The sequence below is a fragment of the Salvia hispanica genome, chromosome 6 (assembly GCF_023119035.1).
Source record: "Salvia hispanica cultivar TCC Black 2014 chromosome 6, UniMelb_Shisp_WGS_1.0, whole genome shotgun sequence".
Classification (NCBI taxonomy): Eukaryota; Viridiplantae; Streptophyta; class Magnoliopsida; order Lamiales; family Lamiaceae; genus Salvia; species Salvia hispanica.
Window position 1 is genome coordinate 35,960,407 of NC_062970.1, and position 117,661 is coordinate 36,078,067.

Genomic DNA, 117,661 nt, shown 5'->3' on the forward strand with positions numbered 1-117,661 from the left:
AGGAAGGTGGTGCTAAGCTTGAAGGAGATAGTTAACTGCTCCGACGCGGAGATCTACGCTGCTCTCAAGGACTGTAATATGGACCCTAACGAGGCAGTTGATCGTCTCATATGTCAGGGTATTTTCTTTACCCAGCCCTAATTTCTTTCTATGCAGTGTGTTTACTGTGAGTCACGCAAGGAAGAGATGCATTGGTGAGGATTTGAGATGTTTTAATTGAAAAGGAACACCTTTCTTACTTTTTAGTTAGTGAAGACATCGTGGCGCAAAAACCAGAAATCTTAATATTGTTTTGTGTCTGATAATTTTTTTTAAAAGTACTGGAGTAGGAGTTCTATATTAGGAAGAGATTCAAAGAAACGATTTTTACATTGTGTGGGTGTTTCGAAAAAAGTTTAGAGCTATATTGTGTTGAAAATCTGATAAGAACATTATTTTCAAAATGACGGCTTCCTCACTTCTTAACTAGATGATAGTTTCTGCAAAATTGACCATCTCAGGATTGGTACTGAACTTTATGTTTTTGTAAATTTATCATATGCATTGAACTGGGATTTTGCTGGTAAATGGTAGTAGTAATTAGCTGGAGGTGGTGTATGAAAGGCAACTTATGAGTTGATAAGAACAAGTTTGAGTGGAATATTTTTTTTCCGAAACCTTGGATACTGGTTTATTCACTTTTTGGCCATGTTATGCACAGATCTTTTTGGAGGTTCTGTTGTACTGGCCCGTTCTGGTACAGTATCATGCATCATGCCATTCTTTCTCGATATACAGTAGACATATTCGTTCTGGTTTTGTGGGGTTATTTTTTTGGAAAATGCATATACTATTAGTTGTAGCTCGTGTCTTTATTGACTGAATTGCTTTTCAATGGAGAATAAGTGTGTATACTTGTTTGCTGGCTCATCGGCTAAATGCAGCAGTATACTAACCTACTAATGGAATTGAAGCTGAAATCATTGTAATTATTTATTTGATTAAAATTTTCTCTGACATGTCTTTTACAATTGTGTAGTTCCTTTCCATGAGGTGAAGAGCAAACGAGAAAAGAAAAAAGAGGTTCGTTATTTATGGCATAGGTTCTGTATTGATAGCAGACTCTCCTTTTTTACAATACTATAAATGAAACAACTTTTATATTGGCATAATATCTTATTCATGAGGTCATGTGTCTGCTGGAATAATTTTATGACACGTTTATGGCTTGTGGTCTGCTACCTGGATTAATTGGTTTCTTTTTCTTGCATTACCCTTTATATGCATAATGGTTCTGCTTTAATGAGATACTGACCTAGTACGAAAACTTATGTTACAGCTTCGATATTATTTGAAACAAGCACAGTGACATCCTAATTTGTTTGTTACAACTGTTATGTTCCAGGGTAAAGATAGCTATGACTCGAGGTCGCATGGTGCTAATAGTTCAACTAGACGCAGCAGGAATGGCGCTGAGCGCCGTGGTGCTTCTGCAGCTTACAGTGCATCTGCAACATACAGTGCTTCTGGTATGGTAGCTTCGATTTAATTGCGTTTGGTCAATTAGAATGATCTTTGCAAATGTCTTTAAACAAGTTTTTTCTTATCAGAGTCAATGCATGGAAAGCCAACATATAAGAAAGACAATGGATCAGCTTCGTATAAAAGTAACTTTTCTTCAGCAGCTGGTGTTTCTGTAAATAATAGAAGCCAAGTACCTTCAGGCCTCAGGTTTGTTTTCACTGAATTCTTAGTTCTTACAGTTTGTCAAAAATCTGTACTTCAATGTTTAAATCAATGAATTGGTGTAAAGTCTGCTGCTTATTTGTGTTATCCTTGGTTTTCATTAGCCTTTCTAAGTTTATAGAGGCATGTCAAGGCCTGCTGTTATTACAATAGTACTCATATATTAACTTGCTCTTGAAGTTCAATGAAGAATGACATATCAGTGTTTTGGTTATTGCTTTTTCTGTGTTTCATAATAAACTTTTCTTAAGAATGGAATCCATGTTTCTATGTGGTCGGGATTCTTTAATACATACTACCCCCGTCCCATAACAATATGGACATTTTCCATTTTGGGCCATCTAAGCCCTTCTATTTTTGGTAACTTCTTTCTTAAGGTGGGCCCATTCTCCACTAACAATACTAAAATTACTTTTTCTTTCTATCTCTCTCTTTACCAATTGGGCATTAAAACCCACGGTGTCCCAAATGTCCATATTTTTATGGGATGGAGGGAGTATGTAATATAATGGGCCTTTTTTTGCCTTATATGTCTATGTTCTTTAGATCCTCATATTCTTTAATGTCATGAATAATAATGCATGTGTGTGATAGTGTTCAATTCAAATTTATGGATCCCTTGAAAGTATAATATTTAATCTTTCTGATGAAACCTTATTAATCTATCAGTGACAGTCATGAAGTAATTTATTTCTACCATACAGAAGCCTTGCTGTTATTAACGCTCTTTTCCTCTACTGATATGTTGTAGTGATAGTAGCGCTGCTGAGAGTAAGGGATCCTTGTTGGGAGCAGCTGATGGTATGCAATCTGTTGCAAAGACACCTTCTGGATACCAATCTGCCTGGGGGGGTGTTCCTGGTCAAGTTTCCATGGCTGATATTGTGAGGATGGGAAAGCCGCATAATAAAGCACCTCATGCTCCGAGTGCATCTCATCACCAATTTCAAGACGCCCCAGCAACTGAACCGTTTCCCCATTTAAGATCTACTTCAAATTATGCTTCTAAAGCTAATCAGGCAGAAGTTTCTTCAGTTCAGCATGCTCCCAATACTGATGAGTGGCCTGTAGAGAAGCCAGTTTCTACAAATGTTATTCCTGTCCCAGAATATACAGTTGATGGTGAGCTGTATCCAGATGCATCTGGTGTATCTGAAGAAATTGATAACCATTATGAGGAAGAAGTGGTTCAAGAAAGAGAAGATGATGATATTGGAAACTCTGGTGGAAATGATCTGAATTCTGTTCCTGTATCCGATAGGAAGATTCCAGAGAATGATTCAAGAAGTTCATCACTATTTGAGAATGAGCTGTATCAAAATATGGCTCCGTACCAGTCCAAGGATCCTGATTACGAGCTTCATGAAGGTATATTCTCTTTTGGATTTCATTTTTATTGAATTAAAGTATAACACCACCTAAAATTTGAAGAACGTTTAGTAGGCTACTTATCTTGTGAAACTAACATTTGATTCTGCTTTTGAAATTTTTTATGGTATTAATATTATTTATGATATATAAAAAGAAAATGACTTTAGAGCGTCAGTTTTTGAGGCTGGAAAATGTATGTTATAGATTGTTGGCTCCCGCACGGCAGTCACCTTGTCATACATGTGTATGGTTCAAAGAATCCTAGTCTTATGTTTATGTTGGTGCCTTGGTGGCTACCTCAGGTTCAAGTTGTCTATTGTTTGCAGGCGAAGAAGTTGGTGCTTCAGTGGCATCAGTCACCCGAAATATCCAACAGCTAAGTGTAGATAAGGATGATACAGAGTTTCCATCTGAAGAAGATACACCTTCGGTGGTAATTCCTGATCATTTGCAAGCTCAAGCAGCAGAATGTTCACACTTAAGCTTTGGTAGTTTTGGACCTAGCATGAACGCTTCATATCCTACTGGAGGTTTGACATCTGCGACCGTAAAAAGTAATTTGGATGAGGGGCATAATGAGACTGATACTTCATCAGCTGGGCATGCGGATACTAGGTACGATTATTAGTGATTTCCAGATATTGCTTATCTTCTTCAAAATTCTGAAATCTCTTGTTCCATTGCTGCAGACAGTCTGAATATTATATTGATGATTCTCTTAGAGATACATCTGATAGGTTCCATATCAATGGTCCTAATGGTGGCATTGCGGAGACATACGATGCACCTTCTGCTTCACAGCCAGAAGAATTAAAACCTGAGAGTACTGAAGTGGCTCATGGAAATCAATATCCTTTTCAGTCTGCGAATCCTAGTTATGCCTTAGATGATGCTCAAAGGCTGAATGCTGCTTTTAATGAGACAAGTCCTCAGATGCACAATCTTGCCCAATTTTCTAATGTCATGGTAATATATTTAGCCCCTTGCTTTAGTAAGAATATTATTTGATTTCTAAGATTGCACTGGAAATGGAAACAGTTGAATATATACCTGTTCTTACCTGAAGTGAGAATTTTCTAACAGCCTTCAAACTATATTCTCATCCGTTTTAGTCCAAAAAATGGGTATATTTCTATGTGATTGGAAATGGAAAGTGTAGAAGATCATCTTTGAGTGGGCATAATCACTTCCCTTCATGCACATGTCTTGGGAATGAGTAGGAAGAGGGGGATTAGGCTCAAATGATAGCCTCCTTACTTCTCACCTTATTTGGATAGCAGTTATTAGTACCAGTAAAAGGATAGTGCTCTTGATTTTTTGCGTTGATGCATGAATGTGATACATTAGTAACTTTTCTGTCCCCGAGTTGAGACAAACTTTGAAGAGTTACTCCTTGATCTTTAGATTCTTCACTCTAGTTTAACAACATATAATTTCTTATGCTGCTTTATTCCTATTTTTATTTGATCTCACATCTCTTTGGTGAGTGAATGTGTTCATTTATATGTGGATGTGAATTATTAAGGTCTTTGACTTTTGCTTATTCTTGTTTTGTAATTATTATTAGCAGCAGTCATACCCAAATTCACTGCAAAGCGCATTGTTGGCTGGAAATGTTCACTCTGCTAGAGATTCTGATCTTCAATACTCGCAGTTTCCTGTCTCGCATTCTATGGCTGCAAAATATGGGAACTCTGTTTCTTCTGTTGGTGCTTCAGCAATGTCTGAGGTACCCATCTTTCTTTGGTGCTGTATAAATTATGTTTCTCTCATGTATAATGTCTTCTTTATCTTTGTCTACTTATAAATGTAAACAATACTACCATATATATCACTTTTCACATATCTCTTTGCCTGGTGGCTGATTATGCTTATCGGGTGGTTCAGGCTTTGAAGAGTGCTAATTCATCATCTCAGCCTACTCCACAATCGCACTCAGGAACAAGTGTTGCCACTGGACCTCCTCTCCCCCAGCAACATATTGCTGTACATCCATATTCTCAGCCGACGCTTCCTCTGGGGCCATATGCCAACATGATTAGCTATCCCTTCATGCCTCAGAGCTATACATACATGCCTTCTGCTTTTCAGCAATCATTTGCTGGTAACAGCACGTATCATCAGTCCCTGGCCGCTCTACTCCCCCAGTATAAAAGTAGTGTTGCAGTTAGTAGTTTACCTCAGTCTGCAGCTGTCCCGTCTGGATATGGTGGCCTTGGGAATACTGCTACAGTCCCCGGAAATTATCAGATGAACCCTCCTGCCGCCTCATCTGGATCAGCTATTAACTATGAGGAAGTCTTGGCTCAGTACAAGGAAAGTAGTCACTTGCTCGCTCTTCAGCAGCAGCAGCAGCAGCAGCAGCAACAACAGCAGCAGGTAACCCTTCATTTATATGCTCTCCAATTGATTCCAGCTAATTTCTTTACGTCTCTGATAGAAGTCTTGTATTATAACGTCTGCCATTTTCCAGAATGAGTGGCTTCACGGGCAAGGTTCAAGAACCGTGCAAGCTGTTCCATCGAATGCTTATTACAATTATCAGGGACAAAGCCAGCAGCCTGGTGGTTTCAGGCAAGCTCAGCAGCAGTCGCAGAACTACGGAGCCCCTGGGTACCCGAATTTCTACCATTCGCAGGCTGGGATATCGCTCGACCAGCAACAGAACCCAAGAGACAGCACACTGGGTGCCCCTCAAGGACAGCCTAAGCAGTCCCAAATGTGGCCCAATGGTTACTAATCAGCTCTTGTGCTTCTTCAAGGAGCCTGCAACGAGTGCACAAGCAAACCCTCTCTAGGCGTCAAGATGACGGGCTGTGCCTGTGCACTTGCCTCGAAGGTCCACATGGCTTGCTCGTCCTCAGTTGATGTAACTTAAGAGAGATATGGCTGTTAACTTTTGTGTTAGTGGAGATGTGTTTTGCCTTTCCACTTGCACTTGATGATTTAGATCAACTTTTCTTTAGAGAGAGCTGCTGCTCAAGTTAAAGGTTTATTGTCTAACCATGTTTTTTTTCCTTTTTCTTGTTCTTTTTTCTCTTGCTTTTCTGTTGCATCACTGTATCATGGCTTTGTGTACAATAGGAACTGAGTTTTGGTTTATTGTCATGTCTTTATTTTAAGTCCAGGTAATTAATTTGAAATGCTTTTTTAGGTTCCTGTTTGATTGGCACTCACATGTGAAGCTATAATTGTTTCAAAGAACACCAATAAATAGAAAATTCAAATGTTTAATTGGCTAAATCTAGGCAATTTCCAAAGAACACTTTAGGCAAATTATGTGTTGCAACAATTTCGTGGTCACATTCAAGATGTTCATATTTTTGTCTCAATTAAAATGTATACTTTCTACATTTGTAAAGATATTTCTCTTTTCTCTCATTAAAATATTTAATTACTCCTAGTTTTTTGTTTCTATTTACTTTATTTAACAATTTTTTTTATAATTATGTGACTCAAGAATGTAGATATATTGAGTAGGAAAAAAAGGAATAGTAACTATGTGTTATGAAAATAGCATTTTGGAATGCTACAAGTTTTAATACGCACGATCGGTTAAAAAGATAGAATAAAAAAGCCCAATTACGTCTGCTTTCAAGCGTTTACAATTGAGGCCCATTTACATGGTTCTGGCCCATTTGTAACCGTTTTCCTGTGAATGACACTTCTCTCTTTTCATTCACCGCTAGCTCCAAATGGCACTTTACCCTCGTCTCTGCGTTCTCTCCTCCAACGCCCGTGTATATCTCTCTCTCTCTTCTTTCTCTCTCTCTCTCACACACACACACACACACACCAACAGCGTCTTTGATATTGAGATTTCCCGGTGATTATGTTCAGGTTGTAGTGACGCCGCTCTTGCAGGGAGTCTGGACTGGTTATGGACGGTAACTTTCTTCTGCTCCGATTTCTCTATTTCGCCGTTTTTTAATCAATTTATTCGTTTTCACATGTTAGTTTCCAGTGATCTGATCCAATTTTCAATAAGTTCGTATATACGAGAACCAGCGGCATGGCGATAAAATTGTGAGAGAAAAATATAGAAATAGAATCAATCATCAATGTGTGCCTAATTAATTAATTATTTTTATTATATAAGTTACCCGTAGGCCGTAGGAATCGCCATTAGTGCCAGCTGCATGCTCGGATTTCTATTGTTGATGTGAACTTTCTTAGCTTCTGCAGCTCGATGCTGTGAAATTTAGGCAGAGTGTGAATTGTTTATGCGCTTAGAATCGAAATGTCGCTTGAGCGTTGGATTTCTGTATTTAGGTTTTTGTGAATATACGATTTCAATGAGTGCGAAATACTTTTTTTTTCCTACCTTGGGCAGCTCGAGTATTCGTGTTGCTGATAGACCTCAAGGCCATGAAGGACGCTTGTTGAATAATAGCAGTCTTAATGGAATTAGGACTTTTTGTACTAACCAAGGTTAGTGGTCGCACTGGAGCTGCTACTATTGATTATAGATGTTCAGTTTTTTGTAGCACGGGTGATATACGTTTGCTAATATGGAATGCTCTATTTGTTTATGGTAGGGGGTGCTTTTATAGTATTTTGATAATTCAAAGTGATGGGAGTGATGTTGAGAGGAAGGGGTTATGTGGAGGATATACAGTTAGAAGAAAAGAAATCCTAAGGGATCAGAGATGAATAAGATATTGTCGTATTGATCACTAACCTTTAGAATATTAGAAGGCACAGTTACCGAAACACCCTCTGACTTGACGACGATTATGGTTGATTTTGAGGTTACAGTTTCAAAACCGAGTTCTCTTTGGATATGATGCTGATGTTCTTGAATCTGGTGTCCTTCTGAAAGCGTTCTTAATTCTACTTGCGATTAATGTAATTGACAATATTCTCCTGGTAATGGTTTCTTCTTTTTGTGCCAGATTTGGCTAGTAAGAAGTGTGTGCCATGCAGCTCCAAAGATTTGAGGCCTATGACTGAGGAGACAGCCAACATTTTGCTCAAAAGGGTATGGATGTTTATATTATAAGCTTTGTTTTATTTGCGTATTTTAATTGGTAATTTATGGCTCAGGTTCCTGGATGGAATCTAGTGAAGGAAAATGATTCATGGAAGCTGCATCAGTCCTGGAAAGTTAAGACTTTCGCCAAAGGAATGGAATTTCTCCGGCTCGTTGCTGATGTTGCAGAAGGTGAAGGTATACTTCTTAAACTTGTCTAGATTATTTTGGGTGGTTTCCTATATTCTAAAGTTCCTTCCCTACAAGTGTAAATGGACTTGGGTTGGGATGCCATTTATCAACCTCTTAATATACTTGAAGTTTTATAGATGAACTTCCTTGTATTGAAGTCCATTTGTGCACTTTAAACCAATTTCGAGCGATCTTGTATTTTCAATATTTCCCCTCCTTTGTAACTTAAATTAAAAATAACCTTAACCGTAAAAAAATTGTTGTTTGGTTTTTGGTTATGAAGAGTAGCCTCACATTGTAAGGAAGAGTTCTTTCTTTTCACCATTGAGATACACGCCGCCTGAATATGCACTTCTGCCTGAAAATTATTGTTATGTAAGTAAGGAATATGCACTCCTATATGTTTCTGTTTGGATAAGGAAAGCGAGACAAATATGCAGCTAATATTAGCATAGAAGTTTGGTTGGCTAGGGATTGATTCAAATTATCATCTGATTAGTGTTCTATATCTTTCTCAACATGTCTTTATTTGATACAGGCCATCACCCAGATCTTCACCTTGTCGGATGGAACAACATAAAGATTGATATTTGGACCCATGCAGTGGGTAAGATCACCTCGAATAAACTTTGCTCTCCATTCTTTTTGGTTACCATTGCAACGAAAGAATGAACTCCTTAACGTTCATTCAACCTGAAAATATATATCTATGAATTATCTGTAATGATACCTATCAAAAACCATTAGCTGATTCCATTAAGCTTTATCTTTGTATTTTTGCTCCATCAATTACCATGTCGCATTTGAGAATTACAGCAGTTTGATGTTTATTCGTAGCAAAACTCATCTTCTTCTGTACCATGTAGCTTTTCTTTGAATATCTGGAATCTAAACACCATTGATCTCCTTAATAAAGCTTACATGGATTTATTCTAATTATGGTACAAACACAAATCTAATCAGCATTGATCTTCTCATTGAATAATGAGATGTTCCTTATTTGATCGGACTAGCATGACTATTTCATTTTTGCCCTTTAGTTTGTGTATTTCAGTGAAGTTGTTTCACGAACAAACGCCTCTTGATGCACTCGATCTTTTTTTACGGTGCAGGTGGACTGACTGAGAATGATTTCATACTTGCTGCAAAGATCAATGGACTTAATCTTCACAACCTTCTAAGGATAACACCAACAGACAAGTAACAGCCCGACATTGATAGACATGCGTTCTTTATGTTTTTATTTTGGTTTTTGTGTTCCTGCACCCGGTCAAAGGTATGTTTTTGAACGGATGGATTATGGACATGGTTTTATCCAATGTCTGAATATGGTTCTATTGCAACTCCTCTTTTATTTTATGCTAAACAAAAAGTTTGTGTGATTTAAAATTAAATGCAGAAATAAATTTAGCAATCAAATCAGAAGAAAAGGTGTAACAAAAATAAAAGGCCAGGAACTTATATAGTGCTGGTACTCATTATCATTCTACAATCATCTAAAGTTATCCCAAACTTATTTATCACAAAATCAAAACTTTTGACATTTATATTTGTATTTTCGGGTAGGTTTTCAGGTATTTATCTTGAAAATTAGGACGGTCAATGCCTAATAAGTGATATGTTTACTGGTATAAAATACACGATGGGGCATCAACCCTAATTAAATGAAATTATAATTAAAGATTTAATGAACTCTAATTATAAACGACACTATACAAAGGCCAAACTAGGACGTCGGACCGCTTGGATGGTGAGGTTTGCGGCATCCTCATGTTGCAAGGGGGAGTTCATGGACGACTGACCATAAAATAGTTTATTTCTATTTTGGATAATATTTTTCTCTCTAATGAGGTAGACATCATTCTCCATTAATAATTCGTCAATTACTTTTCTTTCAGTTCTCTCATACTTTACTAATTATACATTAATCGATCATCTGACCGTTCAGTTTAAGGATCGATGTTCTCATCCCACTCAACCACATCAATTGTGTCTATTTTAATACACTACGAATGTATTTATCTCATTTTGGAATCTTGTTGGTTGACCTAACTAAAAGATCCGACACCGATTTGATTCAGAAGATGGATAAAACCCGGCCCGGTAGCGTAATTCGGACGCAGATGTGGGCCCGCGAGAACAAATGCTCAAATATACTTTCTCAATATATTGATATATATTATCAGCGTTCACTCATTCACTGAATTCAATTTCGCGGAAACAAAATGGTGAGAAATTTTCCTATCTATACTCGATTTCTTCATCTACTTCTCGATCACTTCTATTTCATTGTTCCAAGTTTTTTTTTTAATTTCTATCTTAATTTGGGTCGAATTGATTAAGGTTACGCAGTTACTCTTTCTCTCTGCATTCCGATTCAGTTAGTTTAAGCTTGTGTAGCAGCTGATTCCAGTGTTTTTTCTCTAATTTTCTTCTTCTTACTGTTAATTTGTTTTCTTATCGCATGGATTTTGATATCAAATTTAATTCTGGAGTAGGATATGATTTGTTTATGAAATTAGGGTTTTTGAGTTCTTAGGTGAAGCTAGATTAGTTTATGTTGAGAAATTGGTAGATAAAAGATTCCTTTTTTTTATTGTGTGTGTAGACTTTATTCAACATCTGTAATTGTACAGCTTTGCTTCGAGGTTTGTAAAATTTGAGCTCAGAAAATGTGTAGCTTCTAATGCCTTTAGTCTCAGTGATGATAGGGTTGGGCCTTATAAGTGTGCTTAAAATGAAATTAAAAGATCAGAATTCGTAAACCAGTAAAAGTATTTCGTGTTTGTGATCCGTTCTTGTCGTCCTTTGTGACTGGGGTGTCATCCACTTGAATCTGGTGAATGCGGGATTGTGTGCTGAATTATAATGCCCGAATATAGCTGGTTTTCCTGATTATAGCTTAACTATGACAATTGATTATCTGTTTCGTTGCAAATATGGCATATGATGCCCTACTGTTGTTGCTTAGTGGAGAAAATTGTACTCAGCAGAGTTTATTTATATGTTTTCAAAATTGTTAGTTATGGTGTCTTTGGAATACAAAAGGAAGCAATCACATTGATGTAAGAAATATCTAGTGTTGTAGCTGATAAATCTTAGAAAATGTCTCAATTGGTGGTTTAATATCACATAAAGCAACCTATATGTAGATGGGTATTGGTATGTGGACTCAGCAATGGACCCAAAGAAACCAGAAGGAGAGATGATCGGTTGCAGAATGTGGAATAAGAATGGAGTTGTGGAAATGAAAGACATAGATGAGGTTGGCATTGAGTTAGTTTCTCTAGACGCGAATGACCACCACTTGGTCTAGTGCCGAGACTTAGTGGCACTATTGTTGAGTGAGTACTGAGTATGCAAATGTTACTTATCTTTTTCTTGAACATTATTTGCATTAGTTTATTTGTTGTAGTTTGTTTGTAATCAAGAGGTGATGTCCGAGTTTTTGGTTTTGTTTTAATGATTTAATTGTATCTAGGCTGACCCGGAATTGGAAGCGATCAGACAAAGGAGAATACAGGAGCTAATGGCTCAACGTGGCGGGGTAGTTACTCCATTTTGTTCTATTTTACTTTTCAAAGTTTTTTTGTGCTCTTTGCTTGTTGTAGTTACGTATTTACTTATATACAGGGTAGTCATCAAGGTCCTGAGCAACAGAAAGCCCAGGAGGAAGCTAAAAGGTGGACTATCTCTTTCTTTATCTAATTTAACTGTAGTTTTTACTTTGAGTGTCTTAGAAGTTTTTTTGCAAAGCTTTTACTGATTCACTTAATATATTTTTTTACCTAGTGAGGCGGAGGAACAAAGACAACTGATGCTGACACGGATTTTGACATCTGAAGCACGTGCAAGACGTAAGTGGAACCTTCTGAGCTTAATCCAATTTTGTAACTTCTCATAAACTTCTCCCACACAAACTTCTCCAAACATATAAAGATGGACAGCAATAAAAGTGTAGAAACTAGAAACCATAGGTGCAAAAATGTGATGTTTTATCTATCATAGCTTAGATGTCAGTATTTAGATTCTCGTAGTGCAACCACCCACGTGCCTTACTCATGATGCATCTATTTGTGCAGTTGCTCGAATTGCGCTGGTAAAACCCGAGAAGGCCAGGGGAGTTGAGGATGTTATACTGAGAGCTGCCCAAACAGGTCAGATTGTTGAGAAGGTATCTTTGCTTCACTATGCTATCAATTTCTCAGGTTTCATTGTGTAGCTTTCTAAACGTTCAAAATGATTGCAAACGATTTCTTGCTTTCAACATAGGTATCTGAAGAGAGACTCATATCGCTGCTCGAACAAATCAACAATCAAACATCTAAAGAAACCAAAGTCACAGTAAGTAGTAGTAGTAGTTGATATTCAGTTGGCTTGCACTATCATTAGTTTTCAGTCTGTTGATTTTTCTACTGCTGCTTCCCAGATTCGGAGGCGTACGAGTGTTCTCGAGGACGATTAGACTATATGGGTTTGAGGTTTGTTTGATTTTATACTAAGCATGAATTAAAAGGGCATATTGTAAAATCCATCCTATGTTGTGTGGTTGGTTGGAATTGTTTTGAGTGTGATCGTCCAAATTTTAGCCCCTATTTGCGACTTGAATTTTAATAACTTCTATTTTTTTACTGGATACGGATAGTTATTGTATCGTGCAAGCATTGCTTGCTTGAAACAAAAATCCCAGTCATCTTGATGTGAAGTAAGGTTATTTTCTTAACGATGCTAGATTCTCGCATACACTCACTTCAACCTCAAGGGAATATGTCTATATCTTTGTGTTCTCATCTGCATATGACACTGAATGAGTCCTCAATATGATTATATTGTTTGTTTTGGGTTAAGTCCTTATAATTTTATTTTTGGGTTATTTAACACAAGGCCTCATACTAATGGAGTTGAGAAAATGTTTATATGACCAAAATCCTAACAAACCTCCCAACCAAGACAACACAGGTGAAGACCCTTTAACTAGAGCCACATTGGTGACCCAAACCTCAACAAATTGCTCCTCAAACCAAATACCACATAGGAGACCAAGACCAAGACATAGGTCACCAAGGTCTTGACCACGGTTGCACATATAGATGACTAAGACTATAAGCAAAGGTCCTTGACCAAGTTCAAACATGTCTTGCATATCGGGAACTTTATGTGCAAACCAGTCGAATAAGCTCGGTCAGATACCAATGCAAGGGTTCGACAATGCACACTTGAACTTATTCATTCATATTGTCTGATTTGTGTTAAACTCTCATAATTTTGTTTTTGGGTCATTTCCCAACCTCATACTAAAAAATTAGAAAAACACCACTTGTATTTCTTGCTTGCAATTTAACTCTTTCACTAGTGAAATTAGGGAAAAACTTCTATCTTTTGCGTACAGCTTTACTTTTTCACTAATATAAAAAGAGTTTACACCCTGTAATTTACTTTATCATCTTTTAACTTTGTACTTTTCATGTACGGCGATTGAGATTACAATTTACTTACAATAAAATAAAAATGAAATTTTATTGAATACATGCATGTCGGTTATTAAAACTAGTGTATGTGTGTAGAACATAGAAATTAATTTTATATGCCTGCAGGAGCTTAGCGCAGTTGGTTCCGGAGGAGCAGATATTGCTACAAGAAATTAATTTTATATGCAGATCGGAATCCCAATGAGTAGATCTGAATCCCATTGGTTAATTAAGATCGAATTTTCCAAACCAATGTCTCGGATAATGTTTTCTATTATTCTATCCCATTCCATTTCTCAAATTTTTATTTAGTTTTTGTTTTTATTTTAACTTGATTAAATAAATTTAAAGATGACTCAGATTCTTTATCTTTCAATGACAAAAGGTCAAACAAAATCTTCACTAATCCATTTTATCTTACGGAGTCATAAAAAATGAAACCATTTTTCTCTTTCAATCATTGCTACGTAACTACGGAGTACTACAATTAATTAATTTATACATTGAGAACGAAATTAAGTGAATGCAGAAACAATTTTATAATCAAACAAAATACTTACACATTTTAACATCAATTTATTGAATGAAGAAACAATTTATTAATTTAAAATTTTAATTTATTGCAATGCAGAAAAAATTAAGTAACGTAGAAACAATTTTATAATAAAATATTCACCTAAACTAGTGAAGCCAAGGTTCGATATCACGAAATTCTTTACGTATTCACTTTGCAAACAAAACAACGTCTAAAACTAATCAAATGCGACATGTTGTTAATGTTAACTAGATTAGCGAATACATATTCAGAATCGATTGACCTAAGTCGTCGCCGTCCTACTTATTTTTCATGTGAAAATGATTTTTGTAGTCCTATTTTAGAACATGTGCGTGAACAATGGGTTTTTAATTTTTTGGTATTCTCGATTGGTATTGACCTAATTCATATCATCGTTATTAAACCAGCGTGCAATGCGGAAGTCATATGTGTGCAAATTTGAATCTGACGAATTTACCAATTTCTAACCATTCTAGATCTAGAAATCACAATTACAAAAAGATGATTTAGACACAGAAGATGCCCGAAAATCTAATACCCAAAGTGAAATAAATACTCACTCACTCTATCCCATAAAAATCAAAACTGTTTTCATTTTGGTATATCCTATAAAAATTGTGCATTTTTATTTTTGATTACTTCTTTCTATTTAATAAGGTGATAACTAATTTTTTCTTTCTATCTCTATTCTACTTTGCTAGTTACTCCCCCCGTCCCAGATAATTTGGGACACTTTGACCCGGCACGGGTTTTAAGAAATGTAATGGAAAGTGAGTTGAAAAAGTTGGTGAGATGTGGGTCCTACTTTTAAAGTATTAGTTTTATAATAAAATGTGAGTAGGAATGAGTTAGTGGAATATGAGGTCCATTATCAAAAATGGTAAAAGTGAAATGAGACAAATTATGTGGGACGACCCGAAATGGAATATTGGGTCGAATTATCTGGGACAGAGGGAGTATGCATTAACATTCGTGTCATCCTAAAAGTTTTTATTTCAACAAGCCCTATAACAAAATCGAAGAATAGAAAATTTCAAAACCTAATTTTTCTGATGACATCGTCTAGTGAAGGAATCGAAGAGAGAGACCCAATGCATTTTGAAGAAAAAAATTGCAAACTTAAATTGATGCAGAACACTCCCTGCTGTGGTGGGAGCACAGCAGGGGATCCATCTCCTAAATTGATAGAGGCGAAGTGAAACTGAATCATGTCAAACTCGGTGTATTTCGATTTTTAAGTTTATGGCCAACTAATGAATTGATCGTTGAAATAGAGTCCTAATTAATGTTTCTATTTTGAGATGCAAACGTTCTTAAATGACACATAATTTTAGAAATAGTTGTTAATTAGAATACATAGAGAGAAAAATATAGTTAAATATTTTAATAAAAAAAGAGGGAAGATAAATTTATTTTCAAATATAAAAGATTAATATTTCAAATGAAATAAATTAAAAAGAAAAAAAAATGAACATATCAAATGAGTACATATTTTAGCACCGATCATGCAAGTTGTTACCAATTAAATATACATGGAGTGCAAGATAGTGGAGTACAACGCCTAACCAGCCACAGCTAAAATTTTGACAAGAATCTATGTGGTATAAATTACTTGTTTGATTAAATTAATAATCACAATAATGAGTAGACTACCTATGGGCCTACGTACCTAACCTCGTTTGGGATGAAAATTTCATAGATCTTCGTTACGTAAGTGTTCCCTCCGTCCGAAAATCCATTTGCGAATAGTAGTTCCGATTTATTTTTATTGTAAATAGTAATAATAAGGTTTTATTTTATACTAATTAATTCTACTCATATTTCATTTAAAACTAATATTTTATCCATTCCATAGAAATATACCATATTTCCTTTTTCATCTGTCCCATAAAAATAGTCTATATCTATTTATAATAACCTATTTTCTCCTTTTCTTTTACTTTATCATTTATAGATCCCACCATCTACTACACAATTTCAACTACTTGTTCTCTTTTTCTCTTACTTTACCAATTATACATTAAAACTCGTGTTAATTCTAAATGACCTATTTCTATGGGACTGATAGAATATATACAAGTGAGACCTCTGTTTCACTAACTTTTTTCCATCTATTTTTCTTAATGGAGTATTTCTAAATCCGTACCGCCAAGAAATGAGACGTCTAATGACGGAAGGAGGAACTACCAATTAATTCACACATGACAAAGACCTACACACAATATAGATAAAATCAAACATGAAATTATAAATAACTAAGAAGTTGTTGATTGATAATAAAAAAATGGAATCGACCAAAAGTTTAAAAATCGAATTCATACCCAACCGTTATATGAATCGAGTTTAATCAAAACACACACTTTTGAGCTCTAGCTTCTAATTTCTTCTAAAGTTAATAAATTGTGATTTTGTTTCGAATTAAAATGATCATGGTAATGGGATATTCGACATTATCATGGTAACTACATACCAAATATTCAAAGAACACGTGATTTAATTTTATTATACAGTTATTTTAACGATAATTACATTATTTTATGCAAGATGGTGTTTTTGATTTAAAATCAAACAATACTAAACAACGAATAATTGAATTATACCAACATATATATTTATTTGTGATATACTATGGTTGTTATAAAGACAATACCTGATTATCCATTTGTCTTTAATTTGCGATTAAATTAGTTATTAAAGTATTGGTAGATATACCTAGAAGCAACATCATCTCCAAAGTCCAAACAAATGCCAAAAGTTTATGGTGTAGTATTACTTAAATTTCAAGACCTTAATAAATTAACAATAATCTTTTGGCAAATGATGTATGCAAATTACAAACTATTGTTTACTAATTTTATGATACTTGCGACTGAATTTTCATAAGCAAACTTAGGATTCAAGTGTCCCATTAATCTATAACGTAACTCTCTTAATCCGACAAGATTATATTGTAAGTATCATCATGAAATAAACATTATAGTCGTTACAAGATTTTATTTTTCCAATTATACCCACCTAACAAAGATTGTTGCTTCATTTCCACTCATTGTCAACTAATCATTAAATGATAATTAGCTTCAAAAGGAGAGTTCTTAAGTCCTTCCCTACCTATGACTACATTCATAACTTAAACACGGCAGTTTAGATTCATGTACATATTTATCATCAAACGTGTATATCTGTTATACCATAATCATGCTGCATCGTGACATTATATTTGGCCTAATTGTGCAATCAAGCTTAAACATTAAAGCATTGTTTTAATTAGACAAAATAGATTAATAAATTCCTATTATGAAAAAGTTACTCTTACTCATACTAAATCTTTATCATACAAAAATATCACTTTCAAAGTAGTATTTACTAAAAACAGATATCTTACTAATATACGTTTCAAATTTGTCACAACAAAATAAGAAAATTTCCCGAAAATCAGATTTTATCCATTTTAGAAGAATGTCTTATTCAAATAAGAATATGGTGAAGAAAATAATTGAAGAAGTAAAATAGAAAAAAATGCATAATCATAAACCAAACTGCAACCACCATCTGCTTACGGTTGATTAGTTTGAGAGAGAGAGAGAGAGAGACATTTCGACCGAAGAAGTCGCCATTATCAATTCTTCAAGCAAACGAAGACGTCAATTTCTACCTACTGACTCCTGCTTTTGTTTTCCTGCAATTTTCTAAATTCGTTTGCTTCAGATCTCTGCATTCCCTCTCCCAATTTCTAGGGCATCCTTTCATATATATCGGCGCATTGTCCACTGTGTATCACTGATTCAGCCCTGTGTGTGGATGCACCTCAGCTCCGTGCATTCACTTGATCGATGAGATTTCTGTAGATTGGGGATTTGGTGCTTGATCGTTTCAATTTTCGATTCCTGAAATGGCTGTAGATGCTGGCCCTGTGACGCCTGGACAGGTGCGATTTCGATATCATGACTTCATTTATGCTTCGATTTAGTTGATTTAGAGTTCCTGAGAGAGTTGAAGATTTACTTGATTTTGGATTTGGATGTTCAGAGAAGTTTTATTTAGTGAGGTTCAAGATATTCCCTGCATGCTGTCTTAGCTGTAATGGTGACTCGGTTTTCTAGTTTGAAGCCTTGATTTGCCATTTTTTAAATTTAGCAGTTTAGTACTTGATAGCTTGGGTTTAACAGCGCCATTGACTTGAGTCTAGGTTTTAGGAGTTCTTTTATGCTGAATGATGTAAATCTACTTTGATTTTCTCTGCTTCGATTTATTCGAGTTTTTTGGCCTCTGAAGCTTTAGTTGACTCCTAGGTTGGTTTCATTTATTGAATGCAAAAATGGGGTAAAAGATTGATATGAGTATTAGCGATGGTGCTTGTCTGCTGTTATGCGTTTGTTTTCTGGATGAGCTTGTACATTCGCTGGGGACGATTCAACTTGTTTTGGGATGGTTTGAGGTATTCTATGATCTGGTTGATGTAATGATATAACTAGGATGAAAGAAAGTAGATCTTGTCTGATGCAAGTGTAATGTGAGAAATTTGATGACCTTTTTCACAAAATTTGAAAAGAGTATGAGGCAACGAAATTATTTCATCTAGCTTTATACTAGTTCATTTTTTCAGATAGTAATATGATTTGGTGGATTTCTACAATCTTGATTAGAAAAAAGGTTTCTAATATAAGCTTAATAATGCACTACATCAAAAGGTAGCAATAATTAAATTTAATGGCCCTGTTGCAGAGGAACTCTTATCTTTGAATATAAAATAAAGACTATATAAAGTGATTTTGCATTACAATTGAGGATGCTCTATTTCATAGGTTGTGCAACGATTTTTTGCCTCGTAAAGATGAGTCATTGGAAAATTGGAAATGTTATGCAACCTAAGCTTAATTAACAGTTTTTTTGGGACATGCCTAATGAGATCCTTTTTCATTCATAAACCGAAGTGATATCATTGGTGGGCTAGTTAGTCTGATCCATTGTTAGCTAGTATATTTGAGGATTGCCACTCCCTTTAACTATTCTTTTCGTTTGAAATCTTTACTTGTGATTTTCTAGGTGTCGTTTCTGCTTGGTGTAATCCCAATTTATATCTCATGGATCTATTCTGAGTGGTTGGAGCATAAGAAATCATCTTCTCCTTCTAAAGTGTAAGCTCCCTAATACTTCTCTTGTCAATACACTTAGGACCAACAGGGTGGTAGTAACCATTATTATCATCATATCTTCTTCTGTTAATCATCTTCTATGATGTATGACTTGCTTTTATGTCCAAAAGTCATTCAGATAATAACCTGGCTGAACTGGAAAGTGAAGCTATCAAAGAAGATGAGCGAGCACTATTAATGGAAGGCGGTCTCACTAAATCGGTGTCTACAAAAGTTTCTAGTCCATCCATTAAGACTAACATAATTAGGTATGTTTTCCTTGTGACTAGATGAGTAAACATAATTAGGTGACTTATTGAAATGTACATAATTTAATTGATGGATTCAGTCTTACCAGCTGTGTGTGATCTACAGGTTTCTAACCATGGACGATGCATTTTTACTTGAAAATCGGCTACTTTTAAGAGCAATGTGAGTTTTGTATGATGATTATTTTTTGATCTTGTGTTGTTTCATTTGTTAATGAAAAATAACTCATGCAGGGCTGAATTTGGGGGAATTTTGTTCTACTTTTATATATGCGATCGGACAGATATATTTTCAGATTCTACCAAGGTGCCATTATCATTCTCTGTTATTATTGTTGATATATGTCAGAAATAGCTGATAGCAGTTATGCATACCTGTTCAAAGTTAAAGTTAGAAAATAGTAAACCTTACAAATATCTCATTCATATCTCCTGATACAATATAAAGATTAAAGACTGCAACGAGTATAACTTATTTTCTGTATGTTTTGCTATAATGTGAATAGAATGTTTCATGATTTTCTCATTTTTCTTTTGTTGGACAGAACTACAACCGCGATCTGTTTATTTTTCTGTATATCCTTCTCATCATAACTTCGGCAATGACTTCTCTTAAGAAGCACCATGATAAATCAGCTTTTTCTGGAAAAGCAATTCTATACCTTAATCGCCATCAGACTGAGGAGTGGAAAGGATGGATGCAGGCAAGTATTCTTTTTGTTTAATTTAGTGCTATACTCATGAGTAGGTTGTATAAGAAATAAAAATAGTCTTGTAGGTGCCCCATGACTTTTAGGTCTGACTTTCTCTTAGTTGATACTGGATGAATCTAACACTTATCAGATGCCAATCTCTTTCTGCTGGCTATGTGTCTGACAATGTACTATGTTTATTATAGGTGCTGTTTTTGATGTATCATTACTTTGCCGCAGCAGAGATATACAATGCAATTCGCATTTTTATTGCTGCATATGTTTGGATGACTGGCTTCGGAAACTTCTCTTATTATTATATTCGCAAAGATTTTAGTGTTGCTCGATTTGCTCAGGTGATGTTGCAATCTGTCATTGGTCTTTTGTTGTTTTTCTAACAATTGGTCTAATTTGACTGGGTTCTTAATGCAGATGATGTGGAGGCTCAACTTTTTTGTGGCATTTGCATGTATTGTTCTTAATAATGACTACATGCTGTACTATATCTGCCCAATGCATACCCTTTTCACTCTAATGGTGTACGGGGCTCTTGGTATTGGCCACAAGTATAATGAAATAAGATCAGTTATGGCTTTGAAGCTTTTGGTGTGCTTTCTGGTAGTTATCTTTGTATGGGAAGTTCCTGGAGTTTTTGAAGTTCTATGGAGTCCTTTCACCTTTCTTTTAGGTTTGTGATCCAGTTATTTTATGTTCCTTGAAAACCAATCTCATTCTGTCTTCTTTTAAGTGATATTCACATCTTCCTCTAAAGCTATTCAATGCCAGTTAGCTGTATTTGTTAACTGTGACAGTGCAATGATACCTTATTGTCATGTTGCTGACAGGATACAGTGATCCAGCAAAACCAGAACTTCCACGACTTCATGAGTGGCATTTTAGATCTGGACTTGATCGCTATATTTGGATCATCGGAATGATTTATGCCTATTTTCACCCAAATGTAATGCTCTATAATTGCAATTTTTGCTAATGTTCTATTTGCACGAATTAGGAACTAAGACCTTTTTGTCATTACAGGTTGAAAGGTTGATGGAGAAATTGGAGGAATCCGAGACCAAGAGGAGACGTACCATCAAGGGATCCATTATTACTGTTGCCTTAGTAGTAAGTCAATTTATTGATTCATGGTGTGTGGCATTTGATAATCTTCTTCAAGTTTTCTCATAACTAAAAGGCAAACATTGGGTTGTAGGTTGGCTACCTATGGTACGAATACATTTACAAGCTGGACAAAATTGCATATAACAAGCTGCATCCTTACACATCATGGATCCCCATAACGTATGTACCAAAGCATTGTTTCAATCTAACTAATGGCAGTTCTTGTAAATTTTGTTAGAGAAGAAAGATCTATTCTCATTTGCTTCAATCCATTTTTACAGTGTCTACATTTGTTTGCGGAATATCAGCCAGAACCTTCGGAACTTTTCCTTGACACTTTTTGCGTAAGTCATATTAAGATTTTCTTTAGATCTCGACAGTCAACAGATGTTGGCATATCACGTTACTTTTGCTGGATTAATATTTGATGCTTTCTTTCCAGGTGGCTTGGAAAAATTACTTTGGAGACCTATATTTCCCAGTTCCATATCTGGCTGAGGTGTGTGCTTATTTTTGTATTTAAATGCCATTTACATGGTGATACTCGAACACTTACCTTCAAATATACCCGTATATCTTGACAAATTGATAGTTCTTTATAAAATTCTGCTTGACTATGTTTGAGCAGTTTCGATGATATAGGAACTCAACGTGGCCAAACATAATGCGATTTACTACGGCTCACATGTTTCTCTTGATGTACTATAACAGATCTAATACGCCCAATGGACAGCCTAAATGGTTGCTATCCTTCATTCCAGATTATCCCATGCTTAACTTCATGCTGACAACTGCCATTTATATCTTGGTTAGTGACTTCGCCTAGCTTCGTGTTGAATCGATGTACTGCTACTAATCCAATTGGTGCTGCAGGTATCTTGCCGGATTTTTGAGCTCACCAATACACTCAAGTCAGCTTTTATACCCACAAGAGATGATAAGAAGCTGTTGCACAACTTTTTTGCTGCGGCTGTCATCTCCGTGTGTTTGTATTCCATTTCGTTCGTCCTGGTTCAGATTCCTCATTAATCAAGTAAGTTCTGTATCTGATTACTATAACATTAATGTTAGCTACTGATTGGCAAAAATGGACCTACTCTTTTTTCATTCCTGGCTGAGATTCGAAAAGCTCCAACCTATTAATTGGAATTCATGATCTGCGCTCGATGTTTTTGCACTATCCTGAAAGAAAGGGACTGACTGTTAGATACTAATATTATTTTTTAGACATTTCACATCTTTTGCTATTACTGTGTGATCTTTGATTTGAATATTGACTTGTTTGGTGCAGATTTGTGCATAAACAAGCTAAAGAAGGCGTGTTCAAGGCTCCGCCCAAAGGGAAATCTGGGACCTATAATTTCTTCTCTTGGGATTGGTTTGATGATTGCGATCGTTCATTCCCAGCAATTTTGAGAGATGTCGCTGCATTGCTGTTCTTGTCTCTAATTGAAGAAAGATAAAAATTTCTCTAAGTGTATTTTGTTACACGCACAACACACACATATATTCTTATTCTTTGATTTCTGTTATGCAAAAAAAGTGTTTATAGGGATTCAAACTGATGGCCTTAATGAATCCACATCTTAGAGCAAGAATAGTTCGCATTTTCATTTCATTAAATTGAGTAATTAATACATGTGAAGATTTTGTGCTGCGCTATTTCTCGCGAATTGCTTTATTTTCCGGGGACAAAGTTTGTAGCATAAGACCAAGCATTGTTGTTAACGGGGTCAGCCAGGTGGTCGGCGAGGTTCTCCAACGGCCCTTTTCCGGTGACGATTGCCTGAACAAAGAAACCGAACATTGAAAACATGGCGAGTCTACCGTTCTTGAGCTCCTTCACCTTTAGCTCAGCAAATGCTTCTGGGTCATCTGCTAGGCCCAACGGGTCGAAGCTTCCACCTGGGTACAATGGGTCCACCACTTCGCCGAGGGGCCCACCGGCAATTCTGTAGCCCTCAACTGCTCCCATGAGTAGCACTTGAGTAGCCCAGATGGCCAAGATGCTCTGAGCATGGACCAAATTTGGGTTGCCCAAATAATCAAGTCCGCCTATCCAATATAGTAGTATTAGTTATAATGAGAATGTGTTTGATCGAATAGTTTGATATCTATAATGAAATAAAATTAAATGGAAAGTATACCCTCGCTGAAGATTTGAGCGCCGGCCTTGAACCAGACTGCCTCTCCGAACTTGACGCCGTTGCGGGCCAAGAGCTCGGGGAAGACGCAGCCGAGGGCACCAAGCATGGCCCACCGGCTGTGGATGACCTCAAGCTCGCGGTTCTTGGCGAAAGTCTCGGGGTCAGCCGAAAGTCCGGCGGTATCCCAGCCGTAGTCGCCGGGGAATTCTCCGGTGAGATAGCTGGGGGCTTCGCCGGAGAATGGGCCTAAGTACTTAACACGGTCGGGGCCATACCAAGGGCTGCCGGAGGAGACAGCAGGCTTCTTGGTGGTGGTCTTCCTCATCGAGACTCTTCCGTTACCGGCTGTCTCTGAGGCGGCCGGAGAGAGCTTCACTGCCTGACCGGCGAAAGAAGAGGAAGAAAGAGCCATTGAAGTGGAAGCCATTGTATTGATTTGTAATTTGTATAGAGAGTTGGGATTGAGGATGGGAGAAATGTAGGTTAGTTGGTAGTTATATATAGAGGTAGTGACTAGTGATGTTGGTGATGATAGGGATATTCATATGAGAATATGTCTCTCTCTTTTGATTGGATGTGAAGATTTTATGTTGAGTTGGCATATTCTTAACCATCTACTTTTGAAATTTGACAAACACCCCAATTTCCCATCATGAAATCTATCCTTGATAGTAGTTTGGATGTTGTCATATTAGAGTTGAATCATCCAACGCCACACATCAATTTTTGAGGTAACGTTTCAAATATTTATTTTAATTAGTAATAAAATTTAACAGTGACAATAAAATAAAAATATAGTATTCTTTTGCAAAAATACTCTCGTAGTATTTTAATTTAGTAATAATAGTTATTTAAAGTTTTGAAATTTGAATTTGAAATATTTTTACAATAAGGGGTGAGCATTCAAATTCAACCCAAAATCGAACAAAAAAAATCTGAGAATTTCATAAAATGAAATCTAAACCAAATTATTCAAAAAATACTGAATTTTGAATTATTAAAACCAACCAAATTGAAATTTTTAAATTGCATGAAAATATTCAAAAACAAAAATATTAAAATCATTTTTATAGAAATATTGTAATACCAATTAATAGGAAAATAATCCGTATAACTAATATTAAGTGTATAACTAGAGAACAAATGTCAGTTTTTAGATCAAAACGATCTAGTTTATTACTATGTGAGTGTTTTAGTTCACACTATGAATTTGAAAGCAAATAGTGAACTAAAACACCATTATAGTGAAGTATTTACTCCGTGAAGTATGTAGTTAACTGTAATAGCGTTTTGGTTCATTCCTTCTTATAGTGAGCTAAATCACCCTTATAGTGAACCAAATCGCTCTTATAGTGAACTAAATTCGCGTTCTCTAGTTATGCATTTAAGTAGCAGTTTCCCTAGATCACTACTCCCAATTAACATATCTAAATAATTACTACAACCTTCATAAAATCTAAATTTAAACTCATATTTCCTTCGTCCCTGAAAATTTGTCATTCATTTTTATTTTTATCTATCTCCAAAAATTTGTCTAACTCTATTTTTACATTTTTCTAGTAGTGCCACATTTTATTAGTATAACACTAATACTAATACTAAAATATGTGACCTCTTTTTCATTAACTTTTTCAAGTCATTTTTTATTATATAAATTTTAAAATTCGTTTTAAATTAAATTGTGACAAATTATTAGAGATGAATGTTATTCTTCAACCTCAATAATATAATTAATCTATGTATCTATAAAACAATCATTCAACAGAATTGAACTTCTTTTATTTTTAGATAATAATAATAATAAATAAATAATTAATTAAAAAATCAATATTGAAAATCTAATTACGTCCACCGATGGCAGGAACGTGAAACCAGCTCTTTCCCTCTCAAATTAGGGATTTCAAATTGTTGCTGCGCTCCGTAAATCAATCAAATCAGCTTTGCAATCGTTGAATTTGGTTACCCGCGGATTCATTTCACTCTGCTTCAACACACTGATTCATCTTCATCATTCTTCCTTGCTCCTTCATTATACTTTTTCTCAAAAATCAGTTGTAAAACGGAGAGGAGGATAACAAAAAACTATATGAAACGAGAATCTGGAAGAAAAGAATTGAAAATTGGAAACCGACATTTTTTGATGTTAAAATTTTTGCAGAAACGGATTCAAGTTATCCAAACCAATTAAAATATCCCTTTGAAAACTCTGTAAATAAGGAAATTTTATAGTTAAACTGTGTTTGAGAATTAAATGGATAAAGTATCTAGAACTCAACTTTCCATATATATAAACTCAAGAGATTAATTAACTAACAAGCTACATAAATAAGGAAAGAAAATCAGATATTACTACATTTGCATTATATATTTCGATCAACATCATCTCATTTATATAAGCAAACATTCATCTCAAGAGCAAATTTAGGTTTATTACTAGTAATATGGCGTGCATTAATGGCTTCAACCCCTTCATCGTCTCAAAATTTCATCATCCAATCCCTTCAATTCCATTGATCGCAATTCCGATTCGACCTGCGTATCCGTTGATTAAAGAGTACGATACATGCCCCGAAAGTTTGAACGGCTTTAAATATAAGGTGACGGGGCAGATTGTTCTCAACGACGGGGAGGAGATGATTTCGCTCGCTGATCTCTGCGACGCGCTACACGCCATCTGGCAGCCGTCTCTCACTTGGCGGATTATCCCCGTGGGCGGCCAAGGCTACTGCTACTCCCTGCAATTTTCGAGCTATAAAGACTTAATGAAGGTAGCCATGAGCGGACCCAATAAATTATTTTTTTCTTTTTTTTCTTTTGATTGTATTCAAATTTAGCGTAAATTATAGCGTAAAAGTCTACAAATTATCTAAATTACTCAAATATATACTTTAAAACAAAATTTAGAAATCTCAGACCCTATCGATAAATATTTATGCGTCCGCCACTGTCCGCCACTGAAGGTAGCTTCTGCACCCGCGTACGCTCTGCGATGCGGCCGGATTAGGATCGTGCACGATCAACCCATGGTTGTCAACAGCACGGGCCCCACGGCCACTTTGGTTCGTTGGCGTCGCCCTCCGCCCTCGTGGCTCAAGGTCAACACTGACGGGTCATCATTTGGATCGTCATCGTCGTGTGGGGGTGTTTTTCGAGACCACGGAGGGAAGGCCATAGGCTGCTTCTCCAAGAACCTTGGAGAGGGGACTGCATTCGTGGCGGAACTCGCTGCGTGCATCAATGCGATCGGTATAGCGAGTGATAGAGGGTGGAAGAAATTGTGGCTGGAATCCGACTGCACGCGACTCGTTGATTTACTATATTCTCGATCTATGGACGTGCCTAAGAAGTATGAGGGGGCGTGGATGCGAGCGTTGGATCGTTTGCAACGCATGGAGTTTCGTGTTACACACATCTATCGGGAAGGGAATAGAGTTGCCGACGCGCTTGCAAGTCCGAACGTCCAGACGGAGCTCGTATCGGAGTTACTGTATCAAGACACAATTGGTTGTGTCAATCTTAGATTGCGGTAGTTAGTTTCAAAATCAACTCCAACTCCAACATTTGTCGGGGTTCTTGATAATCAATCATATATAGAAATTTTTTCACAATCGATATCACTACTAAACTTTCTTCTTGAATGTTAATATTGTGGCGTTTCTACAATTCTACTATAATTATTTACGTATGGCAAACATTTCTAGTTGAAATAATAATAATAATAATAATAATAATAATAATAATAATAATAATAATAATAATAATCCAGTAATATAATTGGACAAAATTCTAAGTTGATTATGAAACTAAGTTTAATATACTATGAAATTGAATATGTTTAACAATTAACACCTTCTCTTACGTACATAAGCATGTGCTATGCTAAAAAACATGATCCAACAAAAATCTGCCAGCCTTGTAGCTAAGCCATGACACGAATCTTAGAGAGTGAAGCCAGCACTTGATCCATATTAGGCCGATTTTGGGGGTCCGGGGCAGTGCAGGAGAGGGCGAGACGGAGGAGTGCTTCCAACGCCTCGTGATTCTTGTCCGTGAGCTGAGGATGCGTGATCTGATCTAAGCCGTTGATTCCGAGCTCAAGTGCTTGATGAACTAGCTCTGATAGTGTGATTGCTGATCCTGATCCATCCTCTTGTAACATGAGGCCTGTTGGCCTCTTGTTGGTGATCATCTCCATCATCATAATCCCGTAGCTGAAAACATCTACTTTCGTCGTAACATTCCTCATGTATGCCACCTCTGATGCAAAATTAAACACGCAACTTTTTTTCAATTTTCAATTTTCAATTTTTCATCATCAACAATTACGAGTGAAGGTTGTTGTGATTATGAATTTACCTGGAGCCAAGTAGCCAATGGTGCCTTGAAAGGAAAAGGAAGCTGAGAGGTGGGCCCCCTCCCCGAGCATCCTAGCCGTGCCAAAATCGCTGACACGAGCCCTCATCCCTCCATCGAGAAGCACATTCGAAGGCTTCAAGTCACAATGCACGATTGGGAAATCATACCCTGAATGCAAATACACCAATCCCTCGCATACAGATACCAACGCCTCCACGCGCTCGCCTAAGCTCCAAGCACGTTGATGATTGCCGTGAATCATCTCCTCCAAGCTCCCATTCTCCATGAACTCGAGCACTAACGCCTTCATCTTGCCACTCTCCCACGCGTACCCAAGAACCTTCACAAGGTTCTTGTGCCGTAGTTGGCCTAATATGTTTGCTTCTCTGTAGAAGCATTTGTCGGATTCCTCTGCAAATTGCTCCAAATTCAGCCTTTTCACTGCTATTACCTTCCCATCTTGTAATCTGCCTTTGTAGACGCTGCTCAAATGAGTCGATCCGATCATGTTTTCGCTGCTGAACGAATCTGTAGCTATTTCCAGCTCTTTCGCTTCGAATCTCTTGAGACTCACTGCTGAAGCGATGGAGGGTTTGGGAGGGAGAGACTGTTTCTTCGTCTTCCTTTTCAAGGCGTAGAGCGTTGAGAGGAGAAGGATGAGTGTTGCAAAGGCCGAGGCTGAGGCCAGAGCTATCATTACCACTCTCTGTTTCTTCTTTTTCTTGCTTTTCTTGTTTGTACATTGTGGAAGAGGAGTTGTCCCGCAGAGAGATGGATTCCCTTCCAGATTGGCTATGCTTGTGAGGTTGGGAACGCGGCCTTCGAGTAGATTGAAGGAGAGATCGAGGTGTTTCAAGGTTGAGATATTGGAATATGATTGTGGGATTTCCCCTGTGAGCTTGTTATGTGAGAGATCAAGTGATGAGAGATGCTTTAAACTCCCAAGATTTTGAGGTAGATTGCCTTGTAACTGGTTTCTTGAGAGGTTTAGCCTCTCTAGCTGAGGGAGCATTGCGTCGTCTGCAATTTGGCCGGAGAGGTTGTTGCTTGAGAGGTCAAGTGTGATCAAGTTCTGGCAGCCTTTGATCGAGCGAGGGATGGCGTTTGAGAGTGCGTTGTTGGAGATGTCGATGGATTGGACCATTTGCAGGAGGCCTATCTCATCTGGGATTGCTCCTGTCAGGGAGTTGTGTGAGAGGTTGAGGTTGAGTTGTAGATTCTTGATTCCGGCAATGACCGGGCCCGGGATTGGGCCCGTGAGACGGTTGTCTGACAAGTCAAGATTCGTCAGACGGATCAGCAGGCCGAGGCTCGGGTGGATGGTGCCATTGAGGTTGTTGCCACTGAGGTCTAAGTTGGATAGATAGTTGATTTTGGAGAGAGAAGGTGGGATTGAGCCTATGAGTTGATTTCTCTGCAGTTGGAGATCAGTGAGGTGTTTGAGGAGAGAGATTTCTTGGGGGATTATTCCTTGGAGTTGGTTTTCATTCAATGCGAGGCCTTGAAGAAATGAGAGTCTAGAAAGTTCTGTTGGGATTAGGCCAGAGATTCTGTTTCTTGGAAGGTCTAAGTAAATGAGTGAGCTTAAATTGCCAATCTCTCTTGGGATTGGGCCGAAAATTCCCGAATCGATTGCTCTGAATGTATGGAGCCTTGAGAGCGATCCGATCCGGGGACTGATCGTCGTATTGAAGGCGTTTCGGCTCCAATCAAGCACCTCCAGCTTCGAGCAGTTGAAGAGGTCGCTGGGGATGTCTCCGGTGAGGGCATTGGAGCTCAAGGAGAGGAAGGTCAAGTTAGTTAGGCGCCCAAGCCCAAGTGGAACCCGCCCCGTGATCTGGTTTTTGGCCAATGAGATGGTGAGGAGGCGGGTACAGTTGGTGATGGAGGCGGGGATCGGGCCCTCTAGACCGTTGTTATTGGCCGTGAGGTTCATAAGGTTGTGGAGCAACCCGATCTCACGGGGGATGGGCCCCGTTAGCGAGTTGAAGCCAAGGGAGATGTAGGACAGGTTGCTCAGACGGGTTATGTTGGGAGGGACTACACCGCTCAAGTTGTTGGAGTGGAGCGTCAGCGTCTCTAGGGATGCTAGGGAGGCGATCTCCGGTGAAATCGGGCCAGAGAGCTCATTTTGGGAGAGGCCTAAGTGGATGAGTGACTTTAGTTGGTATAATGTGATCGGAATTGTCGATCTCAGCTTGTTTTCGTATAGGCGGAGGACTTGTAGGAGGGCTAGGCGCCCGAGCTCGGGTGGGATGGGGCCGGTGAGGTTGTTCGTGTAGAGGTTGAGGATGGCGAGCTTCGTGCATTGGCCGAGTTGGGGTGGGATCTCGTCGGAGAAGAGGTTTATATGGAGTTGGAGAATTTGTAAATTGAGCATAGATCCTATTTCTCGAGGGATTTTGCCGGTTAGGATGTTTTCACTGAGGTCAAAAACTTGCATTTGTGTCAATTCTCCTATGGAATTAGGTATTGAGCCCTCTAACTTGTTTTTATAAGCTAGAAACGTTTCTAAGTTAACAAGGTTGCCAATTTGTGGTGGGATTTTTCCTGTGAGGTTGTTGGTGTTTAGGCCTAGTGCTAGTAGCTCACTGCAGTTGCATAGGGCATCGGGGATGCTCCCGTTGAGGGCATTATTCCCGAGGTCCAGCAGCTGCAGGTTTCTTAAGCCTCCAAGCTCCGATGGGATGGGGCCCGAGACAGAGTTATGGTAGAGGATTAGCTGAGTGAGGTTCGCGCACGAGGCTAGTTGGGCGGGGATGGGGCCGGTGAACAAGTTTAGGGTTAAATCAAGTACCTCAAGACTCGAGAGATTCCCGAGAGACGGGGAGATCCGGCCTTGCAACTGCTTGTCCACCATGGAGATGGAGACGACATTGCCCGTGGAGGGGTTGCACGCCACTCCGGTCCAGTTGCAATAGTGGAGGGCGGTCTCATCCCAGTCAACGAGGGCACTCGTCGGGTCATCGGTGATCGAGTTCTTGAAGGCTTTCAAGGCTTGGAGTTCGGAGCTTTGGTGTAGTGAGAGAGCTCCGAGGAGGAAAGATGAGAGTAGAATGATCAGTTGAAAGAACATGTTTTCTTGGTTTCTTTAATCTTTATGGGATTCAAGGTATTTAAAGATATGATTTGGTAATATTGGACTTGGGTGTTGACTGTGGGAGTCAACGGTGGATTAGTTAGGTGTGCATTTTTCTGAGTTTGAGAATGAGTGAAACCAAACATGTAGGAGTATATATATTCTAGGACATGTATATGGTACTCCTACTTAGTACTACTATCGTTTACTGTGATTAAACAAAGTGTCGGTAGTGCTGGCAATAATGTGAACAGAATTTGGTATGGAAATTGTAAACAAAAAAAAATGCAGCAATGTGTACAGTACAGTAGCCGCATTTGTATCAAGTTAGGCAAGTTGATAGATAGTGGTAAATATGATGAGCTGGCCAAGTTGTAAGAGATTCTCATGCATGTATATAGATGTAGATATACATGGATTTTGGAAATCAAAATATGTTTTTGTAATTTGTCTGTCATTTTGCTTTGGCATTACTATATACATGTTACATCCTGTGCTAAACTATGAAAGCTGAATAGAAGTATGAGAATATGATGATTCGAATTAGTGGTGGATTTAAAATTTTTGATTTTACGGTACGATATATTATTACAGCCTTACAGGGTGTGTTATTCTTTTCAAGAAATCTTTTACTTCTACCAAATCACCTTATTTTTCAACTTTATTTTTCTACTTCTAGATACCATGATTAAGGGGTCAATTATTTTGACTTAGATGCATAAATTGAAATTTTCTATTCCAACCCAAGGAGGGTTGTAGAGTGGCATAGAACTCGTCCATCTTTAACATCAATAGATTTATAGAAAAAATAATCACGATTGTAAAATAACATCACGACCAAGATGGGGATAAAATGGTCGAAGAAAAAAATAATACTACAAAACCAGATAAACAAGCTGCAAGTTACCATTCTCTTCGTGGCTAATGTTATTGGTTTGATGGTATAACAGAAAATAGGATATACTATTTCATTCAAGCTGCTGTAAAATTTAGAAATTAATATGCGAAATTTCCGATGGAATTTAGCTTAAATTTACTAACGGAAGACATCTGTCGGAAAGAATTACCGATGAAATAAATGATAGCGGTAAGTACCAACCGATATTAGATTAACTTTAGCGACGGACTTTTTTTCCATCAGAGATTCCTTCGGAATATATGTCGTCGGTAACATTACCGACAAGCTTTTTACCAACGGAAAATTTCATTGGCAACACCGTTTACCGACGGAAAATTTTGTAGGTAAATGTGATGTTTTTGTAGTGTCATCAACATCTTTATACGTGTTCTCGGCATTTTTCAATCTAAAAGGAGAAATATCATATTCACAAGATATAAAAGTTGATAATTCAAATAAAAATATAGTAGTAGTAGTAGTATACAAGAAACTAAATTCATCCAAGTATTATTATCTCAAAATTCATCAAGTACAAGATAAGAGTGAATTAATATTGAGTAATGACAGAATACAAAAATTATTAAATATTTATTGTTGTTGAAGTAGTACGATTTTAAGCAAAATGGCTTAAGATTGTGAGCATTCTCAAAAATATGTTCATCTTCAACGCCACATTTATCCTCTGCCTTTGCTTCATTAGCCATGAGAGTTATACAATCATCACCAAGTTGCCCATAATAATAGCAACAATCTGACTCAGCCACTTGCCGGAAATTTGTCTTGGAACAAAACAAATAATAAATAAACTCCAAGCAAAGATTGCGAGTTACAATATCGTAGCAGGTGTCACTTATTTTGTTATTTGTTGGAACAATTTTGCGATTTGCAGCTTGCAATTCACCTACGAATACTCCACTCATAACCACCAATATAATTAGGATATGATTCATGATGTTCAATTCCGGATTACTTCCTCAAATTTGACTTCTTATATAACAATTCCTCAATTAATGCGTTTCAAAAATAAAATCACGAGGCAATCCGAATTAAGAAGAAATCATAGAATACATGAACGAAAATTAAAGAGGCAATCATGGTTATAGTTATAATTATATGTATCCATATTTTGTATTTACTCTCTCAATCTCAATCGTAGTAACAAAAATGTGGAAAACGTTGTGTAAAGATGATTTCTCCATCGGATCACCTATTTAAGAAATGCTTTCAACCCAAACAATGAAACAATTTCATCTTCTCATTTGCAAATCATTTTTCATATGAAAACAAAGCTGAGTCATGAATTCTGTAGTTTTTGTGTTTCACTTGCTATTTGTCACCACTTTCTCTCAAGCGCAAGCGCAGCTCAAAATAGGTTTCTACTCGAAGACATGCCCTAATGCGGAGTCCATTGTCAAATCCGTCGTGAAAGAAGCCACTCTCTCCTATCCACGAGCGCCGCCTATTCTTTTGCGTCTCCATTTCCACGACTGCTTCGTTGAGGTCTTAATTTTGTACTATTGGCATGCATTTGTAAGTTGATTTTAATTTTGGTCTAATTTTGTAGGGTTGCGACGGTTCCATCCTGATCGAAAACGGACCCGAGTCGGAGAATAAAGCTGCCGGACATCTAGGTATCAAAGGTTTTGATTATATTGCAAAAGCGAAGCAACTAATTGAGAAGGAGTGCCCCGGAGTTGTCTCGTGTTCCGACATCGTAGCCTTGGCCGCTAGAGATGCAGTTGCTCTCGTAAGTCACTTGAAAAAATACTAGAAATTATTTTCATTTTGATCCGTCTCTTAAAAATAATTTTTTTTTAAACAGGACCATTTTTAATTTGGTGAGACCTATTATCCACTTGCAATGTTTCAATCACTTTTTTTCTATCTTTTTTATACTTTACCAATTGTACATTAAGTCTGTATCGTTTCACAAGTTTTTATTTTCAAAAGACGGGGAGAGTCTAATATTGGCCACACATAAGGCTATTTATGTTCTTTTTCTATGAAAACAATTTTCCATATAGAAATTTATGTGTATGCATAGGTTGGAGGACCAGTTTATGAAGTTGAAACTGGAAGAAGAGATGGTAGAGTTTCAGACTCCAAGCTTGCTGTTTTTATGCCAAGAGTTGATGAGTCAGCTGATTCACTTAGAGCCAAATTCAAAAAGAAGGGTCTTTCAAATCAAGAACTTATCATACTCAGTGGTATAGTTATTTATTTTTGTCACAATTCATCTCTACGTAACAAATAATTAATATACGGTTGCACGTGTAGGGGCACATACGATTGGGACGGCCGCATGTTTCTTCATGCAAAAGAGACTATACTGTTATAACGCAACAAATAATTCCGACCCTGAGATCAATCCTAGCTTTCTACCGGAGTTGAAGCGGTTGTGCCCTAAGAACGGGGATGAAAATGTTAGGATCTCTATGGATCCAGTGACGGGAGACAGATTCGACAATCAACCCTTTCAAAATATCAAGAATGGATACGCCGTGTTAGCGTCTGATGCTAGATTCTACGATGATGGTCTGACTAAACCTGTGGTGGATTTCTACGCCAAAGGATCGCAATTTGGACAAGATTTTGCCAAGGCGCTTGTTAAAATGGGTCGGATTGACGTGAAGTCTGGGACAATTGGGGAGATTAGACGAATTTGTAATGCTTTCAATTAAGAATTTACACGAGCATAATCAAAAGAGATGAGAGAAGCATGAGACAATAATTGATAAAACTTTGCAACATTGCATTCAAAGTTTAACACTGAAAATACTTCTATTATTATTGTTATTTGGATTTGGCATGTGTTATTGCTGGATTGGGCTTTTTCCCCCTAATATATCATTGGGCCAGATTCATAATGTCATTGTTTGGACTATTGAGTTGTTCTCATTGTGAGATTTTCGTAATTTCTATGCCGAATTAGTTTTTTTATTTGAGTTCTCTAATTAGGGTGTACTTTAAGATTCCGATCGTTTAATTTTCTGAGTAATTAAACTAATGTGAACAGATTTTAAGAATCAAATTAATTAATATACGTAATTAAGTTCTCAAACTTAATCAAACGTAAATTTATATACATGAAATGCGACAGTAAATTACTACTCCGTACTACAATTTTTTTGAGAAAAATATATCTGTCGATCTAAAAATACCTCATTATAAAAACTGGCATTGAATATGCAATTTTTACAGAATAAAAGGGCTATTTATAAATTTCGAATCAAAACTTTGAATAAAAGAAAAAAAATGGAAAATATGAATTAAACTACACAACTCTAGTTGAAAATGTAAGATTGAATAGGAGGCACAATATAATTATTAATTATAACAAAATAATTGACAGCTGTGGGATTTGAACCCACGCCCTTTCGGACCAGAGCCTAAATCTGGCGCCTTAGACCACTCGGCCAAACTGTCATGTATGTAGTTACTTAAGGTTTCATGGTATGGTCAATTAACGAATTATGCATGCAACTTTTGGTACATATCGGTAATATTTTATTTTATTTTTGTTTGACCACATGTGTATCGAATTTGTTTTTGGCGGAATCAAATTAATCCTGCTCGATCGGGTTTACGTTAAGACTGAAAGTCACTCATCAGGTGGCGGGGTTTAGACCCGTGACCCTTGGCTCCGAAATAGTATTTTATTTGAGATCACATGACACTTCTAAATCTTAGGTACCAATATTTAAACCTTAAAATTTGGAACAACAGGTATGGTGAGAGTATATATAGATTCATTCTTTTGTAAAGATGTGGGCAAGCAAAATGTCCCACATCATACACAGACGATTATTAATAACCGCTGAAAATCACGTAGCTATTAGTTTGGAAATTTCGTTTGTGCATGAAAAGTTCTATATGCCAAGTGAGACATAATATGTAGGAAAAATGAATCACAATATAGGTAAAAAAAAAATTAATACTAATAATAATAGCAAATTGCATGTAAAGTTATGAACCTTCAAAAATAGTTTGGTTTTTCCCGTGAACTTTAGATATTGCATGAAAAGTCATGAACTTTCCCGGACGGTGTAAATTTCTAATTCGAATTGTGGAATTAATGCTACTTTTATGTTGAATTCGATATGCGGAATTCGATTTGTATGCTGAAATCATTTGTGGAATTCGATTTGTATAATTTCGATTGTGTTAGTTGTATGTTTATAATAAGTTCGGAGTCGGATATTGCAGATATAGAAGAGAGACAATCAGAATTAGTGGAGTTGTCAAGTCATGCCCCCAACACGCCTAGGATAAGTTTGTATCAGAAATCTATCGAATCGAGTCGGATAGGAAATTTACATAGTCCGGTAAAAATACAATAAAGTTCATGACTTTTCATGCAATATTTAAATTTTACAAAAAAATCAAACTATTTTAAAAGTTCATGACTTTACAAGCAATTTTCCATAATAATACTAATAATAATAATAGAACATAAATGAAAAAGAATTAGTTCACGTTATTTTTGGAAGCTTAGTTCACATGATTTTTTGGAAGAGTATCCCATCAGTGACCTTCATGTATATATTAATAACAGCCGAAAATCATATAGACATTAGACTATCCTCAGACCTCATTAGTGTACTCAATCATGTAGATATAGTATAAAATTTAGACAATTCATATAAGTTGTGTGTATGTAGACTGATTCAAAGACTAAAATACAAGCAATTTGTATAAAAAACTCATAGTAATATTTGGATTTTAGAAGTTATGGAAATAACATCACAAGCAAGATGGGAAATAAAATGCAAATGCAAATTCAAATTCAAGATTACAGAGGAGTACTTCATTTTGAGTTACATTGCTACAGAAATAACATACTAATAAGAAATTTAAACATGGCATCATCAAAGACAAACTAGGCAATCATCAAACTTACTACACAATAAATATATTAAAACTACAAATATGGCAACAAATTTATAGGCAATCTTGCTAGCTGACCTGGCACAGTGGGCGTCGTCAATTAAGCTCTACTCGTTCAAGCTTCTTCACCTCCACACGGAGGGACTTCAGATAACGAACAGCTTCATCCAGCACTGCCACAGAGCTCATCCGGTTAGCACCAGGCACAATCCCTCTCAACGCCTTCACCATCTTCCTCACACTCTGCCGTTTCTTGCCGTTGCAGCGGGTCTCAGTTGACTTCTTGAACAGTGACCTGCTCCTCTTGGACACAGACTCAAAGTTCGAACATGAATCCGGGGAGCTGCACTCATAGGGAGCATTCGTTCGCGCTGTGCTCACTTCATCGCCAGATTCTTCCTCTTCTTCGTATTCCGTAGCGAGAAGAGCATCAATGTCATCCGAATCTTCTTTCAGTTGAGATGCTGTAGCTTCTCCTTCATCGTTAGCTTCCTTTAGACTGGCGGCCTCTTGGAAGAGAGCCGTCTCGGAACCAAAACCGGGATAGAACATTTTGGAGCTTATCTCTGGGTGGAGCATGATCTGGCTTCGGTTCTTGTTTTGGTCAAAGATAATGAAGTTTCTCGGGCAGGCATTGGTAGGTTGAATATCAATGTTGCCAAAAGGCATACATGGGTTGATAATGTTGGGGGCAACGAGCCCATCAAAGAGAGAGGGCATACGAGCATTTTGTGTGTGATAGCCCACATGATCAGCAAGCGGGGGCATCCAGTTTGGAGGCAAGTTTGGCTGGTGGCTATGCATGAAAGCTAGTTTAGAAAGTAGGTCTGGAACAAATAACAGTACACAGTTTGGGTTGGGTTTCGAATTTGGGCAGAGTATAGGGAAAGGAACAAATTCTTGACTAAAGGCTAATGGTAGAACTAAGTTGTATCCATCGAAGATAAATGGTGCAGACTATTTTTAACAAGTTCTCAGTTGATTTCAAACCAAATGATAACAAAGGTTGATCCCAATGGCCAGACTACGTAACAGGCTTAAGCAACTGACGGAAATACTCGGCCTGCAAGTAATAGATAAGCAAGAAAATAGTTTATAAGCCAATTAAGCAGAACATTGGCAGACTTAACCATGCAGGTTGTATGATTCATCTTGTGACATCGAGCAAAAGCAAAAAAACAAGCTCACAACGAAATTCACGTGCATAGATAAATACAATACTAAAACTCAATCATGAGACATTAAAGATAAATGATACACCGAAGATGCAAAATCAATCTAAAATATTGATCATAACGTTATCATATCATGTGAAACTGCAAAGGGAATTCTACACAAAATGATGTACAATACGAAAGAAGCACTAACCTGTCGAACTTGCATCAATTGGTAAAAAGCAATGCTTCCAATACTCATATTAATTTGTCCCAGTTGTTTTGCTTTCTGATTTTTCTTTCGATAAATAGCAATGCGCATTCTCACTTCCCCCACCACAACAAAATACAGCTAGTAGACAAGTCAACCAAAACAAGGCAGCTCAAGGAAACTTAACTGCAAGAAACAAACTCAAAAGAGGTTATCGGCATGAAGTAAATCAGATTACTCAAAAGAGGAAAACAACTAAATCAGCAGTGCATCCACAACAACTAAAAACATCCAAGGAAAGGAAATTTAAGGTTTATTGATCTCAATTAAGACTTAACCTTTTATGTTTACTACAAAAGCACATGAGACATCATGAACTAGAGCTTCAAACGAAGACACAGCATGCAAACAACTCTTCTGAAATCCAAAATCATGTTTCAGGCAAACCAAAATTTCAACGGGTTTAAAGATGCCACATATGACCACAACGAAGACACGTTTACGCATCATATGCACATTTATCAATTTATATAAAGCATTTAAGTATGCACAAATACAAAATATCAGTATGAAAACGGAGAAACTTACCAAATGCAAAGCAATTTATAGGATAACGAGAAAAAACATGACCAATCGCATACACTTCCCAAAATAATTCGGAGCCCACGGCATGTTGATCTACTTCTTCAGCTCAATAGGTTTAAATTGTATGGCACCTAACCCTCCTCTGGCACATGAGAAAACATAATCGAACACAAATCAATATCAGTTGTGGAATAGATATGTAAATACAAACATCATAACAATTGAATCGCAAAATCAACTAGAATTTGTTTAAAAGAATTCGGGAGATATAAAACAGTCAACAGTACTTCAGGCTTGAAACCATTGAATCTAAAATGTGAGAAAGAACTCATCACAATACTTAGATCTCAGGCTCAGAAACAAGAAACCAGAAACTTAACCACCGCAAAATCACATCGATAAAAAAGCCTAATTCTACATTAAAAGTTTATACAGTTCATAAAGGGGGAAAATCTGAAACATTTTAATATACAGGAACAAAATCAGATGAAAAGGTTACAGCTTGCAAGAATTAGAGGTTGATTAGCTAACATAAGCACCAATTAGAGACACCCATAACCCCAGATCGATTCAACCAATCACAATCCTAGAAAGTAGAAACCCCCAAATCCAAGTAAATCAAAAGGCTCACATATAGATTACAAACAACATACCCCAAAATCCAAAAAAAAAATCACCCAAAATTCAACAAATCAATTCATTCACAGTAACAATCAACAACCCTTAAAAACAAAATCACCAAAATCAAGGAGAAATCACATGAGCCGAGCTGAGCTGCGAAGATTACCCAAGAAAAAAAACAGAAATTAGAAAAACCCAGAGCAGAATCAGTTGTTCAGAAAGGATAATTAGCAAGCAGACTCAAGTGAGATGAGTATTTTTCTTGGGAGAGATGGGAGAAAAGTAGGGGTGGAGTGGCGTGTGAGGATTATTAAATGCAGTAAGTATGGGGATGAGTGAGAGTTGGGGGGTCAAAGTAGGAGAAGGAGGGCCGTGGGATGGGGGGTTTCCGTGCGATGCGGATGCGGCGGTGGCCGTCGGATGAGCAAGCACGCGTGATAAGAAAAAGGTAGGCGTCCAAGACTATGTGGTGTTTGACAAAATGCGTATCTATTGGAATTCGTAAAATTATTTAATTCCAACCTTTTGACATTTTTACTTTTTATTTTCCTTCGCTTGGTTTTACTTACTTACCCTTGCCCCATTCACCTCATGGTCTTCATAATTCTATGTGATTTAGTGATGGACGCATAAAAATACCCAATCTGTCTCGTTAGGCTATTTGCAATAGGACCGATAAATCCGCTCTGCGCATCGGCAGTTTTATCACCCCTATTGCAAGCCAACCGCCGATGAACCCGTCCTATGCATCAGGTGCGCCGATTATCTGCGGATTTCATGGGCAGAGTGATGGGCACTATTGCAATATCTTCAGGAGATAAAACTGATGATTTCTTCTTAGTTTTAAAAAAAAAATTCTACTATTTGTACTCTTTAAATACCATATTTTTCATTTTATTTATCATCCCTTCATTTCAATCTCTTCTCTATAAATATCATATTTTCTCTACTAATTTTTTTTCTTTGCAATTATTTAAAAATTAAGTATGTTTTGGTATTGCTTTTAATTTATTTTATTTTGCTATTTCATTTTATTTGATAACAAAAAAAAATTAAAAAAAAAAGTGGTGAAAATAGGGATAGACGGATTCTAAGGGCAGAATTTAAGGCGCTATTACATATGCTTGAGTTGAAAGATAAAATGCTAACGTGACAAGAGAAAAATAGAGAGAGGCGGATTTATAGGGCAATACTGTGAGTGCCCTTAGTTTTGTGCAGTACTCTGTATTTCTTTTAGTGTTGTCTCATATATAATTGAATCAATTTTTTATTTCAAAAAATCAACACATTTAATTTGTCTTATTTTATTATAGGGCAAATTGCCTAAGAAATCACAAACTTTGAGGAAAGTTTGGTTTTTCTCACAAACTATAAATGTTGCGCTTAAAGTCACGAACTTTATCAGATCGTGCAAATTTCCCTAACTACCCGACCTGACGACATATTTCCGTTAAAAACTTATCCCACGTGGTGTGACTTGGCAAAATTTCTGAACTCAGGTAATATAACATCTTTTTGGCTTATTTCAAAAGCGCAACCCCGATTCGATCGACGGAAAAAGTAATCGACAAGAGTGAAATCGTCGACTAACGGTTTAGGGATGAAATCGGCAACGTGTAAAGAAGATTCAATAAAAAAAAAGCATAAAACGACACTGTATTGTGCCCAATCATAAATTTTGCCAAGTCACGCCTCCGGCATGCCACGTGGGATAAGTTTTTAACGGAAATATGTCATCAGGGCGGATAGTTTAGGAAGTTTGCACAATCCGATAAAGTTCGTGACTTTAGACGCAACTTTAATAGTTTGTGGAAAAAACTAAACTTTCCCAAAAATTTGTGACTTTTTAAGAAATTTGCTCTTTATTATACTATTATCTTTTATTTTGTTCTCTTTTACTTTATTTTTCTTATTCCAACTCTATCCCCTCAGCTTATCTCACTAAATATTTACTCCCTCCGTCCTAAAGAATATGCATTTTGTGTTCAATACGAGTGTTAATGCAAAATTGGGAAAATAAGAGAGAGGTAGAGAGAAAAAGTAATTAAAGTATTGTTAGTGGAGAATGGTTCTCACCTCATTAAAGTGAAAATAGTTTCTAAAATTGGAAAGTGCATATTCTTATGTGACAGATTCATAAAGAAAGATTGCATATTTTTGTAGGACAAGGAGGGTATTTTTTAATTTCTGTATCTAAAATAAATTCTTCAACACTAATGGGTTAGAAAGAATAGAATTTACTCTCTCAGTGCCAAGATAGTTAAGACATTTTTTTTTGCACGAGAATTAAGAAATTGAGGTGTTAAGGGCTATAGAGGAGAGAGTAAAATATGAGAGAAAATAAAGTAAAAGATAGGAAAAAGAGAGTAAAATATGAGAGAAGATAAAGCTTTTGCCAATTGGGACAAAAAAAATCCAATACGACTCAACTATTTTGGGATAAATAATAAAGAAGTACGACTCAATTATCTTGGTACGAAAAGAGTACGTGCTATTAAATGGAGTAATATTCAGTATTCACAAATCACATGCTGATAATTTGAAATCATTTCAAAAACGAAGATTGTTTTCCAACATAAATAAGTATATTATGTACTATAAAATAAATAAGTTAAAATGTCTTTAACACTAAGCTAACATTATTGTTACACCCATATCAAGAAAGCATTCTGTAACGAAAAATTTAACGATTTTATATCTTTTAACTTTTCGTACGAAAAGGCAACTTGAATATTGTGTAAAAATAAATGCCAATAACTTAGGACTACTATAAAAATATGAAAAAGAAAGGTTCATATTGTAACTAGCCAAATTTTGCATAGTTCTATAGCATGAGGAGTGACCGAGTGAGGATTGATTAGTATTGATACGATTGATTATGGAATAAGTAAATTGAAATATAAATTAAATGGATATTATGGAATAAGTAAATTGAAATATAAATTAAATGGGTAGTGATAAAATGCAAACTTATATATTATACAAACTCAAAATTTCTCAACATAGCTTCAACACAGTTTCAATACAATATCAACACAGTGTAAAATTTCAAGATTTTAATGTCAACACAGTATCAACACAATATCAACACAACATCAATCATTGAATACCGTTGAAATTCTGTTGACATTTTTCTGTTGATGTTTTTTTGTGATCTGTTGACATTTTTCAATGGTCCAGATCATAGTTTTGAGTTTATACAATATTTAGAGTTTTCATTTGATCACGTCCCTAAATTAATATTATGAAATGTATAATCTTATTATCTATCCCCGCCATGAATTTTTTTAAATAAAACTGTATCATAATTTCGAATTATGGCTATTAACAATTGTAATTATATACTTATATTAATATGTCTACAGAACATACTTCGAGGAAAATAGCCAAATTTAAGTTACTTGTTAATTAAATAAAAAGTGCATTATGGTATATATTAGGATTTGACTAACTCCAAAATTGGTTTCTCGAGGTACACGCACTCACCCTGATTTTACGTAATTGTTGATTATATTTTACTAATATTCAAACCAAATAAAATTTCTTTTAGATAAAAGGTGGTCATTCAAACCTAGTAGTATTAAAATTTCACCAAACAACTAACCCCAGCTCAAACATTAAATAAATAAATCTTGAAATTTCTCGGTGTATTGTAACCTATATACATCACCTCATTTATAATTTATAGAAGTAATTTAATAAGGGCATTCACAATGGGACGGAGGATGCGACGCCCTAAGCCCTGCCCTATCCGCTGTCACATCAGCATTTTATCCTTCGTCCCTTCCACCTGCAATGGGGCGGACTATAACCCGCCCTAAGCCACGCCCTAAAGATTTTATCTATTATTTGAATATTTAAATACTTCAAAATTTGGAAGAAAAAAAACTTCATTTCATTAAAATTAAAACATTACACTACGAATGTGAAAAAACTACAAATTCTCAACGGCGGTTGCGGTTCAAAACTTCTTCAATCATGTCGGTCATGAGCTGAGTATGGTCTTGATGGCTGCGCATTGAGGTCTGTCGCTGTAGAACCTCACCGAAGCCCATTGGTAATCCTCGAGCGACAGGCGGGGTCGCCGTGCTGGAGCTAGATCCGGCTTCATCATCCACCCAATTGGTGACATGTCCAACTTCTTGTTCGACTATCATGTTATGCATGATGATGCACGCATACATGACGTCGGCGATGACTTCCTTGAACCAGAAACGCGCCGGACCTTTCACGATTGCCCACCGCGATTGGAGCACCCCAAAAGCCCGCTCCACATCCTTCCGCGCAGACTCCTGCTTTGCCGCAAACAATACTCTCCTGTCACCAATTGGGCAGCTGATCATCTTAAAAAAAAATAGGCCACCTTGGGTATATGTCATCGGCCAAGTGGTACCCCATATGATGTCTGCGGCCGTTGGCAGTGAACTCGATGGCCGGGCCGCGACCTCTGCACTGATCCGCGAAGAGGGTGGACGAGTTGAGGACGTTGATGTCGTTGTTCGACCCGGCTACACCGAAATAGGCATGCCAGATCTAGAGGTGGTGGTCAGCGACGGCTTCCAGGATCATCGTTGGGTGGCTGCCCTTGTAGCCACTAGTAAATTGGCCTCTCCACGCCGTCGGGCGGTTCTTCCACTGCCCGGTGCATACAGTGGATGCTCCCTAGCATCCCAGAGAAGCCGTGCACCGTCTCGTGCATCCTCATCGGGCTCTGGCAATCATCAGCAGTCGGGCGTCGCAAATATGTGTCGCCAAAAGCCTCCACAACTACCTTACAAAAATTCTTTAGACATTCGCGGCCAGTTTTCTCTCCGACGTGAAGGTACTGGTCGAACATATCCGCTGTGGTGCCGTAGTCCAACTGCCGGATCGCAACTGTGCACTTCTGCAACGGCGTAAATCTGGGTCTGCCGATGTCGTCTTCCCGATACTGGAAGTACTCATCACGTCCCTCCAACGTGTGCACAATGTAGGGGTGAGCAAAATAACCGAAAACCGAATATCCGAACTGAACCAAACCGAAATTTTGAAATCCGGTTCGGTTATTTCGGTTTTTCGGTTTGGTTCGGTTTGGGAAAAAAAAAACCGAAAAACCAAAAAACCGAATTATATTTTAAATATATTATTATATATTTTTATCCTATTAATTTAGTATATTATATCATATATATAATATATATTCTTATAATATATTTTTATATAATAAATATTATATATATTATATTAATTTTATATTATATATATTTATATTCTATTAGTATATATAAAATAAAATAAATTAGATATATTAAAATATACTATTTTTTTCGGTTTTTCGGTTTTGTTTTGAAATTTCGGTTTTTTCGGTTTGATTCGGTTTTTTAAGTTCGGTTTTTGGTTTTTTGGTTTTTGGTTTTTCGGTTCGGTTCGGTTTCAATTTTAGCCTAAATTCGGTTTTTCGGGTTCGGTTCGGTTTGGGCGAAAAATCGAACCGAAACCCGAATGCACACCCCTAGCACAATGCGGAGAAAAAGATCTCGGCTCATTCTAAAACGACGATGAAAAACATTCGGGCCCCACCGTGGATGCTCGGCAAAATAATCTGCGAACAGACGTTCGTGAGCTACGTTGTGCTCATGGGGGACATACGTCCAACGTCGTATTGGCCGAGGGACCCGCGCCACCGCCGCCTCTGCCGCCTCTGCCTGCTCCCGCTGCATTTGTGCCAAGCATTCCGCCGCGGCTTCATTAACAGCATCGAACAAGGCTCGAGTCAAGGGCCGTCTGCAGCCATCCGATGTACTCAAATCGTAGTCGTCGGGATTCATTTTTGAGGAGATGAGAGAGAATAATTGAAGAGATGTGAAATTGGAGTGTGTGAAATGGTAGAGAATTGTGGTGTTTAAATAAGAACAAATTTTTGGAAAAAATTCAAAAAAAAAAAGGAAAACGCGTGAGCATCATCCGTCGCATCGTCCGCGATGCCACAGTGGCGAACGATGCGACGGACGATGAGCATCGTCCGTGCTTCGTCCGCGGACGATTGATCGGCGGACGATGGTTAAGCCATCGACCGCGAAGCCACAGTGGCGGACGATGCATCATTCGTCGCATCGTCCGCCCCATTATGGATGCTCTAAAAGTCGAGCTATCGAGAGCATACAAATGGTTTCAATGGAAACTTGCACATATAATGAGCTCCATTAACGTTAATTTAGTGGTATAATTATACCATACATATAAATTTTATTAATATTTCAAATCGGTACAAAAAAATTCACACAACATTATAAGAAAAGTTTCATTAATAATTCAAGTAAATGCATTGTTATAAAAAGTTTTATACAATAAACAAGAAGGAATGTATGAACTTAATCAGAACACTTGCGGAGCTTATGGGAGAACTTGCGTCGTACTCCCTCCGTTCCATAGTAATGGAGGCGAAACTTTTCGGCACGGAGATTAAGAAAAATTGTGTTAGGTGAGTTAAGTAAAGAGAGAATAAAGTGGAAAATGAAAAAGGTAGAGAGATGAAGAGAGAAAAAAGTAAGAGAAAGTAAAGTAGGTGTGGAAAAATGTGTTGACTTTTACTAAAAAGGGAAATGACTCTATTACTATGGAACGGACGAAAATGAAAAAACGCCCCTATTACTATGGAACGGAGGGAGTATGCAACAACGCCTTCGCCTTCAGGCCAACAAGCATGCTATCATACTCGTTGTTGCCATCGCCAAGCGACGTTGACATCATCAAGGGAGTTGATACGAACATACTGATGATGGCTCGAGACATGAGGACCTCGTCAAACCAAACTAATATTCTGTAAGAGATTGGTGCGAAGACTTGATACATGGATTAAAGTTTGGTGTTCAAACTTTTTATTATCATTGATGCATGGACTGATAGTCTAGAAGAGATGAGAAGTGGCTTGGAGTTTTCATATCCTCAAATTAGTAGGAATTGTTGAATGTGGTATTTTTTGCTGGTACGTTTTTACTTGCTTGTTTTTGTTTGTTGGGAGAAAGTAGCTGGGTGGTTGTGTGCGTGGCTTGGCGTGATAATGTAGCTAGTCTTATGTGATTTTTGCATTTTGGATCTGCATAGATTATATATAGATGTCGCTTCTCTTTTGTTTTTGTTTTTTTTGATGCTGTTGTGCTTGGTCGGTTGACAAACTCCTAACTCACTACTGATCTGGTTTGAGTACTTTTTTTTTCATAAAAAAATCCCACCACAAGACCAAGAAGGAATGGTACGTTGCTAAAAAAATGTATTTAGATTAGGTCAAATTAGTTATCTCTATTTTTTTTTTCCTTGTCTTAATTTAGTCCTTTAATCAATCATGTAATGAGTCAAGCATTATTATAAAACTCTATAATATACTCATGTAATTGTGTTGACATTTATACTTATGTGTGTTAATTGGTTAACAAGTAGCACATTAAATTAGTTAGTATTTGATTACACCCACAAATATGTAAGTCTCTCTAGTTACTTAACAAAATAGAATATGATAAACCTTAGTTAAATCTCTCATACTATTATAGAAGATAATAACATATATAAAACACTTTTAGTTGAATCTCTTTTTCATTTTTTCTTCAAAAACATTTCGAACCCCAACCCTAGGGACTCGAAATCTCGCACCCTTCCTCTCGGTCTACGTTTGGCCGGCCACCTCCATTAGTCTCTCTCGCCGATCACCGATCACAAGCCTATCATGGTCATTCAATATTTGAGGGGAAATGTGCATTTGAGAACTGAACATATTTATAAATAATCTGGAATGTCAACATACATTATCCCTAAAATATGTCACCTCCTTTGCCATGTAGTCATCTGGAAAATTGGCATTTTATCTAATAACATTATTACCATGCGTGAATATTTTAAAATCCGAGCTCCTAGATAACTTAAATTTTAATTTTTCTGAAACTATTTTAATAAAAGATTACGTAGCATAGCAACATCTGCTGAAGGGGCAACTATAGTTATAACGAACCGACCATGAATATTGTTTGATTGTTTTGTGAGTATTCATCAACTGGAGATCAATAGATAAATTGCTAATTTAAAACACAATAAAAATTAGCGGACCAAATTGATCTGGATCATTATAGACGACTCATCCAAATGAACTTTAAAAGGAAATACTACAGTTCAATTTTTCTTCAAAAGTTATGGTAAAAATATTTGGCATTCCTTCTAAAAGAAACCAACTAAATAGTTAAAATAGTACTACTATTAATATTTAAAAACCGAAAAGTAGAGAAAAGCATGCTTTGATAGCATTGTAAATGATTTCGGTGAGTGGTGAATTGTTGAAAATTGTAAAACCAAATATCACGCGGCTTCAACATTCAACCAATTCATTATTTATGGCTACCTATAAAAGTCAATCAACAATCAAACTCGTTACTGTCAAATCCAGTTAAAATAACCCCAATTTTACATATATGTATTGAAAAAATAAATATTTAAGCTAGTTTTTCGAACATAGTAATACTATATAACTACGCATCTCTCTTTATTTTGTTACTTCTATATGACAAGTAGATATTCACAATCACTAGCTAGAGACGTGCTTAAGATCATCACAACTTAAAAAGAAGTGGTGAAATTCATTGTCACGAGGCTTCTATAATATTATGCCCATTACACCATTTATATATGTCGAGATAAAGTTGGACTAAATTAATCTTGGGCCATAGTTTTTCTAAATAAATTCTTTGAATGATACTAGAACTTAACAATTTTAAAACAATATTTGTAGAAAAATGGTAAAATAAATTAAATTATCAATTTAAGTATTTACACAAAAAAGGGGGGCAAATTGATGTTATTATCCATATATAGTTATTGTTTTCCGATGCATTAACTAATTATATATTAGTGTAATTATATTAGATCAAGATAGACTAATTTGTGGAGATAATAAAACGATAAGTCGATAACCCATGCACAAAATAAAAGAAAATTATTTCACATTTTTCTAGATTTTTGAGACATCAGTGTCTAACGACCATTTATGTAGTTACTTATCTGATTGAAAAAAGAGGATATATATTGTGTTAATCTAATTAGTGAACCTAAATAGTTATAATTAGAAAATTAGGGAAATTTGGAGTGATATGAGTTGACGCGCATGCTAAGTGCACGCTTCTGTGGTGACAGCGCCAACCCAGTGTGATATCAACTTCTCCTCTTTCAAGGATCATTTTTTTTTTATCAAATCTATGGAGTATTACTTTTCTTTTTCTTGTTTTTATTCTTTCACGTGTGACAAGAATCAAGATTAATATATTAATTTCACTTTTTGCACAAATAATTACTCATCCTAACTTTAATCTGATGGTTGCTAACATGTTGTCAATTCTCATATTGACATATATATGGGCGATGGCTTGATAGTCTTATGCTTTGCATCATATTCTGAATTTTAGGAAAATTTTCTTTTCAGTGTAGAAAAAGTTATAATAGTGGACAACAAAGCATAACTCTGTGTCTGTGTATGTAAATCTAAAAAATTTATAACAGCGTCAAATTTATATATTTATTCGATCACAATGTCCAAAATTCAATTACAAGATTAAAAAAATACACCCAAAATGTATGTGCAACCACTTCTTTATTCCAAAACTATCATATAATACTAGGAAGATCTTTCCCGTGCGAGAGCGGATTCACATATCGAGATCTATATTATAAGATGATGATGATGATGAATTCCTTCCACCAACACTTAGAATCTTAGATTAATAGATTTTGATGCTCTGAGTCAACTCTCAGCCACTGACAACATTTTCATAACATAAATTTAAAAAAGTAGTAGTAGTAACAAAGAAATAGGTTATCTATACCATTTTCAATCAAAGTCTAACGTTTACACGTAGATAAGATAATTGCCACATCTCATTCGATATGGCTTTAAAATAGTTGAGCTAGGTCATAATCCTTATAACTATTTTCTACACCATTTAAAAAGTTTTGATACAAAATATTTAACTTTAAATATGTAGTTTTCCTTCCAATACCCCTTTTTCGTAATTTAAACCTACTAGATAGTTGTTACGATTATAAATTGAAGAGGAAGAGGAACGCAACGTAAGAGTGAGCTGGGATCGAGTGACACGTCACTTGATAAATGACAACAACTGGATCATCTTATCTAACAACCAAGAGAAAGAAAGAGGAGAGGAGAGGGGCTTGTGAGCTGGATATAAAGGATAGAATGAAACAACACGACCTCATTCATGCATATTGCGTGTATGCGTGAGATCTTGGGCTAGGATCCAGGATCCGTAGCATTTCTATCTTAGCTTAGTTTCGCATTTCATTATCGTACAATTCCTTACATAGGTTCTTATTTGATCATCTGAATCTGTCAAATTCTCTGTATTACATTCTGTAATTGGTGTCATTAGTTTATTACTTGTGCAATTGGTGTCATTATTTTATTACTGAACAAAATATAATTGTGTGAGAATTGCGGTATTGATATTGCTGATTTGGTGTTGCGGAGTGTAATTGTGAAGTTGAGCTTGCAAATACTCCCTCCGTCCGCCATTAGGAGTCTCATTCATGGGTGACGCGGGATTTAACAAATGTTAAGAAAAGTGGATGAAAAAACGTTAGTTGAATAAGGATTTCACTTGTATATATTGGTTTTAAATGAAATGTGAATGAAATGAGTTAGTGGAAGATGGGACCCTATTCGCGGACGGAGGGAGTATAATGTAATCACTAAAATATTATCGACCAACATAATTTCTCTTTCAAGCCTGGAGCCCTGATATTATTGATAAAATAAAATATATTACAAATAAACTAACATGTATATAGTTCATAGAGAAAAAGAAAATAAAAAGAAGCACATAGATTGTATTAAAAAACCTGTAAGTATTTGTTTATGGAACATCTATTGCATCAGAAACCCTGATCCATCACAGGCAGAAATTATAAACTGAACAAAATATAGTACAGAATATTTAAAGAAGAAAATAGTAACAGCTAAAATGGTCTTCAATATGTAAGGAACTTTCTTTCATCAACCACTTCCATGTGTAGTTGCTATATACAACACCCAAAGCTGTTTAAAACTTAGGGCACAAAACACAGGTGAGTGTCGTAACCCCGGTTGCCTTCTAGAGCTTGTGATGGAGCTGCTATCATGCCCTGTCCCATTCAATTTCTTCCTCCCCTTAATTTACAACACTGTCTTCCCACAGTTCAGCGGCTGAGGGCTGTTCAGGCATGACATGGAGGGTGATGGTGCACAATGCAGTCTTTCATACCAGGCTCGCTCGAGAAATCTGCAATCGCGAAACCTCAAACCAACTGATGGCAAAGGTGGGGCTAGAAATTTAGTAAATTTGGGAGAGTGAAAAGAATTAAACAAGCGAACACAGCAAACAAATATAGTATCGAAACTAAATCTACGTGGCTAAATACACTCATTTAGCCCGAAAAATTGACATAGGGTCAATTTCAGCTCGAACTTCAACTATATCTACATTATTCAATCATGATAAATTCTTTCAGTGATAATCTTAGCTCCTTATGATTCTTGGCATCGGAAAGTTCAGTTGAAAGGCCAGATTTTACACGTGATATTTTGACCTGAATAAATTTAATGATATACTACTAGAAATTTAAGATTTTTCACGTCATTTATGTATCTTTTAAATAAAATAAAAACAAATCCATAAAACATCAATTTGGTGATTTGGAACATTTCAACTTTTCAATTTTAAAATTTTATACAGGAGGAAATGTCAATTGGAGTTTCTGACGTTGGAAATACTTCGAGCTAAAACTGTCACCAGTTCATTTATGAAAGCTTGAATAATGTAATAACTGAAGTTCAAGTTAAAACTGTCAGTAAATCAAATATAGCACGGCACAAATTATCATATAAAGTATATAAAACTATCATTTAAAGTCCGAATTTCTAAGGAAAATAAAAATTTGAGGGAGGAGAGCCGAACCTGACTCCGTGCATTGCTTTCATTCGTCCGGCGCTGTGGATGGACAGCCACAGATCGGTCACTAATGAAGGCTATTGTGGTCGATTCTCGTCGTGAATTGATCAGGGCCAGAGGCGGTAACTCTCTCATGACAAATAGGACAAAGGCCGAAGGGACTGACGAACCTGGACATCAGACAAATAGGTATCAAGAAAATCCAACAGGACTTTCAAATCGAGCAGTTTCCATATTAGATATACAGGACTGTAATGGAATGGGGAAGTTGGAAACAGTACCTATGAAATAATATAAAACCAGTAGAAGAGATGTATAAATGTCGCCTATCTGTTGCTCGTGCCAGTGATAAACTAGCTGCAGTAAGAATAAATTCGCTTGATTTGATTTCTCTGCTGAAATCTGAATCGGAGAAAATGTGTACGAAGAATAGTGAAAACTTACAGGTATGTTTGTTGCCATAGCGACAGCAGCACTTGATGTGAAACATATAACAGACACAATGGCCAAGCCAGCAACCTGTACATAGATGCAGGGCACGATAGAGATATTTTAGACAACAAAAATATTAATTGGCCAAACTTGATATTTCAGGCTAGATTGGAAAAAGGGTGATAATCTGGGACATAATACTTGAGCATTTTGGCTAAGATTAAATGACACAAAATAGTATGAAGTAGTTAACCTTCCACATTTCTGTTGAAGCTCGATCCGATCTAACTTTTCTCATTTTTAGGAACAATATAAGTCCTGAAACCAAAGATGATTGGTAAAGGAAAGCATGGATAAAGAAACATCAAGATAAGCTAAACTGAGGTATTCAAAGTACTAACACTGAGTTGAACTCCGTGGACTAAATACAATGAATGCTCATGGTATTTTATTGGGCTAATAGTAATTTATGACCTCGATGTTAGCATTTGTTTTGTTTATTACCTCAATTTTATTTTATTTTTAAACATACCTAACTTTGCAAATTTCACCGCACTCACCCGTAATTTTGTCCTGCTCCATATCCGATGCTGGAATATGATGCGAGATAAATTAAAAACTTTGCAAGGTTCAAGAGATTTCCAATGCAAATCATAGTTGAGGTCATTGATAAAAACGCCAAAACAGAGGTCATAAACTCCTATCATTGGAATTGTGGAACAAACTAGAGGTCATAAGCTACCATCGGGGATTGCTTATAGAACAAATTGGAGGCTATGAAGGAATGCTTATGGAACAAAAGATCTTTGGGCCCACGAGACTAGACACACATCTTAAGCTCCCTTGTTGAAGTTGTGTGACTCCAAGGCTCAAGGCACTAGACACATGAGTATCATAAGCCTTGCTTTAATAATTAGGACACTAATAAGGTAACCCATACGAGTACACCGCATGAAATTCAACAATTTTGTCATGGCACTTAAAAGTTGCTGAAGGAAAATATGAAAATTCACTAAGAGGGAAACAGGTATTCACCGTAGCAAGCCAAGGCTCCTCCGAGCAAAAGAACTGCTATTGCCATCAGATCTACATATACCTGCAAAAATGGTAACGAGCAGGCATAAAATTTTTGCTAGCTAGGCATAGGCATTACCGTATTAGCATTGTCTAAAGTTGATGTATCTTTTAACTCATAACAATGATGGTTATCCATTTGTGAAATTTCATGTATTCAAGATATTCTTAATTTTAAAATTCTAAAATATTGGTGAAAGTGTGAAACAAAATAACTAGATGAGACTAGAGAAGTAAGTAGTTAGATCTAATTTGAGAATAATTCTTTGGATTCAAACTCGCTAGAACCGAGGATAACGAAGAGGCAAGTATTCGTGCCTGAGCAACGACAGCTGAGTCAATAGGATTCTTCCCCATTCCAATCCATATAAGCACAGAAGCCACAACCATTATTGCAAAGATTAAGATAGAAACCTGCTCAAACAATTGTTATTAGATAAGAGACATGTATGATAATATTTTTTAAGATAAAGACAGTTGCAGAAGGATTAAGAAGTTGATATCATACCAGAATCACAACTTTTTGACGGCTTCCTATACGAATTGACATGAAGGAGAAACATCTAGACCGATTACTGGTGCTCGAGTCAGTTGTGTTTGTTTTCTCCAGCAAGGTATCTTGGGGGTTCCATCCATCATCTTCATCGTCATCATTTGAGTGATGGCAAAGGTCAACCCTGCAAGCCATCATATCAGCCCTTTAGCTTCAAACCATGATATTATTATTTTGAGTCAGCATTAAACACAAATGGGAATCTGAAAATCATTTACCCGTGAATTACAGACATAACTAAGATAGTAGGGTACACAAACTAAAAAAAGTATACTATCCTAATGTCTGAGATAGGAGTTTTATATCTAGGATAGTAGCCTGGCGCACAGCAAAAAGATTCTGTACCTTACTTCCTTTTTAATGGTTCCGATGTTGCAACTGAGATCTGTTTACCCCCAAATTAATGCTGACATGTCTGGAAACCATCTAAATACTTTGCCATGATATAGTAATCACTGAAAAATTTTGTAGTGAGTTGCTTGCATGAACTTTTGGGATTAAACTGATCTCAGTAAGTTCATAATCAAATTATAAATATAGAGTGGGCAGAACTTTTGTAGTGAACAAAACTAGAATTTGGCTAGAAGTTCAGTAACTTACAAGCTACTACTATTTCTAGTGCATATAATCATCTTATCTTAGTTCGAAATGGTATATTTAGAACTTAGAAGTACTGTCATATTCACCCTAGCAACACTCTAGTAGTGTACAGAGGGTGGCATAAAGGATCTTCATCTATGTAGCCTCTCCCCCTAGACATTTCAAATCTACTTTAAATATAAATATAGGTGCCTAACATATCAACAGACAAGATTGCTAGCATGTCTACAAGAAACCGCTTCATTATTCCTAATTTACAGAAAATAGAGATAAACACCTATTTATAGATAAAATCTACATTTATTTTACACACCAGAAACTAAATTTGTGGTGAGAGTACAAGATTGCAAAAGTGGGACGAATACTAAGGTCGTATACAATGGAAAATTTAATTTTTGATAACTAATTTGATAAAAAGAAAACATACCAAAATGACAATAGTAGAAGGAATGCTGCAACAAACAGAATTTTTGGGAAAGCTGTGGAAAAATCATATCGCTGAGGTGAGCAAATGTTGTACTATGATTATCAACATTGAATTTCTAAAATCGTAATATGCTTGTGCTCGGCATACCCATGACAATGAACCCACAGGACTGGGACCAACAAGTCCAACTCTTACAAGCAGCAACGAGAGTCAACACAAAATATAGGAAATTACCTGCCAGAGAACCAGAGAAATTTTATATTTTAAGAATCGACCATCGATCATAGGATAAAGGGGGAGCTTCTCAATTATAGGATTTGAGAATCTAAAAGCCATTGTCAGGAAGCACAAAATCAAGTTACATAAGGGTTAATAGTAGTTTGTGACCTTATATTTGGCAGGGATTTTATGACCTCATGGGAAACATGTCTAATGGGTGAGCCTAACTGGACTTCTTATGCATGACAAAATTAAACAAATTTGCAAAGTTTGGGATATTTTTATGAAAATAAAGTTTATAAGAAAAGGAATTTGATTAAGAAAATAAAACAATACAAGCCTGTGTGCATGCTGTCGTGTGTGTATCACAACTTGCATCAACTCAGGGGTTCTGTGTGATACAGTACTCAAAAGCCATAATTTTTCTCACCCAGATTAGAAGACCCGATCAGAAGATGAAAGACCTGGAACAAGAGCATAACTACATCAAATAAAAATTTAAATAAAAATGAATGCACGCTCAAGATCCAGTTTGGAAAATCAACAACAAAACAACATAGTCTTGAGCACTCATTATTGATCATTAGGGCCGAAGGCTCGAAAATAAATTATTCCAGAACGTGGCTAAGAATAATGCACTCTGGAAGTACCTTGGTATTGGTCTGAACAATTAATCATAAAATTACCTTTTGACGGTTCCAGCCAAGCAGTGGATTCCTTGAGTGAATCCTTATTAACTGAAAAAATGGGGAGAGATCAAATGAGATATAAAAAGCTACACGTAGACTGCTGAAAGGTTTTTATATATTACTAATGTTGATTTCAATTAGAGCTGTAGATCAGACAAAAATCAATGGTCCACATTGGTTTCGGTTCCCAGTTAACTCAGGGGAAAAGTATTTATTTGAACATAATATTCATAATTCATGTAGATCCATTTGTTTCTCACATTACATAATTTCTTTTAGCATTTGGCAATAAATCTACTCAACTGATACAAACATTTTTGAATTAACAATTTTACAAGAATTGACGAAAATATGAAAACTCGAAAATGTTCATTTTCTTTTTCCTTTAGGTCTTTATCTATTAGGGTGTGTTATCTTTGGTGGGAAAATGGTTAAATGCCTATATTTTACTTTTTTTCACATGTTTTGTAAAATGGAAAACTTTCCAGGACAACCCATTTTCTGTCATTTATACTCCAGTTCATGATAACATTATCATGGGGTATTAATATTGATATATTTTCCAATCTTTTCTTATCCCTCATTTTCTCATAATAAATTTACAACCAGAGAATGCACCCATGTAATCACTTGGATGAATCTACATTTACCATATGCAACCGATAAGAAAATAAACGTCATCAATGCTTAGACATTTTGAACTATTAGATTTATATCAACATGAAAGTATGAACAAGTGACGGATAAATATATGAAAATTCGACTACTAGTATGTCAAAAATGAAATAACACCTAGACATTTCCAATGGGATCTGAACTGCAATACGGATTCTAGGCTTCTAGCACAGAAATTACATTCTAACAGGAAAAGGCAGAGACCAACAGTCCTTCTAAGCTATTTCCAACAACTATCACATACTACGCCAGCACAACAGATAAGTTTCTGGGAAATTCTTCACCCAAGAGCCAAGATTAAGATCAAGGTAATATGATGCCATCTAAAACAAACCAGTACCACTGTATCAGCCCATGATTGAAAGGCTGCATTCCTAAGTCAAACTCAATGAAGCATAAAAGGATCTTAACTTAAGACTGGTGTTGATTAATAGAAACTCCATAGATATGTTCAAAGTTGCATTTAACATGATTCACTTTCTGCAGCTGCCAATAACCCTGACACTGTCTACTTATGCCTAAATCACTCTCCAATTGCTTATCTCACCACGCAATTCTCATTTATTACAGCCAAACTAAATTTCACTAAAGAGCAAAGCAATGATCCACAATTAAACACAGCAAAACATCAATCCTCTACCCGAAAAGTCCAAAACAAATAAAGAGAACTTCAAGAGGAAACCTCAAGAATGTCACATGGCATTCACTCTAAGAACCTACTTCCAATTGAACCAAATCTACACCTAAAACAACCAAATCCGAGCTAATCCAAACCAATTTCCTTCAATAATGCAATGCCGCCTCGATACATCCACCAAATACTACACAGAACAACCAAAAGAAAGCCAAGAATCACCTAATACAAAGCAATAAATGCCTGAATCAATAAAGCATTGTTGCAAATCCCCATTCATTAAATCAAACTAACACTCAACATCACTCAACGCAAGCATCTAAAACCTGTTAATCCGAAGCAATCGAACAACATGACAAAGGAAATTAAAAGTTGCTGCATAAACAACCTTTTTTCCAACTGAATCAAATTTTCCAACAAAAAATTTGCCAAAAACCAACTCTCACCAAAAAATACAATGTCACCTAATGCATAAATCATCAACTTCACAAAATTATAGATTTTTGAAAAAAAACAATAAAATTACCTGATAAAAAGCAATGAATGCAATAACGCCATCAACACAGGCAAGTCCCAGATTCACACCCACCACCGCCTCCGGATAGCAATTTCCATCTCTCACTTCCAACATTTTAATTTCCCCCCTCTCTCTCACCTCAATCACTTAATTAGAGATAATTCACACCGCAAAAGACAACGTATGAATAGAAATATATCTATAATGAATATACAAAACAGCGGCGATTATCGAGGAGTGTATCTTTAGATTCACAACTTTTTCGATGGTATCTTTGAATTCCTATGCTCTACAGATCTGATTCGGAATCCCTTACCTCTCTTTATATGTGTACACTATTTAATCAATGGGTTTATAAAATTAATCAGAATTTAAATTAATCGCGTACGAATATTAAATTAATAAATCTATGCTCCGATATATTAGTAGTACTACACTAGAAACAGATTTGACTTTAGCTAATAAAAGAGTCGTTCTAAACTGAAAGTAATCGTTTTAGCACTAAGGTGTCTGACACGTGTCTTGATTAGGGCTGGGTGCAGGCAGGGAGTGTTGTTCATCATATTCTATTATTTTATTACTATTACTGTAATTTTTTTTATGAATAAAATAATGGAGGTGAGGAACAATGCACCCTATTGTGCACCTCTCCATAGAGGATCTCATCCCGATGTTTGTCAATACTTCCTCCTCCTAACTAAATTGGTATACTAGGAGTACAAAACTTTTAGGCAATATTAACAAATTAAATAATAGTAGTACGTATTAAATAGGAGGGGAAGAAAAGTAGAGAAATAAGAGAGAGTAAAATAAGAGTGGTGGGATGTTATATAAATAAAAAAAACATGACTCAATTTTGTTGGAACGTCCCAAAAAAGAATACTCCATTTGTCCATCATTTAAAAAGTCCTTTTGACCTGATACGAGTTTTAAAAAATTAGTATTTTGACTTCGTGAAGAAAAGTAAACGCAAAAAGTGAGTGGAATGTGCGACTCATTTAAAGTATAGGTTTTATATTGGATCGTGAGTGTAAAAAGCTAATGGAATGTGGAGTCCGCATACTAAAAGTGGAATACAGTAAATAGTTCTAATCATGAACAACTTAAAATGGCAAAATGGTTCTTTAAATGGTGAACAGAGAGAGTACGACACAACTTATTGGGATAGGAGTAAAAATTGTGACATGAGATCTAGGGCTATCAATCATATCAACGGACTATTCAGATACCAAATTTTGTGGGCTATATATTTTCAACTCTACCGCTTCAAGTTCGAGTCAAAATGAAATGGAACATATATTAACATTGTTTAAGTTTTCTAAATATATTATTTATATTTTTAATGTGTAAATAAAATTCATAAAAGCAAGTTAATAAATTTCTAGAACTACTATTTATGCAAGTATACAAAATTGTAGTATTGTATTACAAAAGTTACCAATCCCACATAAAGGTATTTATTGCTAAAGCTGCAAAAATCAACTAAAAATCAATAAATTCGTTTGATTTTAGATTTTGAACATAAGATGGGTACAAGAGGAATCGTGAAGACGAAATATATGGGAATCACAATAAAGGGAGGGGGCAGCTCATAGCTTGTTATTGTTTAGGTCGCTTGTTTGGTGCATGGTTTTATACAAATATAATTTGGCCAATTATCATAAGGTGGATGAAGCATTATCCTATGGCGGTACTTAGAGTAATGGAATGTGTAGGGTAGGGGGTCATAAAAAAAAAGAAAAAAGTAATGGAATGTGCAGTTCTATCTCTCTCATTTTACTCACTGACACTGTAACCCATTTATGAAATAATAATAAAATTGATTATGAATTTACTATTGTGTTTTATCACTCAGCCCTCAAACTAAATACATAATGAATAATATAATTTACATATCTTAGAATTTTATACAGTGACTTCATATTTATGTACCTGCTAGATTATATATAATATATGTCGAACTAATTTCTAGTATCGAACTGTCGAACTCGTCATTGTTAGTTTGTTTTAGGTTATTGTAAAATATTATTTGTTTGTTTTAGGTCATTTTTGTTTGTCTTAGGTCATTTTATAAAATTCAGATTTTATAAATATGGATGTCATTTTAGATTAGTTTAGGTCATGCCTACTATCATGATCTATTTAATAGGCTAAGAATGACCTCCGTCCTGTCTAAAAATTTGTCTACAATTCTACCGATTCACTAACTATACTTACATTATTCTCTCTCTTACTTTACCATTTTTTCCACTTTAACTATTTATTATTATTTTTATAAAACGAGGGCAGAAACGGAAGTGTGACTCCTAATGGGGGACATAGGGAGTATTATTTATCTCACTAATTTCTGATAAATTATTTTTAGATTGATATTTATATTCAATTTTAATTATATAATTGCATAACTTTTCTTAGTTATATGCGTAGGTGGACCTACGTGGGGTATGGGGTTTTTTTTTGGAACCCCATGCACATTTTGCTATTGACTATATTATGTAAAATTAGACATAATTTATTATGTAATTAGTTAGTTCAGTTGGCTGGATATTCAGTCATGCCATTGCCATCAGCTAATTGTGTGTTCGAATCCCTTGCTGGCATTTCTTGTTTAATTCTAATTCAATTATAATTCTAGCGTCTTTGTTTAATTCTAATTCTAATTCTAGGGTGTTTGGCGGATTTATCTTTTTTAATTCAGGAAAAAAATTGAAGCTATTAAATAAATTTAAAGAGTATTAATGTTGTGTTAAAATTAACCATATTTCTCTCCTCAAAATCATCTTAAAATTTTAAATTAACGTAACTATCTCAATATAATTATATTTTCATCTCCTATAATTTAAAATTAAAGGTAATTTCATAAGAATTCTAATGAGATCTCAATTGCATATGTTCTGCCGATGATTGGATGATAAAATTTTATAATTTTTATTTCAATTTTCGTATATGTTGATAAACAGATTTTATGTCAATAAATGAATCAAACAATCTCAATATAATTATATTTTCTGGTACTTGTGTTGAGATTCTCATGTCATGTTATCATGTTGATATAAAAAAATGGTGAAAATTATTATCTTTTTACTCTTTTGTTGATATTTTATCTACTAATATTTATTGAAATACGTAAGTTTAATTCTCTTCCACTCATTTTAGGATCTAATGGTGTAGGATATTAGTCTTAATTGTAGATTGGATACTTATGCATTTAAACATGACCCTCCGAGTATGTATGTTGAGGTATTCTAAAAATTAAATTTAATTACGTATAAAATATGTTTGGATGATACCATATAAATTAACTACTATATAGTTATGAATTTGCTGTGAAAAATAATGCATTTAATAAAATGTAATCTTTCCATATCCATGCTATACAAGCTTTGGATCAACAATTTATTTAGCTACATTTATCATAAATCTTTCCGTATCGATATGCTGTAAATTAAACATATCTGAACTTATTTGAACAGCTCACTATATAATATAAGAAAATGATAATTATATAAAGGTCCAAATTTATATTCGTTCTTTAGTTTTACTGACTCATTATAATATCTAACAATGATAAATAAACTAAAATCTTCAAGTTCCACGTCATCTAATATCCACCAATTTCGATATATTCTGCAAATCTCAAGTAATATAAAAAGATCAAATTAAGCTAACTTATGAATAGTCAATTGACTAAGAAAAACGCGGTAGCCTGCGCGCAAATCTTCCCAAACTACCCCTGTCCAGAAATTCAAAGTTTGAAACCCAAACACCATAAAACCCATCACTCAACAGCAAATACAACAAACACAAAATTCCAAGTCAAACCAACACGAATCACGATGTTTGCAATGAGAGAAAGAGAAGAAAAGTTCGCCACGGAGAAGAAGAAGTCGCCGTCCGCTTTTTCGTCACTATTCTTCAAGAGGCTGAAATCGAAGGACAGCAACGGCGGCGCCCGCTCGTGGCGCCGGAAGTCGAAGAGCTCCACCGGATTCCGTTGGAAGAGGAAATTCAATTTCAATTTGCGCGTTTGGTTCGTGGACAATGTTCTCTTCAAAATCGTATCGATTTTCGAAGCCGCGGTGCTCGTCACAAAGCTCTGTTTCTTCTACCTCTGCTGCGGCTGCCACTTCTGATTATTGTGAATCCGATTGATTGGTGAAGAGTGATTCGAAGACGGATTTTGGGGGAAATTTTGGATTCGGTCTATGAAATTGAGTTCTGGATTATTCCCATGGCCATGGCAAGGCTGATTTGGCGCTGGAAAAAAATTGCTTTTTTTTTATGAATGAAATATTTCTTTTAATTTGAATTGTTAATATTACTCCACTATTAACTATTTAGATTGGTTTGCACAAGATATTGATTTGATTCTCAATTGTACCAACACTAACACAAAATATTTTTCTATATGATACAGATACGATGAAATAAAATTAACATATGGTCATGTTTACAAACTTTAAAACGTCTAATTTATAATACGCATTATATAAATAATCACTGTGTATTAATACGATCATATTTATACTTTCACTGTGTTTGTATGTCTATGATGCTGATATAATGAAATTAGAATACAAACGACTCGTAATTAAAAGTATCTGTCATGAAACATTCTGTTGTACTTTAAACAAAGTTAGTGCTCCCTCTGGCCCTTAGATTTTATAACATTTTAATTAGACATGAATTTTAAGAAATATAATGCAAATTGGGTTGAAAAAAGTTAGTAGAATGTGTATCCTATTTTTAAATATTAATTTTGTAATATAATATGAGTGAGAATGAGTTAGTGGAATATGAGGTGCAGTATTAAAAATAGTAAAAAGTGAAATGTGACAAGTTTTTAAGATGGACGAAAATGCAAATATATGATAAATTTTTAGGAAATGAGGGAGTATGAACTATATGACACGTCATTTTGCACAAGTAGAGTACAAATAGTGAAATAGTAGGAGTATGATATGATCGATGTTGAGCACTTTTTTTAATGAAAATATGGTTAATTAGACTTTATGTTAAAATATGATAGAAGAATCTAAACTTTTTTTAAAAAAAGTTACAATTGGAAAACACAATTTTCAGCATCCAACAGATCATAAAATGTTGCAAATAGTTTGGGTAAGGATAATCCAATGCTCCAACTTAATTGCTTGAAATAATTGATCGATCACATTTTTTAATTTATAAGGATTAGTTGTTCTTTTCCCATACTTTACTTAAACATAGAGTAAATAAAACTAGATAAAGTCGTTTTCTCAATAAATATTCAAAGTAGCCCGAAAGTCCACGTCAAAATAAGTGTTGCTCAAATTGACTTAGAAAAATATGAAATTTCGAAGAAAATTTGAATAATACTTGAAGCGTGGGTATCAAATTGTGACGCAGCCATAATGGAAAATGTCTACTCAATTTCCACATCCCATTGAAAGTTAGTGGAATGACTGCAATCTAGAATATCATAGGAATTTCCAAGAAACAACCCACGAACCTATAAAAGTAGTGACAACTATAGGTGGGAATCTAAGCCGAATCGATCTATATTCTACTTATAATCATTTTTTCTAAAGTGATTCTCGATAAGTGAAAAGAGTAACGATAAACAACCAAAACAAGATCATATTAGTAATTTTGATGTGTTAATTAAATATTAAAATATTAAATATAGTTGGTTAACAAATTAAAAACACTTTATTAGTTTTTGGCCTCATTTTCAATTTTTTATTTTTATATTTGAATTATTTCTCTATTATTTTTCAAATTTGAATTAAAATATGCATTAATTATATTTTATGATTAAAATTTTTTTTAAAAATTATACACAAATACCATAATATTATGAACGTTCCCCATACTATATGTATGTCTATACTTTTTTAATTAAATGCATAAATAAATTATATTTTTTCTTAAATAAACTAATTTTTGGTTGTACAAAATTTGGTTGCATAGCTTTATTGAAGCGAAAAATACTGTAATTAAAGTTGGTCACAACAATGACGTAACATGTGTTTAATTAATTTCAAATTAATATAGAGCCTTCATTATACTTGTATTTAAAAGACAAATTTTCTAAATTTAAGTGTGTTCATTTTGAAAGAATTGTCCCATTCTTGGAAGAATTTGACCAATTCTTGCATTCACTTTCTATTAATTAATTATTGGGGCCTTATAATTAAGGTGGGGCCTACACTATTCATGCCAATTGAGGAATAATTGAATCTTGCAAAATAGGTAAGATCTGAGTGTACATTGAAAAGTGTACCAAGAAATGGACTTGGTTTTACACATTTGTCCCACCTTTTCACTTTTTCACATTTCCACTTGGAGGGATAAATTTGTCAATCTACAATTCTATTAAGTCAAAGTCTTTATTTTATGGAGTATAATATTTGGATCAATTCTTAGGCCAATTCTAGTATACTAAACAAGAGGGAACATATAAGATATGTGGCCAACTATGGCTCAAATCTTGACGGGCCCAAATTGGTAGAAATGAAATATGAGAAAGTGAACACGCCTTAACAATTAATGTGAAAAAAAATGAGTTATAAAACCCACATGCGCGCGCCGCACGTCTCACTGAAGCTGCAGCTGCGGCCACGAGACATGGCCTTTGACCTAATAATTGGTCTTTGAATGATCGTAGGACTTGGGACTTGGCTTTGTCATATAACGACTTAATTTTGTGGATTGATAAAATAGGACAAATTAAACAGCTCAAGTATGCCAATGGCCACATGGCCAACAACAAAATGGCCTGCCACGTGGATGTTACACCCCAGTAATGATGACACTTAATGTTTAATGATGACACTTAATGTTTGCTTTGACTCCAACAGCCTCTAATACATTGGACGCCAATAAATAGGATTGTCACTCCATGCATTCCTGACACCAACATACTCTCTACCTCATAGTCATACAAGAGCTCTCTCTACATTGTTCTTCTATTTAAACTTTGCCTTTGCCATAATCCAGTTCGCCGAAGCTTTATTGTTAGTGGTGCTGCTAAACCAGAGAGTAAGCTGTTTCATATTTGAAGACAACACGCCAAATCTGAGAGCACTACCGGGGCATAGGGATGAATGTTCGGTTATCGGTTCAATTTTTTGGTCAAACTGAACCAAACCGAAAAAGTGAAATTTTGTGAAAATGAAAACTGAATTAAATCATATTATCCAGAAAACCAAAATCTGAACTTAAAAAAATCAACCCAAAAAAAAAAAAAAAAAAAAAAAAACTAAAATTGCATAAATATGTCAAGAAGTTTTGGAAATCCGAAATTGCACAATAATCTAAAAACAAAAAACAAAAAATTATTTTCTATAATTAACACAAATATTGTATCAACCAATTCACATTTTCAAACAGTGCTCCCTTAGTCCAGCCCTAAGTTGAACATTTCATTTTCGCATGAGATTTTATACAGTTTTATTTTGTGAATTAATTATAGATAAAAATGTTTTCCATTTAAAAAGTATGTCAAGAGTGGGACATACGAAAAAGAAAAATATGTCACTTAGAATGGGACGAATGAAATAAAATCTATTAGTATTAGAATTATTATTAATATAAATCAATACAAATAGAGTTTGTTTTTAGGTACTATAATATACTTCCTCGGTGTCTTTTGAGGTGAGGTAATGTGAATCTTATAGATTGAAGACTCATGAATTTGCCCCGGACTTATTCTTGTAAATAAACCCAACAAATAAACTAGATAAACCAAGAAATGGAACAAGGAAAATGGATAAAAGAATAGAGGATGGATTAGTGTTATGATTTAGGTGAAGAAAAAGAAAGAAATCCCAAAGGCACTTTCACATACAAACACCTAATGGCTCCACAAACTAGCAACACAAGAACTAGCAAGCATACCTTTACAATCAACCTTAGCCCGGCAAAAGATCGAATGCAACCCGAAGAAATTTGATAAGTCTTCAAAAGATGAAGAAGGTGAGCTCTCAAATATGGAGAAATTGTCTCTTACAAATATTCAAAAGCTGATGACAAAAACCCTAGACATGGGTATTTATACTAGAGGTTAAAAGTGCAAAACAAAAGAGGAAAAATGAGCAAAATTCGAAAATCGCACAAAACGCCCGGGTCGGGCGTTTTTCTTCTCCAGGCCGGGCAAATTCTCTGTGGTCGGGCGTTTTGCTTGTTGGACTGCGCGGCTTTTGTAAAACGACCATAACTTCCTCGTCCGGGCTCCGATTGAGGCGTGTAAGGTACTCACGCGAAGCTATTTTGACGATGAAGACAATGGTGGTCTTAGAAGCGAATTTGGACACCATCTTAATAGGCAAATTCTGATTTGAGTCAGACCTCCGCATCCGGCTTGGCTCCTTGCCATATCTCCACCTTCTTTTCGACCCCAATCAACCCATGGCCCTCGATGTCGTTGCATCCTATGATTGTGAATATCCGGATTCACATCATGAGGTGTGTCCTCCAAGAATTGTAGTGTTATGTTGATATTGTGTACACCATTCTTTTGTGCATTTGGTGTTTCATACACTCTTGTTGAGTTTAATAAAATTTCATTTGTATGTGTTATTATAAATTTATAATTGATTTTGGGGTTTCACTTATACATTATATATACTTCCTCCGTCCTTCATCAATTATTCACTTTTGTCATTTTCGTCCGTCGCTCATTAGTTTTCCATTTCATTTTTTACAATAAATGGTAAGTAGACTCTCACATTCCACTAATTCATTTCGCTCACATTTTATCATAAACTAATTTATAAAACTGAGACTCATATTCTGTTGGATATTTTAGTGTAATTGGATTAACTTGATTGATCAGTATTATCATAATGAGACATCATGTAAGTCTGGAGGTGCGGAGTGCACGCATTTGAATTCATTATAATGTTAGGGACGAAGCCCCTTAACAAATGGATGGGGGTCCGGGGGCAGCATCCCCGGGTAGCGGGGTCCAAGGGGCAGAGCCCCTGGCTGGGGTCGAGCTAAATGTAATTTCTGAAAGTCAAAGGACTAGTTTGCAATTTTGGAAACCTTTGAAAAACAGTTAATTTCGGTTATGAAATTAACAGATGCGCTGGTTCATATTGTTAAAAACTGATTAATTCTTGTTTGGTTCGAAGATTTTTTTTCTCAGAGATCAACATAAGAAAGTTCTGATTTTCTCTGAATTGTATCCGATCAAATATTTTGGTAGAACCACCGAAATTGATTTGATCTGAAAGTGATTTCATCACGACTTTCAGATTATCCGTTCTGTTTAGTATTTTGAATTTTCCTAACATATTCCACTTCCTAATTCAATCTTCTCTTCTTTTATATTTTTTAAAACTCGTGCCGAAATCAAAGTGAATAATTATTTGGGAACAAATAAAAAGTAATTGACTAATACCCCATCTAACATATAACATCAAGATTAAACACTCAATAGTACTGAGATTATATAATAGCATACACCTACATTATTTGATAAAATTATCATGGAAATACTTGGATTACAGACCTCAATCCTAAGACAGGAGTGATTTTATAATTTTGGAAGCCAGCTGAAGAAAAGAGGTGAGCCCACTCTTTCTCAGTTCTCTCTTTTCCGGTCAGCACAGTCATCATCAGCACATCAAAAAACAACTGAGTTTGAAAGGTATTATGCTCTTGCTTCTCACAATCCACAACCATATCCACAATTATCACCTTCCCACCATTCCCTATTGCTTCTTTGCATTTTTTCAATATTCTAACACAATCTTCTTCGCCCCAGTTATGTAGTATCGACTGCAAAAATGATTAAACCACTTAAAATTTCACATAAAATAAATGAATAAAATCAACAGTACCAATTTTCATAGTACCTACCTTGAGTATAACAGCATCACCAGGAGGAATGAACTCAAACATATCGCCACCCACAAACGTCATATTCTCAGATCCCTCAAGCCCATGAACCACTTGTGGAAGGTCGAGCACAACGCATTTCAAGCCCGGAAACGCGCCAGCCACCACCTTCGCCACCACCCCAGTGCCCCCACCAACATCCACCACACTCTCCAAACCCTCAAATACATGCTTGCATTCTTTCACAAGTATGCTGCTCACAAACCGCGAATCACTAGCCATTCCCTCATTGAACACTTTATTCCAACCCTCGTCTCTCCCTCCAAACTCCCATTGATTTACACCGTTTCTAGTGAAGAATGGAGTTGGGCATTCGTCGCTAAACCATTCGGCCATATGATGGAATGGATCCACCGTGATCGCATCAATCCCGAGGAGTGCGAGAGGGGCGAAGCTCAAGGGCTCGTCTCTCAGCAAGAGACGCGAAGCCCTTGTGAGCGAGTAGGCCTCTTCCTCTTCCTCGATCTTAACCTTGTCGAAGATGTTGAAATGGACTAGAATTCGCATCAGGCGAAAGAGGGCGTGGGATTTGGCTTTGTTGATGGAGAGGGCGTTGGCCAATTCACAAAGTGTGATAGGCTTGTTGTGTTTGTGGATGGCATCGGGTATGCCTAATTGAATAGCGGATTTAAGGGACATTGAGCTTATGTAGTTGTATATGAGATTCCAAACATGGGATTGAGCATCAAGAAGCTCTTGCCTGGAAGCATTGGGAACCACCATTTTTTTTTGGATGTGCAATAGACAATAGTTACATGTAATTGGTGTCCATTTATAGCAATAACTGCCTAAAATTTGCAGGCGGCGTCCTCCCTCTTAGATATTTTAAAATAAGAATTTGAACTAGTCAAAGAAGCTAGATCACCTAATTAATAACGGATCTGTATAAATAGTGGTGACCAAAATTGAAAGAGACATAGTATAAAAAATGGAAAAGAATTTGAAATCTGCCGTCCTGCGCCTTGCTACCGCCAAGTCGCTGCTTCTTACGCTTCACTAGTGAAGCTTTTTTTCTCCGCCAAATCTCATTCTCTATTAGCAACGTATCAATTACTCTATCCGTTCCATTGTAAATGAAAATTTTTTGAAATATAAAATTAAATTTGTTAACCTTTCATAAATTGAGATTAAATTTGCTAAACTTTAATCAATCATGAACACCTTTCAAAAGTGAGTTGCTTTCAAAGGGAAAAGAGCTTCCTCTCCAAAAAAAGTCTTCTGAAATAATTTTACCAAAGAAGAGCCCTTAAAGTTACTAATTTTCTAACAAAATAAAATTATACTACTGTCGTATCTTGGTGGTATTAACTCTAGTTTGTACATGAATGGAAAAACAAAAAAATGAGAATAACTTATATATTTCTCCTAGAGTTTTATTGTATGTTTGCAAAGGATCCATCAGAATTTCCAATTGCCTTAATGGTAGGACAACTAACCTGCCCTAAGTGTAGATGGGAACTTATTAGTGCTAGATTAATCTTGACTCATTTAGTAGTGAATCGAATTTAAGATTTGATTATATTCTAAAAATAGCGTTGAATGACATTTTGATAGTACTACAAAAAGGTCTAAAAGTGCTTTGACTATTATAAATGTAGTTCACTCTTTCCCTAAAGTGAATTAAACTATTTAAATAAAAGCAAATGCTATAAACACAACTCTGTTCCAATTTTATTTGATTTTTGAAATGCCAAACCATCGGAATTGAATAATTCGAAAAAATGTAATTAGTTGAATATTGTTTTAAAAAAGGAAGTAAAAGTAGAATAGGAGTAATAGAAAAAGCAACAAAAAAGTGAGACAATAAACCCCCCAAAAACGCAAACCAACCTTAACCCCTTAAATCCTTATTCATTTTCACACCTCACCTCACTTCACTCACATCGTTCGCATCGAATCGAATCGAAAATTTCCGCCGTTGCTGCCGCCATGCAATCCCTCAACTACACCGCGCTCCGCCCCTCCCCTCTCGAGCCTCTCCGCTACACCGGAGGTGCCAGGCTCCCCGCCAAAAAGAAGCTCCAATTCAAAGTTTCCGCCTCCGCGGCGCCGAAGCGGGAGACGGACCCGAAGAAGCGTGTTGTGATCACGGGAATGGGGCTGGTTTCGGTGTTCGGGAACGAGGTTGACGCCTACTACGAGAAGCTGCTCAGCGGCGACAGCGGAATTTCGCTGATTGACAGATTCGATGCGTCTAAGTTCCCCACGCGCTTCGGCGGTCAGATTCGGGGCTTCAATTCGGAGGGCTACATTGACGGGAAGAATGACCGGAGATTGGATGACTGCTTGAGGTATTGCATTGTCGCCGGTAAGAAGGCGCTCGATGGCGCAGATCTTGGCGGGGAGAAGATCAATAAGGTATATTTGTGCTTTTATTCTTTTCCTGAGCTGATTTCTAGGTTTTAGGATTTCGGTAAAATCGATGTGTTTCTGTTGAATTTGGTTTGGTTAATGTTAAGCTGTCGTTGTTTTTATTGGTGAGTAGTAATGCTGAGTGTTTCGTGTGTGGATCCATTGGCTATTTGCATTTGAGCTTTGTTTCGTGTTGTTCAGAAGCAACTCATTATTTAATTTGTAGTAGTATGCTTTAACTTTGAATTTGGTTTTATATAATGTGATAATGATAATGTTTTTAGTAGTGATGAGTAATGCTGAGTGTTTCAGGGTGTCCGATGTTTAGTGTGTGTGTCGAATTATCTGTATTTGAATTTGAGCTTTGATTCGTGTTGTCAAGACTCAAGAAGCAACTAATTGTTTATAATTTAAAATTGTGCCTTTTTTTAGCTTGCTTTCTTGCTGATTTTTGAGGTTCTAAGATTTCCATAAATCAATATGTTTTTAATTGGACTTGGTTTGATAATGCGACGATGATGATGTTTTTATTACTGAGAAGTAATGCTGAGTGTTTCAGAATTCACGATGTTCAGGTGTGTGGATTCATTGGCTATTTGCATTTGAGCGTTGAATAGCTTTGTTAATAAGCAACTAATTATTTTTTTTATTAAAACAAAATTGGTTAATAGGTGTGTTTAACTTAAAAATCAGGTTTCATAATTCTTTTTTTTTTTTTCATTTATATTGATTTTAATAACTTTGTTTATGATGTTTGTTCTTTTCTGAATTTGGTTTGATAATGTGATGATGATGGTGTTGGTTTAGTACGGGGTTATGATGCCGAGTTTTTGGAGTTTCCGATTTTATGCTTGTAGGTTCATCGGCTGTTTGCATTGAGCCTTGGTTCATGTTGTTTAGAAGCAACTAATTGTTTAATTTCTATGAAAATTTTAGGTGTCTAATTACTTCACTTCAGTTTTCAGTGTGCAAATATCTCCAAGAATGAGGGATTTTAAAATTCATTCTAACCTTTTATACCGATCTCAAAATTATTGGGATTGAGAAACTTCTCATTTGCCCCAACACTGTGTGTGAATGTCCTTTCATATTGCTGTGGCTGAGAGCCGGTAGATTTTGGAATACATTGTTGGCCTCTTTGAGATTTCCAAATTTTAATCTGTGTGGATTCTCTGGGCCTTGTATTGGACGTGGATTGGTGTTGAATGGGTTCTTAAGAAACAACTTTTTTTTGTATAATGTTTCCCCCCTTTTTGAATCGGTTTGTAACTTTGTACTTATGATTTTCGCCTAGTTCATTATGCTCTGATGCAGCATGCAAATCTTCCCAAAATGATTTTTTCATAATTCATTTTACCTTCAAATTGATCTTAATTCTTGGGATTAGTGGCATATGCTTCATTTGTATTATTGTTTGAGTCGTCATTGTTTTTGTGAATATCTTTTGGATCTGTGGGGACTTTCCTCGAAGCTGATTGTGCATGTTGTCATTGCAGATTGATAAGATCCGAGCTGGTGTTCTGGTCGGGACGGGAATGGGTGGTCTTCAAGTATTCTCTGATGGTGTTCAGGCTCTAATAGAGAAAGGCCACAGGAAAATAACTCCGTTTTTCATACCTTATGCTATAACAAACATGGCCTCTGCTTTGCTTGCTATTGATCTTGGCTTGATGGGACCCAACTATTCGATTTCCACTGCTTGTGCCACCTCGAATTATTGTTTCTATGCGGCAGCCAACCATATCCGTCGGGGGGAAGCTGATTTGATGATTGCTGGTGGAACTGAAGCTGCAATTATTCCTATCGGATTAGGTGGTTTTGTTGCTTGCAGAGCATTGTCGCAGAGAAACGACGACCCACAAACTGCTTCGAGGCCCTGGGACCAAGAGCGAGATGGTTTTGTTATGGGTGAAGGCGCTGGAGTTTTGGTATGGATCCGATTTCTTTGTTTCTCGTCTCTACAAACATGATTAGATAAGATAACCTTAAATTAGTGTTTTCTTCGATCTTTTTAAACAGGTGATGGAAAGTTTGGATCACGCGATGAAACGAGGGGCACCAATCATTGCTGAATATTTGGGTGGTGCAGTGAATTGTGATGCGTATCATATGACAGATCCTAGAGCTGATGGACTTGGAGTCTCGTCGTGTATTCACAAGGCACTTGAAGACTCGGGCGTTTCACCCGAAGAGGTACTTTTAGATTGTTATATCTCCGTATGATGCTCCGAGCTGCCACACCTGCACGTAGGAAGGAGTAAAACCATTTACCTTAATGTAATTGGATTCTCTAGAACTGTAGAGTGTGTTCATAGATTCGTGACCATCTGTTTCCTAGTTAATGGAGTAGTAATTTTTGAGACAGGAAACCCATTTCTTGCCTCTGCTATTGCACATACTAAATTCAAACTCGATATTAAAATATCATTTAGGGACCATTTCTTTTTATTAAATTCAACTTCGAGGGTGCTAAGGTTGCTGTAACCGGTCTAACATGAGCCTTTGCAGGTTAACTACATAAATGCACATGCCACTTCCACGATCGTGGGTGATCTTGCCGAACTAAATGCAATTAAGAAGGTGTTCAAGAACACTTCTGGGATCAAAATCAATGCAACTAAGGTTAATACTCTCTCTCTCTCTCTCTCTCACACACACACACACATATGCACAAATGCTCTCTTATACTGATTTCTGCGTATTTATCTTCTTACAGTCGATGATAGGGCACTGTCTTGGTGCTGCTGGTGGTTTGGAAGCTATTGCAACTGTAAAAGCAATTACAACGGGGTGGCTTCATCCGACCATAAACCAATTTGTAAGTTGCAACAACACGTAAACGAATACTTGAAATGCAGTCTGTGCTCGAAAGAAAGGTCTCTCTCAGCTAACATTTCTCTCTTTCAAATTGCTTTCTTCTGCAGAACAAAGAGCCCTCTGTAGATTTTGACACTGTTGCAAATGAAAAACAGCAGCATGACATCAATGTTGGTAAGATCTTGTATACTAGTATCATCTAATTCATCATTGAACGAGATTTTACACTTGATGGTCTATGGTTTAGTGTTTAAGATCTGGTTTCTCACTTGCATTCTTTGCAGCAATCTCGAATTCCTTTGGATTTGGAGGTCACAACTCTGTTGTCGCGTTTTCTGCATTCAAACCATGATCTGGATCGAGCCTCCAACCGAGTTGCTTGCAGTCCGTCAGTGGCTTCCTCGTCTCACTGTACTAGTCTCTCTCCTACGGTATTTCGGGCCGGGCTTATACTAGCCTAAATGGGCAGTAAGCTCTGAGTTTTCGAGAATTAGTATTCCAAAGTGCGTTTAGTTTAACCTCTTCTTGAATACATAATTTTTGCTTCAATCTTGTAGCAACAGCTCTCTTTTGTAATTGTATGTACCTTTCTTCTTCAACAACTATTCAAACTTTCTCATGTTTCCGAGACCATTTTCACCCTTGTTTCCATTAAAATGCAGTTTTCTTTCCTTTTCCAAAATGATTGTGCATCTCAAACTCTCTATATTTTGTACACATATACCATCAATCTATGACCTCCAGATGTGCACATAAAAAAATAGAGAGTATTATGCAATTCTTGAATAATGAATAATGCATTAACTCGTAAAATTCAGGTCACAAAATTTAATGTTCTCATCGTCCAACTCGGGAAAAAAAAACTACTGGAATTCTAAAATAATAACGTAAAAAAAAAATCAAAAAGCTTGGAATAAGATTTCCAAATAAGCTTAGTGTATACTTTACAACACAGATTCGTGCAACCTTTTTCCGAAGGAACTCTTTTGAAAGAATTTATTTGTACCTAAAAGTGTAAAACTTATAATTCTCTGAGACTAACTTAATCTTCAATTATTCAAGATTATTTATTCACAATTATTTGAAATTAATTATCGTAATAGGAAGAGATTATCCAAATTCGTTTATGAGGTGTTGCCCTAAACAAATACAAAATCAAATCATGCAATCGAACAACATATTAATAGTGACTTTATTAAACGTATTTTAAAACCATTACAACACATTTTCCTAAAGACCATGTTCATGTAGGACAACTTTTACATAATCGTTTACTTTCTACTACTTATCTTCATTCTTCCTCTCTTGAACCCCATCTATGATAACATTTTTCCTTTTTTTTATTCTTTAAATTTCAACAATTTCTAATCCTCGAACTACCGACGATCTAGTCTTCGTCTAGATTAGTAAAAATTAAAGATATTTTGGCACATTTTTGACAAATTGATACTAATAAAAAAAATGAAGGGGGTTTAGTTTAAGCCTCTCCCCTCTCTCTAGTTACTACTATTATTTCGAAGAAACAACCATAATAAAAAGCTAAATATCGGATCAAATTCCGGCCCAAGAGAGGATGAAGAAATATTCAATCTGAGCCAGCAATTAGTGGGCCCAAGCCCAACCCTATTAATACACCCCTTTCTATCTACCCGCCAAAATGCTTACCTCTTTCCCGCCAAATCCCTCCCCCCAAAACGGAAGTTAGCAGCAATATTTCTATTGAAAATTTCTCAACTCTTCTCTATCTCACTCTGTAAATCATCGCCTGATCAAATTGAGGGCATTTTTCGACCGACCAAGGAGCTGAAGAAGATTCGCGATGGATCTCAGCGACGATATCAGGATGGCGCACAAGCGCACATTCCTCAAATTTTTCGAGCAAACTGTGAGTTTCGAAGGAAAGCGTGGTTCAATTTACTCGATTTTTACTCATTTTCTTGTTTTGGTGATTTGTATTGCTGAATTAAACATCTCCTGAAATGCTCGCTTCGCAGGATTACAACATTGAGCTGAAGAAATCTCTCGACTCGATGTTCAACCAAAACGGCCGCCGTTGCGTGATTAATCTCGCCCATTTCTACCACAACAGAGAAGGCACCGATCTGGCGCGCAGGTTCACAGCCTTCTCTGCTGATTTACTTTGTTGTTTGGAATTTTGGATGAATTTGTTGAATCCTAAGTGATTTTTGTAAATATTTCAGGCTTTTGCAAACTCCGAGTGAGTACATACAGCCGCTCTGTGATGCGGTGACGGATATGACCAGGAGCATGAATGCCAAGTATCTCAAGGAAGGAGAGCAGGTTTTGGTTGGTCTGGAGGGTCCTTTTGTTTCGAGAAGGGTGACGCCTAGAGATCTCTTGTCTGGCTTTATTGGCTCGATGGTTTGTGTTGAAGGCATTATTACTAAATGTAAGTGGTTAAATTTGTTTCATAATTATGATTGTATGAAGTGGCATTATATGAATTCGTATCTTCTTAAAGTTGCAAGGGTTTAGACTTTCAGAAGTTAGGGTTGGTTTATTGTTAAGGGGAATTAGCTCTTGCTAGTTCTTTTTATAGCATCGACTGTTGTATATGACTGAACTGATATAGAACTATAGTCAGAGAAAATCTCTATTGGGGGCTACATTTTCTAAATTGAGTTTGAGGTTTTAAAGAAGACTATTTTCTGGTATTGCACAGTGATTCATGCAAAATACTGCTAATTTGGTGAGTTTGAAAGAACGACAAAAGAAATAGTACTAGTAGTTTGTTTGGTGTGGGCTTAAGCCCCCCTTAGCTCCTATTGGGTCCGCAACTGATAGTGAAATGTGTTTTTACTATGTAGTAGCTGCAGTGTTATTTCTCCTAGTTCATATCTGTAATAGAGAATCTAATAATTGGAATTTCTTGTTTTATGTTTAGGTTCTCTTGTTAGGCCAAAGGTTGTAAAGAGTGTCCACTTTTGCCCTGCTACTGATAAATTCACAGTTCGGGAATACAGGGACATTACATCAAATATTGGCTTGCCCACTGGATCAGTGTATCCAACACGTGTATAATTTCTCTTGTTTCCTTCTCTATCTTCTAATCATATTATGTTGAGGTAATTCTGATAAGTTCCAACTTGTTGCAGGATGACAGTGGCAACTTGTTGGTGACTGAGTTTGGTTTGTGCACCTATAAGGACCACCAGACACTATCTATGCAAGAGGTCCCAGAAAACTCAGCTCCTGGCCAACTTCCTCGAACAGTTGATATCATTGTAGAAGACGATTTGGTGGATTCTTGTAAGCCTGGGGATCGAGTGGCAATTGTTGGGATTTACAAGGCTCTTCCTGGGAAAAGCAAAGGCAGTGTGAATGGAGTATTCAGGTTATTTTATGTCTGCAGCAAACAGTTTCTAATAATCTGTTTCATCTTTGTAATCAATTTGTTATTTACAATGTTTGTTATTGATAATGCAGGACTGTCCTTATAGCCAACAATGTGTCTCTTCTTAACAAAATGTCGCAGAATTTGCAGTATTCAAGTGATGATATGAAAAATATTAGAAAGATTTCTGAAAGAAATGACACGTTTGATCTACTTGCTAATTCTCTAGCACCTTCAATATATGGGCATTCATGGATAAAGAAAGCTGTCATTCTGTTGATGCTTGGAGGAAGTGAGAAAAACTTGAAAAATGGAACTCACTTGAGAGGGTAAGGATGCTATTAGCTTTTCCTGTTTTTTTATGCTCGATTCTTTGAACATGGCTTCTTGTTCTTGTTACTTGCTCTAGATTCTTTCGAACTTATATGCTGTTTTCTTATATCTAGTGATATAAATATGATGATGGTTGGAGACCCTTCTGTTGCTAAGTCTCAGTTGTTGAGAGCCATCATGAATATTGCTCCTCTAGCCATATCTACCACCGGTCGAGGTTCTTCTGGGGTTGGATTGACAGCTGCGGTTACTTCTGATCAAGAAACTGGTAAATTATGGTCTTGGTTGAGGTTTAGGTATTAGATTTATGATTTTACTCATTTGATCATTCCGTAAATTCAGGGGAGCGAAGACTAGAAGCTGGTGCCATGGTTCTTGCTGATAGAGGAGTTGTTTGTATTGATGAATTTGACAAGATGAATGACCAAGATCGTGTAGCTATACATGAAGTGATGGAGCAGCAGACAGTAACAATTGCAAAAGCTGGTATTCATGCATCTTTAAATGCTAGGTGTAGTGTTGTGGCAGCTGCCAATCCAATATACGGAACTGTAAGTCAAAGATTTTGATAGTTCAAGGTCCGCTAATCCCTTTTATGTTACGTTATTAATGACATATTGACTATATGCACAGTATGATCGTTCGCTAACTCCAACAAAGAATATTGGACTTCCGGATTCTCTGCTTTCTCGTTTTGATCTGCTGTTCATTGTTTTGGATCAAATGGATCCTGGGATTGATCGCCAGATTTCAGAACACGTGCTAAGAATGCATCGTTACCGATCAGTAGCTGATGGAGGTCTGTGAAGTCCACTTTTCAATTAAATACAGAGGCCTAATGCTCAAATGAAATGTAGATGTATAACTATGTAAACAACCAGGTACAAGACTAGATGAGAGCTCAAGAAATGAGGTGGAGGATGATCCTGAGGCTGGTTCTACTGTTTTTGTCAAATACAACAGAATGTTACATGGGAGAAAATCTGACAGGAGTCGAAAACGTGATACACTCACCATCAATTTTCTCAAGAAGTATATTCATTATGCCAAAAACAGGATTCAGCCTGAGCTTACTGATGAGGTGAGCTTTCTTGAACATATAGATATTTGATAATTGATTCTATGACATCATGAAATTTATCAAACCTCGATACTCAATTCCCGTGGCGTTCTGAGTTTTCAATCAACAAATGATTCTTTCCTCCAGGCATCTGAACACATAGCAACTACCTATGCGGAGCTCAGAAATGCAAGTTCAAATACAAAGGTTGGTAAATTATTACACTTATCTGATTTAACTTTAGGAATTTAAGATGTGCCTGCAGTCGTCTAAATGAAATATGTGATATATTCTCTAGACGGGAGGGACACTTCCAATCACTGCAAGAACCTTGGAAACAATAATTCGTCTATCAACTGCCCATGCTAAACTGAAGCTGCGAAGACAGGTACTACAGTAGAATGCTGTTTCAGTTCATTCATTATCTCGATACTAGTTAGATGTGATTAGACATTTCTGTACATAATTATCGGCAAATTAGAAAAACCTTTTGATGATTTTTTGCGTTTCTTCACTTTAGAATTGCTATAATGTTTGATCTTGAAACAGGTGCTGAAGTCAGATGCTGAAGCTGCTCTTCAGGTTCTAAATTTTGCCATTTATCATCAAGAGTTGAGTGACATGGAGGCGCGGGAGAATGAAAGGCTGAGAGAAATGGAAAGAGACAGCACCATGGACACTGAGGCTGTTGATAACGATGGAGCTCGTAGGACTGGAAGGAAAAAGAGCAACAATGCTGGCTCTACTGCCACAACAGAGTATGTGAAAAATTTAACTCCCTAGTAATGTGGAGTTTAGTTTGTTGTCTTGTGCTTTAATTTTTTTTTCTCTAATTAATTTTCCATATATTATAATTTCATTAATTAAACTTCTTTCTATTTTCTTGAAGTGATACGGAAGCAATGGATGTAGATCATCAACCTCCAACAAATGAAGTCAACTTATCATCAGAGAGGTCTTTATCTGATGATTCTGATCAATATATTCATTCATAGATCCAAAAATGATTTTAACTAATGTTTCATTTCCTAGCATATCTGCGTATGTACTTCTAACACTTCTAACACTCGCTAGACTGACTCACTCACCCCGAATATTCTCCCTGCAAGCAGATTGGATGCATTTAGCGCTGCATTGGGGCGGTATAGACACGCCCAACACGTGGAACAAATGTCGATTGCTGATATTGAGGGCGTAGTAAACACTGGTGCAGGCGCCCCTTACTCTGTAGCAGAGGTCATGGCTCTTTTGGAGGTAACATTTTCACATTCAGTACAATAAACTTCGATTTGTCATTTCGACTTTGAGTGATATAACAGCAAAAATTCAATCCCTTCTGCAGATAATGCACGACAAGGGCAGCTTGATGATCGTCCGGGACACGAACGTTGTTTACTTCATGTGAAACATATCATCTCCCAACGCCCCCATCCACCAGCTCAGCTCCAAATATCGCTGTCCAGGGACGATGATGTTGTATTAGTCGTGGCTTACCTGAGATATCACTGACATTAATTCAAAACTTCTAATGTTATATTTCATTTCAAAACTTGTATTGGTGTACTAGAATGCGTAATCCATCACTTTTCACTTGCATTCATAGTTGAATTCTTATGTTATATTTCCAGTTCAAAACTTTACTGTTGCACTATAATGCGTAACTATCACTCTGGAAATTCGAGTACGGCCGAATTCTAATTATTTAAGAATATTATTATAGATACAAGGTGTATTCAGAAAATGTAGCTTTGTCCCACATCGAAACTTGAATAAGAATAAATGGGTATAAAAGGAGAAGAAGCATGTGATGCTGATGTGTTCGTAGAAAGGAGAGATGGTTGGCATCTCCCCAGACAGGGACGGGAACAGCCTTCGGGCTTTACCTGTTACCACACATCCGGTTAAGGCTTACCACTTCGGTGGATCTTATAACCCAATTTTTTTTTTATTTAATTTACAAACTACCAAATTCCTTTTCAACATCTCGTATTCTCGTGCCTCTATATAATCATTACTTTAATTAGATATAATAACTATCAATTAGTAATAAATATATAGCGACAAATTGAAATAGAAGTAATTGTATTTTGAAGAAAATAAGACAAAAATCGATAATATTCCACCAAATTTTGGATTTTCTTTTTACGCACAGAAGAACAAAGATGATTCGAGTTTTGAAATTGAAGAAGCCGAATCAATGTTAAAAACTTATAATGTTCTAAACTGTGCTAAAAATAACCTTGATTCACAATCACAAACATTTTTGAAATTAGTTTCATCTATTCAGGCAAAGAAGCCTAAACAGTACTTACAGGCTATAGCAAAAGAGTGATTTCATCTCTGTGGCTATTTTTATCTTTATAACATGAATACAGCTACTTTGATGGGGTATATAATTAACTCATCTTATGTTCCTGAAATGAGAAATCATATCCAATGAAACCATCTCCTTTTCTATTCCAATTTCCAAAATGGTTTCCCATCTTTTATTCCAACCGGAGTTCAAAACAGGAGGAGAAACAGAGATTCATTACACGCTACATAGTTTTCAGTCCACATCAACGTCTCAATGTTTCCAAACCTAGCATGAAATGATACAGAAGCAGAAATCACACGACAAAAGACGATGAAACTAAAGACGTTTCTTGCTCGTTGCTGTTTCCCAAGCACCTAAAACATGTTCCACAATTTCCTTCACTCCAACACCATGTTTCACCTGCTTATACACAAATTTTTCATCATTATAAATACAACCAAAATATGCATATCCAAGTCCCAACTCAAATTATAAGGTTGTGTGTTACTATAGGTGATAACTTGGATGGATTAAATCATAATTACAGTGTTATTCTTAAATTATAGTCCAAACTTTGACCTTATGATGACATTTTACTCACGCTTACAAATATTACTAATATGCTTAGTATGTTTGTCTCCTTCGCTCACTTAATAACGCAATTCAAAATATTGCCAAAAGCTAATAAATCCTCATTTTTCTCTCGATGCTAATGATCAAGCATTTGTAATGGGTAAAAGAGACAACCAAACGATGAAGATATGAGTAATAAAGCTCGTCTACAACAAGAACGGCTATGGGAGACGGGATATGAAGAAAACCTGAGCAAAAACAAATGGACCACCATCCCTCATTCGGAGTGAATCACGTTCCATGACTGATAAATCAGCTCCCACTGCAGCTGCAATGTCAGTTTTGTTGATCACCTGCAACAAAACAGTAAATCAACCATAATATAGTCAGACAAGAGAAGCTAGAAGGAGGGAGAAACCTACTAGGAGGTCGGCTTGAGTGATGCCCGGCCCTCCTTTTCTTGGAATTTTATCACCAGCAGATACATCTATTATGTAGATTATGTAATCAGCCAGTTCTCGGCTGAAATTGGCAGCCAGATTATCTGAAACCAAAACAAAGGAAGGCAAAAAAAAAATCAAAAGCATTTCTCAACAGTTGATATCAAGTAGAAACCACTTATGTTCTAGTAATAGATTAAGAGAGGGGTATTTAATGGATTTGGACATGTAAAATGGAGTCTCGACACAATTTTTACTACCATGCCCTCATTTATTCACCAGAAGATCAAGAGAAAAAATAGTGCTCATTTGATCAAGAAGGTGGATTATAATTTTGGGACGGACCAAAAAGGAACAAAGAACTATAACTTTGTTACTATTGAAGGAGTAATTGCCTCAAATACATGACCTTTGGATTATTTCTGGTTTGGCACGTAAATTTTTTAACTTGTCCCGAAATACATGAACTTCACTTTTTAATGTATTTCTCACCAATTATATCCCAAATCGAAACTTACATGACAGCCGAAACCAAGATTGTTGTTTGGATTCGGAGTTAGTTAGGAAAAAAAATAAAAATAAAAATAAAAAGTGGAGTTTATGGCCAATGTATTTTGTAACAAATAATGTTCCTAAATTCTGTGCTAAACCAAAAACAGTCCAAAGTTCGTGTGTTTTGAGACAATTGACCCTACTATGGGAAAAATTCAGCAAACAATGTGATGATATTGAGTCGAGAATTACCTCCACCAGATTCACAAAGGAGTATATCTGCTTTGTACAAATTGGAGAGCTCCTCAAGAGGCCCCAAATTTATGCTGATGTCTTCTCTTATAGCTGCATGGGGGCACCCGCCTGTTTCTACAGCACGGATCCTTTCCTCGGGAAGAGCTCCATGCTTTATCAAGAACTCGCCGTCCTCTTTTGTGAATATATCGTTGGTTACCTGCAAGGATTCACATCACTTCCTATAAAGACTTCCATGAAGAACAGCAACGGCAACGACAAACATAAAATCGCAGGAGTCAGCCAAGGGTAATGCTGATCTCAACATTTTTTATGCACATTTGAATCATTTCACACACTAACAACATTTGTTCTTAGTTATATCAAACAAACACACATCTTACAAATTGGACCTTTGGCGGAAACTAGGTGGAACAACGAAGAATAATCTTTTTATATTTTCACTTTTCATGAATAATAGTACTAGTACATGATTGAGTTTTTATATCCATATTAAAAAATAAAGTTCAATTATTACCGTTCAAGCCTAAGGCTGCAATACAAGTGAGTCAAGCCGGCCCAAAAATAATCTCAGTCTCCAGATTGATCTCAAACTCACCATTAGCAGGTTCACAAGCTTTATCGAGCTTCAATGTATTAATAATTCAAATTTTAAATTTATATGTGATCCAGATATTGGCCTTTTTCGTAAGTGCAAAAAGTTCAAATTTTATTACTCCCTCCATCCACCAAGAGTGTGAACAATTGTGACTACTACTCTTGGTGGATGTTGGTAGATAGAGAGTACTTATTAATTTTCTTCGGATTCGGACAATATCCTGTTTAACTGACTGAAAATAGGTATTGAAGTTTAGATTAGTTCAATATTAAGAGGTACAAGTAGTTCATTCGAGCTGAGATGGCTTTGTTTCGAGATCAAGGTTGGCACTATCCGGACTAGTTTCGACTCGATTCCATTACAGCCCTTTCAGTGCTGTATTGAAGGCATTGACACATTGATAACATTGACACAACACCTTCATTATTTATTTACTTTGTTTGTTTTTGGGAGGCCTTAATTCTCTAAACAACAAAACAAATTTCATCAAATAATTCCCTCAAAATAATTCAACTTATCCTGCATCGTACAATAACTTTTGGTGGCAAAAATATCTTTCCCATTACAAAAACTCACCAATTATTCGGAAAAATATGCAGAAAAAAAAACCCCCAAAAATTATACTTACAGCTGCAAGACTGTATTTTTCCCTCAGAAATTCACACAAAGCTAACATCAACGCCGTCTTCCTGCATTAATAAAAAAAATTAAAACAAAAAATAATCTATTAGTACTAGTATATATTTTGGAAAATACTCCTATCTCTCTTTATTTTCTTTAAAAAGGCAATTTTTTATCTAAAAGAAAATGACATAAAAAATATAAATAAAAAGAAGAAGAGAAAGAAAAGAGAGAGACCCAGTGCCCACGGGGCCGCCAATTCCGACGGTGAAGGCTCTCTCGTTGAAATCGCGATTAAGGAGCGGCGGTGCTCGTCTAGTGAAGTAGCCAGGGGATTCGATTGGGTCGTGCGAGTGCGGCGCCAGTCCATCGTGGCTGTGGTACACCTTCCCATCCGGACCAATCCACGATTCTCTGTTGAAATTGCGGCAACATAAATAAATTCATAGCTTCAAATTGGGGGAAATTGATGAATTAGGTGAAAAATTGAAGTAGAGGCGCATTACTCCTTGTGGTCGTGGTGGTGGTGGTGGTGATGGTGGTGGTGGTCGTGGTCGTCCTCTCCGTGCATGTGATGATCGGTAGACGCCATTGAGATGTGTGGGTGTGGGTGTTGGTGTGAGTGTGCGAGCGCAGTCGGTTACTTGAGGTGATAATTATTAGCAAAGAACAAATGGAGATGTGAATTACAGTACTACTACTTTACTTTCTTGAAATAAGTGTCATCAAATATTTTGTTTCATTTTTCTTTCAACAAATACAAACATTTTGAAGCGATACAAATTTTAATACAAAATTAATAAAGTTAGTAAAAATAATTGGAAAGTAAGTGAGAGAAAAAGAATTTTAAAATAAAAAGATTTTAATGTTTCTATTTTTAAGGAACTGTTCCAAATGTAAATAGTTGCTATTTTTAAAAAGAGTGAATTACATATTTAGTACATATACTTATCACGACGCACATTTGCGGTCCATATACTTGTATTTATGCATGTTTTAAGGTTCTTTTCTTTTTTTGACATTTTTAGGATAAAAATACCCCAAATAAAGGAAGGGCAAGTTTATCCGTCCCATAAAAGTTGAGTCGTATTCCTTTTTCGTCCGTCCCAATAAAGTTGAGTCATTTCCTTTTTTAACTAAAGACAAAACATCTAATCACCCTTATTTTATTCCATCATTTACTTTACTCTCTCTTATTTTTCCTACTTTTTTCATCTCTCCTATTTATTTAATATAAATTCTTAATCTCCGTGTCCAAAAGTTTTGTCTCAACTTTTATGGGACGGAGGGAGTACTATTTTCTCTCCTTTTTCTTTCTTCTTTATTTTTTTCTCTTTCTTCTTTATGTAAATGACTTGTATAATTACAAGAAAAATTGAGATGACACATATTTGAAGAAGGAAATAAGACAAATCAAATGTTCAGCTAAGAAGTTTATTTTTATATTATTTTGTTAGAATTACGAAGAGAAATTTCTGATGTGAGAACCCATATAAGTCGCGGGCGCCGCCCACTTGCTAAATACACGACCAAAAGTACCATAATTTCATCCATTCCATTTATCGCTTATTATTCCTCACTTTACGAATGATCGATTAGATTCAGATATTCACTTGTTGAAATTCATCATTCAAATTTTTAATCTTTTATTTACGGGATCATTAATTATAATACTCCATATTTGAAGCATAATCACAAATACTCTAGTGTGATGAAGGAAAATGACGTGAAAATGTAAACTTTATAATGATATGATTAAATTTCTCAAAAAAATTAACAGAACACAAGGAAATAAGATTTAAAAATCCATAATTTTAGTTCTAATTTTATTATAGATAAAGGAAAAAGAAAGAAGGTGGGGGAAAGAGAGAAAATAGTGTACAAATTTGCCTTTTAGCACTTTTGGGGGTATTTTCGTCCAAAAAAGATCAAAAAGTGAAAAAAACCTTAAAACGTGCATAAGTACAAGTATATGGACCGCAAATGATATTTTGCAAGTATAGGAACTGCAAATGTTCATCGTGATAAGTATAGGTTCTAAATACGTAATTCACTCTTTTAAAAAATGGAGGGAGTATGTGCGAGATAAATAGGGGGATATGTTTTTAATGTTTTAAGGATATTGTCTTCTTTCTTAAAATGGATATCGTCAACGGGATATGGGCATATAATGTGATGTATTGACAATGAAATAATACTTGAATTGGGATATGGGCAAATAATGTGATGTATTGACAATGAAATAATACTTGAATTTATTAATGATAGAGAATATGTGAGTTCTGTAGTCAAATTCAAGTTCCATAGTCAAATATTATTAATGAAATATAGTAATATTTGTGTGTGTTTCTTTTTAAAATTTATTCACAAGACGAGCTTCAAGTGGTCTTGTATCTAAAAAATGTACATATTCTTATCCCTTCAAGATATGGTAAGTTCCTTAAAGCTCAATACAGAGCTAACAATGTGCTTGATATAGTGTTCATTATATATGTACAAATTTACAATGGTACTATCAGTCTATCATACTCCACTAGCTAGTACTCCCTCTCTGTCCCACTAGAAATGAAACGTTTTTCTTTTTGGATAGTCTCATTAAAAATGAAACGTTCCCAAAAAGGAAAACGTTTCTTAAAATAGAAATAATTTTATCTCTACTTTTCCATCTCTTACTTTACTCTCTCTTCTTTAACTCATAAAACAACACTACATAAAATCATGTGCCGAAAAGCAAACGTTTCATATTTATTGGGACGGAGGGAGTATTAAATTGCAAAACTTACATATCAATTAAGAATCAATTAAGAACCGCAATATTTAATTTGTATAGGAGAGACTAAGCAGTTAATTGCACAAACAGAGATTTTAATTAACAAAAAAATTGTATTCCATGATCATCAGTTTTGTACGTGGCTAGTAAATATTGTCCACGTGGTAAAGAAATTATACTATTCACGGACAAAAAAATAGGGAATCGAACATGTAACAAACCGAAAGCTGGTCCTATTAAATCATGTCTATATTAAAAATTGATGGAAATGTTGTGCATTATTTGACAATTAAACCTAAAAACATACTAGAAGGATAGAATAAGTTCAAGTCAGTTGAAATAGTTTATTGAGCACATTGGTTCTTGAAAAATGAGTGCCCAATGCATTGCTCTTCATAGGGAAGGAATCCTTGATTTGATCATCTTCCACTTGTTGAGATAATGTTATTGGCAATGGTATATCACTGTTTCCATAAGTACCAACAACGCCAGGTGGCATCCCCTGTCTTAAAATGTAATCCCATTTGTCTTGGAAAAGATAGAGAATTACCATGAAAGATAATTGAGCTGTGAAGATTATGGTGTAAAATCTTGTATTTGTTGAAGTTCTTATGTGGTAGGCTTGTAATCCAGTGTAGATATTCAAGACTCCAACCAAACATGTTATTGTGCCTAGTAACCAATGTAACAAGTACCATGCACTTCTAGCTCTAGTCCCCCTGCACAAAAATTGGAAAAGGAAAAAATTAGCAAAATAAAATGGTTTCTTTTTCTTTTCTTAAGTTAATTGTGATGAGCAATATGCAATAATGTGTCATCTTAGTGGTTAAAAAAAATACTTCTCCCACAAAATAATTTCAACTACATTTGGATTTAGGATATAAATTAGTTATACCTTTTAGGTCTTTTAAATCCGAGGATAAGTTGCATATAAATAGCAGCATAAAGAGCCAGCCCTAGTCTTTGATGTGTGTTGTTGAATGCATTCTCGAAGTTTCTGATTGATAAAATTGCTCCAACGGTTACAAGTAGAACCGAAAGTACCTGTCAATTATATGAAGTATAACTTTAATTAGCAATTAAAAAGTGAAATTGAAGAAAAAATAAGACACTAATTCATACAAGCAACATACAATGTCATGGAGTATAAAATAGTAATAGTAGTACTATTAATTTTTTAAACTGAAAGTGCAAGTGCAAGTGCAAGTGCAATGTAATTAATCGAATCACACTTCAAAATGTATTAAAAAAAAGGTAAGTATGTGTACCAAAATACTAGCCCTAGTGTATCTAATACTCCACTACTCATGGACTTTCAAGACACAATGGCCATGCTAAATAGTATTAAAAGAAAATCATGATTATGCTTTATGAAAATGCAGTAAAACCATAGACTATAAAGTAACACAATGATTTTGATCACAACCATCTGAAAAACTCATGATACTAGTAGTATATTGATTTTTTTCATTTCTTTGATGCATTTTAGTTTTTCTTCTTTTCCTATCTTCTCAATTTCTTGAAATAGAGTGACTATACCTGCAAAAGTGCATGAACATAGAACACTTTTTTGTGCCTAGAAGGTTGAAATTCACTTGTGCAACTGGAAACTCTCATCACCAATATTCCCAAAGGAATCAAGAATCCCATTGATGCCCACAGCAAGATTCCATGAACTACAATATTAAACACCCTCTGAGAATTTTCCTGCAAGATACATTTTTTAGAACCAGTTGAGCTACTCCGGCTACACCAAAAATAGAGTACTTACATCGTGTTCGTTGAGGCTGCCGGAAGCTTGATTTTTGTAAGCTGAAGATTCACATAAATGTGCAAGAAGTAGAGGAGCTATGGCAACACTAAAAATGCTTAAAGTAGACATCTTTTGTTTTCCTCCTTCAAGATTTTGAAGGGAGGTTTTGAGGTGTTTGGTGAATTTAATGCTGTCTTTTTGGATGATCTAAGGTTGTGGCAATAGATGGGACTAGATTGATTCTTTTATATTCGTTTTGTTTTGGTGAAAATGTTATTTTTCCAAGCTTGCAATGATGGTGTGTTTCTTTGATTATCTATCTTTATTCATTGAAAATGTTTGTTTTACTTTTTGACATGGATGCCTTTTTGTAAAGAAGTAATCAAATGGACTGTATTTATCTTCATGGTAATGATAGTCTTAATCTTTATTAGAGTGAATTAGGTTTAGACGAGTTAATGTTCTCTGACGAGAAACGTGTGTCTGTTTATCATTTATATTTAAGTTATTAAAATATCACCCTAAATCCCCAAGTCTATTTTTTATTCTTATGATCTACTGTCCTAATAATTATGTATCTGAAATCTGCATTGCTTTAATTTGAAGCTACATTTGGACAACAACGAAAACCACGCTCACAAGGAGTATTACTAGCTCTTAAATCTAATTATTTGTTTAATGTGGATGGAAAAGATTACTAGTAGAATATGAATTATATTTTAATATAAAATGAGAGTAAAATGAGCTAATGAAAATATATATTAATTGAATAATAAAATAGGAGTGAAATACGTGAAATGTGGGGTCTATTTATAAAAAATTAAAATAAGATGAAATATTTAATGATGAAAATGTTAAAATTGATAGTAATAAATTTCAACGATTATAAACTCTATCAATTTTGTCATAAGAGCTTCAATTAGATGACTGAATCCTAGCATGGTGCATTACCAAACAATAACTTGTAACTTTACTTAAAACTCCATTTTACAACCTTCAATTAAATATTATTCTCCACATCTAGATTACCTTGATATCATGATGCAACTTAATTTACTTAAAACTCCATTTTACACCCTTCGCCCAACTCTTAAATAGCAATTGTGCTTATTTAGTTTAGAAAAAAAAACTGAATTAAATGAAAGGGTTAGGTGTTAAACAGAAAGCTTGTTTCAGAGGTTGGGATATAATTGATAATATAATAAAAAGATTGTTTAGATTCAATCATCAAGCCTTTAAGTATCAATAATTCAGTCGGATTTTGTTTTGTTTGAATCAAAAACATTAAGAACTTATATGGTTTGCCTGACTCGATACGATATGTTTTGAGTTTAAAAAATCTTTTTCATGACAAAATTAGAAAACCAAGCACGAATATTTCAACATAAGACTACACCTAAAAATAATAAATTCCAGTGTTCAATTTCAATTTCAATCAATTGATCATTCCAAAGAAACATCAGACATCCAATTTCAAGCATATATTCAAATGTAAGTAGTCGGTAACTATTCTTGAATTAATCAGTAATAGGGCTCGAAAATACACAAGAATCACTTTCTAGATTGCCTGAAGCCACATAAGAACAAAAAATAACATAGACCAGAAAACAAGACGAGCATCATAAGAAGCAGAATTCTGAAATTAACAACATTCAATCCTATAGATAAAAGTCTAATGTTCAAGGCAAACAAGGTATAAGTCCACCAAAACTCAAAACTGATAACTTGCATAAATAGGTCAATCTCACCATCCAACACTCGTCGAAGCTCCTTACACAAATAAGTTGGGCCTGGTTGCCTTGTACGTGGTCTTGAGCTTCCTCGTTGGTGGCCTCACCTTCCTGTACATCAGGGGGAATTTGATCTTAGAGTTGTGAAACTGCTTTGTGCTCTCCCTCTTGCAAAGCTTGGCTGGGACAGTGGCTGTCTTGATGATCTGAATGCAGTGATGGCGGACCCTGTGGCGGGAAGCCATCTCGGTGTACATCTGCTCGACACCACCATTGAGGGTGGTGTCACGATACTCCTTGTACATGTTGTGGTACCCAGTCCTACTTTGGTATCTCAACCAGATCCCGTAGTTCTTGATTGTGGTTGGGTTCTTCTCAAAAATCTATGATGAAAGAAATGGCAAAGGATGCAAATTCAGTACAAGGTTTTGAGGGGCAAGAAACACGAACATGTCCTACGACAAGCACACAGCATAATGTTCTATACATAATGAACCATAACTAAGGCAATCACATAATATAAGAAAGTCTACTCAAGCAAGGGGGATATTTTAAGAACGCTAATTGCATACATTATAGTACTGTTTGATGTTTGATGCAAAACCAACTTAAACTGCGCATGTTGTGCATGTTGCGAAATCTGAAGAACAAGTTCTCACTAGTATTTTTTTTAGCTAAAATGAGCTGAAGCCTAAATGTCCAAACTGCATAGCACTGAAAAACAATTCAAAGACAAAAACGAATAACCAAACGAACAAAGCACGTTATCACATTCAACTTTCTGCTTAATAATTAAGTGACAACTTAATTCAATAAAAACATCTGTATTCAGATATAATAACCAAAAAGATGAGGTTTCAAATAATATACATACCTCATTGATAGCAAGAACCTGCCCGTTACTCTTCTTCACCTTCTTAAGCTTCCTCAGAAAGTACCTTCATAGATAAACACACACATTGAATCTAAATTCCAAAACAATTTTCTGAGTAGTAACCTAATAATTCAAATAATTGACCACAAAAAAAAATCATTTGTCTCATTTTCCAAATAATCAACTAGCAATTCATTTCTTCAATAACAAAGACGAACGAATATAGGTCATCTAGCTCCACACACAGAAGCATTATGAAACCGAAGCTCAAAATTACCAGAATTTGGACTTGGCGCGGACCTCGTTGGTCGCCCATAGCTTCATCCGGTAGATCTTGGGGTGCTCATCCGTCTCCGTCGGCAGAGCTCTTCCGACCACCTGGTATTGGTGGAACTGCAAAAACCGCCGCTCACAAAATCAAATCAGTACTCATCATTTCAACAAACAAATCGAAAACAGAAACAAGTGCATCAGCGATCAAATTCAGATAGAGCGAGAGCATACTTTGTATGTCACCATTTTTCCCGGTAGCTCAAATTTTCTCTCTCCTCAAAGCCTGCGGGCGGGGGCAGTATCTAGGGTTATACGGTTGAGATGGTGAAGAAGAGTGTTAAAATTAAACCCCTAACTTCATTTGGGCCTGTCTTCCTCATTTCTTTTTGGATTTGGGCTCTTATTGAATATGTCTACATATCATACATCAGTTTTCAACTTTTCCATTTAACTCTACTATTGCTACATGGACTCTAGTATTATAACAATTTGGTCTGTCCTTTAATTTGTCATAATATTCTCATCATTTGACACGTTATTAAAAATATCTCTCACAAACCACCGATTCCACCCTTCGAGGTACCTATAAATCAGTACGGAAAATGTTGATTGATGATACCTTTGGTCTAATAAAAAAAAAAAATACTCACAATTTAAGTAATTACTAGTACTATTATCAATTTTTAGGAATAAAATAAAATTATATAAAAGCAACAGTAATTTCTTGAAGTTTAGTCCCATTTAATTTGCAGGCTGCAGGTATTCTTGTGTCATGATTTTGTCTCCTTTTGCTAGTAAGAGAATATGACTTTTAATTGACCTGTTATGGATTGTATCAATGGTGACAATTGGGATGGGTTAACGAGATCAATTAACTAATTTAACTATTTTTTTCTCTGTTGCTATTATAATTACTTTTTTTCCTTTCTATTTTAATACACTAGTATACTAAACTATCATGTTGATTGACACAGAGGAATATCAATTATTATAAAATATTCCCTCCGTTCATAGTAAGAGTTACATTTAGTATGAGCAAGAGTTACATTTAGTGTGAGCAGAAGTTTTAAGAAACTTAAAAAATAGTGGGTTGGAAAAGTTAGTGGAATATGGGGTGTATGTTTTTATATTGGTTTGTGAGTGAAGTGAGTTAGTGAAATGTGAAACCTATATACTAGGAGTATCATTTATGGTAAAGTGAAATGTGACTCTTATTGAGAGACGAACCGAATTAACAAAATGTGACTCTTATTGTGGGACGGAGAGAGTAATGAATAAATACAATTAGTTTTCTTTTCTATTGATTCATTATGATTTTCCATCTTGTTACCTTTGAGTACGAATTTTGTTATCTTGGTAAGATTGAGGATGTCGCTAAACTGAAATACCAATTAAAGAAGCAATGAACAAAACAAATTACTTTTTCATTTATATTGGTTTATTATGTTTTTTCATCTAGGAAACTTTGATTCTTGAGACCAGAATTTATTTTTGGTAAGACAATGGATTCCGTTAAAATTTATGTTAGTTTGCAATTGTAGATTCGTAAATTTGGATAACGATTTTTTTTTTTTTTTTTTTTTTTTTTTTTGCTAATGATCAACACATGTTAGGGTGTCCACGATGGTGGCCCTCTTGAGTATGCCCAAGCCACCATTTCTTGGGCATGCCCAACAAACTTGGCCCTTGCCCTCAAAACTTGGCCACTACAATGGTGGCCCGGAGGGCCACCATTTTTTTTTTATATTTCAATAATTAAAAATTCTTTTATACATTTTTAGTATATTTTAATATTACTAGAATAAAAATCATATTCATATAAAAAATGCATATTTTAAAAATTACTAAAAATAATTGAAACCAAATTGTCGTCGTATTATAGATAGGGTAAAATTATACAACGACAATGTTTTAAATACAATAAAAAAAAATGACGCACACCGCCCGACTACTCGGTGTCGTCATCGTCATCCATCACATCATCGTCACCGCCTCCACCGCCGCCACTGCCACTTGCACCGACCCCACTGCCGCTGGCACCGCCCGTCTGCGACCCATCGGACCATCCCAACTAAAACCTCAGTCGAATAATGAGGTCGTAGTAGAATCTCCTAGTCTCCGGATCAGTTGACTTCTCTTACAAGGCCAAATTCTCCTGAAGTTGCTTCATCATCTGCACCTCTAGGGTATGAGCCAAAGCCGCCCGCGGTGTTGAGGGCATTGCTGTAGAGGTCGCAGCGGAGAACTGAGAGCCGGTTCTAGATTCCCGGATTGCGGCACGCTGGCCCTGCGGACGTGGGCGCCGAGAGAGTCTGGAGAGGGGCTCCTCCTCCGAAGCATCATCGTTCAGGTCGAAGGCGCGTGAGTCATTACTACTGCTGTAGTTGCCGACGCCCAGTCTAGTCCGCTTCGGCCCAGAGACAGGATCTTTGTCGATGAGGACCCTAAATTTCGGGCAGTCACGTAGAACGAGGTATTCGTCCCAGTAGGTAAACTTCGGCCACGATTCAGTATTGTACAACTGATACGACAACGCTCGTACGTCGGCTTCAGTGCGGCCGCTCTCAGCAAGGCGGAGTTGGGTCTCGTATGTGCCATTGAACCTCTTCAACGCTTTAGTAATCCTTCCGAACTTCTTCCGGACCTGGCTAGCTGTACGCTCGACGCTCCCATCTGGTTTGAATTCGTTGTACACATCGAGAACGCGATTCCAAAAGCAAACGTCGGTCTGATCCGTACCGACTATAGAATCGGTCGTGACCGCATACCAGGCTCTGGCTACAACAATGGATTCTTCATTGCTATAGTAGGTCGACCGCCGGCTTCCACCGCCACCGCCATCGCCATCGCCGCTGCCGCCGCCGCGTCCGCCGCCTCGGCCGCCACCTCCTCCGGTGCCCTACTCTCCTCGGTGGCCGGCGCTTCGACCACCGCCACCGCTTCGCCCCCCACCATTTCCGCCATTTCGCCCACCTCCGCCGCCGTTTCGCCCCCAACGCCTTGATTTCGCTCACGGCCGCCTTGAGTACCGGACACCGGGGTCTCTGGTGGTGTTCCCATCAATTGTTCCAACGTGAATCTATCAAATTCAGATAGAAGGGATTGGGTGTATTGGAATTGGGAGGATTGGAATTGCTGAGAAGGGTTGTTGATTGCGTCCATATTGGGTCGGTAGTCGCCGAACCCCGATTGGGGACGACCCACGTTCCTCTGCGGCTGAGAGGAGGACTGACCCCGGAGTTGGGGTGTCTGTTGCCACGGCGGCGGCAATTGTGAACTCCACAGGTGCGTTGTAGGGGGGGTCGGACTCGATCTCCACGGTTGGGAAGACGAAAATGCGCCAAATCCCGATTCTCCATAGCCGGGAGAATCATCTCCACCTTGCATTTTGTAGACTTTGAAAATGGTAGAGATTGAAATTTTAGGGTTTAGAATTGAGGAAGATAAAAAAAATGGAATGAATATAGTATTTATAAATATAATTTTCGAATTTACAAAAATAAAAATAAAAATAAAAATAAAAATCGGTGGGCAGGGCCGCGGCTCTTGGCCCTTGCAGTGGCGGGCCGAGCCGCGTGCCCAAGAGCCTCGGCCTGGCCGAGCGCTCGGCTCTCCCTCGTCCACCCCCCCGAGCCGCGTCCACCCCTCGCCTCAGTAGTGGGGGGTCGCGGGCTGCCCAAGCCCGGGCCGAGAGCCGCGGCCCTTCCACTGTGGACGCTCTTAGTTTTCACTGTATTGATTCATCTTGCTTTTTCATTTTATAAACTGAGACAAAGACTTCTTTGGGGTAAGATGATGGATATCATCTATTTATCAATTATAATGATGACGACGATGATGAAGTTATTTTGTTTATTTCTTTTAGTAGGACTTGGAATAGGAATATGTATAAGTATTGATTGATCATATTTGACACTTCATAGTGGTGGAGTAACTTTGAATATATTTGACTATTTAGCTTTTTCACAACCATGTATTTCACTATGCATATATCACTATATAACTGTCAATATTTCAATTGCTTTCATCAATCATATCATATGATCCCATAAATTAATAAAATACTTATCTTAAGATTAAGAAGATGGTGGAAAAATGAATATTGGATTTCCCTTTGAAATTTTTGATGGATGAATCTCTAGTCTCCAGTTTTCATTATTGGTCAAGCATAATGAAATGGAATATAGTAGCAAATAGATTAGAAAATTAAGTTCAAAGTTGGAATTTGACTTAAACGAAACTTAAAGCATTCAAATTTTTACGCCTTCGTTAAATACCTCTTTATGTCTGGAGTATTATCATCTCCAATCATGATAGTACAATTCAATTATTCAAACATATATGTTTAATCAAATCAAAATGTATAATTTTTTGAGTTTTCTAAATTAGGCTACAACTATATTTTATTCCAACAATGTTTCCAAAAGTATGTACATTTCGTCGTTCTCATTTGGCATATTCATGTTTAAAGCAAATGCAATTTGTTTTTGACTTCTAATGTCGTTTTCTTTTCTCTCTTATAATTATATTGATTAGCCAATAAAAATGAACGTGGGATCAAAGTCATTGTCTAACAACAAAGCTGAAATTCATTGGGCGCAAAGCATTCTTGGGAAGGAAACAAATTGGTTGTGCACAAATAAAATTTTACAACTAAAAAATTCATTGCATTTTCAGACATATGCAGAAAAAGTGAAATTTTGCAATTCGGCCAACGTCATGTAGCCAATATGCAATAATCTTGATTTCCCCAAATCATCACAAGCCAGAAAAAGGGACTGTTTTTAGCAACTGAGATATGAATTATATTTAAATTAATTATATTTATACAGATCACACTTGTATATATTGATTTGTCATAAAGTTGGTCCAATTGAAATTCGACGTATCTAATTGGTTTACTTAACTTAATTACTAGAGTTGGGGCCAAGCTACTTTGTAGCCATCTTACTTAGTATTTTTATTCAAACCCAGCTAGATAGGGTATAATTGAGGCGAGTAAATTAATCAGTTACTACAAATGTGGAGTAGTATATTTGAGCTCAACCAAAGTTTTAAAATCCAAGTAATTCAAATTAAGTAACTTATTAATCAAGTTGCGTCAAAAGACTTGCTTTAACAATAGAGATTATTAATTTGACTCCAAGTAAGGTTTCGATCTTAATCAAAATGATTCGAATCATGCATCAAGTTTGTGAAAAATTAGAAACTATGAGCTGTCAATTCTATAAAATTATAGTACTATCATAGATTTTAATTTAGATATGGTAGAATCTAAAAAAAAAGTCAATCAAACTTATCACTAACTTAATTATCAACGCGCACGTACTACAAGTCTAACTTTAGTCATTAGCTGGTGATACTCTATACATAAATTAACCTTATCATAGTAACAATGAACGTTCTAGAAAGAAAAAAAAATAAAATTACAATTTAATCTCTAAAAATATGAAATGTAGTGTCAAAGTAAGAAAAATATAGTGTCATTTCAAAGTAATTTTCGCCGTATCAAAATAAAATTTGTATTGTAACACTTGACGAATGTATTTTGCTGCAGTCAACAAACGACTTTTCAATTGCGAAGAACCAAAGAATAAGAAGCTTCATTTATCACAAATTAAATTGTCAACATTCAACAGTGAAGTCTCATTAGTTTATGCACAAATTGAATACTGTTATGATATCATCATCATCATCATCATCATCATCAATTCATCATCATATAATAAAATTGGTTGACAGATCATACAACATCAACTTTGCACTCTTCACAATAACTATGGGTTGGATTGATCCAGATTTAATTAATTTAGTAATGATATAACCACAACCCCCCCTTCTTTCAACTATTAATGATGAATAGTACTATGAAAATTATATCCGGAAGGTTTCTATACAAATAGGCACTAAAATAGTAGTAATATGGTTTAAGTCAGATTGATTTGATTACATCCGCTAATCTATATGCAAATTACAAACGCAACTTATGTAAGCATCACTTTTAATTTTATCAAATTGGTATAGCTGTACTGAATTATCAATATTCAAAGTCCAAAAACTTGGATGATATGATAGCATACCTCCATCGGTCAAAGGCCAATCCACATTTCAATAAATAGAGAATATTAATAGCAAATAATTAATAGCAAATAACAAGTACGGATTACGTATTAATTTATTACTATTTCCATTTCGCCTGCAATCGCAATTTAGGTACTTGACCCCCTAATTCTCCTTATTTGAGAACATTAAGTTATAACTCCATTTTTCGGTTGTTCTTTTTTTTTTTTATCACCACTTGGCAATAGCACGAGCTTTTAATTTAGCTAACAAGAATTGAAATTTTTGTCGTAATTTACCTTTTTTACTTTATTAAATTTATATTAAAATTCATACTGCAGTATCATTTCATAAAATTATTTTTTATGGTCTGATATAGTATGGAACTACCAAAAAAGCATTACATACTTTATGCTCCTTCCATCCTATTCTAAGTGAAGTATTTTATATTCAGTGTGAGAATGTATGTGAATTATTTTATAAATTATATAAAAGGAATAAAATAAGAGAACTAATAGAATATTGATATTTTAATTTTAGAAAATGTGTCAAAATAAAATAACAATCCAAAGTTCGCGTTGTCAGCCCAAGTCAAAAGGGTAAAAATATGGCAAATGTATTGACAAAAGAGCCAGTTAAAGGAACTGACACTGACACGAAATGAATAAATACCACAATAATTAATTTGCAAACAAAGTAGTAATTCCTAAAAAATGGTTGAATTCCATTGAATAAAAATTGAAAAATTAAATTAACAGCGGTCAACATAATGACAATTACAATAACAATAACAGACCCCCGCAACGAACACCCTGAATATTTGCCACCCAATCAAATCACCCAATTATTTCACCAATAAATAAATCAAACCGAAAACATAATTTTAAATATTTTTTTGTTTTTTTCCAAAGATAATTTTATCCCCCAGCACACCCACGTCCCTTAAAAATAAGGGCATTCCCGATGACTCAATACGAAGGCGGGAAGAATCCACTGCATCGCGGCAACAGGAAAACCCTGCAATCATCTTTCGGCACAATTGTTGGAACATAAGCGATCTCATCACAGCCGTCGGATCTATCCCTTTTGAAATCAATCAGCGAAGTGAATATCGCGATGAATAACATCAGATGATTGATCGCGTATCTCTGCCCCACACACTGGTGGGCCCCGGACCCGAACGCTAAAAAGTTCTTCTTATAAACCCGGTCCTCCTGCCTGTGCTCCATGAACCGGTCCGGGTCGAACTTCTCCGGTTCGGTGAATCCCTGGAAAGATGAGTCGAAGACAGATGGAAACACGATTGTGCCCTTCGGCACGGTGTAAGTCTCGGTCAATGGAAAGTCAACGCCGGCGATGTGCGGCACCATCGTCGCCGGCGCTCTGATCCTCACGACCTCACGCGCCACCGCTTCGGTGAACTTCATCTCTCGGAGCTGGTCGCCGCTGATCGCGGCGCCGCTCTCCGGCGACCAGTGCCGCGAGACCTCCTCCCTCACTCGTGCGAGTACCTGCGGATGCGAGTCGAGCAGCGCCACCGCCCAGAGCAGCGAGGAAGTGGAGGCGTCCTGCGCGGCGAAGAGGAAATCGAAGAGGTGACCGCCGATTTCGCGGTGGCTGCACTCGTCCTCCTCCTCCTTCTCCGCCGCCAACCGCAGATTCTCCTGCATCCAGAAATCGATCAAACACGACGGCTCCTCCTCTTTCGCCTCCATCCGCCGCTCACTCGCCGCCGCACAGGTTCCGAGCGTCTCAATCAGTCTCCCAACCGCAAGCCGCGCGTTGCGGAAGGCAAATCCAGGAAGATCGATCGGCAGCTTCATCAATCCAATGTTAAAAAAGTTGTAATCGACGTTAAACCGCTCCCGCGCGGATTCATCGAGATAAGGCCCGACGAAAACCGTCTGCGAGGTCTCGAGATTCATATCTCGGCACAAAATCCGGAGCGGCACCGATTTATCCGGCTGCGATTGACGCAGCCAGCGCGCCAAATGCTGGATTATAATCGTCTGCTGAATATGGGTGTAAATGGAGAGCGCTTTGGGAGTGAAATTAGGCGCGATTTGACGGCGGAGATCCTTGTGATCCTGGCCGAACATGTAAATCAGATTGTGCTCGCCGAAGAGCTTTTTACCGAAGGGGTGGCCGACGAGGTGAAAGGCGTCGGGGCGGACATTGGCGAAGATTTTGTGCGAGAGATCGGAGCTGTAGACGTAGAGGATGTAGCGGCCGATGATGTAGTTGGCGGAGATTCCGATGGAGGTGGATTTGGCGTAGGCGGATTGGCGGTTCCAGAAATTGGTGGGATCGGCGACGAGGGAGATGGCGTTGCCGACGAAGGGGAGGACGAGGGCGGGGCCGGGGAGGAAGCGCTTCTTTTTGAGGTAGGAGAGCTGCTCGAGGAAGAGGAGGAGAGCGAGAATGGAGATTATGTGAGGGAAGAAGGGGGTTATCGAGCTCCAGGTGAGCTCCATTTTTAATTTCTCTCTCGCTCTACAAATGGTTAAGTGTTTGTTTCAAAATTGAATTAGTTGGCGAAATTAGCGATACAGAGGGGGAAAGTGGAACAGAGTTTGGAGGGGATTGTTTTTATAGTGTCTAGCGTTTTGGATAATCGGCCGTGCCTACTCCATATATTGTTTATTTATTTATAAACCCTAGTTTAATCAGGAAAGACGGCTATGGATTATAACAGTTAAATGAACTCGTTCATTTTTTAGTTGTATATTTGTGGCAAGGCTGAGCGGCCGAACGCGAGGAGATATCACGGCGCCATTGCAGCACTGCTAACGTGTAGTTCCACTCAAGGGTCAGCTATAAGGATATCGGTTGCGACTGCAGTCTTTAAAAATTATTTTTTCTTTAAAATTTAGATATTAATTTAGTTTTTAGGAAGTTTTGCTTATGTAATTTAGGAAGTTAATTTATTAATTTGAACATTTTACTGGTGTATACTGATGAATTTTGGTGTGAATCAACAATTGGTTAATCACATCATCACTTAATTTAAGGCAAGTATTAAACTTAGAGTGAACTACAAAAATGGTCCCTGGACTATGGGTTTATCTCGCCCATAGTCCCTGGACTTTAAAAATATCGCCAGTAGTCTTCTGGACTAAGGGTTTATCTCGAAATTGGTCCTTTTGACTTTATTTTGTACGAAAACACCCTTTGATATTATTTTGGGGGGTTTGGGCAATTTGGTCTTTTTACACTTTTAACATTTTAAATCTGATATTATTTTAGTTATGTACTAACTTTGATATTATTTCAAAATTATCATTCTTCTTCCATTTTGTTATCCTTCACTGAATTTGTTTTTTTTTTTTCAATATTAGATTTAATTTTATAAAATTAAATTTAATATTTGAATTTTTAAATATCAATAAATTTTTTTAATGAAAACTATTAATTCATGGACACTATAAATATTGATTAAAAAAACTATTAATTTTTGTTATTTAATATAATATTCAATTGAATTGAAGAAGTACAGAAAAATAATATTAATCATGATGGAAAAATAAGAGTTATTCTATTTAGCCTCCGTTCGGTTGTTATAATTGCTTGTGATTAAATATTATGAAGTTGACTAAAAATTTGATCCTACTTAAAATTTTATATAGGAGTATTTTTGTTGAAATTTTCTAGTAAATTTTGATTGTTTTCAAATTAATAAACAAAAATTATATTAGTCTTACATTAGATGCATATTTATTTCAGAATAAATTGTGTTATATAATTTATTTATTATTAAAGCTAATTAAATATTGATTAAAACTAAGGCGTTGTCATACCTTATTGATTACATAGTACTATACACTATCAAATATTGATTATAACTATTAATTTTTGCTATTTAATATTTTTATAATTAAAAAAATTTATTGATATTTAAAAATTAAAATTTAAAATTTTGTAAAATTAAATCTAATATTGAAATAAAGTAACAAAGTGAAGGATGACAAAAGGGAAAAGGGATGATAAATTTAAAATAATATCAAAGTTAGTACATAACTAAAATAATATCAGATTTAAAATGTTAAAAGTGTAAGAAGACCAAATTACCCAAACCCCCCAAAATAATATCAAAGGGTATTTTCGTACCAAAAAAAGCCAAAAGGACCAATTTCGAGATAAACCCTTAGTCCAGGGACTACTGGCGATATTTTTAAAGTCCAGGGACTATGGACGAGATAAACCCATAGTCCAGGGACCATTTCCGTAGTTCACTCTTAAACTTATATAAGAGCATCCACAATAGCGGACTAGCGCACCGGCTAGTCGATTCGCGTTGCTAGCCGGTCGCCTAGCCGAACCATTGGAACCGCCAACGGCATTTTGGCGAAAAAAACGTGGCGAGCGCAGCAGCCGATTTCCGGCGCTGGCCGCTATTGTGGCGTGCTGATCGGCGAGCGATCGGCCACGGCGCAATTTTTTATTTTTGGGTAGCCGGGTCGAACAACGACCTCAACGTCCTCAACTCGTCGCCCCTCTTCAACGAGAAGTGTCAGGGCATCGGTCCGGCCGTCTCATTTGTGGCCAACGGCAACCGGCATGATATGGGCTACTACTTGCGTATGGGATATACCCTAGGTGGCATGTCTTTGTAAAGACGATCAGGCACGCAAATGATGACAGGAAGGCCTACTTTGCGGAACGGCAGGAGTCGGCGTGCAAGGACGTGGAACGCGCATTTGGTGTGCTCCAGTCTCGATGGGCGACAATTAAAGGTCCAACGCGTTTGTGGGATGTCAAATGCATTGCTGATATAATGTACGCCTGCATTATCCTGCACAACATGATCGTCGAAGACGAAGGCGTACAACTGACTAATTGGGCCAATGACGATACTGATGCAGCCGGTCCAAGCCACGGCGTGGCCACCCCCAACGTACGAAGGGGGTACCTCACGATGAAGCCGGCCGTCTCCAGGCACATGCCGACATGCGTCAAGTTGATGCTCATATTCAACTCCAAAAGGGTATAATTGAAGAGTTGTGAGTACGGAAGATTGCACGGCGATAGTTTTTTTCTTTATTATGTAATTTTTTTTAAATGAATGTACCTTTTTTTAAATGAAATTAATGAAGTTTCCCGTATATGTCTCGTAAATTTAATTACGTAATTTATCGTAAATATAGTTGTTTTTGAATTATTTTTATTGCGGCTAGCCTTAGGTTAGCCTATTTGATTAAAATGATAATGTGACACGTGGATTTTTAGTGCTGATGACGTGGCAAGGAGAGATAGTGGCTAGCTTGTGGCTAGCCTATGGCTGGCCTAAAGCCATTATGGATGCTCTAATGTTGTTGTAGTATCTAGGGTAAAAATAGCGAGTGATCGTCAGTGTATAAACAAGGAGCAGCTCCTAATGAATGTTGGTGCATAGACACCGATAAGGAGCGACTACTACTTGTAAAGTGGAGAGTTACATGAATGTACTGAAATATACTAGAAAGAGAAGGATATGAGAATATGTACGTACGTGACAGTCACTGCATATTCAGAGAGCTTAATATATTTGATAGATGCCACTCATTCAACAAGGTACGCATGTGATAATCACTGTATATTCAATGAGAGATTAATAGATTTGATAGGGGCTACTCATCCAACTAAGAGCATCTTCTTTTCTGACGTCCATTTCATAAAGAACTCTAATGTTAAAAGTGCTTAGCTTAGGAAAATTTTGAGATGGGTGACCGACCCCCTTGAAGCATCGTATGGAGCGTGCGAGTGAAAACAAAATATATCGGAAAAATTTATATTGGCATGTTGGATAACCGTCAATCTAAGAGTGAGGTTGTTACACTTGTAATTTGATTAACATGTTTAATGTTCACATCGTTGATAAAATTTATGGTCCGAATTCACATAAATCAAATTAATATTTGAGATTACCTTTTAGTCTAACGAATATTAGGGCAGCAATATCTTATTTTTTAATTAAACTTTCGGTTGCGTCTTTCAATTATGAAACTTCAAAGTATAGTTTAGTAACGAAAACTCAAACAAGAAACATCTAGTCAATCACGATTAAAACATGATCACAAAATATAATTTTGATAGGGAACCATACGAGTTTAATGTAAAATTAGTCAAACAATAGAAGTAAGAAGATAAGAAAAATAATAGTTAGAATAATATTACTAATGAAAAATAGTAGGGCTGTCAAAATGAATATCGGGAATTGGATATCTGATATCCAAACCCGAAATATCGGGTAACTGAATATCCGATACTCGAATATTTGGGTTTCGGGATCGGGATCGGGTTCGGGTATAGGATTTTTGGATTATCGGATATCGGATACCCGATCGGTTATACCCGAATTTCCCGATTTTTCATCGGGATTATCCTAAATTCGAACTACTTTAAGTTTGTATCAAATTCGAACTACAAGTTTGAGTTTCTAAAAATTTGTAGTTAATTTTCTTATAATTTTAAAAAATTAAAATAAAAATCCATAATGGGATTGGATACCCCAGTCAGGTATCTGGCCATTTGGGTACCCGAAATCATTTTCGGATCGAGGTATCGAGTATTAGATTTTAGAAAATTTGGGATCGGGTATCCACGGGTACCCGATTTGACAGGCCTAAAATATAGAATTGATCTCATTAAATGGAAAATATATAGTACCATATATGAATAGAAACGATCTTGATATACAAACTAGAATGAACAAATATGTCTATTCTAGTGAAATAAGAAAGTACTCATTCGATCCCTAAAAATAGAAATTCTTTTTTATCTTATGGTTCGTTCCCTAAAAATAAAAATATTCTATTTTAGGCAATTTCCTTCTCTCCAATGAGGTGTAACCTATTTTTCACTAAAACACTTTTCTTTCTACCTGGCTTAGTTTATCAATTTCGCATTAAAACTTGTGTCATTTCAAAAATTCCTATTTTTTGGGACGGAAGGAGTATAAATTATTTTATATAGTTGTGAAAAAAATTAAATTGTTGCATTGTGTAATTTAGAAAGTCTGAATTAGTTTACTAACTAAATAATCTTACTCCTTATTTTAGGAAAAAAAAAACAGTGGCAATAGATAATCTTATTGATAATTTAAGATTTGAATTTTTATTTCATTTTCAAATCAGAAAGATGAGTTATATATACTTATGCTCTCTACGTCCACAGGACAATCAATAATCATGTTTTTTTTAAAAAATTAATAGTAATTTCGTTAAATAAACCTTATTTTCTATTAATTTCTCTTCCAATATTTTTCATTATTTTTCGTATTAAAAATTTATATCTTCCGCTAACAAGATTGATAGACGATAGTAGATGGATGGAGATGATAATTATAAAATGTGTTGAATGTGGTGCGAGTTGGCCAGACTCCCAGCTGGGCATGTGTTGGCTTCTTATTTTGTTCAGTTATATTTTTGTTCATATTGACGAATTTAGAATGAGGAATTTTTTTTTATTTTTTTTTATTTTATCATATATGCAGTCTTAAAAGTGGATTTGAAGTTAGATATAAGACTATACTATAATTAAGACTCCTATGCGTGACGCAATAAAAATTAGTACTACTACACAATTTATTATAGATTGACATTATATTAAAAACAGTTGTGTAAAGTTTCCAATATATGGAGACGTGGAAATGACATTTTGTTGATATGCCGTATGCACATATCTTCTTCTTATGATAGAGAGATTAAGATCGATAAGGAATACTCTTTGTTGTCGTGAAAATGTAACGTGTATATATATCTAAAAGACAAGCTAAATAATGACTAATATTCTATAAAATGTTGTGATTTTTTATAGTACTGGAGTAATATTTATTTACAGTATACTTTAAAGAATTAGCTATATACAATTGTTATTCAATCTTACAATCTTCGTATAAATTTTAAAATAGGGCGATTACAACACGTCAACACCATTAAATGTTTCAACCTTTTATTAACCGATTAGGAATAGAAAATTGCGCATGTGAAACCATTTTCTTAAGTTTGCTCATGAGATGTTGGTAGACATAATTTATGAAACTGAAATTTATCCATACGTGACACAATTATGAAATTTGAATTATAAGATCTCCTTTTGGTTGTAGGATATCCAGGAAGACAAATAACTTATGAATTGTGAATATATAGGATATCCACTTATAGTAATAATGTTAGTTACAAGTCATTCTCACATAATATGACAAAACTTGACCAAATAAACGACATCAACAATTTCCCTCAATAAAGGCCCTCCTTACTTGAAAAATAAGTAGTATGTATTACTACTATATATGTTGCATTTGAACATTGAGTTTTTTTGTTTTTTTTTAAAAATTTTGTGCTTAAGATAACTAATGCCTTAATACTATATGATTCAATTTTGTAATCAAAACACGTGATATGCATTGTGGTGCATAACCGTATCACGCATTCAATTCGATTTGACATTTTCTTATGTTTATCATTTTATTTCTTATGTTATATGAATATGTTTACTTCATAAGCTCTATTGCATGCTATGTTTACTTCCATGGACGAGCCAGAAATTCTCTATAAATAGGGCAAAATTCTATACAAAGAGATTTTAAGGTTTTGAGAATGGGCATTTATAAAGATATTTAAAAATAAAAATAAAAATATTGATCAAAATAGCATAAATAAATTCTTTTGAAGTGGGGCATTTGGCCCTTGTAGAGTGCATATAGATCCATCCATACTTCATGAGCTCTATTGCATAAGTTGTGGGTGGATTAAATATACTCAAAGTCTCAAACACAAAAGCGTGGGCCATCACATTTCCTAGTACTTTTCCCATCACATTTCCTAGTTAAAATGATAAAAACTAAGTAGATACACTTTTATATACTCGTTTCATCCTTTGAAAATAAAAATTTTGGAGAAGATATAAGTTTTAATATAAACTTGATAAAGTAGGAGAGAAATAAAAGAAAAAAATAATTGAAGTAATGTTAGTGAAATGTGAATGAAATGAGTGAAATAGTTACTCTACAGCTTATAGTAAAAGTGAAATAAAATTTTTATTATAATTTATAAAGGGAAAATTAAGTATTTACCCCAAAGATTGGGTTGATTATCAAATAACAAACATATTTTCAACTTTGACTTATTAGTACAATTATAAAGTCCTATATATTCTAGGTTAAGTGTCGAAAGTGTGTTCAAAATTTGACAAATAATCCTAAATTTGGATTTGAATATGTAATTTCCCCAGTTATAAATCTTGCAGTGAGACATTTAGGCGATTATGATGGAATATGAAAAAAGCGTGTTGTATGTGAAGATTGAGATCGCGATTGAATATACAAGAAATCGTGCTTATATGTCAAAATCGACCAAAATAACAATGCATATATAAGCAAAACTAATTGCAGTAAAATGATTCTCAAGCGACAATTCCATAATCAAATCCTAAAATGACATATTTTATTTCATCTGACGTTTACACTAAGTTTTCATAAACAACTAATTGAGTTCTTATTCTTAATCAACATATTTGCAAACTAGGTTTCGAAATATGTAATTGAGGAGGTTATACATGTACAAGTACGCTATACCAAGGCTTTTTAATCGAGAATCTTCAGTAATCTTAATTTTTTTGGTTGAATCTTTTAATTTTCTATATGAATATATTTATAAGCAGTGGCTGAGCGTTTTCTCAAATTGAATAACCATTACTCTATTCATTCCATAAAAATAGAATTTTGAGTAGTATGAAATACATAGAAAGAAAAATGAATAAAGTATTACTATTAATGAAAAATAAGCTCACCATTTAAGAGTGAAAATACTTGCCAAAAAAAGAAATTAATTAATTTTGTGTGACGGACCAAAATTGAAAAAGAAGACTATTTTATGGGACGGAGGAAGTTTTAAAATAAAATTATCCAATATATTGAAATTATTATTCAATTGATTATAGATTAATTACACCTAACAGAGTTAATACATTTAATTTGGTGTATTTTTCTATGCTTTATGCTAGGTGGACCTGACCCCACTTTGAATTGTTATTAGGTCATAGAATCATAGGACATAAATATTTAAGTAGTGGCTCCTGCTACGATGATGAAGGGTTCTTCTCAATGTTAGTATTATAATGTGAGTAATTAAAGAATATTTGTTCACCTACGTATAGCTTCATTATTATGACATTAATTTAATCGATATAATCTACTAGCATCAGCAATACAAAGATGCTTCAACAGAATGAAATTGATGCATTGTTTTTTTTTTTTTTTTGGAGAGAGAGAGTTAACTTAGGTGGATCTGTTTAACAAAGCCCAACATAATCGGGCTCAATTCAGTGAAAAACTTCAATTGGGCCGACCAAGCCTGAGCCCAATACAAAAACGAAAACAGTTTAATTTCCATTACTTCAAACTTGAATAACACATCACAAACAAAATATGGAAGCTTGGTTTACCTATGCTCCCAATTCCACATATTACAAACATAACACCCTCATTTCCAATCTACACCAACATCAAAACCATCAACAACATGAATCCCAACCCCCCAAACCTAGCCTTGCTCGACCCCGAAAGCTCAACTCTAACATCATCCACAACCGGGCCACACAACGAGCTCAGGTCATCCGTCCTCGTGTTGTAGTACACGCTGTAGAAGGCCACGCGCGTCCTCTCTGCCTTGGACGTGAAGTTCACATTCGCGGTCTGGAAGGTGGAGTTGGAGTCAGGAGTGTAATGTATGTTCTCAGCCTGATCACCGGCAAAAACCATCACCGCCAACGGCTGCTTGCAGGCATCTCCCCCCTGCCCCAACGAGAACGTCAGCCTATACGGCTTGTTAGGCTTGGTTTCCACCATCTGGGAGATTATCCCCTCCTTCCCTGATAGCAACTCCACTGCTCGTTTGCCCCCGGGGACGGTGAAGTGGTTGGAGTCCACATAGCGCACGGCTCTGTTCGACTCCACCATCCAACCCGGTAGAGAGGACGTCTCCTCATCGAGATTGGTCGGAAGGAGGACGCCCAACGACTCGTTCCTAAACATCCACGGCCCCTCCTCGAAATCGCCATTTACAACCGCGTTATCTGTGTATCAAAATGGTCATTTCCTACCACTTATTATTATTTTTTTTAAAAATGATGAAACAAACCTTTCGGCCTATCCGGCACAAACAGCTTCTTGATGGCAATATCGTCGATGATGGGGCCACATGTGGGGTCGTCCTCCATGCCGGGATTCCGAAACACGACCCGCGCCTCTGCCTCCGCCGCTTGAAAAGCCCAGGCGTAGGTGTCCCAGCCTTGGATGCTGTACAACGTCTGGAGGTCGATGGTCTGGGATGCTGGGGGCACCGACACGTTCAACGACTCGAGCTGGGCGCATGTGCGGGCGGCGCTGAACGTGACAGAGTAGAGGGCTCCCTTCTCAACCGCCACCTCCTGGCTGATCTCGGCGTCATTCCCCAGCCTCACTGCATGGGCCCCCTGCGGCACGATCAGGATCATGCCGCCCTGCTTCTGTCCTGACTCCACCACCTCCACCGTCCCATTGGTCTTCCACCCGGGGATCGAGACGGGGCCGTCAGAGATCCCCGCCTCCGAGGAGAACCCGCCTGTTGGCGGGGTTTCGAAGTCTCCATTCACTAGTTCCCCTGCAATTTTAAAATGAAGACACTATATTACATTTTTTTGTTTACAAATATGTTTCTAGTTTTATCTAATCCTACTTCATCAATTTATTCCACTTCCAGTTTTCACATTTGTTACAACTACAAATTCTCTATTTTACCTTCATTTATTACTTAGTTAAAGATTACAATGGTAAATTTTTTTTAAGATAATTAGAAAAAACTGTATAAAAGTAAAAAATAAAATATGCTCGAAAAAGCCCAACAAATGAATAGACCAATGATAAAAGACAAAAAAGTGAATTGCCCTTTAGCCAATTTCAAGAAACCGCGTCTGAGAAAAATAAATAAAGGAAAAGAGGCAAAATAGAACAAAAAAGGAATATAAGTTCATTTTCAACATTGGAGCCCAGCAGCCCAATAATCGATAAAATTGTTTTATTATCTAGATCTATCATATGCATTCACATTGACTATCGAAAATAACATAAAGATGGATACGTGTGCATTCACATTGAATATCGAATTACTCCATTACTTAAAAACTTGCTTTTTAAAGTTTCATCTACAATTGGGAATGTGAATAATTCGAATTCGAATTCTCAGTATAAATTTTTTGCTAAGTATTGGAGATATTAAAAGATAAAAGTACTGTTGACAATAATCCAGCAACTAAAAAAAGGAACAAAAAGCAAGCGCAGTGATGAGGATGAGGTTCTTTAATTTTCCTAACAACAATTATTCTATGTGTGTTTTTAAGCATAATCGAGATAAATCAAGAGAATAAGTATAATTTTATAAAAAAATCAATTACACATTAACCTCAAATAAAATACTACTCCTACTAAGTAATTGAGGGCTTAGGGTTTAAAGTATTGTCACTATTATGTTTGCCATGGTGTGACACATAGACATCGTTTTCCCAAATTATATAACATTGCCTAACATATTAATATCCCCAACAACTTGTGTATATGAACTTTGTAGTGGCACTATTCTAGTAGTGCTAAGCTAGTGAAATTCTTACAAAAACACACATCAGGAGTTGAAGTAGTAATTAGAGATATTTGATGAGCTAGAATTGAGTTAGTATTTTATAAGTTCACAATCACGATATATCCATTCTTTGTACTCCGATTTTAAGCAATGTAAGAATGTGTAGGACAGAAATTACTAATCCACAATAAATGTGAGAGTTGGCGCAAGAAACGTAAAATGAATTGAATAATAGAATTATTTAAGTGTGGGTCCCACCGTCATTCATGTCGAAGGCGTTGAGCGAGGTGAATAATCATCAAACACATTCCCCTAAAAAACTTTTATGCCACCGCCTTTACAAATTTGGCTCAAACACACACAGCACTAGACTGGTTTGAGGCATTTTAACAAACAGATGCAAGGCATTTTTCATCCAAATGTGCAGATCTTGGATTAGAGAGAGATGGAGAGAGAGCGTACCGTCTTCAACCAGAGCAGCAGCAGCAGCTGAGAAAGCGAATAGAAATGCAAGTAGAGAGAGGCGGAAGCATAATGTAGAGCTGGGAACCATGTTTTGAGCCGTTTCCCTTTCTCTCTCAATGCGTGTGTTGTAATTGTTGAAAGCAGAAGGAGTACAGTTTTGTATAGAGTGGGAAGAGAGAGACATGGAATGGAATAGACACAGCTATTGTCCTTTTATCCGAGATTCGAGCTGCTTGCTCGAGTGGGCCATTTTCAAAACTATATAAAAAACCACTGTAGAAGCAGGACTAATTTTGTCATTTTCATTCACCCGACAATACAAATCCCATTTACCTTACAAGTTTCGAGGTAATTATACCTTACATACAAAATATTTCACCAATATTTCAATTGAGTATAAAATATTTTAGGTTAACAAATACAGTATCGTACAAAAAGTTTGATTAATGTTACGAATTAGTATAATTCGTCTAAAAATCACCAACATCGTTATTTTTTCTTATTTTTCATTCTTTCGACTCTAAAATTAGATACAAATATTAGCTGAAAGTTAAATGTGAATTCATTGCTTGATAAAATGCCCATATGGCAAAGCATAAGGTACTATTATTATTTAGAGAAATAATATCATATTTTTTAGGGCATAATTTTGAAGAAAAATAAGAAATAGTTATAGTGTTAGTGATTTTAGATGGAATGTACTAATTCGTAACACTAATCAAACCTTTTGTATGATATTTATTAACTTAAAACATTTTGTACTCAATTGAAACATTAGTAAAACATTTTGTATGTAAATTGTAATTACCCCTACAAGTTTCATTCATCTTTAGATAGTTTTATTTGGTAATGGACTCCCTATTCTACTAATTTTATCTAATCACATTTCATTATAAAACTAATAAGTACTTTCTCCGTCATATAATATGAGTCACTCTTATTATGGGCACGAGTTTTAAGAAATTTAAATAATACTCCCTCTGTTCTATAGTAATGGAGATGTTTCTTTTCGGCATGGAGATTATGAAAATTTGTGTTAGGTGAGTTAAGTAAAAGGAGAGTAACGTGGAAAATGAAAAAGATAAAGAGATGAAAAGGGAATAAACTAAGAGGGAATACAGTAGGTGTGGAAAAATGTGTTAATTTTTACTAAAAAGAGAAATGACTATGGAACGTACAAAAATGACAAAATGACTCTATTACTATGGAACGAAGGGAGTAGTGGGTTAGAAAAGTTAGTGGAATATGAGACACTTTTTTATATTGATTTTATAATAAAGTGTGAGTGAAGTGGGTTAGTGAAACGTGTGATCTACTTACCATTTATAGTAAAAGTGAAGTGTGACTCTTATCACGCGTCGGACAAAAATGACAAAGTGTGACTATTATTGTGGGACGGAGGTAGTACTATATAAAAGTAGGATCCACCTTTCACTAACATTTTCTAATATATCTTCTATTACATTTCTTGAAATTCATGTTCGGTCAAATATGGTCTTATAATAGTTGACGGAGGGAGTACAATATTCATACACCCTCATTTCCTAAAAAATATGCACTTTGACTTCGATCGGCACTAGTATTAATGCAAAATTGGTAAAGTAAGAGAAAAATAAAGAGAAAAAGTAATTAAAGTATTGTTAGTCTAAAATGAGTCTCACCTCATCAGAGAGTGAAGAGTTTCTAAAATAAAAAAATGTATATTTTTGTGGGATAGACTAAAAAAAGAAAAAATAAATATTTTTATGGGACGAAGAGAATATAATTTTAAGATTAATTTTAGACTAACAAAACATTACTACTACTATTATTCATATGACCTTTTCTAACCCATTTTCTATTACACCCTTAAATTAAGTACAGTACTAAATTTTAATCCGTAATATGAAAATTGAAATTATAAATTTTAATACAACATGGGCGACAAATTAAATTGAGTTTTTTTCACACGCTATATGAGAATTGAATGTCATTCATATTCATATCCAAATAAAAAATAATAATTCACGCTCAATTCGTCCCATAAAAATAATGATACTTTCCTTTCTCATAAGAGTAGAGTATCACATTTCCACTCGTGGAAAGTTTTTCCAAATTCATTACTCATGTACATTAATCTATTTAAAACATATACTCCTACATTCCACCATTAATAAGAATATGGATATACTATCCACTAACAGTATTTTAATTGTCATTCTCTTCGTTTCTTTTATTTTACTAATTTATTTGACAATTAGAACTAAAACGACATCGTACATACCATGCAAGTACATACCATGCAAATAAATAATAGTACTCCATTCCACAAAAGATGTCACACTTTCCTTTTTAGTTTGTCCCACAAAAGATATCACATTTTCCTTTTTAGAAAAAGTTCTCTTTCACATAAATATAAAAATTATATTTTCTCTCTCCATTTAACATACAAAACAAAATTTTCTAAAATTCCATGCCATTCCAAAATGTGACATCTTTTATGGAATGGGGGGAGTACCATATACGAGCTTCCCAAATTTTGTAGTCTCATTTTTGTGCGAGTTGCCTTATAATATTATATTGTCTTCCAACATATTAGCACAACATAAAGTTTCACAGGCTAGATAAATTATTTGTAGATAAAACTTAAATTTTTAGGTCAAATTAAAAAATAATTTTAGTATATTTCATTCCAAAAATATAGTATATATTACTAGTATTAAACATAGGGATGTGATCAGGTCAATAAGTGAAATTCTGTCAAAAATCAAAGTAAATCTCAGTAATTGGATCTTGTGATGTAGTAACCATTAGAATAATGTCACATGTCGTCTAATAATGTAGGTCGGCTAATAATGTAACACGTTTTAGTTGAATAATGTAAATTGTGTAGTCTAATAATATAACTTAACTAATAATATAATGCTTTTAATATAATAATGTAGCTCGAATATTATCATCAGAGCTTTCCAATCTAAGGATTGAATGACTGATATTTGTTTTGATTTTAATCAGATTTTCAGTTTTGATCATAGTGCACCCCATTAGACATATTTTTATATGAATATCATGAACTCTAATATGCCCCCTACACATCTCCGTGTTTTATGATTATAATTCGGGATTGTATGTGAAATGGGCTTGTGTTTGGCGGGCCCCACCGCCGCGTAGTGTTTTTTGGGATGCTACAAATCACGTTTATAACTTTATGCATTTTGATTTAAGTGGTCAGGAATAACATGATTACTTGACTTTTTTGTTACTATGAATAACAAAGAGTTTACTTATTATTTCATTTTTAAACAATTTTCGCACTGATCCTTCACCTATTAATAATGAATTACAAGTGTTTCCAAAATTGAAGATGGATTTAAAAATTGAGTACCAAATATATAAACTACCTATATTTTGTTGCAGGCCTGAAATTCCTTCAACACACCAACATTTCACGGATCAATTCTGTCTAGCAAATTTTGGTATCCATATCAGTTACTATAATTTAGAGATCATTTTCAGCCAGTGATAAATTCAAATAAATTAAAAGTTCACATATTGTGTGACAATGCATTATAAGTAACAAGACATAAATCGATATTTACAGACCGGTGTTTTTAAGATTCTCTAGTCCAAGCCCAAAATATACTAATGCCAGTACTAGTAGTAAAAAGTAACTTAAGAAAGTGGAGTATCATGAGATTTACATCTTATGTAACAAAATTTCAATAAACGGAATAGACACATTTAATACTATGCCAATGAGTCATAAATTATTGATGCTGATGCCTGTGTTTGAATGACAGGAAAATAAAATGGACTGTCGATTTGCCCTCAATAGTAAGCAATTTTCACTCATAAATCATAGTAAATGATGTTCTCTATTTATGGATGGGGCAAGGGGAGGCAACGTTATACTCCTTTTCAAGAAATCAGTGAAAAATCGATGAAAATTATGTGGAAAAATACTAGTAAAAAATATTTTTGGATATCTCGTTGATAGTAAGATGTATTTTTACCTATATATTAAAAACATGTTTGTTATTTTATGCTGGAATAAATAATTTAATGTGAAATAGAGGGTCGTACATTTTGCAATTAAATAATTAATGTAGGAATATTTATTGCCTTAACATTATGAATGTAATCAGTAATCATGATTTTCAATATAAAGCATATATAGTACTCCAATTTAGAGCACGGATGATTTCGTAGCCCATATTATCATAATAATGTCTTCTGTTAGGTTAATAGGTTCTATAGGTGATGTATTTAACATAATAAAAATTGCTAAAATGGACCAAGAAATAAATATTGGGCGATTTAGTCAATGAATAACTAGGCGTAGGATATATTTTGAATCATCATAATGCAATATGTTTTGATTGCTCAAATATTAATGATTCAAATTAATTTATTCATCTAATGATTGTCTCTCTATTTTTTGTTCAATTACAATGGCATACTAAGGTTAATTAATTAGTTGCAATTCATAAATACAAATATTCAACAAAATGGCTGTGCTTAGTAAAATAATCAACCAACTGTCGTGATTTTTGTTTCACAAAAAAATGTGGTCAAGGTTCAAATCGAAATTTATGCACTATTAATGCATATTGTTTTGTTGGTTTTTGATAATTATAAATATACTTTAAATATGATTTTGATTTTGAATTTGAATATGATCACTTATCTCACACCATATTACAAATAAATAAAATTGCACGGTTTAAACTCTTTCAACGAGATGACTTAACTGATAGAGTAACAATTATATTCCGTGATCAAAAGATCATCCATTTGGTTTCAAAGCTCTGGTAAAAATTAGGGTATAGTAACTTTAATACTCCCTCTATCTCTTAAACATAAATTTTTTTGAAACGGTACGAATTTTAATTTAAAATTGATAAAATAAGAAAGATAGAAAAAATTTATGTTAGTTGATCTCAATATAGAGAACAAATATTTAAAAAAAAATATTATTTTTAGAGAATGAAATAAAAAGAAGAGAATATTTATTTTTAATATTTTGAGAAAGAAGAAGTAAATTTGCTTTGTACTAGTACGATTCATTTAATTCAGATGATGTGACCCAACGTAACTAACATTGACATGGTTTGGTGATGTGAGTGGAGTCCACAATTGCTAAAATCACGGCCTCATTTCCAATTGGGCCGAACTAATCCAAAGATATAACGGGCCGAAGTTCCATGTATTCGTATTTCAAGAATTGAAAAGTACTCTTCATCCCAAAAATTACGTCTACACTGTGCCCTCTTGAGTATCAATTTTCTATATTTGATTACTCTACTCTCTAATCCAATCGCTAAATATTAGAATGATGATAATATTTGCAATACGATGATAAATAACACCCGTGTTTACATGAGGTTAAATGGTTAATCGGACTAGTTAATGTATCATAACATAATTAACTCACAAAATCATAAATTCAATCTCTTCATATATGCATGGATAGACTGACCTGAGTGAGCTATCATCATAAATTGTTACTAAAAAAATAGTAGTACTAAGTACCATGAAAAAAGTCGGATGCCAGTTCGCTATCATCATAAATTGTTAGTAAAATTTAAGACCAAAAAATAGTACTTAAGTACCATGAAAAAAGTCGGATGCCGTTCGGTACACCTGTGGTTTAACCCAAAAAAAAAGTCAAATGCCCACTTAATTCTCGTAATTAAAATAGAGAACACAGAAACTAAATCCAAAGAAATTAATTACAATTCGAACACAAACTATCAATTTAAGTTTACCCGTATCTCGTAAAACCATTACTCCCTTCGTCCCACTTTAGGAGTCCCGGTTTAGTTGTTTACCATTGTTGGATGTCCCATTTTAGAAGTCCCGATTGGAATATATATTTCATAAATGGTATTAGACCCACATTCCACTAATTTTTTTCCACTCACATTTTATTATAAAACTAATGTAAAAAAGTAAGGCCCATATTCCACTATCTTTATTAACCAACTTTCCTTAACATTTCTTAGAATAAATGCTGAACTCAACTGAAACTCTTAAGTAGGACGGAAGGAGTGTAAAGTTATAACTATAAATAATTTATCATATTTATCGAACTGAACTCAATAAAAAGCTTAAATCCAATTCACTGAACTTATAAAGGATGTGAGCTGTCTTCCATTCTCCAATCCTCTATATATCTAGGACAAACAAACCCTATTTTTATGTATTAATCTTTCATGGGTAAGAATACAAAGAAAATTAGAGTTTGCATTTTTCTTCTTCTACTTCTCTCATTGATGATCATCTCTTTTGCCATCTCCGATCAAAAGCTCCACTCCAACACAAAATCCAAAGCTATGCAAATCAAGAATCAAAGGCATGATTTCTTCAAAAATACTATGAAGAAAAAGAGGTCGAGGATGAGGATGAAGACAAGGACATTCTCCGCCATGCTCCCGAAGGGCCACGTACCTCCTTCCGGATCATCACATTGCCACAATGCTTACCCGAATTCGATCACCTTCTTTTGTGGCCGTCGCGGTTGAAAGATCGATTCTGTATTGACCTATACTACACTTATTAAAGGTTCCTAGCTAGTATTATTTATTTTCGAAAATTTTATTTATGATTATACAGGGCAACGTTTGTATTTACTGGAAAATTACAATCCGAGACCTAAATTATAGTATAAGATATTGCACTGACATATGAGTCCGCAGATATATATGTAAATTGAATTGTTGATTAATGATCGTTCTTGATAGAATAATTGAGTTGCACAACCTAAAATTATTCTTGATCTTACAATACTTTCATAAAAAATGTAACTGTATTTCTCTCATGTATTTAATACTAATATTTCTAGTAATGCATGAATCATGCATGTATAGATATGATTGACATGGTGATGAGTGGCATATAATTCTTTTTTTCATTTTTGAATATACTATATATATGTAGGTTTTGTTTTTATAAAAAGTACTACTACAGTAATACTTTTATTAAAAACAGTAATATTCTAAGTATCTATTAATTGATTTTCTTAATTCTTGTAAAAACATGATATCAAATGAAAGATCCCGTGTTGCTGCAAAGATAATATAGTTCTTTTTTTTTACTTTCTTCTTTTAAATTTAATGTCAACTTTTTCCGTGCAAAAACCCAATACAGCTCGTGATTAATATTTATAATGATGTGAAATATGAGACTTATTGCTTGAAGTTAGAGGGCATAAATAGTTATACGTAAGTATTAAGGGCTGAGTATCCATTAAGTTTAACCATACAATCAATTGGAATTAATAATGGAATAGACAATTCTCTTCACCATTTATCTTAAACGCAAATGTTGTACTACAACTTTGAATGACCCGATAAAATTATGTAGCCAAAAAACTCCCATTTGAGCAATTTTAGTCGTGTATCATTACCAAGCACAAAGAAAAAGGAAATGTAGACATCTATGGAAAAATAAATACTACTATTTCGGTAAGGTATCGCACTATATCGAAAATTTGATATTTTCGATATTTTCTCAATACGATAAGGCCGATAATTTGGTATTTCAGTACTTTTTCCCAGCCCTAACTCTATGGTCTATTGGAACATCCCCAATAAGACAATATTTAAAGAGTATTACCTAAATTGAGCGGGAAAAGAGATGAATTTTATAGCGCCTTAGTATTGGGTGAAAGAGTAGTGCCCAGACTTGCCATTTCAATGAGTCAAATGACTAACAATCTGAGCAATTTTATGACTTAGTTGGGTGGGGGAACTAAATAAAAAGCGAGCAATCTTGACAACTTTGGACTCTTCGGACAAATCTCCACAGGTAATTGGCCTCCTTTGTTATTTGTTAATGGTTTTCTAGTTAGCGTGTCTTGTTGCTTGATTTGTTGGTGTATTTTTGCTGAGCTATGGTTCTCATTGAAAGGGAGCAAACCATATCCCACATCGGAGAATGAACAAGAATTGCAAGCATATATAAGGGCTACCCCAACTCCATTAGTATGAGGCCTTTTGGGGAGTACCCCAAGAGCAAAACCGTGAGGGCTTTGCCCAAAGCGGACAATATCATACTAATGTGGAGTTTCGGGTGTGCACCACCGAGTCCCAACAGTCATTTATGCTTGTTGTTGGTTCTTTTGGTTTTAGTTGTTATTCTTGTTCAACTTTCATGCTTGCCATTCTATATATATTGACTCTGAGCATTTTATTTTCCGTAATAAAAGAAATCCGACATAAAAACTACAAATTTTTAGACATATATGCATTTTTTTTTCTCGACCAATAACTAAAAATAAGTAACTCTATTTGAGTTTTTTTATTTGACAGTGTAGTAAGAAGACACGACAAAGAAATGAACGTAATGACTTTCAAGACATATATACACTTCTTATTTAGTCATATTTCTATTTGGGTTGTCGCATATAATGAGTGATTTTTTTTTTTTGCAAAATTCAACACACTTAAGCTCTCTCACTTTACTCTCTCTTTTATTTTATAATCTCATACTTTATTTTTTCTCCTACTTTATTCTCTCATATTAATTTATCATCACTCCACTTAACTACTATATATGCAGTGGTATTCTTTAATTTTCGTGACAAAAAAAATACCTCAACACTAATAAGACGGAGGGCGTATCAAAAATAGCACATTGTCATTATTTGGAAAAAAACTTAAGAACTTGGACAATCAAGTAACAAGAAAAGTTGTTGTAATCGGGCTAACCTAACCCACTTGGTCTCATGGGCAATCATATCAACCTTTTCAAGCTAAAAAATGTTTGTCGCAACTTGCAATTACCCTCTTATTTAAACTCGACATTACTACCCAGCATAGCACACACTTGTCCTCTCATGATGGACAGTAAGCTGAAAACCACATACACTA

General features: G+C 35.7%; 19 protein-coding genes and 2 non-coding genes across 28 annotated transcripts in view; 9 read left to right on the top strand and 12 right to left on the bottom strand.

Moving 5' to 3' along the window:
• LOC125193979 overlaps positions 1-6,198 on the top strand; it is a 6,546-nt gene extending 348 nt beyond the window's left edge. The window contains exons 1-10 of one of the 2 annotated variants that reach the window (XM_048091954.1): positions 1-118; positions 1,019-1,062; positions 1,385-1,508; positions 1,590-1,710; positions 2,477-3,093; positions 3,423-3,711; positions 3,786-4,062; positions 4,664-4,825; positions 4,984-5,475; positions 5,570-6,198. The exon at positions 1-118 is cut by the window's left edge and continues 348 nt beyond it. In XM_048091954.1, coding sequence (XP_047947911.1) covers positions 1-118; positions 1,019-1,062; positions 1,385-1,508; positions 1,590-1,710; positions 2,477-3,093; positions 3,423-3,711; positions 3,786-4,062; positions 4,664-4,825; positions 4,984-5,475; positions 5,570-5,836 — 2,511 coding nt within the window. In that variant the 3' untranslated portion in view covers positions 5,837-6,198. The remainder of the gene's footprint in view (positions 119-1,018; positions 1,063-1,384; positions 1,509-1,589; positions 1,711-2,476; positions 3,094-3,422; positions 3,712-3,785; positions 4,063-4,663; positions 4,826-4,983; positions 5,476-5,569) is intronic. The other variant, XM_048091955.1, reaches the window with a different exon arrangement.
• A 527-nt stretch (positions 6,199-6,725) lies between these two features.
• Positions 6,726-9,603, top strand: LOC125193980 (pterin-4-alpha-carbinolamine dehydratase 2, mitochondrial). 2 transcript variants are annotated; one of them, XM_048091957.1, is made up of 7 exons: positions 6,726-6,836; positions 6,937-6,983; positions 7,430-7,527; positions 7,992-8,077; positions 8,143-8,260; positions 8,799-8,867; positions 9,373-9,603. In XM_048091957.1, exons 1-7 carry the CDS (start codon positions 6,792-6,794, stop codon positions 9,462-9,464), a joined length of 555 nt encoding a protein of 184 aa, XP_047947914.1. In that variant the 5' UTR covers positions 6,726-6,791; the 3' UTR covers positions 9,465-9,603. The 2 variants fall into 2 exon arrangements, with proteins under 2 accessions (XP_047947914.1, XP_047947913.1); XM_048091956.1 differs by having other exon boundaries at positions 6,733-6,836; positions 8,143-8,266.
• A 788-nt stretch (positions 9,604-10,391) lies between these two features.
• On the top strand, positions 10,392-12,983 carry LOC125193981 (DNA-binding protein DDB_G0278111). Of its 2 annotated transcripts, none has more exons than XM_048091958.1 (7): positions 10,392-10,488; positions 11,742-11,807; positions 11,894-11,943; positions 12,053-12,117; positions 12,343-12,434; positions 12,533-12,604; positions 12,690-12,983. In XM_048091958.1, the coding sequence occupies exons 1-7, from the start codon at positions 10,486-10,488 to the stop codon at positions 12,723-12,725; spliced, it is 384 nt and encodes a 127-aa protein (XP_047947915.1). In that variant the 5' UTR covers positions 10,392-10,485; the 3' UTR covers positions 12,726-12,983. The 2 variants fall into 2 exon arrangements, with proteins under 2 accessions (XP_047947915.1, XP_047947916.1); XM_048091959.1 differs by lacking the exon at positions 10,392-10,488 and adding an exon at positions 11,325-11,604.
• A 4,831-nt stretch (positions 12,984-17,814) lies between these two features.
• Positions 17,815-23,161, top strand: LOC125193893 (protein REDUCED WALL ACETYLATION 3-like). Its single transcript, XM_048091829.1, has 16 exons — positions 17,815-18,209; positions 19,328-19,419; positions 19,548-19,685; positions 19,792-19,848; positions 19,920-19,992; positions 20,231-20,389; positions 20,584-20,733; positions 20,810-21,065; positions 21,223-21,338; positions 21,416-21,502; positions 21,591-21,679; positions 21,781-21,843; positions 21,942-21,998; positions 22,211-22,307; positions 22,373-22,532; positions 22,791-23,161. Exons 1-15 carry the CDS (start codon positions 18,174-18,176, stop codon positions 22,526-22,528), a joined length of 1,626 nt encoding a protein of 541 aa, XP_047947786.1. The 5' UTR covers positions 17,815-18,173; the 3' UTR covers positions 22,529-22,532; positions 22,791-23,161.
• Positions 23,086-24,121, bottom strand: LOC125193894 (chlorophyll a-b binding protein of LHCII type 1-like). Its single transcript, XM_048091830.1, has 2 exons — positions 23,647-24,121; positions 23,086-23,554 (listed from the first exon to the last, which is right to left on the bottom strand). The coding sequence occupies exons 1-2, from the start codon at positions 24,071-24,073 to the stop codon at positions 23,178-23,180; spliced, it is 804 nt and encodes a 267-aa protein (XP_047947787.1). The 5' UTR covers positions 24,074-24,121; the 3' UTR covers positions 23,086-23,177.
• Positions 24,122-27,461: 3,340 nt separating this feature from the next.
• LOC125193258 (LRR receptor-like serine/threonine-protein kinase FLS2) lies at positions 27,462-31,151 on the bottom strand. Its single transcript, XM_048091026.1, has 2 exons — positions 28,003-31,151; positions 27,462-27,903 (listed from the first exon to the last, which is right to left on the bottom strand). Exons 1-2 carry the CDS (start codon positions 31,076-31,078, stop codon positions 27,566-27,568), a joined length of 3,414 nt encoding a protein of 1,137 aa, XP_047946983.1. The 5' UTR covers positions 31,079-31,151; the 3' UTR covers positions 27,462-27,565.
• A 2,124-nt stretch (positions 31,152-33,275) lies between these two features.
• Positions 33,276-34,894, top strand: LOC125195223 (peroxidase 43-like). The gene is made up of 4 exons (XM_048093404.1): positions 33,276-33,479; positions 33,544-33,726; positions 34,024-34,186; positions 34,257-34,894. The coding sequence occupies exons 1-4, from the start codon at positions 33,276-33,278 to the stop codon at positions 34,658-34,660; spliced, it is 954 nt and encodes a 317-aa protein (XP_047949361.1). The 3' UTR covers positions 34,661-34,894.
• Positions 34,895-35,325: 431 nt separating this feature from the next.
• Positions 35,326-35,405, bottom strand: TRNAL-UAG. The gene has a single exon. It is a non-coding gene; the product is annotated as a tRNA-Leu (tRNA).
• A 1,329-nt stretch (positions 35,406-36,734) lies between these two features.
• LOC125195926 (transcription factor bHLH144-like) lies at positions 36,735-39,761 on the bottom strand. Its single transcript, XM_048094214.1, has 4 exons — positions 39,604-39,761; positions 38,820-38,958; positions 38,235-38,417; positions 36,735-37,929 (listed from the first exon to the last, which is right to left on the bottom strand). The coding sequence occupies exon 4, from the start codon at positions 37,668-37,670 to the stop codon at positions 36,963-36,965; it is 708 nt and encodes a 235-aa protein (XP_047950171.1). The 5' UTR covers positions 37,671-37,929; positions 38,235-38,417; positions 38,820-38,958; positions 39,604-39,761; the 3' UTR covers positions 36,735-36,962.
• A 3,620-nt stretch (positions 39,762-43,381) lies between these two features.
• LOC125195224 lies at positions 43,382-45,244 on the bottom strand. Its single transcript, XM_048093405.1, has 4 exons — positions 45,044-45,244; positions 44,088-44,388; positions 43,801-43,945; positions 43,382-43,754 (listed from the first exon to the last, which is right to left on the bottom strand). The coding sequence occupies exons 1-4, from the start codon at positions 45,242-45,244 to the stop codon at positions 43,382-43,384; spliced, it is 1,020 nt and encodes a 339-aa protein (XP_047949362.1).
• Positions 45,245-50,277: 5,033 nt separating this feature from the next.
• LOC125196533 (tobamovirus multiplication protein 1-like) lies at positions 50,278-57,542 on the bottom strand. 4 transcript variants are annotated; one of them, XM_048095089.1, is made up of 14 exons: positions 57,227-57,542; positions 55,389-55,439; positions 55,133-55,166; positions 54,631-54,717; positions 54,484-54,535; positions 53,412-53,580; positions 53,222-53,317; positions 52,865-52,925; positions 52,390-52,419; positions 52,083-52,147; positions 51,842-51,916; positions 51,679-51,754; positions 51,404-51,567; positions 50,278-50,728 (listed from the first exon to the last, which is right to left on the bottom strand). In XM_048095089.1, the coding sequence occupies exons 1-14, from the start codon at positions 57,329-57,331 to the stop codon at positions 50,705-50,707; spliced, it is 1,089 nt and encodes a 362-aa protein (XP_047951046.1). In that variant the 5' UTR covers positions 57,332-57,542; the 3' UTR covers positions 50,278-50,704. The 4 variants fall into 4 exon arrangements, with proteins under 4 accessions (XP_047951046.1, XP_047951047.1, XP_047951048.1 ...); XM_048095090.1 differs by having other exon boundaries at positions 50,278-50,753; XM_048095091.1 differs by lacking the exon at positions 52,390-52,419 and having other exon boundaries at positions 57,227-57,539.
• A 3,464-nt stretch (positions 57,543-61,006) lies between these two features.
• On the top strand, positions 61,007-61,572 carry LOC125197088. Its single transcript, XM_048095790.1, has one exon. The coding sequence runs from the start codon at positions 61,054-61,056 to the stop codon at positions 61,348-61,350; it is 297 nt and encodes a 98-aa protein (XP_047951747.1). The 5' UTR covers positions 61,007-61,053; the 3' UTR covers positions 61,351-61,572.
• A 5,068-nt stretch (positions 61,573-66,640) lies between these two features.
• Positions 66,641-67,825, bottom strand: LOC125191653 (8-hydroxyquercetin 8-O-methyltransferase-like). Its single transcript, XM_048089048.1, has 2 exons — positions 67,064-67,825; positions 66,641-66,982 (listed from the first exon to the last, which is right to left on the bottom strand). The coding sequence occupies exons 1-2, from the start codon at positions 67,823-67,825 to the stop codon at positions 66,689-66,691; spliced, it is 1,056 nt and encodes a 351-aa protein (XP_047945005.1). The 3' UTR covers positions 66,641-66,688.
• A 1,115-nt stretch (positions 67,826-68,940) lies between these two features.
• Positions 68,941-72,910, top strand: LOC125191920 (3-oxoacyl-[acyl-carrier-protein] synthase I, chloroplastic-like). Its single transcript, XM_048089354.1, has 7 exons — positions 68,941-69,460; positions 70,951-71,382; positions 71,474-71,647; positions 71,963-72,076; positions 72,171-72,272; positions 72,379-72,445; positions 72,556-72,910. Exons 1-7 carry the CDS (start codon positions 69,032-69,034, stop codon positions 72,621-72,623), a joined length of 1,386 nt encoding a protein of 461 aa, XP_047945311.1. The 5' UTR covers positions 68,941-69,031; the 3' UTR covers positions 72,624-72,910.
• Positions 72,911-73,980: 1,070 nt separating this feature from the next.
• On the top strand, positions 73,981-78,619 carry LOC125192047 (DNA replication licensing factor MCM3 homolog 2-like). Its single transcript, XM_048089499.1, has 16 exons — positions 73,981-74,156; positions 74,266-74,384; positions 74,473-74,681; positions 75,177-75,307; positions 75,388-75,626; positions 75,719-75,955; positions 76,073-76,227; positions 76,302-76,510; positions 76,593-76,758; positions 76,841-77,040; positions 77,167-77,226; positions 77,318-77,407; positions 77,569-77,777; positions 77,909-77,974; positions 78,132-78,273; positions 78,362-78,619. The coding sequence occupies exons 1-16, from the start codon at positions 74,091-74,093 to the stop codon at positions 78,422-78,424; spliced, it is 2,361 nt and encodes a 786-aa protein (XP_047945456.1). The 5' UTR covers positions 73,981-74,090; the 3' UTR covers positions 78,425-78,619.
• Positions 78,620-78,834: 215 nt separating this feature from the next.
• Positions 78,835-78,963, top strand: LOC125197636. Its single transcript, XR_007172169.1, has one exon. It is a non-coding gene; the product is annotated as a U6atac minor spliceosomal RNA (small nuclear RNA).
• A 488-nt stretch (positions 78,964-79,451) lies between these two features.
• Positions 79,452-82,971, bottom strand: LOC125191851 (urease accessory protein G). Its single transcript, XM_048089278.1, has 7 exons — positions 82,801-82,971; positions 82,532-82,708; positions 82,302-82,362; positions 81,073-81,274; positions 80,311-80,432; positions 80,137-80,241; positions 79,452-79,735 (listed from the first exon to the last, which is right to left on the bottom strand). The coding sequence occupies exons 1-7, from the start codon at positions 82,884-82,886 to the stop codon at positions 79,652-79,654; spliced, it is 837 nt and encodes a 278-aa protein (XP_047945235.1). The 5' UTR covers positions 82,887-82,971; the 3' UTR covers positions 79,452-79,651.
• A 2,321-nt stretch (positions 82,972-85,292) lies between these two features.
• LOC125197213 (cytochrome b561 domain-containing protein At4g18260-like) lies at positions 85,293-87,105 on the bottom strand. 2 transcript variants are annotated; one of them, XM_048095926.1, is made up of 4 exons: positions 86,836-87,105; positions 86,604-86,759; positions 85,960-86,108; positions 85,293-85,783 (listed from the first exon to the last, which is right to left on the bottom strand). In XM_048095926.1, the coding sequence occupies exons 1-4, from the start codon at positions 86,944-86,946 to the stop codon at positions 85,390-85,392; spliced, it is 810 nt and encodes a 269-aa protein (XP_047951883.1). In that variant the 5' UTR covers positions 86,947-87,105; the 3' UTR covers positions 85,293-85,389. The 2 variants fall into 2 exon arrangements, with proteins under 2 accessions (XP_047951883.1, XP_047951882.1); XM_048095925.1 differs by having other exon boundaries at positions 86,604-86,771; positions 86,836-87,104.
• Positions 87,106-88,313: 1,208 nt separating this feature from the next.
• Positions 88,314-90,084, bottom strand: LOC125194368 (60S ribosomal protein L18a-like). The gene is made up of 4 exons (XM_048092549.1): positions 89,926-90,084; positions 89,699-89,814; positions 89,422-89,485; positions 88,314-88,930 (listed from the first exon to the last, which is right to left on the bottom strand). Exons 1-4 carry the CDS (start codon positions 89,938-89,940, stop codon positions 88,589-88,591), a joined length of 537 nt encoding a protein of 178 aa, XP_047948506.1. The 5' UTR covers positions 89,941-90,084; the 3' UTR covers positions 88,314-88,588.
• A 6,373-nt stretch (positions 90,085-96,457) lies between these two features.
• Positions 96,458-98,367, bottom strand: LOC125194367 (cytochrome P450 710A11). Its single transcript, XM_048092548.1, has one exon. The coding sequence runs from the start codon at positions 98,226-98,228 to the stop codon at positions 96,723-96,725; it is 1,506 nt and encodes a 501-aa protein (XP_047948505.1). The 5' UTR covers positions 98,229-98,367; the 3' UTR covers positions 96,458-96,722.
• Positions 98,368-106,099: 7,732 nt separating this feature from the next.
• Positions 106,100-109,011, bottom strand: LOC125197281. The gene is made up of 3 exons (XM_048096006.1): positions 108,807-109,011; positions 106,872-107,372; positions 106,100-106,806 (listed from the first exon to the last, which is right to left on the bottom strand). Exons 1-3 carry the CDS (start codon positions 108,991-108,993, stop codon positions 106,226-106,228), a joined length of 1,269 nt encoding a protein of 422 aa, XP_047951963.1. The 5' UTR covers positions 108,994-109,011; the 3' UTR covers positions 106,100-106,225.
• Positions 109,012-117,661: the final 8,650 nt, after the last annotated feature.

Coding starts and splice junctions, on each gene's coding strand:
- LOC125193980 (XM_048091956.1), top strand. CDS start 6,792: ATGGCACTTTACCCTCGTCTCTGCGTTCTCTCCTCCAACGCCCGT. Junction 6,837..6,936: donor TTCTCTCCTCCAACGCCCGT/GTATATCTCTCT, acceptor GATTATGTTCAG/GTTGTAGTGACGCCGCTCTT. Junction 8,267..8,798: donor TGATGTTGCAGAAGGTGAAG/GTATACTTCTTA, acceptor TATTTGATACAG/GCCATCACCCAGATCTTCAC.
- LOC125192047 (XM_048089499.1), top strand. CDS start 74,091: ATGGATCTCAGCGACGATATCAGGATGGCGCACAAGCGCACATTCCTC. Junction 77,778..77,908: donor GGCTCTACTGCCACAACAGA/GTATGTGAAAAA, acceptor ATTTTCTTGAAG/TGATACGGAAGCAATGGATG. Junction 78,274..78,361: donor AGGTCATGGCTCTTTTGGAG/GTAACATTTTCA, acceptor TCCCTTCTGCAG/ATAATGCACGACAAGGGCAG.
- LOC125195223 (XM_048093404.1), top strand. CDS start 33,276: ATGAATTCTGTAGTTTTTGTGTTTCACTTGCTATTTGTCACCACTTTC. Junction 33,480..33,543: donor TCCACGACTGCTTCGTTGAG/GTCTTAATTTTG, acceptor CTAATTTTGTAG/GGTTGCGACGGTTCCATCCT. Junction 33,727..34,023: donor CTAGAGATGCAGTTGCTCTC/GTAAGTCACTTG, acceptor GTGTATGCATAG/GTTGGAGGACCAGTTTATGA.
- LOC125195926 (XM_048094214.1), bottom strand. CDS start 37,670: ATGCATAGCCACCAGCCAAACTTGCCTCCAAACTGGATGCCCCCGCTT.
- LOC125193981 (XM_048091958.1), top strand. Junction 11,808..11,893: donor TAATGGCTCAACGTGGCGGG/GTAGTTACTCCA, acceptor ACTTATATACAG/GGTAGTCATCAAGGTCCTGA. Junction 12,118..12,342: donor ATCTGAAGCACGTGCAAGAC/GTAAGTGGAACC, acceptor CTATTTGTGCAG/TTGCTCGAATTGCGCTGGTA.
- LOC125193893 (XM_048091829.1), top strand. CDS start 18,174: ATGGCTGTAGATGCTGGCCCTGTGACGCCTGGACAG. Junction 21,680..21,780: donor ACATCATGGATCCCCATAAC/GTATGTACCAAA, acceptor CCATTTTTACAG/TGTCTACATTTGTTTGCGGA. Junction 22,308..22,372: donor CAACTGCCATTTATATCTTG/GTTAGTGACTTC, acceptor TTGGTGCTGCAG/GTATCTTGCCGGATTTTTGA.
- LOC125197213 (XM_048095925.1), bottom strand. CDS start 86,946: ATGTCTACTTTAAGCATTTTTAGTGTTGCCATAGCTCCTCTACTTCTT. Junction 86,772..86,835: donor GCAGCCTCAACGAACACGAT/GTAAGTACTCTA, acceptor TGTATCTTGCAG/GAAAATTCTCAGAGGGTGTT. Junction 86,109..86,603: donor ATGTTCATGCACTTTTGCAG/GTATAGTCACTC, acceptor TATAATTGACAG/GTACTTTCGGTTCTACTTGT.
- LOC125193894 (XM_048091830.1), bottom strand. CDS start 24,073: ATGGCTTCCACTTCAATGGCTCTTTCTTCCTCTTCTTTCGCCGGTCAG. Junction 23,555..23,646: donor CGCTCAAATCTTCAGCGAGG/GTATACTTTCCA, acceptor TATATTGGATAG/GCGGACTTGATTATTTGGGC.
- LOC125193258 (XM_048091026.1), bottom strand. CDS start 31,078: ATGTTCTTTCAACTGATCATTCTACTCTCATCTTTCCTCCTCGGAGCT. Junction 27,904..28,002: donor CATTGGCTACTTGGCTCCAG/GTAAATTCATAA, acceptor ATTTTGCATCAG/AGGTGGCATACATGAGGAAT.
- LOC125197281 (XM_048096006.1), bottom strand. CDS start 108,993: ATGTCTCTCTCTTCCCACTCTATACAAAACTGTACTCCTTCTGCTTTC. Junction 107,373..108,806: donor TGCTGCTCTGGTTGAAGACG/GTACGCTCTCTC, acceptor TTAAAATTGCAG/GGGAACTAGTGAATGGAGAC. Junction 106,807..106,871: donor TGTGCCGGATAGGCCGAAAG/GTTTGTTTCATC, acceptor TTTGATACACAG/ATAACGCGGTTGTAAATGGC.
- LOC125191851 (XM_048089278.1), bottom strand. CDS start 82,886: ATGGCGTCTACCGATCATCACATGCACGGAGAGGACGACCACGACCAC. Junction 82,363..82,531: donor GGCGGCCCCGTGGGCACTGG/GTCTCTCTCTTT, acceptor TTATTAATGCAG/GAAGACGGCGTTGATGTTAG. Junction 80,433..81,072: donor CCTTTGTGAATCTGGTGGAG/GTAATTCTCGAC, acceptor TTTTGGTTTCAG/ATAATCTGGCTGCCAATTTC.
- LOC125194368 (XM_048092549.1), bottom strand. Junction 89,486..89,698: donor CGCGCCAAGTCCAAATTCTG/GTAATTTTGAGC, acceptor TTATCTATGAAG/GTACTTTCTGAGGAAGCTTA. Junction 88,931..89,421: donor AGGTTCTTGCTATCAATGAG/GTATGTATATTA, acceptor CTTTCATCATAG/ATTTTTGAGAAGAACCCAAC.
- LOC125194367 (XM_048092548.1), bottom strand. CDS start 98,228: ATGGAGCTCACCTGGAGCTCGATAACCCCCTTCTTCCCTCACATAATC.
- LOC125191653 (XM_048089048.1), bottom strand. CDS start 67,825: ATGGTGGTTCCCAATGCTTCCAGGCAAGAGCTTCTTGATGCTCAATCC. Junction 66,983..67,063: donor GTGATGCTGTTATACTCAAG/GTAGGTACTATG, acceptor TCATTTTTGCAG/TCGATACTACATAACTGGGG.
- LOC125195224 (XM_048093405.1), bottom strand. CDS start 45,244: ATGAATCCCGACGACTACGATTTGAGTACATCGGATGGCTGCAGACGG. Junction 44,389..45,043: donor ATGTCCCCCATGAGCACAAC/GTAGCTCACGAA, acceptor CACACGTTGGAG/GGACGTGATGAGTACTTCCA. Junction 43,946..44,087: donor GATGCTAGGGAGCATCCACT/GTATGCACCGGG, acceptor ATTTCGGTGTAG/CCGGGTCGAACAACGACATC.
- LOC125197088 (XM_048095790.1), top strand. CDS start 61,054: ATGTTTGCAATGAGAGAAAGAGAAGAAAAGTTCGCCACGGAGAAGAAG.
- LOC125196533 (XM_048095089.1), bottom strand. CDS start 57,331: ATGTTGGAAGTGAGAGATGGAAATTGCTATCCGGAGGCGGTGGTGGGT. Junction 54,536..54,630: donor CTGTGGGTTCATTGTCATGG/GTATGCCGAGCA, acceptor ATTTTTCCACAG/CTTTCCCAAAAATTCTGTTT. Junction 53,318..53,411: donor GTCAAAAAGTTGTGATTCTG/GTATGATATCAA, acceptor TTGTTTGAGCAG/GTTTCTATCTTAATCTTTGC.
- LOC125191920 (XM_048089354.1), top strand. CDS start 69,032: ATGCAATCCCTCAACTACACCGCGCTCCGCCCCTCCCCTCTCGAGCCT. Junction 71,383..71,473: donor GTGAAGGCGCTGGAGTTTTG/GTATGGATCCGA, acceptor CTTTTTAAACAG/GTGATGGAAAGTTTGGATCA. Junction 72,077..72,170: donor TCAAAATCAATGCAACTAAG/GTTAATACTCTC, acceptor ATCTTCTTACAG/TCGATGATAGGGCACTGTCT.